Raw genomic sequence first — 144,179 nt, 5'->3', positions numbered from 1 at the left:
TATTGCCAAATCGGAGCAGTCAGTGCCAGGGAGATGGTGCTACTTGGATAACTGTGCAGCAGACACAGATATCCCTGAAAGTAGCAGGTTAGGCCGACCTGTCTGCACCCCACAGGCTTTCAGTACATCAGTGTCAAATCCATTTTAAAATCAGAAGTTGATAAATACTCTGACCTCTTGGAAGAGGCTGACCATGTGATCTGTTGTGCTCACTACTATTTACTGTGTGGTTTACAGGCAGAGGAACTATTCCTGTGGATTCCCAGGAAGATGCTGATGACAGTGGAATCGGCACAGAACTCTATACTGGGTAAGAAATGAAGTTATTTACAACTCGTAGCTCATTCCATACAGTTGTACACATTAAGAGGGCATCGCAGCACGCCAGATCTCTTCCTCTGAAAAGTAATCTGCAGTCAGCCTGTGGGGCTGCTGCAGGACTCGTGCTGGGTCAGTACAACAGGAGAAAACAAAGACGTTGTTGGACAGGCCCAGCAGTGGAGAGGAGACATGTCGCAGACACGATGCATGTTTGATTTGCTGCAGTAAATACTTTTCTACAATCTGTAATCAGACGACAGAACAACACAAAGGTTTTTATTAGTCAGGTTTCATTTTTGCCACGTTCATAGATCTTTTTGATGTTTTATTTTACTTATTCTAACATCAGTGCACATATGTAGAAATCATTGTAATAACACTGTGATATGAAGGGTGTATCCTTTTTTAACTAAAGGCCATCAAAGCTCGCGGTGCATTGAAAACACAGGTTATACGCTGTGCCCCTCCAGACACGTGGCACATGTCCGTGTGACAGGCTCGTCCCGTGCTGTGGAGTCACTGCAGCCATCGCTGCTGTCAGCAGAGTGAGACGTCACATTCCCCCTCTCTCTCTTTGTTTTGGTCCTTACTGGTAAACGGCTGTGGAACTGAAGCACTCTGAAACTGGCTCATTGTTTGAATACACCTTAAAGCACCATGAACAAGAAGTTTTTGCTCCTTGTATTCACTGGCATCAAACCCACCAAAGCACATTGCTGGGTGCTGCTCACTGGAGTTGTTGCCACCAGTTCAGCCACAGTTTCCGTCAAGATGCAGCAATGTTTAAATCGTTGTTACGGAAGAGAAAAAAATCACAGTGTAACGTGTTAATCTCACGGTAGTTTACTTATATTATTATAAGCCTTTAAAAATGTTGGAATTTAAAAAACTGAATAAATAAATGCATAAAAATATGATTGCTGGTCATATGACCCTGTGACCTCTTTATGGCAGGTCCTTTGTATAGCCAGGATCGGATCCTGCAGGCCATGGGGAATGTGACGCTGGCCCTCCACCTGCTATGCGAGCGAGCCAACCCTGCTTCCTTCTGGCTACCATACATCCGCAGTCTTCCTCAAGAATATGACATACCTCTGTACTACCAGCAAGAGGACGTGCAGCTCCTACTGGGCACACAGGCGGTGCAGGATGTCCTCAGCCAGTATAAAAACACTGCACGCCAGTATGCTTACTTCTACAAACTGGTACAGGTGGGCAGATACACCAAACAAGACACAGGTTGTCAGCAAGTATCAGTGGGCACTCTGAACATAATTGAATCTTAACCTGATATTGAAGCCTGACGTCTGGTAAATGGTACAGTTTGCTATTTTTTAAAGGAAGGTTGGAGGTTGATTACTGGGTCAACTGGTGGCTTTATTACTGCCAGTCTGAAGGCCCATCAGTAGACAAAGACTGAAGATGAATTAATAGTAGGACAACTTTGACCAATCATATAGGAGTGTGGTCCAATGGAGACGGAGAAGGAATTCTCAATCAGCTGGAGTGAGACTAGATGCCAGTAGTGTTACAAGTAGCTGTACGTAATGTGTCTATGATTATGACTATTTTCGTTTTGTCTAATGGTTAAAATGTTATTGTGAAAATGAAGTAATTACTGATTAAGGTGATGCTTGGCTCAGTAGCGCTTCGACTCTTTGCCGGCCTGGCTCCAGTGATGGGAGGAAGGTTGTTCAGCCAGTACGATGTTGCTGAGAGCTTACTTAACAAATGATTTCTCAGGTTAAATGAAGATAGTGAGATGGGCTGCATGTTTTCAGAGGAGCCACAGGATCCAGGGTCACAGGGAGGATGGAACATTATTATGAGTTACTCTGTGGGAGCAGAGTTTGGGTAGCTGCTCGTATTGTGATGACACATGGAGTCAAAGATTTGCATCCTTGAACTTGAGCACAGCACTTTCAAAGAGACATCTACTGTAATAACACAAACTTTACAGAAGCTTGAGCTGCAAATCGTAGGACTGCAGCTCTGCTTCCTCTCAACTCAAAATGTTCTCAGAGGGTTGAATGAATTTGGCTGGGAATGAGAGCCGCTCCACCCAAAGTGGGATGGGCGGCGTCTCCTCTAGCAAGAGCCAAAAAGAAATGTTCACCTGCTCAGTTTGGGGAGGGGGCCCAGTTGGACCAAGGTGTCCCAGCAAAGTGCCAGTTGAGTGTAGCAGGCTTGTCATGTTGCTGTCCCCACCGCGACCAGGAGAGGGAGGCATTGTGTCAGGATTGACATGGAGAACAAACCCAAACATCTAAAATTAGCAAAGGAGTTCCAGATGGGGCCGAACCACAGATGGGCTCCTGTCGTCACAGACGAACTACGGATTATGATCTGATATTTTCCCTTCTTTGGAATTCAATTGGCTTATGAGCTTCTAATCAGACTGTGATGGGTGGAGGAGGATTTTTTTATTTTATAAATCAAAACCAGCACAATCTTTTTTTACAGTAAGGAGAAAGATTCGGTTTGTGAACGTGTGAAGATCACACACTGGCTTTTTCTGTCCAGTTTAATGTGCCAACAAATTGAGTGAGATGTAGAGAGTGATTATATGATGAAATGTTGCTTAACAGCCTCAGACAACAGATAGTGGGATGCTAATCTGAAAATATGCTAATGTTCCATTATTAATCTCAATCATGGTGAAATGCCAGCTCAGCTTTGATCAGGACTTTCCACGGTTCTCTCTGAAGTCGGCCTCTTCTTCTTAAGGCAACAAAAGACCGCTTTTTCAAACGTTTCTTTGAGGTGTGTGTTAAATTGGATGACATACAGGAAATACAGTTCATTTTGCATAACGACAGCAGGTATGAATGAGAGCTATATGTGGCTGAATCATTTGTTTCAGATGCACATATAATGGCGTGTCCCTGTTAGAATGACTGTATATCTTTATTGTTGAGCACAGTGATGGAGAGATGAAAACTCCTCCACACTGACGAGAGGGACTGATTCAAGTCATTAAGAAACTTCAGAGGAACTAAAGGTTATCGTTTAAGTTGTTGAGTTTAGGGTGAACTTGGTTTGTCACACACTGCTTCTGTGTTTTACTTTGGTTTCTGTTAAATAATGGCACGAAACTATGAGGTCCAATGTCATGTGTGGTTGATCTGAGGTTGTATCTACCTAACTGTAGACTCTGGTAAGGACCTGCTGATCTTTTTACTTGCCAGGAAAAGATCAGCAGGTCCTTTACACGGGACCAGGTAGGCTTGGACAGCCTTTTTCCATTTAATAAATGAAATCATCATTTGAAAACAGCATTCCATATTTACTTAATTGTTTCTTTATTTGACTAAAACGTGTGACAAACATGCAACAAACTGAGAAATCATGAAAGGGGCAGGATGTCCCCCCTCGTTCTCCTCTCCTCATACCCAACAGTCACAGGCAGATGGCTGCCCCTCTCTGATCCTGGTTTCTTCCTGTGCAAAGGGAGGCTTTCCTGTCACCAGGTGCTCGGTCACAGGGGCTGGTCTAATTGTTGGGGTTCTTCCTCTTATGTTTTAGGGTTTTTAGTTGTGTTGATTTGGTGCTAAATGAAAGAAAATGTATGGTATGGTTTTCTGTGCACTGTAAGGTCAGAGCAACAGTGTACAACTGCAGGGTCTGTATTAAAAAAGAAAAGGGGGGAAATGCTGGAGCTACTCTGAACTTGACTTTATCAGGAGGAGAGGTTGTGCACGCACGCCTGCCTCAGGGTAAAATGGTGTGTGTGGTCACACCGTTTTACCCTGCATGCAGTGACACTGATTCATCCCTACAGATGAATTCACAGAGCCGTACTTGTCAAGTTAAAGAAAGTTCTTCCCAGCCGCTCCTCATAAATCAGCCAGCTTGATGAATTGACCAGTGTTATCCATTTGCATATACATCAGTCTGAGCGTAGAGCTCATAAATGCTGTTAGTATCACAGTTTGTCTGTAGAGTTCACCTGAAACAGCCAGTGTCCCTCTACAAACAAGTCTTTAGCCGCCATTGTGAAGTGCTGCCCAGCTGTTGGTGGTTGTGTTGAAGCATCACCACCTTTATTTTTAGTGGTCACAGCAAGGAAGTACTACATATGTAGAATCACAGTTGTAAGTAAGTGTTGAGTTAAATTAAGATTGCAAACAAAATCATCTTTTTAAATGGGAAATTTATGTCTATCACCATCTTTGCTGTTGGTCCTCACACACATGCACACTCTACATTAGTGTGCCTGCGTGTATACATGCTTGGATATGTGTCTGTATGTATAATAGTAAACACACACTTTCCAAGTTTTAGGATCATTCCAGCGCATCTCTAATGAAAACTGCTTTTCATATCAGCCGTGGAGTGTTGTCATTACCCTGCAGTGCTCACCTGGGTTCGTGATAACTCGACAACAAAGTGGCATAGAAGCTTTAAATTGATACTACAGGTGTATCTACTGAAAATGTCAGACAAGTTTGAATCTCAGTGACCTCGAGGTCAAGGTCAGAGGTCAAGTTTTCTGAAAATCTCATGAATGCAATAACTGCAGAACAACATAGGATTTTGAAATTGATACCAGATGTAAATGGCAGCTACATTGTAGCCACAGCCACCCTGGGGCGCACTGACAGAGGCGAGGCTGCCGGACACTGGCGCCACCGGGCCCTCTGACCACCACCAGTAGGCAACGGGTGAAGTGTCTTGCCCAAGGACACAACGACCGAGGCTGTCCAAGCCGGGGCTCGAACCGGCAACCTTCCAACTCTTGAGCCACGATCGCCTGTGTAGGTGTATCTACTAAGAGGGTGACACCAGTATCTGATATTTCCCATGTTTCCCATGTCCTAGGCCTGCTCAGGGATACCCTCGACAAGGCCCAATGCTGTATTTGGTGATATGTTAGCAGAGCGTCTCTGACATTAGTACATATGCGCATGCATATATCCAACACGCGGGGCAGAGGGACGGTGGGGGTGAATGTGGGCGGTGTATGTGTTGTGGGGGATGGGGGTTTGGGATTGAGGAAGGTACATTTAGGTCAGTTCAAATCCGATGTGACAAGCTAATTTTCCAGCCCGGTCATCTGAGGAGGAGGAGGGAGTGTGTGTGTGGTGCATGGTGTGCTAGGATGGATCAGATGAGAGGACGCACCTCCATGAGCCGTCCTGGCTCAATCGTCAAGCCAAAAGGAACCAGAGCTGTTGCTCTTTTAGTTATGCTGCAGAGACGCTAATCTGTTTGCACCGCTACATCGCAGGGACTTTGTTTCCAAAGAAATTTAAGGCCCTAATTATTAAAACTGGCCTTGGATTAAACTATAGTTAGGCTGAGGTTTAAAGAACTGGGCCTAGTATTGAGGGTAGCTGTCAGAAAAAGAGTGAAACGATGTAATGTTGTCTGCAGTGATGGACTCATGACGGTTGATGTTGAGTTCACGTGAATGTTGATCATCGTGGAAAATGGGAATGTGGTTCAAAACGGAAATGGAACAAATATTTATGTGACCAGGAATGAAAACGAACAAAGATACACAGCAGCTTCATTATTGTCCAGGATTTAAACTGTTTTAATAAGTAAAAATATTTTCAAGAAACAACGTTAAGGCTAACCGGTGGATTCTTCTGTATCAGTGCAGGTAGCCAACGACAGCAAAACTACTGACTGCTTAATAGAGTGGACAGTATACTGTGTTTTGGGGTTTGTTCTTCTTGTAAGTCATTGCTGCAGGCCGGGACGTTCCAAAGTGATCCCTGTTAGACGGATCTTCAGGTCCTAATTTTCCACCAAGTCATCGGTTCTGTTACTGGTCAGAGAACTGTGGTGTGGTACCGTCTGTACTGCAGTACACATCCTGTAAAAACTTCCTTTATTTGACTTCAGACAGCATGAAGTCTATGACAGTTTTAAAGCCATGCTCCATGCTTTACAATGGCCTTAATGCCTGTAGTGTTTCATGTCCACTTTAACAAGATCCAAATGCACCAACTCGTTATGAAAAGGTCATCATCAAAGAGGACGTGAACATGCTTTTTAATGCTACTTTGGACCTTTTTAACATGTGAGTCTGTAGCAACTGGCTCTGTTTTTGGAGCCAGCCTCACTTTTAGTTTGATGTTATCTGTTGTTTAATATTACAAAAAAGTATACTGTATGTTGGTGTCACTTAGCTTCCTGGTGGAGCAGGTGACTGTATGTCACAAGGCCTCAGTGCCGTGGCCTGGGTTCAGTTTGACCCAGAGACCTTTGCTGTCTCCCCTCACTGTCTCACTGTCTCACCGTCCCACCACACTTTCCTGTTTTAAAATAATAAATAAAAAATGGCGTTAAAAATGCCCCGAAAGTGTCGACGTAGTGTTTTCAGTATTCAAATGGATATTTTATTGATCACGTTGGACAACAGACCGCAGGGTGCTGAGTCGTGTGCTTGGTCCGTTCTTCAGCAGCACTGTAAACTGGTAATGATGAGAATGTGTTACTTTGTAACCTCAAGCTGTTTCTTTGGACTGTAAGCCACACTGTTGGTAAAACATCAGAGCTGTTACACCGGCAGAGCCACCCCTCACTGAGCAGCTGTTTGGTCTTCGAGTTGTTCTTACTCTTTGGCCTTTCGTTCGTATTCCTTCATTTTCGTCACGAACTCCACTGAATTGAACGGTTTGCAGCTGTGCAGGTGGTGCAGGTGGTGCCTGTGGCTTTGGTGGAGGAATCTGTGGCATCCATGGACACAGACACTTAGACAGGCACTGATTCAAATTACCCAAATTGATGAGACAGACTTACGACGGCTGCTGGCCACACCAAATTAGGCCGACAGAGATATATGTGTGGGGTCAAGTGTCCACTAAGAGACCACACACTGACACACACCCCTGTTGTAGCCATGTATTGTTTGACAGGCCTCTCAGGCGAAACCACACACACACACACACACACACGGTTTTGTGATTATTTTGTTCTTATTCCCATCGTGTCCACCTTCCCCAGACTCATCCCACTGCCAGCAAGCTGCCCTTGAAGGACTGCTTCACATTTGATGACTACAGGTCAGTGCGTAGCAGCGGTTTACATGTTTGTTTACCTTCTCCAGACTGTGAATAGCAAGCTTTATTACAGCTCTGTTGTGACTTTTATGTACTAACCTTCATTTTGGTGGTAGAGAATCACTATGAGATCCACAGGCAGGGTTGTAACATAACTACACTCACAGTCAAGGTGGACATGTTTATAGTAATGGGCTGTATATAGTGCTTTTATAATCTTACTGACCATTTGAATTGCTTGACCTAGCTCACATTAAATTTATTATTACAATCATTAACCTCGTATGCATTTCTTTGGGCCATGGGAGGGAGGCAGAGCACCCAGAGAGCACCTATGTATGCAAAGGGATGGAAACGTCACACAGAGAGGACCCAGCCAACTGTATTTTGAACCAGTGATCTCCTTGCTGTGAAGCCACAGTCCTAACCACTTGTAACCCTAAACACTACTTCTGGACAATTGTAATGAATTATTATGAGGTTGATTCAAAATGCTGCAGTGAGAGTACTGACAGGGAGAAAGAGAGAGCTTGTTGTTGGCTTCTGTGTTCATTGGCTCCCTGTTAAATCCAAATTTAAAGTCCTGCTCCTCACATACAGGTTCTTGAATAGTCAGGCCCCCGTCGTAAAGAGCTCATAGTACCATATCAGCCCAGTAGAGCACTGAATGCTGACTTACGTCTGGAGCCTAGGATATTTAAAAGGCAGAGCCTTCAGTTTTCAGGCCCCTCTTCTGTGGAACCAGCTTCCAGTTTGGATTCGGGAGACAGACACTATCTCTACTTTCAAGATTAGGCTTCAAACTTTCCTTTTTGCTAAAGCATATAGTTAGGGCTGGACCAGGTGACCCTGAATCCTCCCTTAGTTATGCTGCAATAGACGTAGGCTGCCGGGGATTCCCATGATGCATTGGGTGTTTCTTCTTCTTCTTCTGTCAAAGGTTTCTTCCTGTTAAAAGGGAGTTTTTCCTTCCCACTCTAACCATAGTCTTTGGTTTTCTGTATTGTTGTAGGGTCTTTACCTTACAATACAAAGCGCCTTGAGGTGACTGTTGTTGAGACTTGGCTTCATATAAATAAACTAAAAATCAAAATCAAATCCATCCTGGGCTTAATTTAATGTCATATAACTTGTTTTAAGATTCTCTTCTGCCAATGATCAAAGTACTTTGTGGCAAATAGGACGTCTGTCACTAAGGATGTAGATCAGGCCAGTTACTAATTGGAAGGTTGGTGGTTAGATCCCAGGTTACTCCTGCATGCTCAAGTTTCCTTGGGAAAGACCCTGAATTGGAGTGTGGATGTATGTGAATGTTAGATTAGGTGTAGAAAACCGTGTTTGTATAAATGGGGGATGAGGCGTGTTGTATGTAAATCTCTTGAATTGTTCTAGTGGAGTAGTAAAGCACTGTGTAACTGACAGTCTGACTGATCTCCGTATTAGAACGAGAAACATGTTTGTTTGATTAACAGGTGGGCCGTATCCTCTGTGATGACCCGTCAGAATCAAATCCCTACTGAGGATGGCAGCCGGGTCACCCTGGCCCTCATTCCTCTCTGGGACATGTGCAACCACACAAATGGACTGGTGAGCGCGCGCGCACACACACACACACACACACACACACACGTATACTTTCCAGGAAATTGATTCTGTCCATTGGATGTTACCATTCATGTGAAAAGGGAGATGCCATCTCTGAATTGCAGAGTGTCTGTCACCATCGTACGATGCTTTAGGTGCAGCTATTCCCCAATTCTGTGTGAATGGTGCTCATAGCCATTGATCAGTGGCTACGAGTACCACTCTGCATTTAAGTTTTATCTGGTCGTTAAGTGATGACGTGACGAATCCTACTTCCGGGCCTAAAGTAGTCTGCGTTTAATATGGCTTTTGTGTTGTTAACATGTTTAATGTTTTGTATTTTCTTCTATTTAATCTCAAAAAGCTCCTAAAACAGTCAGTGATCACTGTTGACCTCCCTCGGCTTTTATTACCGCTAATCATTTATTTAAGCTCAGTTTTTAAAACCTTAGGATGTAACTACAGCCCAGCCCATGCAGCAGTATATGAATGACTAACCTCGTATTGTGGATGGATTATCTCAGTTGTTCTCCTGGCTGAAGTTTGGTCCTTTTACAGCATCCTGCCATGCGATTACATTTGTTCCTGACCACCGAGAACACTCACGGTAACTTTTATCAAGTGGAAAAAAAAGTTAGCTTGTTTATATTATGCTAACATAGCTGTGTCGCTAGCGGTCACGTAGCACATCATTATATACCAGCTAGCCAAACTTCAGTAACCCTACAAACGTCACTGCTGTTTAGTTTTCTGTCTGCATTTATGTTGGAAGTGATAGCAGAGCTGTACGTTTGAATTTGTTTCCAAAACCCCGCAGTCAGGACATGCTATATTGTATTTAGATAGAAGCTAGCGAGCTAACTCCCTGCTAACTTCTAACTCCGTTAAATGTCATAAATTCCGTTTTCATGGATGCCTGGATGTTAAACTCAATTGTTACACCTGGTAGAGCAGAACGCTGATCATTTTATTAAAGATGAAAGACTTTAGACAGTTTTTCAACTCTCAGTAATGCCATAGTGATCGTTTGATATATGGATCTGCAGCGGAGTTTAGGTCCAGACACGACTAGTGACGTCAGACTGAATGACCGGATTGAAGGGTCTTTACCTTAAAATATGTAGCATCTCTCGGCAATTTGATTTTATATAAATGGAATCAAATTGAATAATCTGCATATTAATGATTATGAAGTTGACCTCAGTCAGTGGTGCTATTTTTGTCATCATGCAAATGTACCGTGGATAAGGTTGGGGACAGCTGCAGTCAGCTGAGACTGAAGAGTTACTGAAAACACATCCAGATAAACAGAATCAACTTTCTGGGATTTCTTACCTGGATGATTGAGGATACATCAACACACTTGTGTTGTAACCTGATTGTTTAGCACAGGGTAAATATTCTGACACGAAACACTCTGTGCTCTTCCCTCATGTGATAAAAATTATAAGCAGTATGTGGTTTCATTTTCAGCAAGTTGGAAAACATTCTGCTGAAATGAAAAACTAGAGATGCAGTGTTTTAAGCATTTCTTTTTTTTTCTTTTTTTTCTTTTTTTTTACATTTAAGGTCATCAAACAAATATTTCCAATATTTGTTTGATGAGTAATATTGCAAAAGATAACCCAAATAAATAGTTTACAGTAAAAACTGGAGATTTAAATAATTTTATTGAAGGAAATGTTATCTAGACCTACCTGGCTTTATATGAAAAAGTAATTGCACCTTAAACATAGTAATTGCTGGTGCCGCCCTTGGCTGCAAAAACTGTAAACAAGTATTTGCGAAAACGAGCAACGGGTCTCTCGCATCGCTGGGAAGTAATTTTGACCCACTTTTCTTTGCAGAATCGTTCAAATTCAGACAAACTGTGGAAGGGTTTTGAGGATGAATAACCTTTTTCGGATCATGCCAAAGCATCTCAATGTGATTTGAAACAAGCCTTTTACTCCACCACTCCAAAACCTTAAATTTGTTCAGTCTTTGTCTGACTGGACATCAGCAGGGCACAAACCGATGGCCAGCCGTTCTCCTTCAGCATCATCTGGTATTGAGCAGAATTCATGGTTCCATCAATTACAGCAAGTCGTCCAGGTCCGCAAGTAGACCGCCAAAGTAAAGACGATGCACCACCTGGCCCTGCCTATATATTCTGTCCATTAAAAACTATGAACAGAACGTCCACCACCCTCCGCAAATGAGTCTGACTTACTGCCGACAATATGAAGCTTTGTTCGTACAGGACCTGAATAAGTACGCACTCTGGCATAGACTTGCCCTGGTTGGCTGAGAAGTGTGAAAGCGTTTTTCTTTTCTTTTTCCCCCCTACAGTTGGAGCACACACCCTTCTTAAGTAGGGTAACCACCACCCCCGTCTGCCAGTCCTAAAGGACAAACACATGTAGTGTTGCAGAGCAGTGCCAGCCAGGGTAGGCCTGCAACATCCAAAGGCTTCAGGGGTGAATCTCAAACAGTTGCACAGTGGCAGGGCCCCCGGGGTGGCTCAGTACGTTAGTGATTTCAGCTCTGTGACAGGCAAGTCCACTCCTCAGACTTCGAGGAGATCCTCAAAGTGTTCCTTCCACGGCCCGACTATATCATCAGTGGAGCGTCCCACTGCTACTGTAAACAGTGTGTAAAATACCGCCTCCCCCTCTCGACTTGTCTGAAGAATCACTTTGAGGCCAGCTGAAGTCTTGTTCCGTAGTTCCACTGAACTCCTCCCACACCCGAGTGTTGTGGAAAATACTTTCTCATTTCACTGCATATTCAGTCTTGGATGGCAGTTTATTGGGGTATTGTCTCTTAATTTTTATTTCTAAGTGAGCTTTTCCTTGAAGGACCTCTGGTTACATCCATCTAGCTCATGGGAAGCAACCCAATAGCATGATGTTATCATATTTTACTGAAGTTTTTTTACATCAAACTGAAGGTTTTTCTTTATATTTACCTTTAAATGCAAATTGGCAAACTTCAGTTTTAGTCCCCTTTCCTGCATTTGTCTATGACCTACAGATTAGCATTACAGTGTGTGGTGGCAGTGTAACATTACTGCTTGGGAAGAGTGTGGACTGTGGGCCCTCACATGTCAGACTTTCTCTCTAAACTGAGATTATTAAGTCAAATATGTTGCAGCTTGCTGACATTTGGAGCCACAGCAAAAGCTCTGACTGGAAACGTCCTGCTGCAAATCCATTTGGTGAGGGCTGCGTTGATGACATTACTTTTAAACTTGCAGATCACCACCGGATACAACCTAGAGGACGATCGCTGTGAATGTGTGGCACTGCAGGACTATAAGGAGAACGAACAGGTGACGAGATCATCACTTTGGTCTTTGTGTCTCATGTCTATGTACACAAGAAAGCCTCAGATATAGAAGTTCAGTTAGACTCAGTACAAACTCTATGTGCCTTTTTTATATCGCTGTGCTGCCATTTTATCTTCCATCAGCAGAAATTTGTATAATATTTTAGTTGTTGTTGTGTAGTGACAGCACCTGAAGTCTGGAAATGAACGCTAACAACATGTGACTGAGAGTTGTCGCCAAGAAGGCGTCTGATGATGATTGTCAGTGATGCAGCCACAATCCTGTGTGCACATTGTTTCAGTATTCTGAAAATAGTATGTTAACAGTATGTTTTATGTTATTAAATTCAGTTCAGCACCAAATGACAACAACACTTGCTTCGTTCTAATGTAAGTTAATGACCAGAGAACACTCCAACAAATGGATGAGCCCATAGGAGCACGCGCTCTGCTCTGCACATGAGCAGTTAGCAGTTTTACAGCTACTCTTTCATGAATCCTTAAAAGGAAAGTTGGAAATGAACCTGTAATTAGCTAAGACAGGTCAAGTGATGGCTTAATTACCACCAGCCCGAATAACTGAGCTGTCACTCAATAACAGAGATTGATCATATTTAAGATCGGATCAAGTGCCATGCTTCAGTCTTAGTCTTCAGCCAATGCCTGTCTGTGTGTTAGCCCTGCGACACACCCGTGTGCTCAGCCTTTCACCCTGTGGTAGCTGGAATGGGCTCCAGCCCCGGCGACCCTGGTGAGGATAAGAAGATGGATGGTTTTTGCCATTTTTATGGCTGAGGGGCGAGCAAAGAGGCGGGCAGGCAGCGTGGACACCCAATAGTGTGAATGCAAAAACGAGGTGACATAGTCATCTGACATTCATGCCGTCTACCAAAAGTCTCGGGCGAGTTTGAATCTCGGTGGCCTTGAACTCAAAATGGCAGTTTTCTGAATACACGGAGGATTTTGACATAACACAGGTGCATCAGTGTTTGTTTTTTCATTGTAGCATTCATATGAAGCATCTTGACGCGGCTGCTGTTGTGATTTGGGGCAATACAAGTGAAACTGACTTAAATTTTAAGAATTACAAGCAAACAAGTAGCTTAGAAATAAGCTGACTAAAGCAAACATATTTCTAACTGTTGAACTCCTTAAGATATATGCCAAGTTGGATATACTGCGTTCATACTGCTAGCATGTATAGATCCTGCTCACTACGGGCAGGACTTTGTAGAATCTGACCACATGCTCTTTCCACAGATCTACATCTTTTATGGCACGAGATCCAATGCCGAGTTTGTGATCCACAATGGCTTCTTCTTCCAAGACAACGCCCACGACCGGGTGAAGATCAAGCTTGGTGTTAGTAAAAGTGAACGCCTTTACGCCATGAAGGCTGAAGTTCTGGCGAGAGCCGGCATCCCAGCGTAGGTTCAACCGCTCGATCAGCAGATCTCTGCACGCTTTAATATGGGTCAAGAAGAGCTCCGGGCTCACTATAAACTCATGTAGATGCACTTCTGTCTTCCAGCAGTAGATATTTCCACCAATTAGGCTCCTCTTTGCTATAATTAAAGCACATAATGTAAATGTTGCAGCCCCCCCCCACCAAGTTTCAATTTACTATCCACCCCAACACTTTCATCACCAAGAAGCTTAATCAGTTTATCATTAGCTTCTTAATTTTATGCAGCATTCTCAGTGCAGCATTTTTAATCAGACGCCTTTAATCTCTTATTGATGGCAGCCTAAATCTCAAAAGTGGAAATTAAGTGAAACAATCCACGTTGTTGCTGGGGTGATATGCTCGTAGATGGTTTTCAAAGGGACGAGTCACAGACTTTGTGTCGGACCTCGGTGACATGTGGAGTCGCTGCTGTCATCACTCTTTTCCTACAACATGAAGATCAGTCTGAGCAGGTATTTTAAGTGGCAATAACAACCTTTAAACACGCTGCAGGGCGCAGACTGAGGCTTCCTTAGCTGGCTGCACTCCTGCTTCTGCAACGTTGGACAAAGGGATAATTTAATAGGAAGAGTAGGGAGGCAGCTGTAATGCATTTGTTGGTTGTAATAATGCTGACCCTGTGCTGCTCTGATCGCCACATCGATCACTTTGCTGAGGCAGGGAAATATTGTCACTTAAGGTCTAATATAGCCGTGTTTTCTGGCCTCCTGCTGACTTTCACAATCCACAGGAATACTGGAAATTGCAGTTATTAACATTATTGTTCAGAGGCCAATGGAAAAATCAGATCTGCGAGTACGAGGTGAACTGCAGGCAGATGTCAGGCTTGCAGGGATTTTGTGAAGGCTCACATGTGGACATCCATTAGTTTTTAAAGGAGCCTGTTCTACTTTTCCCTTTCTGTCAAACTAACGGTGGTCTGTGTTAAACATGGCTGCAGATTCAAAGAGTGAGGTCAGTGTGAAGCCACCAAGAGTTCAGGTTCAGAGTGCTGTAAATACTCAGTTTATCCCTGATGTGGTCCCCTCAGGTGCTCAACAACAGGTAGCCCAGCCCACCTGTTGGTGGAAACCTTTGGTTTACATTTCTCTCAAAGGGAGGGGAGCTAACAGACAGTGGATGAATTACAGGCTGCATCAGTGCTGGGGATGAGATTCTAGTCTTTAGCTGTGCACTCCGGAGCCTGAACGAGCCACTGCTGGTCATTTTTACGTAAGCTGCCTCACCAGCTGTGTCTGCAGAGCACTCACTTTCAACAAGGCGTTCGTGGACAGGCATGCAGAACATATTTCTCACATTATACAGGCTGGCTCTGTGGTTTGCACTATTATTAGGACAGCTTCAGATGTTCAGATGGATATTTGTCTGAAGTGTCAAATACAAAGCATCAGGAAATGGTTAGCCAAGGTTAATTCTGATCATATGTGAACATGAAACGCACGACTTATGGTTTTCAAATTGATACCATAAGTGTGTCTAAGTTTCCTGAATGTCTTGTGAGTGAGAGGGATGTTAAAAGCAGCGGTGAACCTGCTGGAAGGCTCAGGGGTAGCTCTGTCGTCCCACGGTGTTGTTGGGTGAACAGCTTTTGGCACTTCTGTGTTGGTTTTATGTTTTTCAGCCCAACACGATGCTGCTTCATTCACTGTCTTGTTAATGACATTGATTTGGATGAGATCGATATAGTTATCTTTACTAGTTACTCATTGCAGTGAAGTTACAGGATGTATAGCTCAGTACCTCTCTCACTACACCATCCAGGTCATGTGCTCTCTTCTTGTAGTTGAGGTTTTTAACATATAATTAAAAACACTCTTAATTAATTTTCCGGTTAAATTGTGGAAAATAAGAATCAGGATTCTTGTTTTTTCATCACCTGCCACTGCATGAAAAGGTATTTTGTACTGTGGAAGCTGTCCCGTATTCTGGGAAGCAAATGGTACAACTGTTGCTTTAAGAACTTGTGTGCAGAGCTGTGGTGTTGCTATGGTTTAATAACTCTTTATTCTGCTGTCTTTCAGCTCCTATGTTTTTGCCCTTCACTGCAATGAACCCCCAATTTCAGCCCAGCTCCTCGCCTTCCTAAGAGTCTTCTGCATGACGGAGGGTAAGGCGCCGACACATTCCCAAAGTGAGATGAACCCAGACATCCTTTGACCTTTGGAGCCTGCCTCTTACTACTTGTCTTCTGTGGCCCTGCATATACTAACATGTGCGTAATTTCAGATGAACTGAAGTACTACCTGCTCGGAGAGCGTGCCATCAATAAGATCTTCACCCTGGGCAACAGCGAGTTCCCTGTGAGCTGGGAGAACGAGATCAAGTTGTGGACATTCCTCGAGACTCGGGCTGCTCTTCTACTCAAGACATACAAGACCACGTCAGAGGTCAGTGTGGCGGAGGTTTAGGCTAAAGCTTCTCCGTATTTCAAAGGCAAAAATATTTCCTGTGTAGCCTTCTGAATAGCAGACGTGTTTTTATTCTCTCCTGTTTTTCAGGAGGACCGCTCCATGCTGGAGAAGCCTGATCTGTCTCTTCATTCCCGCATGGCTATCCAACTCCGCCTGGCTGAGAAGCAGATCCTAGAGAAGGCGCTGGCTTGTGGCCGAGCCAAACGTCTGTATTTCCAGAAAAATCTGGAGGAGGGGGCGTCGCTACCTTGTTATGAGGAAAGCGATATCGCTTTGCTGGAGAATACTGAAGCGGATGCAAAACTTCCAGTTATCCTGCGTAAGGTGGAGGAAGGCCAGGAGATCCAGGTGGATGAGGACAGCCCTCTCCTGAATGGGATGAAGGTGGTGTACGGGACTAATGCAGAGGCTAATGGAGAACGAGATCAGGACGATAACGTCAGCACAGATGTTAACTCTGCTTTGGCCTCGATGGGAGGTTCGAGCCAAAGGGAGGAAGCTAACCCAAGTGCCAGTCGAACTGAAGACGAACCCAAAGAGAACACTGTTTAAATAATTCCAGTAACTGCCACACTCCATGCTGTTTATTTATTTTTGTGTCTCTCCAAGGACTCAGAAAAATAGCTGAAAAAAGAAATTGAATTAAAAGTCATGGAACTTCTGTGTGTGTTCATCTAGTGTGGCTTTTGTTAGTGCTTGGTTGCCTTCCAGGCTTCTATGCAGAAGATATTTTTATTACACTGGAGTTTTAGTTCCCTTTGAAACACAGGTGTAAACTGAAAGTGCATGTGGGAAGAAACCAAAGGGACAACAGCACCTCGAGGCGACTGTTGATTTGGCACCGTTTAAAATTGAACAAGTTCTAGAAAAAGGAGGAAAAGGTTTTAGCTGAACATCTCTACAAAGCCAAACTCTGCCTGTGATGTGAATGTGTTGGTGTGTGTGTGCACCACTCTGTCTGGTTAATGGCAGAACGCAGAATGCTCTGTAGCTGAGTCAGGTGTTCAAAATGACACGCTGATCTGGAAGTTTTGCATTGGAATATTATTTAGCATTTTAAGGAGTAACTAAGTAACCTGTAGTGTAAGCTGCACTGATTAGGAGTAGTTGTGGCTGCAGTGAGAACTACATGATGAAGGCGTACAGCAGCAGCGACTCGGTGAGACGCAGGGAACGCCTTTGGAAGCTTTTTCTTCACCCGCCTTAAAAATGTGCTCGTCCAATCACTGACATGTGACAGGTGGAAATGAAGAAGAGTGTGTCGTTCTCTAGGTCGCCATTGATTGAAGGAGTGGCCTCAGTAACTGTGTCTGCGCTGGTCACGACTGAAAGTCTGACAGGCCTGCAGTGTAACACTGTGGACGTCAGGGCTTACCCCACTGGTGATTTCAAGCTGACTGAATGTGGCAGCTCTGTAGATCTTACAGGGATGCAGACCGAGGCCTCAGAACCTGTTTGGATGAATCCGTTCTGGATAAACGCTGCACAAAGATGTTGGACGTTACCTAGCAACTTCTTTGCATCAAGCTCTGGCAGTTGTATCTTATTTTCAACATGTCTTCCTCGGTACATTTCTTGGTTCCTATTAAAAATGAAAGCACATACAGTTTTTCTCAGTCATTTCTTTGGAAGTGGAAACAGATAAAATGCTGTTAGAGTTAACAGCGCTATTATAGTTGCAGACTAAACATAGCTTGTCAGTGTTTACCACAGAATTGGATTGAAGTTATACCTGTGATGGAGACACCAACAGGACACGCCCACTTTGTTAAAGAAATACATGCTACTGCAAAGAGTTTTGGAACAATATTGGCTCCTCCCTGATCCAGATCAGCCTCAGGTTCTGCTGTTACAGTCAGCAGAGCTAAAGAGAGGATCAGCCTGACACTGGAGAAACAGACCGATGAGCTGGTTAGTGGCAAATTTCAAAAAGCAAAAGCACCATTCTTTCTGAAAGCTAAAGTAACCCTGCAAAATATACATTCATATGCTCGGGGATCCCACCCAAGTTTATATTTAGCAAGCAAACACAGTTAAGGGAGCAGATGATGTGTGCCGCCGTCATCCTGGGAGGCTTTGTGCCATTAAAGCCTAAATAAATTCAAACCTCAAAATCATTAAAGATGTTCTTTATATGGTCATTCCAGCCCTGAACAAAACCAGCTCAAAGATAACCGTGACACTCACGCCCATGATGGATATATGTAACCTGCTGACCACAGCCTCTCCATACATACCACTGTGTACATGCACTACAGTTGGTATGTTGTGAGCCTGCGAAAAAATGAGCACCAGACCCCTTTGAAATGTGTTGATTGGGCATTTCCAGCTTTTTTTTTTTGAGTCACTAATCATGTCAGCTCAACAGAAGTCTGGATTTAAAGGACGGGTGTAGCCGTCATGATGTTGCCCACTGGTTGGGGAACTCTGCCTTTGGAGTTCTTTAGCTTTACATTTGTAGGGTGGGGTGCTGAGTTATCGTTTTTAGTTTGTTTAGTCTCCTGCACTCACTAATTGTACAGGTGCAAGACACAAATGTCTGCTAATCAGTGCCAAACAGATCAAAATCTAGAATTTAACAGAAACTGAAATAAACCTTTTGGATTAAAAAAAACTGCTCCATCAGCAGAGACACTGTGGAGAGGGTTCAGTGACTGATATCAGTCGAGGTGAAGCAATTGGTAAATGGACACAACTTGCCTCACGCTCCAATGGATGCATCATAGAGCAGCTTAGGGTTGGGATTTCGCCCAAGGATATTTGGCATGCAGACTGGAGCAGCCAGGGATCGAACCACCAACCTTCCAATTAGTAGGTGACCTGCCAGCCTGATTCTATCAGTCAAACTGACCATGCTCCTAACTTGTTGAATACTAACCTTTGGAGCAGCTGCAAGTGTCCAGAAGTTGATCTAATGAACTGTAACAGTTATGAAGAGTGAAATTAGCTATAAAACAGCTGTTTCAGGCTATAAACACATCATTTTCTTCGCTGTAGCTAAATATTTGATGCAAGCACCAACCTTCAACATTGAGCTTCCACAACAGTTCCTAATCCTGTCTAAATGGCCAACTTTGCAATAAAATAAAAATCATATTCATGGTACAAAAACTGATTTTGGCCTCCGTGGAGAGTTTGCCTCTTCAAAGCAACTGTGTGGTTGGTGAATACATTGATTTTTATGAATAACAGGATAAATACACTGGAATGAAAAATGAAGCCAACGTGTTCATGCCAAAAACTCCGCTCACGTTACTGGACCTGTGTGTCAGCTGTTGTGTTGAGCTACATTTAATGGAACTGACCAATAATATCAACTGCTGTGAGGTGCAGAGTGTCCAAGACACTTTTGCAATTGGTGCAGTTTGTATTTTATTGGTGTGCTTTTTAGCACTGATTGCATTTATGTGTGTATATGCATTGCACTTGTACAGCGTATGAATTTGGTTTGCTACAGAAAGCACAGCTTATAAAATGCTAACAATGAGTCCAGAGACCAGTGGTTGTCACATGTCTTCAGTAACGGTGGGTGGTTTTAACACTGGAGTCTATAAGGATACAAGCTTGTGGAGTCAGCAGAGGACCAGAGGTTTTTGAGCTTGACTGAATTTGTTAGCTAATATATAAAATGAACAGAACGGGAGGGATTTTATTTTTAAGCAGATTTATTTATCATATTTACAGCTATTAATATGTACTGTCTGCCATTGTAATGATCTGTTGTGGCTGATTGAAGGTGGGAGAGCACAGTCCCGGCTTTAACCATAGGCTCAACTATTCGTCTCCTGCCTGGGTATGTTGTTTTCAATCCACAGACACACGGTCAGCAACTCCTCAGTTTGCTTGTGTTGTCTCTCTTTCCTTGCCCCTGGATATATCAGGAATTCATAAAAGTAGCATTATCTTCAATCATTAAATTTAAGGCAACTACATTCTGATGTGCTTCCTTCATAATTCATGTCTGTCTAAGATAAAAACTCTTTAATGCAGCGGTCCCCAACCCCCGGGCCTCGGACCGGTACCGGGCCGTGAGAGTTGAGGCTCAGGTGTGAAATGTATGGCTTTCAGGGTTTTATCGGTTTTCAGCGTTATTTTGTTATCGTTTTTATCGTTTACTCGGTTTTCCTGGGTCTTTTCACGTGTGTTATGAATAAATCTTCTTTTTTTGGTACCGGTACTAGTTCTATTTTGTTGTATTTATCCGCGACACCTTAAAGGCCGGTCCGTGAAAATATTGTCGGGCATAAACCGGTCCGTGGCGCAAAAAAGGTTGGAGACCGCTGCTTTAATCACTGGATTTAGTATTATTATGGGCACTGGTTTGGTTGGTACTGTGTAAATGCTGGGAGCTGACCTGGGAACAGCACTCCCAACTAATCTGGACCTGTAAACTATGTAATACCGTGCCTATTAATTCTCAGTGCAAGTGTTTACGAGTTCTTTGACTGCTTCACTTCCTTTATCCTTCAGACAGAGCCTGTCCACGTCCTGTGATCACAAAGTACAGAAACTGTAAAGTTATTAGAAGTGGTTTGCTGTGGATTTGTGGTGGTTGGATTAACTGCTGTCAGGGAGCTGCTGCTTAAACTGCTTTCTGATTATTTCACTACTAATGAGGGAAAAAAGCAAACATATTGGAAATAAACCCCTCAAAATGACCAGAAATCCATAGGCTGTGGGTTTTTGATTGTAAGTTCACTTTAATACAAGTCAGAAGTGCAATTTGAACATGCAAAGGCACCCCTCTGATATAAACAGCATTTTAATTTTCTCAGCCTCGTGGGCTATTTAACTCGCTGAGCCACTGACCAAGGCTCTGTCTTTTCAACCCTCAGGAAGACAGTTGTGGTAACAAGTGAGTCAAATATATTCGTACATCGAGCTTATCTCAACCTCCTGGAAAGACCAGGGCATCGAGTGTGCTCCTAAATGTAGCCACGCTACTGTACACACTACAATGTGCTCACATTTTGTGGTTGTACGCTGAGCCTCTTTGAAACAGCTGTCCACAAATAGAAAATGTGAGCATGAACTTCATATTTACTCTGTGGTTGAGACCTTAGTTGATGGCCAGTGCTGAATATAACTATTCTAAATGAGTTTTTCCTCACCGTGTCTGAGAGTTTTGGTCATATTAAGCCTTTCGGTTGGCAGGGCCTTTTCTTAGAGGTCCAAATTTACTCGTCTAATGTTTTCACGAACTTTGTGAAATCTCAATCACAAGAGTTTCAATGGTTGTCTGTATATAGGCTGTCTGTTTGTCTCCATATGATGAGGCGAGTGGATGAGAGGGGAAGTTTGTGTCCTGCTTGAAAAGTAAAAGCACATGAGGTGAGCTTTCTGAACAAACTCCTCATGTGGGTGCTGGTTACATTCGAATGGCACTCGCTGAAGAGGAAAAAGGAACTTAGCCTGAAATGATTAACTGCAAGGACAGGTAGTTTAAAATGACTGCGAGCAAGGCTTTGTTTAAACTAGCACAGGATTTGGATGAGGTGGTCTGGAGAGAATATATAGACAAGAAAAAGAGGCTGTTTTCTTTCTTTTTCTTGTCTTTTTAAACCAAACGACTGAACCCTACACCTTTAGAGGGACATTTCCATATACATCATGTCTTTGTCAGTGTGTCTCTTTGGACCATTCATAGAAACATAACATAGTTTTTTATGGCAGCCTGGGAAAGGGAAGAATAGCAACTGGTACAATGATCATGATTACAATCAGTTACAGTGTAACACTGGCTGTGAACTGTCTGCTGTTGAAGGAAGTGGATTCACTGTGTTTGTGGCCCTTCTTCAGTCTGACCACACTACACTATAAAAAAGACAACATGTACACAACATGCAGTAACATATAGACTTACATCATATTTAATTTTGATAAAAACATACTCACACTTGCAGCCCTCTGTTGACCTAATGAAATTTGAATGCACCAGCTTATGAAAGAACCGCCTGCACAGTGTAAGCACTGCAGTGCAGTCTTACTAGACCTGAGCTACCAGATGACGACTGGACGTGTCTCTCCTGCAGCTCGGGTAGTTTGGATCGTGTTCAGTATAGGCCAGTACACAGGCCAAATCGAAGGCACTCTAAAGCAGAGGTCCCCAACCATTTTTGCACTACGGTCCGACAATATTTTAACGGAACGGCCTTTAAGGTGTCGTGGATAAATACAACAAAATAAAACCAGTACTGGTACCCAAAAAAAGAAGATTTACTCATAACACACAGGAAAAGACCCAGGGAAACCGAGTAAACGATCCAAACGATAAAAAAAATACCAATAAAAACTGATAAAAACCCTGAAAACCAGGAGGAGTACTGGTTTTAGAAGTACTCCTAAATAAATGCTGCCATTCAGGAACCGTGATCACATCTTAAAGCAGGATAGTAAGAGAGACTAAATGATGCAGAGACAAAGCAGGGATGTGTGAACAGACGTGAGGCTGGAAACAAAAGAAGACTGAAGGAGGGTAAAAGGGTAGAGATGGAATTCTTTTAATAATAATAATAATAATAATGGATTGCATTTATATAGCGCTTTTCAAGGCACCCAAAGCGCTTTCCAATTCCACTATTCATTCACTTTCACATTCACACACTGGTGGAGGCAGCTACAGTTGTAGCTACAGCTGCACTGGGGCAGACTGACAGAAGCGAGGCTGCCATTTCGCGCCATCGGCCCCTCTGGCCAACACCAGTAGTAAAGGCTCATGATTCGTGTTTGTGGTCGTTTTAAGTAAGCAGGCCTTTAAAATACATTTACTGCAGTGGATAGGCATTTACAGCCTGGACTGCTTATCTTTCCTATTCTTCTCTCCTTGCCTCCTTTTCCTTTCTGCTTTTGTCCTCCTCTCATGTGACCTAGAAACAGAAAATATTACTGCACAAACCAAGATTAGCTTTCGTTTTTCTTGCTTTATCCATTTCTCCTCTCATGAAGAGGGGAACATCATTCTCTATTCTTCAGGTCAGAGAGGGAACAATTAAGTGTGGAGGGCACTGGGAGTCAGTGACAGGTGATGAATGGCTGAGCTGGCTGCAACTGACAATATGCAGACAAGCTAGATAATTTGCAAATGGATGCGGGCAGATGGAGGATGGATGGGGTAGGAGTGTTTGGTGGTGGATGGAAGTGAATAAAGTCAGGGGCAAGAGAAGGAGAGGTGATGGTGCTGAGGGGGGTTAACCCTTCCAGGATCATTTCTCACCAGTGGAAGGAGGGAGGCGAGCCACCTGCCCAGCAGAGAGGCTCATTTGTTAGGGGCGATGGAGGCTTCCAGACAGCGTGCTGCCATGGGGAACACAGTGCAGGCTAGTTAGCGTGGTAGCATCATCACATCACTGTGCTGACCAACAGCCTCGTGCAGCAGTGAGGTCAGCACCAGGGCTCAACTCAGTCAATCATAAATGATGACAGATGTGTTTTAACATCAACACTGCTGTTCATTTTGAAATGTAGAATTTTAAGCAATAAACAAGAAGACTTTGGATTATTCCCCCTTTTAGATTGCTTCTGCTTTCATAGCAAATGATGTTGACTATGAATTATGTTGATTATGTTGAAAGGGTTAAAGTTAGGATGAACCCATTGCAGGCCTCATATACACCAAAAATAATAGGAAGAAGAACTTCCCTGTTACTTAAATATGTTCAATATCACGAAGATTACAAAAATGAAAGACTTGATTTTTGTTTTTTTAATAGCCTGGAGAAATAGTTTGCTGCTTTATAAGAAAGCCCTCCGCAAAGCCAGAACATCTTACTATTCGTCACTGATTGAAGAAAATAAGAACAACCCCAGGTTTCTCTTCAGCTCTGTAGCCAGGCTGACAAACAGTCAGAGCTCATCACAGCACAGAAACAGCTTTAGTGAAGGTTACAAATGATCTTCTTATGGCCTCTGACAGTGGACTCATCTCTGTGCTTGTCCTGCTAGACCTCAGTGCAGCGTTCGATACTGTCAACCATAATATCCTATTAGAGCGATTAGAACATGCTGTAGGTATTACAGGTACTGTGCTGCAGTGGTTTGTATCATATCTATCTAATAGACTAAAATTTGTGCATGTAAATGGAGAGTCCTCTTCACACACTGAGGTTAATTATGGAGTTCCACAGGGTTCAGTGCTAGGACCAATTCTGTTTACATTATACATGCTTCCCTTAGGCAGCATCATTAGAAGACATAGCATACATTTACACTGCTATGCTGATGACACCCAGCTCTATCTGTCCATGAAGCCAGATAACACACACCAATGAGTTAAACTGCAGGAATGTCTTAAAAGTGTACAGGGTGGGCCATTTATATGGATACACCGTAATAACATGGGAATGGTTGGTGATATTAAAGTCCTGTTTGTGGCATGTGAGGGGGCAAACTCCTCAAGATGGGTGGTGACCAGTGTTGGTCAAGTTACTTGAAAAAACTAATCAGTAACTAATTACTGATTATTTCCCCAAAAAAGTAATCCCGTTACTTTGCTGATTACTTATTTTCAAAAGTAATTAATTACTTAGTTACTTAGTTACTTTTTAAAAACACGATTTACAACCTGAACAGGTGATAAAGCGATATATCTTTCAGCCCAATTCTACTTTTTCTACATAATCCATCATACAAAATGTAATCAAATGGAAAAGTCTCTTTTTAAAACTTGTTTTATTAGTTTTAATCTTTTAACTTTATGCATCAAGTAAAAATTTAATTATATGCAACATTCTCTGAGTTGAATAAATGAGTTTAACATTTAAACCTATTTTCTGCAGATTCCAGCACATAAAATAAAATATTTTTTTTGTTTACACTCAATCTTTCAAATAGATGCAAGTAAAACACAGCAGAACATAAATAAAGTCAAAGACTCAGCGGTCCTGTTGCCCTATTTTCACCTGTAAAGCAGGACTGCGGTAGGCGGAGGTTTACCCTGGTGCAGGTGTGCAGCGGTCAGTGGAAGGATATGGCAGTGTCTCTGTGAGTTTCCCATTACGTCGTTGCGCACTCGGTGTTTGCTTGGGAGTTTAGGGGTTTTTCGCTGTAAAAAGAAGTTTTCTTCCCACGCACGATGGACGCTAATGTTTTTGTCACTTTTTATAGAATCAAACTCAAAGTAAGGTCAGTACTTCCACGCTGCACGCTCATACTCTCTCCCACAATCGATATGTGATCCATTGTTGATCTGCACACAGCTGTTGTCACTAACGTCGCACTCGCTTACGTCACTGTCGTGAGACATTCTCGCAAAAAATCACGGTTTTAGTAACGCAGTAACGCAGCGTTCCTACGGGAAAGTAACGGTAATCTAATTACCGTTTTTGCAATAGTAATCCTTTACTTTACTCGTTACTCGAAAAAAGTAATCAGATTACAGTAACGCGTTACAAGTAACGCGTTACTGCCCATCTCTGGTGGTGACCATGGTGGCCATTTAGAAGTCGGCCATCTTGGATTCAACTTTTGTTTTTTCAATAGGAAGAGGACCATGTGACACATCAAATTTAGTGGTAATGTCACAAGAAAAACAATGGTGTGCTTGGTTTCAACGTAACTTTATTCTTTCGTGAGTTATTTACAAGTTTCTCCTTGTTCACAGCCATTGACATGTCGAAGAGGTTAACATCCCTTCGGCGGATATTAGCTACTCACAAACGGCACCCTTACAAACTCCAGCTACTGCAGCATCTCAGCGAGGATGACCCAGATCGGCGCACAGAATTTGCAGAATGGGCAAAACAAAACTTGGAACAGGACCCTCAGTTCACGCAGCAGATTTTGTTCAGTGATGAGGCAAACTTTTATGTGAACGGTGAAGTTAACAAACAAAACCACCGCTATTGGTCTGACACTAACCCACATTGGATGGATCCCTCCAAGACTGTTGGCACAGCAAAAGTGATGGTTTGGTGTGGTATATGGGGCACAACGATAGTGGGTCCATTCTTCATCAATGGAAACCTCAAGGCCACTGGATATTTGAAATTGCTACATGATGATGTGTTTCCCTCTTTATGCACTGAAGCTGGCACGTTCCCTGAGTTTTTCCAGCAAGATGGTGCACCACCACATTATGGGTGCAGGTCCGAGCATTCCTAGATGAACAGTTTCCTGGAAAGTGGATTGGTCGTCGTGGGCCAGTTGAATGGCCCCCAAGGTCTCCCGATCTGACCCCCTTAGACTTTTATCTTTGGGGTCATCTGAAGGCAATTGTCTATGGTGTGAAGATACGAGATGTGCAGCACCTGAAACTACGGATACTGGATGCCTGTGCTGGCATTTCTCCTGCGGTGTTGCTATCAGTGTGTGAAGAGTGGGAGAAGAGGGTTGCATTGACAGTCCAACACAATGGGCAGCACAAACACATTTTATAAGTGGTCAGAAACTTGTAAATAACTCATGAAAGAATAAAGTTACGTTGAAACCAAGCACACCATTGTTTTTCTTGTGACGTTACCAATAAGTTTGATGTGTCACATGGCCCTCTTCCTATTGAAAAAACCAAAGTTGTATCCAAGATGGCCGACTTCTAAATGGCCACCTTGATCCCCACCCATCTTGAGGAGTTTGCCCCCTCACATATACTAATGTGCCACAAACAGGATTTTACTGCTGTGTATCCATATGAATGGCCCACCCTGTATATTCAGGAGTGGAGTCACCGTCACTGTGTGTGTGTGTGTGTGTGTGTGTGTGTGTGTGTGTGTGTGTGTGTGTGTGTGTGTGTATAAAATTTACATTTCTGTCAGTTACCATCAGCTCTTCCACTTGTCTGTCTGTGGGCTACGGCCTGCCTGCTGTTGTCGTTCTTCTCTTGTTATATCTTATTCAGCTCTGCCATTGTCCGCTTCCCCAACACACACATGGATAAAGATGTCTTAACTGACCTAAGGTGTGGATAGATGCTCTACTTAGTCACCTGATGTGTAGATTGGTCACTTACTTGACCCCCCAATAGCTTTAACAAGGTAAGTTTGTAGTGGAGGACATCCAGACATTGTTTTGTCTGTGTAGTTAATCAGAGGTGTGGACTCGAGTCACATGACTTGGACTCGAGTCAGACTCGAGTCATTAATTTTATGACTTTAGACTTGACTTGAAAAAATGTTCTAAGACTTGTGACTTGACTTGGACTTTTACACCAATGACTTGGGACTTGAATTGGACTTGAACCGGTTTACTTGAAAAGACTTGATATTTTACCCCAAATATAAAACTTAACATGCATATTATATGGAGATTGAAAATGTGACGTCATTCACGGGTAGAACCGCAAAGGATTCTGGGAACTCGTGGCAAGCGGTACTAGCGCACGCAGGCTTTCAATTAAAATCAGTCACACAGCGATAAAAAGAAACACAAAAATGTCAAGAAGCTGTTGTATTATTAACTGCAATAGCCAGTCACATGACAGCCACGGGAAGCCGACGGGTAAAGAGATCGGTTGTTATCGGATTACGTCGTTGAAGAGAAATTGTTCGAGCCATGTTTCCGAAGTAACAAAGAGGCGACGGGTGGCCTGGATCGCAGCCATTCAAAGATAAAATATAATGTCCCAGAACACTCCAGCTCACAGGTTAGTCTGCTCCAAGCATTTACACGAAGGTCAGTGTTTTTTAGTAGTTAATACGTCATTTTCATAACATAATTGGTGATATAGGTTACAAGCAAGTCTGGCGCTGAACAGAAATTGTGGCGCTATGCTCCTTTATTTATTGTGCATAAATAGTGAATTGTCCTGACACAATATTGCGTTTCGCTTCTGTTATTATGGTACATTGACAAAAACACATACTTTTATTCACAGGATAAAACAGGTTTTTTTGTATCACTAATTGTCCAGTACGATTACAGCATACAGTATTGTTGTCACTGCTACATTTCTGTGATGAACCAGAAATTATTTCCACTACTAATTAATTACCGTTGAGCTCAAAGGTCCTATTAATAAACGGTTAACGAATGTGTATTTATGAAGACGATTTGTGAGACTGGTAAACTTATGATACGTACGATGGTCTTTCGTTCTACACGGTGCGTTTCAAGGTCCTGCACCCATCCGTCGGTAAACTGTACCTGGGCTTGTTGCAGTGACCGGAAGTTACTAAACTTCATGAGTGTATGCACTCACTCCAAGAACCGTATGATTATTAATATGCATATAAATAAAGAAGCTATTTTGTGCAAAGATGTCAACTGTAAGAATGCTGTGCATAAACATTTACTCTGCTCCATGTATGATGATATAGTGACTGCTCTGTATAAAAGTGGCACACTGCTTGATAAACAATATAAGCATAAGAAACCTAACATCAGACCTGGCTGGAAAGAACATGTATCCATGTACCATGATGAAGCTCGCATAGCTTATAAATGTTGGGCCATGGCTGGAAGACCTAAACAAGGCCCAGAATTTGAACAGAAAAAATGTGCGAATGCCAGATATAAGTACGCTGTTCGCTTTATAACTAAAAATGAGCAAATGCTAAGAGCAGATTCTTTGGCCAGGAAAATGCTGTGTAATAATACGGCAGATTTTTGGAAAGAGGTGAAAGCTCTTAATAACTGTAAACCATCTCTACCATCAACTGTTGAAGGTGTTTCTGGGGCAGATAACATTGCAGCATTATGGAGACAGCATTACAGTGCGTTGTTTAACTGTATAAAAAGTGAACCATATGAGGACAATCTTGACATGAGTAATGACACAATAAGTGTAAGGACACATGAAGTATATGAAGCCATTCATAGGTTGTCTGATAATAAATCCTCTGGTTTGGATCACATCACTGCAGAACATTTAAAACATGCTAGTTTAAGGCTAGCTCCTCTTTTAGCACTCTGTTGCACTGGGTTTATGATTCATGGCATATTACCAGACTCAATGCTGTGTATTTTACTGGTACCAGTTATGAAGGACAAAGCTGCAAAAGTGAGCTGTTTGGATAATTACAGGCCAATTGCACTAGCCAGTATTTTATCTAAGGTGTTAGAAAGAATCTTGTTTGATAGAGTTAGTGTGTTCATCTCTTCTCTGGATAATCAGTTTGGCTTCAAAGCACGGCACTGACATGTGCATATATGCACTCAAGGAAATAGTCAGTTTGTACAGGGCTAAAAATTCATCTGTCCTCATGTCTTTCATTGATGCCTCTCAGGCTTTTGATCGAGTGAACCACAGAAAACTTTTTGATAAACTGAAGAGACGGGGAGTTCCTCAATACATCGTGAGGATTCTCTCTTACTGGTACGCTCATCAGAACATGCAGGTTAAATGGGGAAGCAGTATTTCTGCCCCCTTTGGTGTCAGCAATGGTGTTAGACGGGGTGGGATTTTGTCTCCAATTTTATTTAATTTGTATGTTGATGATTTGTCCATACAGCTGAGAGCTTGTAACACTGGGTGTATATTAGGTAAAGCACTGATAAATCATCTTATGTATGCAGATGACCTGGTTGTTTTTAGTCCAAGCAGTGCTGGGTTACAGGATCTTCTTAATGTCTGTACTGAATATGGTGTGCAATATGACATTGAGTACAATGCTGCTAAAAGTGCTGTTTTGATATGTAGAACCAAGCAGGATAAACAGCTAAATTTCCCTTTGTTTAAACTGGCACAAAAAACTCTTGAAGTTCATAAAAAGGTGAAATACCTCGGTCACTTTATTACTGAGCAAATGAATGATGATGATGACATATACAGACAACGATGTAAGCTCTATGTGCAGGCAAATACTATTGCACGCAAATTCAGCTTTTGCTCACTTCCAGTTAAAGTGGCTTTGTTTAAAGCGTATTGCACACGCTATATACTGCCCCCTTGTGGTCATACTACAAACAATGTAGCATGCAGAAGCTGCATGTTGCATATAATGATGCGATGAGAATCCTTTGCAGGATACCTAGAAGTGGTAGTGCCAGCCAGATGTTTGTAGCTGTGGGTGTTTGGACTTTTAAAGCACTTTTAAGGAAGCTAATGTTCAATTTTAGAGAACGACTGGATGGTTCGAGTAACAGTATAATTTTAGCACTTACAGATCCGACAGTGAGTGGTTCCCGTTACTCATCCAGTCTCAGAAAGCACTGGTTAAAGTGTTTGTGTATTTATTGATTTATTTTAAGTAATTGTGTTTTATATATATTATGGTTTTATATTTTTACAAATGTTTTAGATACTTATTTATATACATATATATATTTAATGGTGTATACCTTGTGTTGGGGGGGGGGGGGGGGGGGGAGTGTTGTGTGTGTGTGTGTGTGTTTTTTGTTTTTTTTTTTGTCTTGTTTTTATGGACATGAAGTCTGCCAATTAAGATTGAATTGAATTGAATTGAATTGAAATAAATATGCTAAGATGAGATAGCTGACTTCATCTAACTAGCAAATGTTGTCCAGGCTACGTTGGTGATGCAGTTTTTTTTAATATGTATGATATTTTTGTCATGCGATTTTAAAGCCGGTCCTACAACCGCATCCAAGAATAACATGCAGCTTATCTCAGAACTGTCGGTGAAAATTATTCTTGGAGCTAGGTTTAATTGAGCTGCATTTTAAAGAGGTGCAATTTCACAATTTGTGTATATTTTCTAAGTTCACTATTTTGTCATGTGTTGAGAAAAACACAGATTTTAAAATTACATGGTCTAATATTTACATTTAGCATAACTGCAACATTATTTTTTCGTTTTTTTTTTTAAAGACTCGAAAGGACTTGAAATTCAAAGTTTCAGACTTGTGACTTTACTCGGACTTTAACACCAGTGACTTGAGACTCGACTCTGACTTGCCTGACATTACTTGAGACTTGACTTGAGACTTGAGGATAAAGACTTGAGACTTACTTGAGACTTGCAAGACAATGACTTGGTCCCACCTCTGTAGTTAATGCTTACATTGAGAGATCGAAAGATCTGCTGTCCTGCTGATGATCACAGCCAGGAGCACTCCACTCTGCTTCATGTACTCTGTTTGCATGTATGTGTACATAAACATACATGCTGACTGTATGTATGCAATAGGAAGCATACATGCATGTGACATCCATAGACTACAATCAATTGTTTTTATTCTCTATTTGATTCAGTAATACACAAAAAATATTTAAATAATGGAAACTGCCAGCATTTACTCGAGCATTCAGTAGAATACCATTAATGAAAAATTGTAAATATTTTTGTCACTGTGTCTGGAAATGGTTCCCAAGGTTCTCATTTTTGTAATGTTTGTATTTTAGGTTATTTATTGGCTTTTTAATCTTTCGTTCTGATTACTTTTGTAATCTGGGTTCTGTTTCTACCCCAAGTCTATTGTGTCAGTTTAATATAGCGTCTGCAGTGCCTTTTTGTTTCTTTGCTTTTTATACACTGTTGTCTGTTGCGCCTTGTATTTGTTTTCCATCCGTTGTCTCACTATTCTTGATTGGTTTCAGCTGTTCTTGTTTCCTAGGTGCTTTCACTTCTCATAACTGCCCTCTTGTATGCATACAGTCTTCCACTCAGTGTTTGTCTCAGCATCGACCTTAAACTCTGGATTCTGTTTTTCCTCTTGCTTTGTGGAGTTTTGCATTTCATGGTGTTTCAGTAAACCTAGCAAAAGGTGCATCTTGTGTTAACACCAGCGTGTTTCAGAGTCCTCCATTGGGTAATAATTCCATGCTTCATGAGGCTACACTAAGGACCAGTAACCAAGCCTTGTCATGGCTGCCTGGTCCACAAACTTACAACCAAGCAGTCAAATCTCATCGTGATTATCTGGTTTGCAAACCAGCAACTCAGCATCCAAGTACCCAAGCTATGTCAACCTCCAGCACCTAACTTAACAGCTGATGCTGAGCCTGGAGGATTTCTCATCTCAGCTTCTCCTCCTCTTCTGGGTCAACCCCTGAACTGTCCCTGTGCTCTGCCCACACTAACTGGCTCCTGTAAGTGTCTGTCTGCCATCTATAATCCAGTTTTGAGATCCTTCCCAGACGCCTTAATGCCCACTCACATCCTGGGCCATCTGACCTCGGGAAATCACATGATAGGGTGGGGCCAGGATTTCACAATGAGCTCACCCGAAACCCTGGCTGATTGTGACCTACACCCGTTTCCACACCTTGGCTCATGTGATTAGGTGGAGGATCATCAGGGGGTCCAGCCATCCATCCATTCGCTTCCGCTTATCCTTTTCAGGGTCGCGGGGGCCGCTGGAGCCCATCCCAGCTGTCATAGGGCAAGAGGCAGGGTACACCCTAGACAGGTCGCCAGTCTGTCGCAGGGCCAACACACAGGGACAGACAACCATTCACACTCACATTCATTCGCACATTCACACCTAGTGACAATTTGGATTATCCAATTAACCTATCCCCACAAGCTGCATGTCTTTGGACGGTGGGAAGAAGCCAGAGTACCCGGAGGGAACCCACGCAAGGGGGTCTTTGGGGGGAAACTCCCACTGGGTTTGAATCTGGGACTTTCCACCATTTGACCCTAGAACTGAAGAAGCTTCTCGGATGAGAGGTGAAACGTCTCCAAGCAACCTAAAGAAATCCAGACGCTTTTCTTTCCAAGCTCCTTAGACTCTCTCCGCTTTGCTCTACCTCTGGGTCGAGTAGAAATCGTTTTCTTCTACTATTATTAGTTTCCCCAAAATAGCAAAACATTTCACAGCACCACACACCCACCTCCATGCTATATCACCCCTTAGAGGTAGGGTGAGCATTAGGTTACATTTTGACCACAAGCATCTTCAGTCTTCCCATCAGAGCCAAGTGCTTCCTCAGAGGGATCATCTGATTGGTTCCTCTTTCTACTATTGTCAGATCTTAATCATAGACAGTATAAAGAAACCATCTGTGATAAGAGAAACTGCACATTCATTGGCTAATAATCCCAATTTATTCCACGTAGAATTACTATAATTTTTAAAATAAATTCTATATCACCTGAATGTAACAACAGAACCTATAAGCTTATCAATAAAGTGTTTGCAGAAGTGACAGCGAAAAGAAGCTAAGGGAAGTTTTTCATACACTTTGATACAACCGAAAGTCATTTTGCGGCTGCCAGGTTTGCCTGGTCATGGCTGTTACAAAGAATCCAAGTTTAAGGCACCCATAAGACCCATAAGTTACAGCCATCTTTTATGCTCTCTGTGTTGTTTACCTTATAATACATAAAGCACATTGAGACAACTGTTACTGTGAATTGTTGATTTAAAAAACCCTGAACAGATCATTTTCAAATCAAAACTCTTAAAATTGTGGTCTCACAGTACCTCTGTCACAGTTTTGTTCCCTTCAGGACAAGCAAGGCAAGCAGCGCTTGCCCAGTAAAATCTAAAAATAGACAATTAAAACAACAAAGTCAAAGTGATCTCTCTCCGTTTAAGGCACCGTGTCATTAAGCTTCTTGCTTGTTTTCAACCATCATAAATCCAATTCTGCCATCTTGTAGCACAATTGGCCATTGTCACTGAAAGCATGCTTGCCTTGGTGTACAAAAGGCCCCGTAGTTATGGTTTTATTCTGTTCAGTTGTTAGTTCACCTGTAGTTTTTAGAGTGGCCAGTAGAGGTCACCCCACCGCTTTGTATGAGAGACTATGTCCAGGGAGAAACGTGGGCAAAGCACCTGAGCTTTTCTGCTCCAGATTACCGGCAGAGAATTGGTTATTCCGTGAGAAGTGTGCGTTGATGAGCAACAGACCACACACACACACACACACACACACACACACACACACACACACACACACACACACACACACACACACACACACACACATGCCCACGCACCAAAACCTGTATGCAATACCTGCTCCTCTGACAATCCCTGTTACCTTCAACTGTGTGAAGTCAATACAAGAGTCTGCACTATCCTCGGTGTCTTCATTGTCTCCCTTCTGAACATTCATCCGGGCCTTGAGCAGTGTTCTGGCCGACACTCCAGGGAGTGGTAGCTGCAAACCTGAACAAGCACCTTACAGTCCTTCCAGTACAAGCTATCTCCCCAACATTAATGGTCCTTCGAGCCAGATGTAAGCTGCTTCTACCCTAACAAGATGGATGATATTCAGAACTTCTCAGCTCTTGGTGCGCACCCACGGCTTAATGTACGTCGTCCCCTCCGCAATGAAGCTTATGAGACTGACTTCCCCGGGCTTGGTGCAGGTTACCAGGAGGAAAGTGAGACAGGAGGCGACAACCGTTCTTTCCACCATCCTCCATCTGATCCCTCTGATGACGGCTCACATGGCCATGTCACACCATTGAGAGCAGAGTTAGAAGATATACAGCGTGAAAGGTTCCTGTTCCAGCAGTCGCATGACGAGATGAGAGCCGGACTGGCTAATTTCCAGGCCCTTCATGCTAGTTTGCTGCAGCTGTGGACTGAGCTGCAGAGAGTCTGCAGCTCAGTCCACCGCCCAGAGCCCCTGCTGTTCATCTCCAGCCACCCCCTGCTGAAGAGGAAGAGGACTGGCCTCCACCACCTCCTCCTGTTCAAGGAGGAGTCTGTCTCCAGCCAGGGTCCAGTGGCGGACCGCATCGATACGATGATGAAAGAGCTCCAGGATCTGAAGAGGGAGTCTATTGTTGCACAGGAGAGTCAGATCATCCCCCCACATGAATCTAGGCCAGGGTTCACTTCTCCTCAGCCAAGGATCACCTACCCTCCAGCGCCGCCTCCGAGAGCACACCCCCCTCCATTGCAACCACTGCCAGCTCCACCCCCGTCCTCATCTACTCCTTTCTTGACCTACAGGGGGCCTCGTCCAAGCATTCCCAAGCTCTCACGCTGTGATCCTGGGGAATTTGCTCGTCTAAAGATGGCGCTAGAGAACTTATTGCCCCCGGAGAGTTCAGAGCTCTTCAGGTACCAAGTCTTGTTAGATCACCTACACCTGGAGGAAGCAAAGTTGATAGCGGACGCTTACCTCCATTCTGCCACGCCCTTCAGTGACACTATGAACGCTCTTAACGACAGGCTTGGGCAGCCCCACCAGCTTGCCCTGAGAAGAATTGCTGCTGTCATGGACTCACCTGACATCCGCCGAGGAGATGCAGCCGCATTTGAGCGATTCTCTCTCCACATCCAGTCGCTCGTGGGCATGCTGAAGACTTTAGGCCCTGATGGGGAGGTCGAACTCCAGTGTGGCTCCCATGTGGCTCGACTCCTTCCTTCAGAGCAAAGAGCTGATTTCCGTCGGTGCATGTACAACCATTCTGGTCAGGCTTACACCCTGGATGACCTGGCTACCTGGTTAAAGTACGAATCCTGGTGTCAGGACTATGACGGCTTGCCCACTCCAGCGATCACCAGAGAGAAGCCTGATGTCAGACCAAGCAGACGCTCTGTTGCGGTTCTTCACAGTGCAGAGAGCTCACCCAGGTCACTAGGTACCACTCCAAACAAAGCTAGGCAGCAACCCTACTGCGCCTTTTGCGATAACCGTGCCCATCACCTGAATCAGTGTCAGGAGGTCATCAAGCTGAGTCGCGAACAGCTCACAGACTGGATAAAGACTAACAAGAGGTGCTGGCGTTGCGCACGCTCCCATCAGGCAGCACAGTGTACCCTCAAGAAACCCTGCAGCCTGTGTCAGGGTCGTCATCTACAGGTCCTTCACGACGTGAATTCGAAGTCCTTGAAGCCACATGGCCCAGTGTCTGCTCCCCCACGAGAAGGTGAGAATCCTACGGGCGTCCTGTACCTCGATCGTCCTACAGAGAGCGGCCAAGTCCTGTTAAAGGTTGTCCCAGTCATCCTTCACCATAATGGCAAGACTTTGAGCACTCACGCAGTTTTGGATGATGGGTCAGAGAGGACTATGCTGCTACCCACCGCTGCCCAGAAGCTTGACCTTCAAGGCATCCCAGAGACACTTCCATTGCGCACTATCAGGCAAGATGTGCAAACTCTGCATGGATCATGTGTCTCATTTGAGATCTCCCCTGGTGGCAAACCTAAGCTGAAGTACAAAGTCCGCAACGCCTTCACCGCCACCCGTATTGACCTAGCCGAGCACAGCTACCCAGTGGAGTCCTTGCAGCGGAAGTACAGACACCTCCGAGGCCTGCCTCTCCAGTCCTTCAAGAAGGTCAAACCTCTCCTTCTTATTGGCAGTGACCACCCACAGCTCATCACTCCAACTGAAGCTGTCCGTCTTGGTCCACCGGGTGGTCCTGCTGCTATGTGCACCAGGTTAGGGTGGACACTACAGGGTCCCTCCAGCCTTATAGGTTCCTCTTCGTTGCCACACAAGTGCCTCTTCACGACCGCCCTTCCTCCCCAGGTGAGTGAGCTACTCAAACATGTAGAGAAGTTATGGCAGGTAGATGTTGTCCCGGTGCCAGAAGGCAAGGTGGTTACCCGTTCAAGAGAAGATAACTATGCAGTTAGCCTGCTAGAGCAGAAGACAGTTCGTGTAGATGTCGAGGGCATCCAACGCTATGCCACCCCCCTCCTTCGCCGCGAGAACATGCCACACCTTAAAGCTAGCCCTAACGCTGTCGTTCCCAGTTTGAGAAGTGTGGAGAGAAGGCTCCAGAAAGATCCAGAACGAGCTAAGATCTACCGGGCGGAGATAGAGAAGTTGGTCCAGGCCGGTTCGGTGGTTAAGGTGTCCCCCTCTGAGGTTGCTCAAGCAGATGAGTCATGGTACATCCCTCACCACCTTGTTAGCCACAATGGCAAAGATCGCCTTGTGTTTAAGTGTTCGTTCCAGTTCCAAGGCCAAGCCCTCAACGAACATCTTCTACCTGGGCCTACCCTGAGCGCATCGCTCCTTGGTGTCCTCCTTCGCTTTCGAGAGCATGCCGTAGCCATTAGTGGTGACATTAAAGGTATGTTCCACCAGATTTGCCTTCTTCCCGAGGATCGTTCCCTCCTGCGGTTTGTGTGGCGGGATCTGCACCCCGAGGAACCGGTGGCCATTTATGAATGGCAGGTCCTCCCCTTCGGTACAACCTGCAGCCCATGCTGTGCAACCTTTGCTCTGCAGCGCCACGCCAGGGACCACACAGAAGGAGATGATCCGCTACGTCACTCTGTGGGACAGTGCTTCTATGTTGATAACCTTCTCCAGAGCGTGCCGACCCCTGAAGAAGCCCGGGACCTAGTGGACAGGCTAAGAGCCCTCCTGTCTTCTGCTGGATTTGTCCTTCGCCAGTGGGCCAGTAATGAACCCAGCACCATTGGCCACCTACCTGAAGACCTCAGATCCACAAGTGCAGAACTTTGGCTCACTCAAGACAAATCAGACACCTCTGAGCCAACTCTGGGCCTTAGCTGGCACTTCCCCACGGACACCTTGGGTTACAGACACCGCAAAATCAGTTATGGCGCCCCCACTATGCGGAATATTTATAAGGTTCTCGCAAGCCAATACGACCCACTTGGCTTTATCCTACCGTACACCACCCGAGCCAAGATGCTGGTGAGGCGCCTTTGGGATCAACAGAGGGGATGGGATGACCCGCAGCTTCCGCCAGAACTACTCCAGCAGTGGAAAACCTGGGAAGAGGAATTGCCGTTCCTTGCACAAGTCCTGCTTCCTCGCCCGTATCTCCCAAAGCACATCACGGAGTCAGTTAGTGAGAGAGAGATTCACATATTCTGTGATGCGTCAGAGCAGGCTTATGGCGCAGTGGCCTACATGAGAACAGTGACAGGTGATGGCAGCTCACATCTAGCCTTCCTGATGGCTCGCTCCCGTGTTGCCCCTAAACGCATTCTCTCCATGCCTAGACTTGAGCTGTGTGGTGCCCTCTCCGGAGCTCATCTTTCCCGTCTCCTTAGAAATGAGCTCACTCTGGACATAAAGAGGATAGTGCTGTGGTCTGACTCCACAACTGTACTCACCTGGTTGAGGTCCCAGTCATGCCACTTCAAGGTCTTCGTCGGCACCCGCGTGGCTGAGATCCAGGAATTAACTCACTCGCACACCTGGCGCTATGTGGATTCAGCCCAGAACCCCGCAGATGATATAACCCGTGGGAAGTCCCTTCCTGAGCTGACCAGACCCAATAGATGGAGTCAAGGGCCTCCTTTCCTGCTCCTAGGTCCAGAACAGTGGCCTCCAGAGCCAAGTGGCACCCTGGCTGAGCCTCCAGGCCCATCTGAGCTCCGTAAAGAGACCTTTTGTGGATTTTCTACCACCTTCGACCCCGCCACCTCGAACTTCAGCAAATATGACACCTGGACACAGCTGCTGGAAGCTGCTATTACGCAGTTGCATGGGGCGGCCAAAGGCGGTGGAACTTCATCGGCTTATGACTATGTTCGAGCAGAGATGAACGTCCTGAGAGAAGCTCAACAGGAGAGCTTCCCTGAGGAGTATCGACTTCTTAAGCAGGGGAAATCCATCAGTCGCAGCAGTCGTCTCCTCGCACTATCCCCTGAGTTCGACCACGAGAATGAGGTCATCCGTGTAGGTGGACGTCTTCGCCGCTCTGAAGATCTCGCATTTACCAGCTCCCATCCTTTAGTTTTGGATCCGACACATCCAGTCACCCGCCTGTTCATCCAGGACGTCGACAGTCGCCTGCGCCATCCAGGGCCAGAGAGGGTCTTCGCGGAGATTCGGCGCACTCATTGGATCCTGAGAGGCCGGGAAGCAGTTAGGCGTTTTCAAAGGACCTGTTTTGAGTTCCGCAGATGGAGAGCCCGACCAACTGTTCCCAAGATGGCGGACCTGCCAGTTGCGCGCCTCCGCCTTTACAAACCTGCCTTTTATTCGACAGGCGTGGACTGTTTTGGACCCTTTGTGGTCAAAATCGGGCGCCGTGTGGAGAAGAGGTGGGGCATCATCTTTAAGTGCCTAACTATCAGAGCGGTCCACCTTGATGTCCTAACCTCCATCGATACAGATGCCTTCCTAATGGCACTTCGACGTTTCATTGCCAGGAGAGGAACTCCAGCTGAGCTGTACTCAGACCAAGGGACCAACTTCCGTGGGGGAGAAAGGGAACTCCAAGCAGCTTTTGCAGCCATGACCTCTGACCTGCAGAAGCTCCTGGCTCCCCATAAGATCGTCTTCCACTTCAATCCACCAGCGGCTCCTCATTTCGGGGGAGTGTGGGAGCGGGAGATTAGGTCTGTCAAGACGGCACTCTACACTACAGTAGGATCCCAACCCCTTCAAGAAGAGGTCCTCCACACGGTCCTTGTGGAGGTGGAGGGCATCTTGAACTCCAAACCACTAGGTTATGTCCTGTCTGACATCAGTGATCCTGATCCAGTGACCCCCAACTGCTTTCTGATGGGGCGGCCTGACGGAGCACTTCCTCAAGTGGCTTATCCCAGAGAAGAGCTCCTGAGTCGCCGGAGGTGGAAGCACTCCCAGGTGCTGGCTGACCACTTCTGGTCTCGATTCGTCCGGCTGTACCTTCCAAGCCTGCAGCTTCAGCAGAAATGGCGGTCATCCCCCGCAGATGTCACAGAAGGTTTGGTGGTGATGACCGTAGATCCTCAGCTGCCTCGTGCTTCCTGGCTCGTGGGCTGCATCTCCAAAGTCCACCCCAGTCCCGACGGGCACATCAGGTCTGCTGACATCAAGGTGAAGGACCGGACCTTCACCCGACCTGTGGCGAGGCTGGTGGTGCTGCCTGCCCTCCCGGACGAAGACAAAGGACAATCACCGTGCCTTTTGTTGTGAGCAAATGTACTTCATACATTTGGGGGCGGCTGTACAAAAGGCCCCGTAGTTATGGTTTTATTCTGTTCAGTTGTTAGTTCACCTGTAGTTTTTAGAGTGGCCAGTAGAGGTCACCCCACCGCTTTGTATGAGAGACTATGTCCAGGGAGAAACGTGGGCAAAGCACCTGAGCTTTTCTGCTCCAGATTACCGGCAGAGAATTGGTTATTCCTTGAGAAGTGTGCGTTAATGAGCAACGTAAGTTGGTGATGTGTGAGGATGTGATAATAAGATGTGTTTGGGACTGTAACCAAGGTTAGGGGGGAAATGACTATGTTTCTGTCTGTGCCGCTAGCGGGTGCTAAGCTAAGCTAAGCTAAGCTAAGCTAAGCTAAGCTAACTTTCCTGCCGTGTGGTTGGGTATGGCTGTGTACCTGGTTAGCTCTCTCAGTGGGTCTATGCGTGAGTCGTGGGTAATATATGGCCTATGGTATTAAAGGGGATGTTAGTTTATTTCCCGCCTGTGTTTATGTTGATGTACTCTGGAGATATTGTTGTGAACACTTTAGTAATGTAGTATTTTCTTTCTGTTCCTTTCAGAGACCATACACACACACACACACACACACACACACACACACACACCCATGCCCACGCACCAAAACCTGTATGCAATACCTGCTCCTCTGACAATCCCTGTTACCTTCAACTGTGTGAAGTCAATACAAGAGTCTGCACTATCCTCGGTGTCTTCATTGTCTCCCTTCTGAACATTCATCTGGGCCTTGAGCAGTGTTCTGGCCGACACTCCAGGGAGTGGTAGCTGCAAACCTGAACTAGCACCTTACAGTCCTTCCAGTACAAGCTATCTCCCCAACACTGATATTGCACTTCTTTTTCAGAACCAATTAAATCTGCATAAAATTGCATTTTAAATTACTTTTGAATATTACTTTAAATACTTGGATTTAAAGTTCTGCTAAAAGTTTCAATAAAAACATCAGTATTGCTGAACTGTGACATATTTTGGGTGCTGTATATTTTTTGCATACAAGTGTAACAGAATAGTTTTGGTGTTTTGTCTTTTTTAATTTGAGTACGAACTTTTACAAAAAGCAGCAAGATGTTAAAAAAACAGCTTTATTGATTATAAAAATAGATTCTATCAGATTTATATCGGTATTGGCAGATATCCAAATTTATGCTGTTGGACATAAAAAGGTGGTATCGTGCCATCTCCAGTTTTATCCCAAAGCTTTGACATTAAGGGTTTAGAACTCCAATATGTCTATACTGTCTAGAAAATACTAATGGGAAAAATAGAGTTTTCTTCAGGATATAAATGGCATCCTTAAAGGCAGAATTTAGAATATGAATGAAAATGTTACATTGACTATAACTGGCTACATTTTAAATGATGCTATGCATAAGAAAATGTAGTATTTCTGCTATGAGTTTATTAGCAGGCCACACAGGTGCTCGCAGTGATTTCTCTCTTCTTTTGTTCTGCTCTTTCCCCCTCTCTGGTCTTTGTCCTGGTTATGGTGTGACGGCCTGTCAGGAGATGCTGCTGAGGGGACAGAGAGTCGACAAAATCAGCACAGATCAGACCTGATCCCCTCACATGCACACACGGCCAGGCACAGCAGTGTGCTGACCAGTGAGCGGTGAAGAGGCCCAGTATTGGTGTCCCACCTTATCTTCATCAGACCTCCCAGGTCTGACCCAGAATCCTCCAGACCTGCCACTCCAGCTCCCTTTGCCTGTGTGTGTGTGTGTGTGTGTGTGTGTGTGTGTGTGTGTGTGTGTGTGTGTGTGTGTGTGTGCATGCGTGCTTCCTCTGACCACGTCAATGATCACTGCAGCTGTGGCCTCGGTTGCTCAGGTGGACGGAGGGGGTGTGACATGATGGTTTTTGGCACTGTGGGCTCTTCTGCCCAAGTATCTGAAGAGGAGAAGAGAAGGATGGGACAGGGAGGAAAACAGAAGTAAGGACAAGAAAGTAAAAGGAGGTAAATGAACTCAGTATTCATACATTTAATCCAGAGTTTATCAAACAACTGGTGAAAAAACAAAACAAACAAAATTGACCATTTTATCCTGAAGGTTAAGAAACAGAAGCTGAAAAGCAGACGAGCTGAAGAGCCTGGAGACGGCACGCGTCCAATGAGAGGACAGAACAGGAGAGGGCAGTGGAGGACAGCAAACCAAGCCGAGCTCCAACAGAGAGACCGGCAAGGACATAAAGAAACATCATATTCACCAGGCATCTTTTTTCAGCAAAGCTTTAACAGATGCACCGTTACAATAGAGCTCTTTGGGCAATATTGTCTATTTAGTCAGAGTTTAATCCTAATAAAACATCTGCAACAATTACAGAAAAAACAAACCGATTTAGCCGAGTGGCACACAAGCTGGGCCACAGAAAGACTCGAAGTAAGTGTATCTATCATTATATAATTATTTCAATGCTTAATACTATATATCTATATGTGTGTATGTATAGACCCTTTACACAGGAGTCTATTTCTATGTAACAAAGCATTTTTATATCAAAATACACATAAATTAAATAAAAATGTACTTATGTAGAATCACAGCTGATGTGATTGTACGATAATTATTGATTCATCATTGTATAAATTGCTTTAATGCTGCAGATTGTGTTGATGATAATTAATTTTAAAAAAGGTACAATATTTATGAACTAAAAGTAAAAGTATTTGCTCATCTGTCTTCACGTGCATTTGAACTCGACTGACTTCTCTTTGTTAATCCAAAGGGTTTAATATACTGTCACCCTCCCTTTGGAGGTGGACTCAACTGTTCCGGGAAAATTTCTACAAAGATTTGTAGTGTTTATGGGAATTTCTGACCATTCCAGGAGAGCGTTTGTGTGCTCAGACACTGATGTAGGATGAGAAGGTTGGGCTTGTAATCTCTGTAAGGTGCTCTGTGGGCTAGAGGTCAGCACTGTGCAGGCCAGTCAGATTCTTCCACATCAAATTCGCTCATCCATGTCATTATGGACCTTGATGTGGCCGAGTCCAACTCCTGAAAACCAACCCCACACCATAATTCCCCCTTCGTCAAATGTTACACTTGACTGCACAGCGCAGTCAGACAAGCACCGCTGTCCGGGCAACTTCCAAGCCCAGACTCGTACGACAGATTTCCAGACAGAGAAGCGTGAGAGAGCCGGTCTCCACGGCTCTAGAGTCCGTGTGGCGTACTTTACACCACTGCATCCAACGCTTGGCTGCTGACCATGGAAACCCATTCTATTATCTCTGCACACTGTTGTTGAGCTCATCTGAAGGCCACATGAAGTTTGGAGGTCTGTAGTAACTGTCGACCTCTGCACACTGTGCACCTCGGCCTCTTTTTACCACACTCTGATTTTACGAGGTTCATGCAAAACCAAAGAAAAAAATGCAAACAGGTAATAAAGAGAAAAATACACTGAAAAACCAGCCGAATGACCTGAGAGAGGCTCAGCAGCAGGATACAGTACACAGAGACGCTAAGAGATTAGTAGGGTTGGTCCATATGAAGGCAAAGAATGATCACTTTGATATTAGGAAGCACATTTTCTCAATTTTGGTCACATTTTCTGTTTGTAGCATTTTCATATCAGACAAGTTAAGAATCTCTTCAAGCTCACATTAATTCGTGCGAGCCTCACGGCAGACGTTTTTACGTCTTATCCGACAAAGATACTTCGTTTGTAGTTTTTTACTTAATTTTCAATACTGCACCGTAACATTGTCTTTTTCAGTCTTATATTTGTACATGCTTTAACACTACACAAACACTTTGAGTCTTACTTCTTATTCGAGGTAGAACATGTAAGGATGTTATTACAGTGCACTATTGAAGTGAATCTTAAAAATCAGACATCTAATCATTTTATGTCATTTCCAACAGCTGCAGGAACGTGTAGTCGGACTACAGGTTCAAACCCAGGACGGCGACGTCTGTGTGTTAATGTGTTACAATAGCAGCCAGGCACAATCACATTGTTGCATTTCATAAGCTGGCTTGCCGAACACAGAAGCAAAAAGATATTGTTGTTGCTACGTTGCAACAGCCGTGCAGCCTGTAACCATGTAACAGTTAGATGTGTGACACTGATGCTTCCCAAAAGCTGTTAAAAACAAAAGTACAAAGACTCTGTTTGATTCTGCCATGTAGCTACAGCCAAGATGAGCCTTGCATCTGAGGTGTGCACCAGAAGTGTAACTTATGACAATTTTCCAAAATGATGTTAAAGGTGATATTTTTCCTTCTTCCAGCTCAAGCCATGCAGTGTTGGCTCCACGAACTCTGGTCCTTGTTGCCGCTTCTAATCTGGAAAGCACAAAAATCGGACTTCATTCCATAAATGTTTCCGTTTTGATCATTTTACACAGAGCAGTTCAGCATTCTGACAGGTTTGAATGTCCCCAGTTCAGCTTTCAAACTCAGCAGCCGCATGTGTCTCTGTATTATCAACGTACACCTGAGAAATGAACAGCCCAATAATGCATCGTGTTGATGCTCTTTTGCAAAATCACTCATGACCATTTTCCCATCTACATACTGTAACTCACATTTTTACTCATGCACCACTCAGTGCTCGGCACCCTGCCTTTGAGTGCTTCAGAAAATAGCAACCAGGCTTCCGACCTGAACTACGGCCAACCACAGGTTTGTAGTGAGTTTGTGGGTCATTCAAATAAATCTTCTGAAACTCTTCTTTATGGTGGTAAACTTTTATTTAACACAGTTGTTTTTTTCTGGGTATGCGCTCACCATTTGACTGTTGATCACACGAGTGTTTGTGTACAGGCATGCATGTGAGGAGCTTGTATATGTATGTACATGTGCTGCATGCTGGAATATGCTTTAATTTGTGGATTGTATTCAAATTATAATTCACTTTGTAAGGCCACGTTTTAAAAAAGCTAACACATCCTGTTATTATTAAACTTTTCAGCCACATTTAGAAATAATGATCCACATTTCTAGATGGCTTTTCAACGTTTTTCAAAGTGGAAATCTTTAATCTGGCAAACTCTTCCTCACAGTGTCTTTTGTTGGAGATGGTCAGCATGACCTTCATCTTGTCCTGAGCTTATTGTTTGTGTGCAAGCTTGTGGTTTTGTTTTAAAGCCAGTACTTCAGGACTCGGTTACTTCTAAACGAAGATGTCTTTGTCTTTCTCTAACGCATCGTCGTGATGCACCGGCTCTGCTCGGGCTGACACAGGAGTCAGCCACAGTTCAACCTGATAAGAGCTGAACTTTGGCTTCATGTACGTGGACTCACACAGTTACACAGTTACCATTGTGTATTTGTGTGTGTGAGTTGTCTAACATTTGGACAACTGCTTCTCTTCAGTATTGATCCTTCACTCGTCAGTATCTCACACCCTGACTTGATGCTGAAGAAGACTGACTGCTGTGTATATCTGCACGTTTTCACCCTGACAAACTTGAGTCATTACATCTTATTATGTTTTCTAACTGAACTCCAAAGTCCTGCAGTGTTTGGGCTGCAAGCGCTAAACCTGTGCTGCTTTCCTTGTTTCAGTCTGTCACAGATTCTGCATCTTTATATGCTGAGCTAGCCTCACACTATGACGGCCTGTTTTCACTGTCTTTTTAAAAATGGAAGAAGACCTGCGTGGTTTGGCTTTCAATGTTCAACGCATTGTTCTTTTTTGTCCACATCAGGGCAGAGTGTGGGTCACACAGGCAAAAGTCATGTCAGCACTGGAGAAGGAAAAGGACACGAGAGGTTCTCCAACACAAAAGCAGGGACTTGGCTCAGCAGTGCTGGGTATAGGAGAAACGTCTGAGAATGGAGCTAATTGTGGTGAATACAAAGCTTTGGCAATGCAGGGAGCCTCTATCCGATGCCAAGGTTTGTGTGTGTGTGTGTCTGTGTGTGCATTCCCTCACTCATTTGTTTGCTTTGTCTCCCATCTTTCTCTAGAGACTCTTGTGGAAGTAGGCCTGTCAACTGGCTGCCAAACAAACCTGATTTAGCCATTTTTCTGCAGACAAACAATCACGTTTGGTCCAACAGCTGGTGAATGGTGGCTGGTGAAAAGCGGCTGAATGGCTTTGGTTTCAGAGGTCCTGAAGTGGTCTAGGTGGACAGCCTGCTTTAGATCTCAATTAGCCTCAATATACAACACAGTGTTCTCCGCCGGAGGGCTCGGCCACGATTTACATGCACATTTGAGCTTCACAAATGACAGACTTGTGTTACTGTTAGCTGTTGCTTCACTGCTGCTAACATCAAAAGCCAAGAGCAAGATGGTGCTTTGACTTTATAGTGTGTGTATGACTTCCTTCCACTTTATACCCTTTACATCCACCTATAAGAGACCAGAGAACATGTCATTTTAAGGCTTCGGGCCCATAAAGACTGGGCTGCGGTGCACATAGTTATCGTAAGGTTAAGTAATTATTCATGTAGAGATAGAAACAGACTTTTATTGAACCCCTACTTCTGAGAATTTACCGTTTGACATTCTGTTGCCCCAAAAAGTTATTAAAACCACCAAAGTCCCTGAAAATGCACACTTTCCTTCTGCTTGAAGAGATTTGGCTGAACTGCTGTTTTAGAAGCTGTTTGAGGCTGATGCAGAGAGCAAAGTATTTGGATGACTGGAGAAACAAAGACACAGATTAAACACATTTCTGTCAGTTATATGTGCACATTATGAAACTCGGAGCTCATATTTAAAATAACAGTTATGACAGTCGTTTCTTTTTCTGAGATGTTTCTGTGATGAAATTCGCCAGTTCAGCCTCATCCATCAGCACACCACCCGGCCATCTATGGTTAGGCGTAGGACTTGGATTTGGTTAATTCATTGTTTCACCCCCAAAATAATCTGTTTAGTGTAACATTGTGTGTGTATAGCTCCAGGTTTGACTCAGTGTATACAGCCTAAGTGGGCTGGTCCACTCAAATAGATTCTAATTGAAGGCAAACCTATTAGGACAGAACATGTCGGGCTGAGAGCACATCCTTTTTCTTGTTTCCTCTCTTGCCGCCTCATTATATGAGAATGAATAATGACAAACATATACATTAACCACTGCCATAATTGTGCTGGAATTAATGATTCTGAAAATAAACCTCTCTGAAAAGAGAGGAGGGAAGAATAAAAGAGAGAAAATAGGTCTTGAAGTGTGAGTGCGCACGTTTGTGTGAAAACGTGCGCACTCGTAATGAGAGTTCAGCGGCGCTAACTTGCTCTAAATAAATCCATCATTAGCATTTTCTCTTTAAACGGAATAATTTCAACTTTGATATTGGTAATTGTGCTTAAGGCCTTTAGCGCTCCTCCGCGAGCCCTCAAACACTCGCTCCTCAGCCCATGCAGAGACGATCAGAGTCGAGCTTTATTCACTTAGCACTCCATTCTGAAGCAATAATAACGAGGCTCGCTCAGCACCGTTAGAATAAACCAAGGCAACACCCAAAGAGGGCGTGAATCCAAGTAGGTATAGTGCAATATATATGAAGGCAGAGCCACAGAACACATGTTCAATAACACTTTCAAACAGGCTCAGACAGCAAGAACAAAAGAGTCTGCTGTCTGCACACGCACACAGGAACACATTCCCAGTGCCACAGAGGGGCTTGTGGTTTGCATGTGGCAGTGGATAACCAATAGAGGGTGGTGTTGCATTGCTGGTCTGAGCTCAAAGGGTCATCGTGCTGAGCTGTGAGGGAGCGAGAGCGGAGCTCATCACCAGCACTTCTAATCTGCTTTTCATCACCAACGAATGGATTTTAAAAAATGGAAAAAGCTGCTGTTAACACTGGATAGGTCAGCTGCTCTTTGATACACTGGATGTTATAAATATGAAGTGCAGTTAATGTGTGTCTTTAGCATTGATCTGTCTCAAATCAACAATAAATAAATGTAGAATTTAACCTCTTGTAACATGTAGAAGTAGTTCAGGCTCAGGGTTAGGCTGCACAAGCACAACGTCAAAAGCTAGAAGATGTTAGAGACATGAACATTTCACTTTACAGTTCTCCACGTGGAGATTCAAAAGGTTTCTAAATTTAAAAAAGGAATATAAAGAGACCAAACTAACGATCACCTAAACAGGTCACCGAGAAGTGAAATCTTTGTGTGATTGTTCTTTTTAAAGGCTTCATTGGAGCTTTTTACCAAATCTCATAGAAGTGTGTGCTTATTGTGCTTATAACTCCATGATAAAAAAAACAGCATTTACTGGGCGTATCTAGCTTTAGTATAGAAGCTTCTGATTGGCTTCTCTCAGTGAGCTCTCCATGTTCGATCTCACATTGTTTCTCTCTGCTTTATCTGCCAGCCAGCATCTGAACAGATCAACATCAATATTAGCAGCGAACAGTTGTTGGCAAAGTGATCTTAAAACTCTAAAGGACATCTCCATGTCCCTCTAATTAAAATTTAACCACCCAACCGAGGTGATGGGCGATAGGAGGAGCGGTTGAGAGGATGGGGGTGGGGTGGGGGCTTATTTAGCATTAACATAAAAACAAACAGCCTCATATATATATGCAAATGAAGGAAGGGCAAAAGCAGGATGCCAGGAGCCATTCGCCATAACTCACACTGATGGCCTTTAAGTGAGAAATCGCTTTCCAAAAATGTCCAATAAGAAAGTGGAACGATGCACCTGTCGCCCATCTGACTAATGAGCCAATCAGGTTGCAAGGACAAGGAGGCACATCTAGATCGTGATGTTGGCCTGGAGTGTCACTTCATGCTGAAGGTGCTCATGATTCCAAAACAGTGAGTATTTCACTGCTTTTGATGATGACAAAAAATGGCCTAAAAAGTCAACACGGCTTCTTAAACCTGCAATTAGAGCAGATTTATTACTCGCAGGCTTTTCCGAGCAGAAACCTGAGAACCAAAGGCATCTCTGAAGTTTGTGTGCACGTGTGGACTGAATTTGAGCGACAATGCAGACGGCGTCTTCTTCTTTTCTGCTCCTACATGTACGAGGTGCTTAAAGCAGCTTTAAGCACACATCTTCATTTAAAAAAAAAAAAAGGCGCTGGCACCGAGTGGTGCCTTAAAACTGACAATGATTTACATTTCAACATAATGCTCTCTGTCGCCTGTTATTGTGACAAAGTGCTGCACGTATCCCTCCCAAATGAAAGTGGGTGTTCTGTTGTGTGTGCGACAAAGACATTTGGACAAACCTGCCATCTTCTTCTTTTTCTCGTAAATGAGCATGGGAAATCTGTTTATGTCCTCCTACAGTATACTGGTGAAATAAGCAGAGGCTGGTTGGGAGACAGCCCGAGCCGCAGTCGAGATGAGCCCCGTGAAGATATATTTGAGAAAGAGAAGAAGAGGGACAGACGAGGGAAAAAGTCCAAATAGATGGGGAGAGGCATTCTCGCTGAAATATGTGGTACTGACAACACCTGGCTCGGGAACAAGCTACAGGCTACAGGCGAGGAGGGAGGAATAAAAGGAACCCCGAGGCCTTCGCCACGACCATTCCTACTGTGAGGCTTAGGAGAGACTGAGACCCAAGTTGGGGGAATGTGTTTGCAGGATGAAGGATTCTCAGCTGAATGGCCTCAGCTTTAAAACTACAACAATAATAATAACACTGATAGTTTTTGTCAGGTGGTGTTTCCTCAGGAAGACTGACACCGTTTACACACATTCACCTCCAGGTTTCTCCAAATTTTACTTGTTCCTCTTTTCGTATCCTCGTATCCTCTCCCACCGACGACGTGTGGAAATCACAGCCTACCTCTCTGTTTAACAGTGGGTGCTGCAGCAAACCGTTTATCTGTCATCAGCCTGGAAACTAAAACACACACACACACACTTTTCATCTAACTGTATTTTTTTAAATAACAACAACAAGATAATAATCAGTTTCTATAAATTCTTCTCTAAATTATCAAATGACATCAAACTATTGTTCACTTGAAATCCTCTTAAATCCTCACCATCATTGTTTCTTTCCTCCAGTTTGGCACTGAAGTCACCGTGAGGTCACAAACCTGCCCAATTTTTGAAAGTCTCGTTCTGAGCGCCTGAATTAAATCCCCACGTTCATATCGCTTACATAACTGATTAATGCTGTAATGCCATCAAACAGTTCCGACAGAATGAGGCGTGTATTTACAAACTAGAAGCTACCCACGCGGGTTATTATTAACTAATTTGGATGTGAATGAAAAACGCGTCAAACATGTGCGTGTGATCGATACGTTTGTGGGTAAATTTAGGCCACAGCGACGCACTGATCTGACTCCAAGTCGGAGTGAAATAAATGTGAAATGACATTTCAGGCGGTCTGCTGAGGAAGGGTGCGCATCAGAAAATATTTAAGGAGTACTTTTGTTTTTGCACACGTGCACGTTGAAAGGAGAGAAGAGCTGTACAGTTAGCAGGAAGGCCTCTGATGCGGTAAAAGTCACCTTATGCACTTGTCACCAAATTTGGTCAAATAAAAATGTGAATTTAGGACAAGTGGATCCGACAAAGTGAAGTAGCGTAACGTTGAGACATTATGGAAGTGCGTGGATTTTAAATGTGAGCGCAAAGAGTCCAGCATCATGTGGACAGCCGGCACGGAAGCCCCTCGGGTCACTCTTTAACAGAAATAAATGCGGCAGTGAGGCTTAATTGGCGGAGATTACCTGAGCGACTCTGACCACTGCTGCCGTGCGCACCACAGACCCACGTGTGTGTGTGTGTGTGTGTGTGTGTGTGTGTGTGTGTGTGTGTGTGTGTGTGTGTGTGTGTGTGTGTGTGTGTGTGTGAAAGCTACCACTAGTCGCCCCCAGTGCTCTTCAGTCTCCACTTTCCCTTCTCACCGCAGACTGAACGTCACGTCCGCACTTGAACTTGAGTTTTCTCCCATCGTAGAAGCCAGAGAGCCACACAGAGCCGCTCAGAGCCGCACGCACAGTCCAGGGGATGCGGGACTCACAGAGAGCAAACACAGTGGCTTCGCTTTGACTCGAACAGTTAAAGTCTCACCCGCCCGGCCGCTGCTGTCAGTGCAGTAGAAGTGCCAGCCACTTGGCCACATTTCGAGAAGTGCCGGGAAGAAAACTGGATTCCTTTTTTACGCACTCCACCGCGCAGGAGCGGGCAGTGTCCGGCGTGGCCGGATAGTGGACACAGGTAGACACTGACCATCAGGAGGTGACCTCTCGCCCCCTTCCGTCTCTCCATCCTTCACTCTCCGCTCCTCTCTCGGCTCGCCGCTGACAGATGGTGTAAAAGCGACGGAGAGAACAGCGACCCCCTCCCTCACCTCAGATCGAAGAAAGGAGGCGCACAGACACATTGGCACCAAACTCCGCACGAGCGCCCGGCGCTGCGCCACGGCCGGCCACCGCGGAACGCAGGAGCCACTGCCCGCTGAAGAGATCACCTCCAGGGCGAGATTCGGCCCAGCGTCTAGTGGTCAGCTCGGGGGGCCGACAAGCAGGCTGTTTGTGGGCGGATTGGTCGGTTATAGGAGCCGGAGCGGGAAGAGGAGGAGGAGAAGGAGAGCCGACCCTTCCAGCGCCGCTCTCCGGGCGATGCCAGTGTAAATGCCAGGGCGATGTCCCGACGCAAGCAGGGGAATCCGCAGCACCTGTCCCAGAGAGAAATAACGCGTAAGTGTTGACACGTTCACTTTTTCACGCGTGACTGTGCAGAGGAGCTGATTTATTGAAGTACTTTTTCCAGGTGATAAAATGAATATTTTCAGAGCTGGAACAGAAAGTTTGCTTCCCCGAGGCCATCCTCTCCTCTCTCCCAGTTTACGGACAAAATCAGATAAACGCTTTATTTTGCGTTTATTTGATTTTTACTCTCTATAAATAATTACAGTGAATTTAGAGTAAAAAAACGTCCACAGCCGCGTCGGACTTTTACTGTAAAAATCGCTCGTGGAGAAATTGTACTTTTTTCAAACTTTATTCTTCCACCTCTTGTTTGAAACGAGGGGCGAGCAGCGTGATCACTGCGCGGATAATTACACTTTATTTGTAATGTTTTTCAGCTTCACGCGCTCCCCGGAACACATTAAACAAAGGTTAAAAAAACAAACAACGCACCTCATGTTAGAAAAAATGCGTTCGAGCTAATTCTGCTAATTTCTTTTTCATGAAGACAGCGTGGATCCTTCACGCTGAAGCGTCGGAGAACTTTACACGTTTTCAACAAACAGGGTTGTCAAAAAAAAAAAATCGTAATTTTATTTCCTCGCGCACATTTTAAAGCGGCTCCGTTTCACGTCTCTTTTCTTTTATCGCCGTCTTCTGAATTTTGCACGTTATAGTTTCCAGTCCGTCCTGTTCGTCTGTTTAATTGGCCCATCGCTCTCATGCTGTTTTCTGCCGCACGCATGCAAAGCTCATTCCTCCCGTGGCTGTAATATTAATGCCAGGTTTGGATTATTTAATCGGTCTGCAAAAAAGAAAGAAAGAAAAAGGGTTTCAGGGTTTCCCTCACGGCGCCTTAAAGCGGAACACAGTGAGTGACGGCGTCTCGGAGATAATTCCACAGAAGGTTAATTTCCAACACCTCTTAGCTTATTATTGATTTATTTTTAAACAAACTTATGCGACACATTTAACGTCTTAATTACTCAAATTAATTTCCAATGACAGGATCACTTTGCCACTAAACTTCTCAGCGTCAAATAATATTTTCTGGCCTCAGATCAGTTTTGTTGATGGACTTAAACGAAGACCAACAGTAAATCTTCACAGTGGTTTTATTTCTTTTTATTTTTTACGATCTGTATGTTTGGTACTTTACTCACCTCTGTGCTCCGGCTGCAGGTTATTTGGGGAGACTTCTCTTGTGTGAAGGCTGCCAGATCAGATCAACTTACACTACAGTGTATCAGTGTTCACCTCAGTGTGTGTAACATTTAGCTCTCAGCCTGAGTGCATGCAGGGGTTTGAGGCCACACAGGCATCTGTTTGCTGCGAGGCCATCGTGGTGTCGGCCCAAACAGAGACCAACACCTGAAGTCACTGAGTTAGATTAAAAATGTGCCCTCACATTAGCAGCAGACAGAGGTAGCACTGGTGCAGGCCCAGTTTCTAATGGGGCTGATATCAGCCTTTGCTGCTCAGAGCAGACGGATAGACAAGAAATATGAAGGTGGAGGTTAATAAATGAGCAACGAAACATGCTTCTGCACATCCTGTAATTTATGATTTACACACACACATGCATTTATTTATGTGAGCGTAGACGTCAACAGACACACACACATATGCATATGAACACACGTGAGTGAATCCTCCACTCGTGCCAAAATTTTCAAAGAATTCTTCCGGAGCTGTCAGGTGATAAAATCCCTCTGACCTGGCTCTCCGTGCCGTGGATTTATAATTTGGATTTTGCAACACGACACACACCACAACACAATAGCTGTGCACTTTAGAAGAAGAGTTGCTTCTTAGTATATATGCAGGAAGAGCCAGGAACACCGAGGTAGATTTTGTGCACTTTGGCGTCACAAAGTGCATTCCGACGCTCCCAGTTTCCTGCAAATCTTCCTGATTCTGATCGCAGATCATTCACACAGTTTTAAAAATTCTTTCCTTTTCCCAGTTGATTAAATCAACAAGCGATCACAGTTTGGAGCTGATCAGCTGATCATTGCCCTCACTGAACACGGAAGAACCACTTGCATGTTTATCGTCTACATCTACACTAAATATGCACCAAACCCAGCGCTTCCCTATAACAGTAAAATCAAACAAGAAGCCACCCAGAGCGGAATTTGGTGCAACTATTCCCTCAGGGGCAGGAGCTTCATCAGTAGGACTTTATATTGTTGTGTTTGTCTCACAGATTTGGGGGCATTTTTTTTTCTTGTAGCAGCAGCAGACAGTTTACACCTGAAGGTGCCTCCTGCTTCTCATTCACTCCAAATAAGCCTGGCTTTGCTCTGAGAGGCTGATTTAAGCATGAAAAGACACAAACAGGACGAGAGCTGCCATTGTAGTCTCTCTCACACACACACACACACACACACACACACACACACAGAGGGCTGTGTGTAAATTGCACTTGCCCACTTGAGATGCATGTTTCCTTTCGGCTTGTCAAATAGCCACGCACCCTGCTGGGGCTATGTCTTTGTTAGAGAGAGGGGAAGAAAGAAGTCAACATCTCCTTCTTTTAAGCGTTCTCTGGGTGAGGTGTGGTTCAAATAGCACAAATGAAAATGCACTGCTTCACTGTGGCTCATTCAGGGTCACGTTTGTGAACGATACGTAATGAAAATCCAAATAGTTTAATGCTCATTATTTTCAGAAACGTCTCCCGACTTAAAGGGTAAACAACAACAACAAACAAAAAAAACATTTCATCATGTTATTTCCACGGCGACTGTAAACTGACATAAATAATGTCCGTGGTGATGTGGTGTGTTTTTTCTAAAGAGACGTAATTTACGCAGCTGCCGGGTTTTAAACCATCAACCACATTTTTTAGTGGTTAAAAATAAAATGTGTGTTTCCTTAAATTTCCCACAATTTTCCTTCCCTGTAAATTATGATTTAAGAGCTTTTTATTGTTGCTGGAAATTAGAAAACATTTAAACATTTATGTGAACAAATATAAATGTAACCTTAAAGGTGGAGTGTGTGAGCGGATGAATGCAGCAAGTTTGCCCCAAAGCATGCCTGAACTCATTTAACGTGCACGCAGTTTCACACCACTACATAACACACACACACACACACACACACACACACACACACACACACACACACACACACACACACACACACACACACACACACACACTCCAACATATCCTGCATACCTTTGTAAGCTGTCTGTCTTCTCTCTGTTTCTGCGCCTCTTCCTGCTAGGGGGAGCTCTCAGGCTGTCAGAGCCACAGTGCTCTGCCAATGAGAGAAGTGGAAATGTGCTCTGAGTGTGTGTGTGTGTGTGTGTGTGTGTGTGTGCGTGTTAATCAGATGACATCAGCGCTGAAAGACCACATTCACCTCTCTTAACTGTCAACAGCTGCACACTCGACTGTCTGCCTCTCTGTGGCACTTCTTATTTAGAGCATACATGTCGATTCACAGCAATGAGTGACTGACACATTTCATGTGTGTGTGTGTGTGTGTGTGTGTGTGTGTCATTGCGTATGACTGGAGCCACATTTTAAAGTTGTAGTAAATTCCTGTGTGTAAATATTTCTGCATGTATTTTTGTCCTGTGTGTTCTTGCTCTGCAGACAAACGTGCACTTTGTTTTAAAACACATTTCATAATATTTCGTTTTTCATTAGAAATCTGCAAATATAAGTTTATTTGATTGTTTTTATTTCTGTGTATTTTGGTCTATTTGGAACATTTAAATTTAAATGAGTAAAAGAATAATTGTAGTATTAAAATGACTGCATGTGCTGATTCTGAAAATGAGCCTTTTTTGCATGTTGCAAAAAAAAAGAATTAAACAAACAAACAAAAAGCATTAGTCACTGTCTTCACCTGACAGAGGTGAAAGCTGGATGTTGAAGTCCACCTCACACTCAGTTATGCTCTTCGGCAGATGAGCCAGTGACACAGCTGCTCTGCGTGTTTGTGAGTAGCACTTGTTTTCCGCTGCAGCACCTCCTGGGCAGGTGGCTCTGCTCGCATCTCTCTGTAACTCGCTGTCGCTGCTGTGGCGGTGGACTCAAATACACCATTACAATCCTTTGTGCGTTTGGCAGCAGCGCGCTCCTGATTGGCTCGACGTGGTCACCCAAACCTCACCCAGCACACAGGAGTTACTTTGAATTACCTTAAATTGATGTTTATTTCAAACTCGACTGACTTTGAAAACAGGTTGTGAGTAAAACTGCGTCCTCGCATATTTTAATCGCCTAAACACTGAAAATGATTCTTTGAAGTTTCAGCTAAAAGGAAACTAAAGCCAAACATTTCTGAGGCATTTTCAGTCTCATAGGTAGAAGAAGAGAGGTGACAGGAAGTGAGTGAAGATTGAAACCGGGGGGGACGTGATACCGGTTGCTTCCTTTAACACCTGCAAACAAAGCGACATGTTTACAGCAGAAGTATCGAGTTTAAAATGTTGCAATAAATGTTGAAAATGTATTTTTTATAAAAAGAACAAGAAGCTGGATTATCTACAAATAAATGAAACAACTTTTAGTCGCCACGTACAATAAATATACGTCCCAAACGCGACTGTGAAGTTTTAAAAACTGTATCTCAACACTGACTTTGTACGGAAAGCCACTTCCTGTTTAGACGAAAGTGTTCTGAGGGCACATCTTAATGTTGACAGTCTCTGCGGTGGCAGATTATTTTCATCACTTTGAGTCTTCACTCGTCTGCTATCACCGACATCTACGGTCCGTCACGTACGAGTCACGTCCAGGACCAGCCTCGGCTCTTCGCAAAGAAAAGTCGTTCTTGCAAAACAATAAAAAGCTCATAATTTTAGATAAATAAAGTGTGCGTGCAGCAGCGTGTACACGTGTGTAACAGTACACAGTGACGGTGCGGGTAAATAAACAGTTTATCAGTCGACGTGTAAGCGAGCCGCCGTCAGCTTTGAGTGCGTGCCGTGAGGGAGTGTGTTACTCTGTGTGAGTGTGATGTGCAGTCTCAGCCACAAACATTATATCTTGATTTAAGAGAGAGAGTGTGTGTGTGTGTACGCGGTAATGGTAAAAAACACAGAAGCCAAGTCGAGTTTTCATCATTTAAGTCGAGACCCGCGCGCACACACCATTATCACTGGTCTCAACTGGCAGAATCTTTCTGGTTCTGGGAGCAATTTTGGTGCTTTTCCCATCAGCCTAAGTGTGGCGGCACATAAAAGTAAAATCATGAAAACAGCTCTGGAGGAGAGGCGGAAACAAATATTTGATGGGCATGTGGCCAGCAATGTGCTCCCGTTTGTGTGAAGGATACGTGTGAGAGATTTCCATGGATTTACAGCACACGTGTGGTGAAAGGTGGTGAGACGGAGGGAACCAACCCCAGAGATGATCACCTGCTGAGGGAAAACATTTGCTCTGAATTCAAAACTAAGAGAACCTACAAACACCGAATTCCCAAATCCTTCTTCAGATCCGTCGGGTCGCTGGTGATTTGTGTAGGTTAGGGTCTTGTTAACGCACAGCTGACATTTAGCAGAAGAACAATGAAATAAATTCATCTATTCAGCGCACAGCTAACACAAAACTCTCTGGTCAAACCTTCTGCTATGTTATAGTATTGATATGCTGCCTGTCATATCTACGTATCGCTCTTACCCGACTCACCCAAGCCTCGTTAAACTGATGCAGACTTTAGACCAGCTCTTTAAAAAACCCTATCAGTCATAATTCTAATGTGAGGTGAGATTTGCATTGGTGGTGGGGGGGGGGGGGGGGGGGGGGGGGGTCACCGTACATGTAGATTGGATTTGTTCCAGGTCAGCTCACTGGTTTTATTCTCTCTAATGTTTAGTACTGGGAAACATGCTACCACTGTACAGGACAGATGGCTGCAGCCTGCAGGCCACACGCACACACACACACGCACACACACACACACACACACACACACACACACACACACACACACGCACACACACACACACACACACACACACACACACGCACACACACACGCACACACACACACACACACACGCACACACACACACACACGCACACGCACACGCACACGCACACACACACACACACACGCACACACACACACACACACACACACACACACACGCACACACACACAGACTGATATCCTCTAACATATAATGAGTGCAGCACATACACTGCAGTGCAGATGAATGTTTGTACTGTGTTGTATGCGATACAAGTACAATATGGTCTTTGAATGTTTAACAGCAGACCTAAAACAGGTATACGGTGGCGTAGAGGGGTGGGGTGTTCCATCTGGAGCCTTCATCCACGTTTGACATCCCAAATCTGTTTGCATTTCTAATGTGGAGGCTGAGACAAACAGCCAGCCTGCTGCTAATCCATCATCTTGTATTAGAGACAGAGAGAGGTGATGGTGATGCGTTTGCTCTTCGTCATCGTCAGCATTCCCGTTTTACCTCAGAGGGTCAGTTGTTCCTCCAGCCTCGTTCAGACCTTCTCGCTCCTTTTGGAGACAGCCCTCACTTACAAAGCTCGCTCGCTGGTGAAGCTGTTGGCCTCTGCAAACACCACACATGTGCTGTCCTACTGCTGTTTCACAGCAACGTTCAGAACCCTGCCCAAAGCCCATCTGCTCACTCACAAACACTGAAAAAACCCTGCTTACGACTAATACGTGTGTCTTAATTGAGACCATGTAATAACTCCTAACGTGTACGGCGACCCACTTTGGGTCATAACCACATACTAAACAAGCACATTCTCAGAAATGACGAGTTTCAACTGAACTCTCATACATGCAAAGACGTGGACACAACCCGGGGTTCGATCTAGTTAGTGTAGAGCTTCTCACTTACAATTTTGCTGAATTCCCATTTTCCTTCCTTCCTCACAGGTGCGAGGCTAAATAAAAGTGTGTGTGCACTGCAGCAGTATGCGGTGTATATTGTGTACTTTGTGTTTGAGATTGAACAATTCTAAAATATATAGTTTGTGGTGTGTTTGAGATGGTGGCTGAAAATTCACCTTCTTGGACTTTTAGATGTCTTGAAAAAGCTTCGAAGCGTGATGGAGGCGTGACTGCACACGTATGAAGCTGCACTGTTGTGTCGGAGCCACCACACATTAAGCCTTATGTTAAGTGAGTGCCGCCTGGTCTAACAGGTCGTTGGTCACGACTCTGATCGTTCTGTGTTGTCGTCACCGCAGCGCTGTACGAGCAGCTCTTTAAGTGTGTCGCTCAGACACGTGGTAACCTAATTACACGTTTGCGTCATGTATAGATTTCAGCAGGCGATGAGCGAACATACACCCAGGTTAACTCTGACGTGTCTCCTCTGTTTTGTTTCTCGTGCAGCGGAGGCGGAGCATCCAGATGGCGCTTTGCTCTCCGAATCCCTACCCTCCAACCCACTCACCCTGCCCTCCAATCCACTTGGCCTACGTCCCCATCCTTTGGACCCCAGCTTGGCTCACACGCTGCCGCCTGGCCTCCACTCTGACCACGACCTGCTCACTTGCGGCCAGTGCCAGATGACTTTCCCGTTGGGCGACATACTCCTCTTCATTGAGCACAAGAAGAAGCAGTGCCAAACACCGCTGCTGGCCAACGGCTGTTATGACAAGATGAACGACCGAGGAGGAGGAGGACAAGGAGACAGTCCAACTCTGCAGAGCCTTCATCACTACGCGCAGAGGGTGGAGCTAAGAAAGGTGTTGGAGCCAGTAGAGGTCGGCATCCAGGTGACACCAGAGGAGGAAGAGGTGGGAGGAAGAGGGGAACGAGGTGAGAGAGGAGAGAAGACACCAACCAAAGGAATTTGCCCGAAGCAGGAAAACATGCTCTCAGGTAGACGTGACGTACGCAGGGAAACACACTAAAGCCTCTTCTTTCTGAGCACAAATACACAAATGTCACTTTTATGTGTAATTAAATTCATGAAGTCAGTTCAGCTTCAGCTGCGTTTGTTGCTTTTTCACATAAGGGCAGGCCAGGTAGGTGTAAATAGATCATTTTCATGAATAATTGAAAGCACAGTTTAAAAACTCAGGTTTTCTTTGGCTAACATGAACATTTTTGGATGATTTAAACAGAATTTAAGTGAAACTAATGTGCAAAAAGAGAAACCATCAGGAATGGAGCATTTTTGAGAGCACCGTATGTTCACTTTCTGCTGAACAACGTTGCTGTGCAGACTCGTCAGCATGTTGCCAGATTCAGGTTGAGGTTTGGTTTCTTTAAGAAAGGGGAAAAGCTCAAATCCTCCCACAAAAACCAACCACAACTTTTGCTTCTTCTTTGTCGCATATGTAGCATCTGTGACCTTTGGAGGTGTGAGCAGGTTCGTCCCAGGCTGGTCCCTCCGACTCAGAAAGTTCAAGCTCATTTCATCTGAATCAGCTCGTGTTCACAATGCACACACATGGACACGAGGCCCCTCTGACAACAGCTTTTCATTTATCAGCTGATGTGGTCTGGCACTGAAATCAGCTGCTGGGATAAGCTTGAGTTTGTGGCCTGCCAGAACCTGGAATAAACTGTCATTGTTATCCAGATGTGTTATAGGTAATGATTAGTTTTCCCGAAATGCTGAACTATTTAATTCCAAAGAAAAACCTTTAGGTAGTAACAAACCAGCAGTTTTTTCATCAGTCTAAATATATCCCTGTTTTAGTTTGTGTGATGGCGTCCTCTCGTTCAGCAGAGGAAGAGAGGCGTTCATTTTATTAGAGGACATGGACAGCAGAGGGACAGACGAGGAAGAGGGGTGAGACAGGCAAATTAGGGAGGCAAATCTCTAAACCCTCTCAAGGACTCGGTTGAAACAAATTGAGCAAAACATGACAGAGAGACTCACCCCGACTTTCATGGAGAAATCCAGTCTAAGCCATCTGCTTAAAAAGGTGAAAAGCTCATTAAAATTCAAATAAGCACAGGCAGAAAAAAACAGCACGAGAGGAGAAGAAAAAGTGGGAAAAGACAGGAAGAGGGATTAAAACGAGGCTAGTTTCATCCCCATTCAGCGAAGTAAAGAGGCAGTTTAGCATCTGTGTGTGTGTGTGTGTGTGTGTGTGTGGGACCAGCAGTTATCGCTCAAACCAGTCAAGACACTCGTAAAGAAGCCTGTGACAATAACCCTGTCGTGCTCTTCTAGAGGTCAGTTTGAGGATCGCAGGCTCGGCCTGCAGACCAACAGTCTGTTAGCACAGGCAGCATGGTTAGCATCGCTACTGTCTTCATGCATTATTCAGAATGAATAAATAATGAAAGACTGATTTCCTGTGAACCTACACATTCCTCAATAATCTCACCACCTATATGTAGACCTACATATGAAGCGAGCTGATTAGTGGAATCAGCTTAAACGCTTCATGAACGGAGCTAAAACAGAAGACAAATACAAATGCAACGTTTAGGGAGGTTTTAGTGCCGGCTCACCTGACTGAAACAGCTCTGAAAGCTTGGAAATGATTTTATTTTATTTTTATTTTGAAATGAACTTGATTAAGAAATGTCGTCACAAGTGGTAGATTAGACATCAGCACATGAACGATGTCAGAGGACGTGTCACTATCACACAGGGTTGGGCTGTTTGCTATAACGCCACTGACATCACGTCATGTATGTGTAACACGGTTATGACATTTGGATGGAAACATGAATGAATGTGTTGGCCTAAAGTCAGGTGAGGAGGCTCACAGGTGAGCCTCTCAGTGAGCGGGACGGCGGTTTCGCCTGCATTGTAAACACTGTGTCTGGGCCTGAACTTCATCAATATTTTACCAGGCTGTTACAGCTCTGCCGGGCAGCTGTGCATTGCTGCTGTGGACAGCACAGCTGCCTGCACTCGTGAAGCTCGTGGAGCGACGCTCCAGCTTTGCATTTAATGCAACTGTCTGAATTGTGGGGTGCAAAAAGCTGGAGCGCAGTCCCCGAGCGTGTGCAGAGCTGTGCTCAGGCATGTCTGCTAATTGAGTGGCACTGGCCATGGCTCGGCATTATTACATTTATGTGCATAAATATATATCCACCCTGTGTTTAAATGTGTGCAATGTATCGAACTGCCATCCTCCCATGAAATCAACCCCACGTGCGCTGCGTTGGAAGACTGGAAAATATAATTGCACAATATTTTTTATAGCAGAAACTGCAATAATTTTCACATTAAAAGCAAAAACGTATTAGCGACTCAATTGGACGTGCACTGCAGCAACTGTAAACTATATTGCTCCAATAACATTTTATGTTTGAAAATTACCCACGGTGTTTCCACATGAAATATGTCCAACGAGCACCTTATTAACACGAGCAGGAGACAGAACAATTTATTAATCAAGCTGGAGTTTAATTTGGAGAGCGCGCTCTCAGCCCCTCTCGTCATTACTGGGGGATTGAAATGCGGCAGGTGGAATTTTCTCTTTGTAACTCAGGGCGGCTTTTTCTTCAGCGTATGTTTTTAGCACCTTTCATTACCTGGTGAAAGAGGGAGGGACAGAAGCACAGGGAGGGAGGCGAGAGAGATGGGGAAAGCGATCGGGGACATGACGGACGACACTTCTTTGTAATTGGCTCCCAGCAGGTCAAACTACTCGTTTATTGTTAAGCTTTTACACTTTCATTTGTCCTCCATGTGAAATGGAACACGCACACGTGTGCACACGTGTATGAGCATCATGCCAAGTTTCTTTTAACCCCTAAATTAGAAGAAGTGTTTGTGCTGTGCGAGAGCTGCTGGGTTTTTCCTTTTCCTCTCTCCGTCTGTCAGGTAGCAGAGAAATAACAGAGCACCTAGCTTTTCCATTCAGGCTGTGAAACACGTCGCTGCTATTGTGCTGAAGGATTACGAACAGCGGCTTTAGTTTGTATACACAGTGTTGTTCTGTTTCAGCTATTGTTTTTTCCCCACAAGAAGCCCTGTTTAAAAACCTCCTGATTCAGTTTGGAAAGGCTGATCAAAAGGAAAACGTGCAGTTGGTTTTTACCACGATGTGAATGAATAAGAGTTTTCCGGTCACACCCATCTCTCCTCTGTCTGTAGCTGAAACTCACTCAGACTTAGAAAAAAGCCGTTCCTCCGATTTAAAGAATTAAAAAAATCGTTTTTGTTTTTGCTTAAATGACACAAATCTTCTCTCATTTTTGAGTTCATGTAGATTTCTACATTACTTCAGCCTGAAGCTTCATCCTGTCTGATTTTATAACCATGAGGAGAATCACCATCATGCCTTGCAGTTAAAGACTGGATGTGCTGTGATGGTGACGTAAAACCATCATGCAGAGAAATTTGAAAGCGTACTTTTTGCTCTCTCTGCTCTCGTCACACACGGCTTCCTTCCAGACAGACAAACAGACACAGCTCGGAGGAAGCATCATCTAAACCTTCCTCACAAGGAGTGAATATTCAAAAACATCAAGCACAAACACCCCAAACCACAATAAGCCCAGCGTTCTAACAAAGGCATTAGATAACTAACCGGGCCGAGTTTTCGTACGTCAGCAGAGATGCATTCGAACAGCTGAACCAACCTTTTGTCAGCGCTGTGTAAGCAGGTGCACGCTGACAGGATACCTCGGCTTGCAGGAGGCTTTAGGATTTTAACTTGCAACCCTGACGTCCAAAGCCCTCCAGGCTTTCCCAGGTGACCAGGCGTGAGGTCTCTTGGCGGCTTCACAGAGGTGCTGCACTGACAGAAGTCATTTTTACTATGAGGCGCTCAGCCGCCATGCTGCGTACACTTATCACTGATGAGTGTTTAGCACCCGACAGCGCCGGGCCGGAAGCCTCGTTAGCTCGAGCTTAATTCAGACATTTAACCAAGTCCAGTTGGAGTGGACACACACACACACACACACACACACACACACACACACACACACACACACACACACACACACACACACACACACAGATTAAGAAAACAGAATAATTAATGCACTTTGTTTCCAATGGGGATGTGCAATTTTTCACATATTGAAAAAACACATTTTAGGAGTGTTTGTCTGTGTTTGAATCTCATATAAATATTCTTCACATGGACACACACACACACACACACACACACACACACACACACACACACACACACACACACACACACACACACACACATCTTCAATAAATAATGACTGAGCACAGTGGCATGTCCCTAAAATATTTACCATATGCTTATTTATCTTCCAAATGAAACTGTACAAAGACTTAACAAAGAGCCACGGTGCAGTGTGTGTGTGTGTGTGTGTGTGTGTGTGTGTGTGTGTGTGTGTGTGTGTGTTTGATATAGCAGCCTGTACTTTAGAGGCATTGCGGTCCCTGCTGCTCTTGTTTTTTCACATTGTTTCAATAAAGCTGGGAGGCCTCTCGGATGGAGCGACGGCCTTTTTGAAGTGGTAATCACTCTGGTTTGTGCTGCTCGCTCTCTCCCTCACTCTCGTTCTGCCTCTCCTGCCCACTGTGTGTGTGTGTGTGTGTGCTTTGGCTAGTTCGGGTTTGTGTACGTAAATGCGGCTGTTTTCACATCGCACAGGCCTGACGCATCTCTAATAGGCTCAGAGAGGTGTGGAATCACACAACTGAAGAAGTAAAGAAAGTGCGTTTAATGAGTCACACAGTGCCGGCCATCACTGATTATGACTCATTTCCATGATAGAAGATTGTAGCCGGGCTGTGAGTGTGAGTGGGTGAGGAGGTCCGCTGTGGACGGGTCACACAACAGTCAGTTTCACTTAAAGCTTCCACCCTGAAACATCCACACAAGACGGGTGGAAGTTTCATGATAAACTTCTTCATATTTTTTTTGTCCTTGCATAAATTTGGAAATAGCATCAACACTGGCACACACACGTCAAACAACACACTCTGTTTAACATTAATAGACAAACCAATGCGACTGTCAAGCAGCTAGCCGTACTCATAGCTCACTGACCTTTGGATGCTGCATGCTAACAGGGAACTCATACGGTGCTAAAACCCTCCAAACACCCACAATTCATGCTATCCAACAAGCTCTGAGTGACATCATTATGGGTCTCAGTGGGATTCAAAGCTGTGCAGTGAACATGGTGTAGTGTGGGGATGCTCGTCATATTCAAACGTTAGTATCATCGTGAATGATGTTAAAATCCTTTTTAAACATTACATTTTCCTTATTTTGACTGACAGCTGGTTGGGTGTAAACAGTGCTGCTACCTCAAAGTGGCCGTAATGGACACGAAAGCAGCGTGAAAACACTAAAAGAGCCAACGATGACCGAGTCGTGCCGGCGCTCTGAGTCTCACTGAATTTGTCCCGTTTTGGACAACAGACCAATAAGAATCCAGATGAAGCAGCGTGCAGCCGGACTCACCGCGTTTAAGGAACTGAAGCCTGCATGGGCCCTGCTGAACCTTAAGCTTGCTCGTGTTTCTCTTTGAAGCATCAAATCCACTTCTTGTAAAGAAACTCTGGTGGACACTGTGTGAGACGGACAGACCTGCAGACGGAGGAAGAAAGAGCATATTTATCGTTAACGGAGCACCTCGTACGTCTCTGCCTGCTCAAAATCCCTTTTTGCGAGTTTTGCCATGTCGCCTCGCTCTGCTGTTAATCACTTTGCATGCACTCATTTAAATATTAAAATTTTCTTTAATCATCAAAGCCAGTATGCATCATGCATATTCATACCCCCACCCACCCCCCATTCCCTGGATCTCAGGTTCATTACTCTGCTGCTAGCCATTAGCCACTTCCCTAATCACACAGTTTATACACACACACACACACACACACACACACACACACACACACACACACACACACACACACACACACACAGGTAGCCACCAGCACTAACCAGTGGTAATCCGCTAACTAGACTTAAACACACAGGCATCCCTGCAGTCTAAACCGAGCGAGCAGACTTGTCATCCATCCCGGCTGAGATGGCTGGAGTATTTGTCAAGAGGCTCGGCAAAACCTTCATTTGCATAATGACTTTGTAGTTCTGCATTAATAAAATTTGCATATGAAGCCATGTTAATTACTCCTGATCAGCCTTTTTTGCATTCATGCATGGTAATTTTGGGCGACTTGCAAAAATTGATGTCCTGGCGCCTGTGATGAGATTGGTGGAGGAGGCGCTCTGTATCTGTGTGTAAGTGAGGCTGAAGGGATGTGGAGATGATGAAGGTGGAGCGTTCGGCTGTGTTTGGGGCTTTATCAAAGCAGAATAGACGGCAGATTGGTGCGGTTTGCTTTTCGGGCACCATTTCTCTTTCCGCTTATAACTTTTTTCTTTTTTTTAATCTTAGTGAAAAGAGCTTTCCAGTAAAATCCTCTCCTACTACTGTACAACACACACACACACACACACACACACACACACACACACACACACACACGCACACAGAGCCTGGCAGGCAGCCATTTGTGAGTCTATTGTTTACTCTGGGTTCTACATTTCAAACAGCAGACTCCTCAGACTGTGCTGGGTTTGATCAGGACTTGATGCTTTTTTATATGTGATGTAATTTGATTTGCAGTTTCTCATTTTATCTGTAAATATAATTGTGATAAAACTCTACCTGTAATAAAGCCACGGCACGGCCTCAGCTTTCCTGGGTGACCGGGTCTGTCGAGGCTGTAACGACGACACAGATGTGATGTCAGCTCTTTTCTTTGGCTTGTTTCATAGCTGCAGAAATGCAGCTGTGTAAAGCAGCATCTTCATAAGTGAACGAAGGCTGATTTTAGAAGCTTTCTTGGCTTATTTGAATTCCCCACAGACCTGCTCAGGTTCAACAAACCTCACAGTTACAGTTTCTTCGTAGTCCTGCTCCATTTCAGGCATTCATTTATTTTTTTTGCATCTTTGCTTTTCATATTGAGCTTTTAATGTAAGCATCATGTTCTGCTTCAAAAATCAAGCAAAACTGCAAGAAGAGAAACGTTATGTTTTCCATTATTCCTTCGAACACAACAACAAATTAAAGCCGGACCCTGTTAGTGTCGACCCGCAGGCTGGATGCTTTACTAAAAAAGATTTGACTTTTTAGGAGTCTCCATGTCAAACACTGTTTAGGTTTTTTATTGAGCGCACAAGTCCTGAAATCTGAAATCATGTGTGGTCTTTCTGAAAAACACAAATATGTGAAATGTCCTCTTGGTGCGTCACAGCTCTGACAGTGTGCGAGTGACACAAGATCAATTCACACAAGGCTGAAGGCCACAGTCATGCTCCTATAGTGGACAGTGAGGGCTCTCATTCCATGTTCACAATGACATACAACCATACAGTTACTCATAATATTATCACATAATAACAGTACTTCACTTTTAAATATAGGAGGTTACTGTGAAAACTGTGGCAGGTAACAGGTGAGGACATGCTGACCAGTCACTGCACGTGTCGTCAGAGCTGTGAGGATCACTTTACACAGAACCGATCGTCTGTGCAAAGTCTTGGTTTCTCAGTGAATAAGCCCTCAGTTAATGGGAGAGTCTCTCTTATGGCGTGTTGGCCTCTTTGACAATGGCAGATCAGATCGGGTGGCGATAAAGCACTTGGTATCATTTTGTTTCCTGTTGTGTGCCTGAGCTGTTGTCAGACAGGTAGTCTGTGAAGAGACGTGAATAGAAGGAGGTGGACTGGAAGGCTTTGTGGAGGTGACAATGACGGGACGCAAAGCTATACGTGCGTGTGCGTTCACTGACTGATGACATTTGAGCACCGAGCCCCTCAAGGAAGGGATACAGTGGCATTCTCTGTCGTTGCAATATGTGTGTGTGTGTGTGTGTGTGTGTGTGTGTGTATGTCTGTGTGTGTGTGTGTGTGTGTGTCTGTGTGTGTCTGTGTGTGTGTGTGTGTGTGTGTGTGTGTGTCTGTGTGTGTGTGTGTGTGTGTGTCTGTGTGTGTGTGTGTGTGTGTCTGTGTGTGTCTGTGTGTGTGTGTGTGTGTGTCTGTGTGTGTCTGTGTGTGTGTCTGTGTGTGTGTGTCTGTGTGTGTGTGTCTGTGTGTGTGTCTGTGTGTGTGTGTGTGTGTGTGTGTCTGTGTGTCTGTGTGTGTCTGTGTGTCTGTGTGTCTGTGTCTGTGTGTGTGTGTGTGTGTGTGTGTGTGTGTGTGTGTGTCTGTGTGTGTGTGTGTGTGTGTGTGTGTGTGTGTGCAATTTTATAAACACATAACCTCTGTAGTCGTGTCAAACGCAGCCGATTATTATCGTATTATTACAGCAGCAGTAATTTTGCTGTCAGTATCAACTTTGTGTTAAGTTGAAGTGTAGGAAGGTTCAGTGACACCGGTCACAATTATTTATCTGTAATTTTCCAACATTGTGACTGATCTGTGTTAAGAAACTGTCACAGTGCTGGTAAAGGACCAGTCTTTAGTCATGAGTGCACGAGGGCGCACTGCAGAGGGCTCGCAGATAAAACTGCCAGGTTCATAAAGAGTTCACAGCAGCGTGAAACATATTAATGTCACGTGGATGCTTGTGTTTTCTTTGCATGTTCAATGCTATGTGTTCAGTACCATAAAATATATTTAGCCTTTGCAACATCGAAATATGCAGACAATGCTTTCAAATTTTGCAAGCCTGAAATATACGAGAATCACTTCAATGCTGGAGCCGTAATTAAAATTTAAATACAGCAAAGTGGGATAAGTGTGCTGGGATTCATGCACTTGTAGAGAGGAAGTGCATCCCTGTAAAAATAGAAAGAATAGCACTAGAATTCCACACTCACCTATTTGTCAAGCTCTATTTCTGGTATCTGGAAAGTGTTCCACACAAGCGCACTTTGTACAGGAAACTCCACTTGGGCTGAAATAAATAAAAGAACTTGTCGTTAGCATGAGACACTGGATTTTTGCATCTAATTTGCAGCAACAAAGGTGAAGCAAAGACGCATTTTTGCATTTGTAAAGCATATGCCTGCCTGAAACGTGCAGAGTCATCTGGGCTGACGCTGGTCATAGGAAACTAGCAAGCTAGTCAGCGTCAGTTTAGTCTAACAGAACTTTATTATTATTCATATTTGGTGTTTGGATATGCCTCCCAGCTTTGTCATAACACCCGTAATCCCAGACTTCTCTGAATTAACTGCTCAACTTTGCTCGGACTGAGACCAAGGGATGTCTCTGCTGTGTCTCACAGACAGCACCGTGCTTTGTCTTGTCTGCACCACCACAACAACCTACTTTATCTCACCAGCTTTGAGGATCTGAATCTCCACCTGTGTCACGTTGACACTGCTGGTTTTTGCTGCAACTCTGCATCCAAGATTTGATTTTGTGAAGTCGGATGGTAGCACAAGAGGGCTTTGGAGGATCGGGGAAGCATGTGCACGCTGCAAAGCAGACACAACACCTCAAAGACAGGTAACATATACAGCAGCCCAGTGATGCTTCAAACCTTTTTACACCAAACAGGGAGAGGCGTAGCTCTCGACTAAAAATAATTTGCCAGCACTGTCACTGCTCACTAGCAGGCAGCAGCATTCCCAGTCCAGCCGCACGGACACGATGGGATTATCCAAGTGTTTTGCTGAGTTTGAGGGAGACTCATGACCGCCCCTCTTCTCTACAATAGCCTGTCGGCATTTAACACTGGCCAAATCACCACTTAACAAAAGCTAATTTCTCACTTGGTTAAACTGGGAAGGATTAGGGGCCCTGTGTTGGTGCAGTCCATGTTTGGTGAAGAGTGAGGGATGGAAGGATGTTAGCAAAAGATTTAAACCTCAATTACAAGCGAGCGAGGACTTTTGTGCATCCGTGGCGAAGGTGGGACGCTGAGGTTTAGCCACTTTGCTGGAAATGTTTGCTGCCTCATTGTGTGTGCATGTAGGTGTGTGTGTGTGCAGAGCTGAGGGTGACATAGCCTGACAAATACATGATGATCCCCTTGTTTAGAAGGCTTTAAATCTCTCCGGTTTCACATACTTACTGCCTTGGCTTTACATGAGGAGGTAGGACACATAATCCAAGCAATTTAAACCTTTCCTGTGTTTTATGACAGAAACTAAAGAGCTGCTGTTCTGTTGTGTGGCTGCTGCATTTTCCTGTAACTCTCTGAGGTTAGGGGGTAACCCTGACCTACACTTTGGAAATATGGAAAAATGCATTTGTGGATAGGTGAAGTATTTCTTAAAAGCTACAACTACAGCTTGAGGTTCAGGCTGAGATCTTCTGGTGACCTAAACCTGGATCTACTCCTTTAAATGAATTTGCACTTGTGTTTCCAAACAGAGACAGAAGAGCTGTGAGGCTAAAATGCTAAACGGGCTGTTTGGCCCTTTGTACAACATGCTTCATTCACTCACTCACACTGACGGATGAACCACAGAGGACGTTTGTCATGTGGGCAGGCATCAAACCAACAACCTTCCAACTGCTCTTCCTCCTCAGCTGCAGCCAGTTTGACCAGTATGCCTAAAATTCCCCAAATATAAACCAGCTCAAGCTTCTAGCATCACTTTTGCATCACTCCTTTAAAACTGCCAAAGAAAGTTCACAACAGAAGCTTTAGAGCGTTTTCTTTTCTCCCTTTGTGTTTTTTAAAATCCTGTAAAACCCTTAAAACCAGTTAGTGCAGCTCCTCTGCCACAGTAACACGTTCTCCTTTGTTGTGTTGTTCTTACACCGTCCAGTGTTTCAGCCTTCAGTGCTCACACTCACTTATTTTGTGTGAGGGACGTTCTAGTGCTGCAGAATCAGAGCGGTGGTCTCTCGCAGTCTTTGGACCCTTTAGCTGCTCTCAGTGTCTCATCTCCTCCAGACTTTTGGGGGGACAAAGAGAGAGTTAGAGTTCCCCCTCCCAGAAACAGCAAACCCTTTCGTTTGTATCAAAGCTTTGCCTCACCCCTGCTGACACCCCTGAATTATTCACTTAGAGGAAAGGATAAACAAAGCTTGCTAGCTACAGTTGTTCTATTGATTTCTCTGAGCAACATCACAGATAACAAAAAGAGGGCTGGAGGAGAGAATCTCGGCTGCTGCCATCTCTCATGCTCCTTAAAAAATAAATAAATCTGTAAATAAATCAATAACGTGGAGTTTTTCTTCGGAGAAAACAGCCCGCGTCCCGTTTCACAGGAACGCGAGTAATGCATTCATAAATATTTGTTGTTATTTAGGCAGCAAGAGCACATGTGAGCATCTCCCCCGTAGGAGCGGCCTTTCTTACCTGTGGGTTCGACTAAAATTACCAATTGTTGGGATAATTTGGTGTTTAGAGCGAGGCTGAGGGGGCCGGCCAAGTAAACAATGCTGGCTGTAGGCCAATAACTGGCAGCAGCCCTCTGATGAGAAACAGGCAGATCTTTTCTTCAGTGTTTCTCTCTGGCCCTTCTGCACTGGCACTTCAAAATAAAAGCCCACCTTGTTACTTAAATCTCTCTCGTGCACGGAGTTACTGGGATCGTTAATTTTAGGATCACCTTCATATGCACTCCTGTGTTTGTGATCCTGCAGGATCCTTAAATTCCCCCTTTTTCTCCACTTAATGTTTGGCAAATTAAAGGCATGTGAGATCATTGTAATTTGGCAGGTGTTCCCTCACACCCCGTCTAATCGTCAAAGGGCTTGTCCATGCATTTGCTACCCCTGCCCCACAGCACACTACTATGGCATCTAAATGCTATTTGACCCCCACTGACGAAAACTGCAGTGTCTGAGGGATTTTTTCAGCTGTGGGTGGTCAGTGGATAACGTGTGACAGGTGGCCTTAACCTGTGTGGACTTCCTAAACCGGCTGCAACGAGGAGCTTCAATGGCGTGGGAAATGTGCCGAGTGAGTCCTGATGCGATCGTGCTAGCAAAACCAAGATAAAGCCCTCACATGCACAAAAACACTCGCAGCAGAGCAGAACCAGCAGCCTTGAACGAAATGGTCCGTACTTCAGTCTAATGAGGATGGCTTACACCAACCAACTCTAACCACGCAGTTTTCTGATTCTCTGTCCTGTATAGTGTCTGTAAGAGAGAAAACAGCTGCTCGGGCTTTGATACAAACCTCACATATAGATGCAGACATACACCTACAGGATTCACATCGTCTTCCAACTGAAGGATGAATAACAGGGTCTGAGTTAGTATGAATGAAAGGTTTGTTAACGTGGGGCTAAAGTCAGTGGGCGTTGGGAATGGCAGGAGGAATCATTCAGTTTCTAAGGTAATGATGATCTTTGTCACTGAGTGATAGTTTTCCTCAGTTTCCTTTTCCTTCTGTAAGTTAGCTGATGTTCAAACTTCTCTTCATGCTAACCTGCAACGAAAAACAAAGTAAATGCGGCCTGGCTTTGGTACAAGACTAACTACTAAAATACATGTTTGGCTGTCGTGCATTCCTCCTACAAAACACTTGAGCTAACAAGCTGCTGTACTTTAGCACTTAACCAGTGTTGATGGTAACAACCAGTCACACCATGTCAGCTGTTCACAGATGGCCGACCAGTTTACTGTCTGTCGTAACTGGTTCTGTGTAAGTCACGTGGTGATTGTTAGATTTTCTAAGCTGCAGTTAAACTAGTTTTCATGTGCTTTGAATACAGACATGTGAAACTGTTACGATCCACCCAGTCACCACTCGGGGGCATCTCAGCCACAAACTAAAGTTGTTATGTTTCAGCTCACTTACGCGCATTTTGGCCTTTTAGCCTTTTTTCCGTTATAAGATTTCACTCAGAGCATGCCACCAGCAGGTGTAAGTGTATCCTGGAAGGCTCTGTGCTCACTTGGTGGATGAAATTGAAATCACTGCATGCTATGAATCAGTATGACTCTGCTACATTATATAATGGCCCCCCCCTGCCTGCAGGTATATACTTGAGCGTTAACAACGCAGCCTTTCAGGAGCTCTCCAGTCATGTAGCCCTTATAAGGGCCTCCAGCACAGACCTGTCTCATCATCCCTCCATCCATGTCCTCCCCTAACCCCCTTCTGGTCTGGATCTGCTCTCGACCTGCCCCACTTTCCTTCCTGCTCCTACTTCTCACTGCTGTTTCTGTATAAACAAGTGGAGTCTGACCAAAACATTCAAAGCCCAGTCTACACTCCTCCACCATTAACCCCCTATTGTACTTCTGCTTCTGCGTCCACAGATTAAGTTGGTCAAGTCAAATATGTCTGTTTTAGGGGAGAAGACGTTTAAATAGCTGCTAAAGATTACCACGCTGTGGTGGGTGAAAAGGTGAAGCTGATCACGAGGAACAGTGTTAAAGTCATGAACCTGGTTTGTGATGAAATGAGGGAGAAAGGCACCAGAACAACAGAGAGAGAAATTCTTCTCTTGCTGGTGTCAGGCAAAGCTGTAATATGTCTTATTCAAACAGGAGGTGCGCCGCTACATCATAGTCTTGGACGGAGCTGCAAGCATATGTGTGTGTTGTGTGTTCCAGGAGACTCCCACTTGGCAGTGTGCAAGAGGAGGTGGAGGATGGGTGGGGAGGGATTTGGACGGGACAGGTGACAGGGAGACATAGAGGAGATGGCGAGGGGTTCCAAAAATGTGTTGGACTGCCGTCTTAGTGGAATCAAGCTCGTGGCAGCGTTTCTTTATTGTGGCTACAGAAACCAAACCAAGTCTTCACCTGACAAGATGTCGATGACTTCACCTCCACAGACAAAACCCAGACTCTCCACGATCCTGAGCGCTGGGCATTTTTTAAAGTAATGCAAACATGTTTGTTCTTGTTTCTCCGTTTAGCAGAAGCAGCACAGACACGGACGGATCAGCTGTTGTCCTGGAGAGTTGGGGTGGATTTACCTTTTATGTGCCACATCTGTACTCTATCAGTTAACCACGTATCTAAGTGCACCTCCCACTTGCCAGATCATCCTTGCTCCTGTAAGGTCCCGGCTTACTTTCAACTGTAAACACAAAGTCCACACGCTGAAAGAGTGACAGGTATCAGGTGCTTCTCCATGCCATGTGCATATGAGTGTGTCCAGGATTAGGCGCACCCCCCACAGGCTTCAGAGGCTGTGTTTGGGCAGGATGAAGCCTTGTGTAGAGTCTATTGGTGACAGCTTCTTCCTCACACACACACACACAGCTTCATGCGCGCTCCCCAGGTGCAGTGGTGCGGGCCAGTGTGTGGGATTAGCTGGTATGCTCTGGCACTCTCCTCTGGTAATCCCTCTAATTTGTTAACAGGGCACAGAGACAGGGACACACACACACAGCTTGCTGCAGCAGTTTGTTTTGGATTGCATCTCACCCCCTCATTTTGACTACAGGACCACTTGTCATGTGGCGAGAGGGACGGAGCATCTCGTCTTTGTCCTCTTCTTTCTCTCACTGCTGCTCCACTTCCCTAATGAGCTAAATGCATTCTAATTTGGCTGTGATGAGCTAAGCCTTCCTTTAACATCCCAAGAATGTCAAAGCCCCCTCCTTGATTTGTCATGAGTGCACGGCTTGTATACACATTTGTGTGCGCACACCTTGCACAACCATAATCCTTTGTTGGCTGGATAACGTGCAGAGAAGATGGGGTAATGCTAAAGTTCAGCACATGCTGAGACAGAGTGAGGGAACAGAGAGCAGCAGTGTCTAAATAATGTTGATTCTGGATGTCGATGCACTTTGTTCCAACTGTCAGGTTGGACTTTTGAGGTGTTGCTTTTTAAGCAAAACACGGCTCCTCCAGCTACTGACAGCAGTGACTGCAGTAATCTCATGTAGTATTTGGGAAAAACAACCCAGCTATTGAGAGCTGAGTACAGTCTTTGAAACAGTGATACAGTAAAAGTCATGGTTTGCCTCTTCAAATATACATACGTGTCACTTTTACGTTTGGGCCTTTCGTCCACACGTACATGGCGTTGTCGATCACTGAAAACTGCGATTTTAAAAACTCTGTTTTTACGTTTACGTGTGGACGAGGAAAACAGAGATTTACTCACGTAACGTCAAAGGTGTGTTATTGTTTACATGAGATTCATTTCTACAATAGAAGAAGAGAAAATATTGTTGCTGTTAATCTATCGGCAGTTTTTACACACATATACACACAGTTACTGGAGTCAGAGTGAACTTCACAGACGTTCTCACAACGTCGGTTTTAAATAAATTAAATTTTTAAAAAATTTAATGTATGTACCCTGTATGCATTTGATTTATTCCTAAGTTCCTGAGACAGCCAAATACTGTCTTTTGTTATTAACATTTGAAAAGTAACACGAAATTAGCTGCTTTTCCAGAAAAACACAAACTTTTCAGAAGTACTTCAGGTTTTGTGAGGGTACAAAACCCTGTTTAGCCGTTCCCTCCCAGGCTTCTGATTGGCCAACATTTTGTTTTTAGCGTTTACATGTGGACGGAGATATTTTTCCAAAACTGCACGTGTGGACGGGATTAAAAAAAAAAACGGAAACGGAAAATCTCAGTTTTCAAAAACACCCGTGTACGTGAGGACGTAGCCAAAGTGTTGTTACTGAAAACAGTTGGTTATAAGCAGCTCGTACAAATAAGCTGAGAAAATAGTTTCTGAGAGTCTCCAAAGAAAATGACGTTTTTATCACCAGTTCATGAACTAAGGCTATCACTTATTATGAAATTAGCACAAAATCCAAACCAAGCACTAAACTTTCCATTTAGCTAAAGTGATTTGATTACAGCTGCTGCTGTGGTGTTGTTGTGATTGTAGTTATGGACACATGGTGGACGGCGTAAAAAAGCTGCACTCTGCACACGTCATTGAAAACTAGCAGAACACTTTAACTCTGCACCAGATGAACTTGAAACGATCCCATTGGCTGGAGACACACACACCAAATAAACACCTGTTTAGAGAAAAAAGTGTCCTCTACCGTGACAGTGAGGTATGTAGAGTGTCCACACGTGTAAGAGTGGACAAACACGGTGCCTGATTTGCTTTGCTGCCATGCTATGATAGTGAATCGGCCGTGCAGGAGGAGAGCTCTGTGTGTGAGGTCAGGGGGCACCATGGAAGAATAATAACGCAGCTTAAGTATGCAAAAAAATGTCAGGAAACTTTTTACAAGTGGGACAAAAGGCCAAGAGGAGAACATGCACACACAGATGTACACACAGAGTCCCTGCGCTCCCGACTCGTCACAGCTTTCGTGCTTTTTGGTGTGGAAAAGCCTCACAAAGGTAAAACAAACGTGTTAAACGGCTGCTTAACCTCGTGAAGTTAAAATCAACCAGGTTGTTCTAAACTGTCGGGTCAGAGTTCGTGGTTGGATTTGGTCGATGTGTTATTTTGTTCCTGTTAACACGTAAACGGAAAGCTTTTAAGAGAAATCAAAATGTCTGGACCTTTATTGAAATGGCACATTTTCTGCTGCTGAGCAGCGTGTGGCTCGAATAAACCCATGTTTAGGTGTTGAACGTTCAAACATGATGGCAAAGAAGACATCGGGAGGACGATATCTTTATAATGGAACAAACGGTGTTTTTTCCTGATGATGGTTTAAGTAAACTAGCTAAAGATGATGAATCACACTTTATGAAGGGAGCTTTTCCCCTCAGATCAGCCTTCTTTGTTCTTCTTTTTAGAGTATTGCAGAAATTGCTATTGCAACGAATAACATTAGGTGTTTGAGTTAGCATGAAGTGAAGTGGAGTGGAAACTTTTAGGCCTAAAATTACTTTATCTTTATTTTTGTAAAGCTGCCTAATTTGCATTAGTTTTATCTATGAGCAAAATGAAGACTGGCCTGACGCTGCATACCAGTCTACTCTACCTTTGTGAAACCTGCCGCGGGTTATTTCAGTCACTCAGTGTGTGTAAATACTTATAAAGCCATATATGCAGGGTGCAGTTTGCAAGAACATCAAAGGCTAGATTTGGTCTTTCACAATAAAACAATAAAGAAACAGCGTGCATTGATTGTTTCTGCTTTGCTGCAGAACATCATCTCTTTCACCCTCATCTGCAAATCTGTGGACAGAATCTTTTGGACTTTGAGCTCTGAAATGTGTTTTACAGCATCGTGGCCCACAGGCTCCAACTTTGAGTGGTGCAGTGAATTAAGTCGAGGATGGGGAAACTCTTTTCACACTGAGCGTGGCTGCTCAATCACTTGCAAAGTCAACAAACTGTGTGTATAAAATTTCTTCAGGAACCTTCAGCGACGTTTCTACCTGTGAGCTGTGAGACAGAAGCCTCGGTGCATAACTGCAGCTCAATAAGCTGAAGTTAGAAGCTACAGATCTCATTTTGTGAGTGATGTAGATTATCCAACGCGCAGTTTAGACTCATAAGGAATGTTTCCAGGACTTTTCTGTCAGGCTCTGAATCCTTTGCGTTTCTACATACATTGAAACAGCGATGCTTGACGGCACAGTGCAAAGTCAGAACGTGATCTCCGAGTCTGCCCTCGTGAGCTCGGAAATTCAATTTGAAATTCAATTTAAAGTCAATTTCTGATTTGAGTATTGTTTGTGCTGCAGTGTAAAAATCAGAGGGTGGGGATAGAAATGTAATCCCACTGAGGATAAAAATAATTTAGCAGAAGCAGGGGTGGGTGGAGCGGGAATTTGCTCCGATCCAGGAATTTTACTTTGATCTTATAAAGTTGCGGGGCGACTGGAGCTGGTATTGCTGACATTTAACTGCAGTTGTAGTAAAATTCATTTGATATTTTTCTCTATATAAGAAAAGCAAAGGAATAGCTGCAGCTTGAGAGGATAGAAAACACTGGAAAGACGAGTCTGACTCTGTGTCGCCATAAAGGAAAAGGATCTTTGTAGGACACAATAATCCTCACAGCCTCGGCTGACACTCACTGCATTTATCGCACACATTTGTGTTGATCCGTGCGTCTGCTTTAATTGTACATCTCTTCCTCCCTCCTTCAACTGTAATAGCTGTGATTTAATTTGGCTATTTAACCTGTAATTCCAGCGATATTTATTGAGGACCGAGGAGGAGAAAATTGGGCCATTAGCCGCCCCAGATGAATACACTGAGATGAAAATGAATGCTGCTAACTGCCAGTTGACCTTTGCACCTTTGCTTTTCTAGACATTCCCACTCTTCCCTTTTTTTTATTAGCGGCAGCAACAGTAATTACGGCAAATTGAATCATAGTGAAAATTGGAATCTGACAGTAATGAGAGTTTTATACTGTGTGAAAGTGAACCCGGGAAGAGAAATGAAGAAGAGAGATTACTTAAAACGTGGCTGCTGCATATGTGCCGCTGGACACACACAAACCAGACACCATTATCACTGGTTTCAACTGGGAGAATCCTTCCAGTTCAGACGACCCGATCGCTGCGTATTTGTTTGAGAGGAAATAAATCATATTAAAATTCATCTTCCTTACTGCTCATCACACTGGGTCGATGATATTTGGTGTCCGTAGGGTTGTGTCTAATAATGTGACATTATACATACTGAAGGTGTGTGTGTGTGTGAGCCAAACTAAACACAGGCAGAGAGCCAGACTACACAGCGTCTTTCGTCTTAGAGTTTATGGACGGATGGGTTTGAATGGAGAGTTTAAGTTGCTTAGTTTTGTCAGCACCTCTGAGGTTTACACATTTAAAGATAATTATTTCTGTTTCCTGTGATCGAAACATGAACTGATCCCAGAGCATATATATGAGCTATTGTTATCTGTCGATTTTAAAACTTACATTAAGGTTTATTGTTCATTTATTTCAACAAACAAGTCACATATTTGATGCAGCTGCCACTACTGCACAGTAAGGCCAATGGCCAACAGTGGCTCTGATGTAATAGTACACTTTCCTGCTTTTGACCTCATTTGGTCATTTTTGAAAGAAAATGGCACATTGGCCTACATCGCGTGATTAAACATCTGATCACAAATAAAGCAAAGCTGCAAGTTAGCTCAGCAGGCGACTCAAACTGCACCATCACTCGTCCAATCTGATGAACGATGAGTCGCATCATTTCCAGGGGGGATATTTGGGATCACTCCCCAATTTTATTTGTAGCATATCTGCAGAGACAGGCTGGGAGCCTGGATACCAAACTGCAGCTGTAATTATTTCATCATGAATCATTTCAAATCACTAAAATAAAGCCAGTTCAGACAGGAAACACTAACATCCCTCGTTCTCGTCACATCACAGAGCAAACACACCCTCTCGATCTGGAAGTCTATTTAAGCCACAAAAGATGCTATTTTGTCCTGTGATGTGTCAGTGCTGCTGTTGCCCCGCATCTCTGCGGTGAGAGCAGTCAGAGGATTTTCACACAGTTTTTGCTTTTGTCTGGCAGCTGAAGAGGGCATTTGAACAGCAGGAGCACATTAAGGTAGTGTTGTCTTGGCAGATGGACACTGAACAGTGAGACGTAAAACCAGCAAAGTCGAGTTAAATAACAGCAAAGTAAGCAAACGTTATTTTTTTACATGGCAACATAATTCAGCTAAGTTAAAGTTTATCTGTCATGGAAAATAATCTATTCTATAAAGGACAAAACTAGGTGCTCAAAATGAACTACTATAACCTTTACTGAAGCACGCGGCCCACACTTACTGTAAACAGACGTACAGTGGGTCGTAACTCAAGCCGCGTGTGCGCGTTCGACACAAACACACAGGCACAGTGTATCTGTGCAGATGCTGAGGAGGGGAGTGTGTTTTCTCATCCCCTCCATAAAGCACGGCCCTCTGCATTCTACCAAATAAAGTGATGAGCAGCTCCCTCGCTCTCCCTCGCTCGTTCTGTTTTTTCATATGGAAATAGGAAATAATGGGGTGATTAAATAGAGTCGTATATTAAAGTACAGCTGACATTAGAATTAGCATAATGTGCTCTCGCCTCAGGCTGCATACTTTATTTGCCATCTGCGTTAGACTCCTTTCCCCTGGGAGGGCGCGCGCACACACACACACACACACACACACACTTCCCCCAAGCAAAAACCATGACCCGCTCCCTCCACTGCGGCCAGAGTGAAATGGCGCGTTCTCTATTACTCGCTCCCTGTTTCGTTTGCTCACGCACACACACACACGCACAGACACACACACATTCCAATGACTTCTGTCAGCAGAAGAGAAGGGGGTCAAGCTAACAGAGACGGTGGGGTTGGAGGTGGTTTTTTTTTGAGTGTTAAGGGTCTTAAGATTCACTTAAGATTCAGCACTAAAACAGCTTGTGTGTGTGTCTGTGTGTGTGTCTGTGAGAGAAACTTGCCAACAAAAGCTGAGACACGGGGAGCTGTTATTTTTATTGTGTGTGTGTCTGTGTGTGTGTGTGCGTGCGGTCTGCTATAATTAAGTCAAAAGGCTATACAGGACTGTGGAGCTAAACAGCTGTTCCACCTCTAGCCACTTAACGCACACACACACAATCTTTTGCAAGCAAGAGATGGTGAGCAGTATTTTTCTTTAATATAAATGAATAAATTAATGATTAAATTGATGAATTCTAACAAAGCATTATTTTCTTTCTGTAGATTTTTATAAAAAAAAAAGATTAAATATTGTGTGTGTTTCACAGAAATTTTAAAAATGTAGACTAATAATACATTTCATACATTCCTAAAATATATATTTTTAAACAGGCAAATAGAGAAAACTGTATTTATACTGGAGAAATGTGAAATGAAAAAATATTAGCTTCTCTGTGACGTCTGATAAAAACACATCTACATTAGAACCAGTATTTATATACATGTGTGTGTGCGTCTGTGTGATTTAGTGCGTGTGTCTTTGGCTGCCAAAAAGAGTCATGGCCATGTATACACACACACACACACACACACACACACACACACACACACACACACACACACACACAAATAAGGCTAACAGGGCAACAATTAGAGCAGCATATGTTTTGCCCAGTATCTGAAATGAGTGTACTAGGTCAACACTTCACTGAATACAAGAACAAGCGTATAATTACCATTATCTCTGTGTGTGTTTATACTGGTGTGTAAGGTTTGCTGTTTGGATTTAGTTATATGGCACATCAGTGGTTCTTTAATATTTGAAACTCAAATCTGTTAAAAAATTAAAAAACAAGGTTTCTTCTGAAAATCTGCTGATTTTAACGTGTGTGTTTCTTTTTTGTGGTTTTCTGTCATTATTTTTTTCACTTAATTTCTGCTGCATGACTGACAGATTTGTCATTCTGCTAACACTTATAATAAATATAAGTAATGAATTATACAACTTCACCTACTTTATCAATTTACCATTTATTAACTATGATTATTATAAAATTATTTTAAGAAAAAGTGTTATCATCAGCTATCGCTGCCTCTTGGTTGTTGCCCAGCTACACAGTCAATACATAAGGTTCAGCCCTAAATAGGGTTTAACAAATCTTGGACTGCTCAGTGTTACAGGAAATCACAACGTAGTGTTTTCTGCTCCACGTTATAAAACACTGAGGATTTAGATTAGTTTATTCAGATAAACACATGATTTTATTTTTCTGTCTATGAGTATTCTTGTCCTAACTAATATGACTTTAGCCAATTTATTTCTGTCATCCTTGGAGAAAATCATCTAGCCTGCTTACACACATAACGGTTTATCTATCAAACACACAGCAGCCACATATAGTACACTGTAATAGCAGTTGTTAGTGAGAGAGTCCCTGGACTAAGGGAGCACCTCTTGGTACATGGATTGAGTGTGTGCTGATCTAATGTGACTGTGGAAATGCACTTGTCAAAACATGATTAGTATTAGAATTTATGTGACAAGCTGAGTACCCATAGTCTTTGCAGCTAGTAGCAGTCCGAAGCAGAATATAAAACACTCCAGCACCTCACTGCCTTCCAGCCAAGAAAATTTTACACAACGCGGACACGTTTTTAAAAAGTTATTGTTAAAATCAATTAAAATCATGAATGAGGTCACATTAATGTAGCCTATCTCACAGAAAAGAATCTGTGCTCACATATTTAATTTATTGTTTCTGTGTCTGTTGCAGGTGGAAGAGATGAGCCCTCAAGCTATACATGTACCACCTGTAAGCAACCCTTTCCCAGCGCCTGGTTCCTGCTGCAGCATGCCCAGAACACCCACGGCATTCGCATTTACCTGGAGTCCAGCCCCTCCAGCGCAACCCTCACCCCACGCCTCACTATGCCTCCACCCATTGGCAACGACTCCATCCCACAGTCCCCCCTCACCAACTTTCTAGGGGATAACAACCCTTTCCACCTACTGAGGATGACAGCACCCCTGCTCCGTGAACCTCCTCCAGGCTTTGTAGAGAATCGTCTCCCCAGTACGCCTCCATTTGTCACTCCACCTCCCCGCCATCACCTGGACCCCCATCGCCTGGAACGCCTTAGTGCAGAGGAAATGGGCCTCATCTCCCAGCACCCCAGTGCCTTTGAAAGGGTGATGCGGCTAACACCTATGGCCATGGAGTCCCAGTCTATGGACTTCTCCAGGCGGTTACGAGAGTTAGCAGGGAACACTAACAGCACCACACCACCATTATCACCCAACAGGCCTAACCCTATGCATCGACTACTAAACCCTAATCCCTTCCAGCCTGGGCCAAAATCGCCATTTCTGAGCACTCCTCCATTGCCACCAATGCCCCCAAACAGCACCACCCCTCCCCAGACGCAGAACAAGATCAAGTCCTGTGAGTTCTGTGGTAAAACCTTCAAGTTTCAGAGCAACTTGGTGGTACATCGGCGCAGCCATACTGGAGAAAAACCATACAAGTGCCAGTTGTGTGACCACGCTTGCTCTCAGGCAAGCAAGCTGAAGCGCCACATGAAGACCCACATGCACAAGGCTGGATCCCTGACGGGGCGTTCAGATGATGGCTTATCCACCACGAGCTCCCCAGAACCAGGCACCAGTGACGTGCCAGGTGAGGGCATGAAAAACCGTGATGCTGATTTCCAGGGGGAAGGCAACGAGGAGGAAGAAGAGGAGGAAGAGGAAGAGGAGCTTGAGAATGAGAGTCGACCAGAATCAAATTTCAGCATGGAGTCTGAGTTCTACCGGAACAGGGAGAATGGTTCTAAACCTCTGTCAGAGGAGAAGTCGTCCCTTGGCCTTGAGAAGATAGTGGAAGGTGGGGGGCTCAATTCTATACAGCAGTACAATAATTTGATAGTTGACAATCGTAAACGGATGCCCTTCTCTAAGAGAGCCCTGGATGGCCAACGGGATACTGGAGATGAGGATTCAGTGGCTGGGGAAATAGATGACCACCAACAGGAGAGGACAACCATTAATGGCCGGAACTGTGGCTCCGGTGATTCTTTCTCAGGTCTGTTCCCCCGTAAGCCCACCCCCATTACCAGCCCAACCCTGTCCAACTCATCAAATAAGAGGATCAAGATAGAAAAGGACTTGGACATTCCCCCTGTACCCCACATTCCTTCTGAGAATGTGTACTCCCAGTGGTTGGTTGGCTATGCTGCCTCACGCCACTTCATCAAAGACCCTTTTCTAGGCTTCAGTGACTCCAGACAATCGCCCTTTGCCACCTCCTCTGAGCACTCTTCAGAGAATGGCAGCCTGCGCTTCTCAACCCCTCCAGGTGACTTGCTAGATGGGGGTTTGTCTGGCCGCAGCGGCACCGCCAGTGGGGGCAGCACACCTCATCTAGGTGGTGGCCCTGGTCCAGGTCGACCTAGTTCCAAGGACAGCAGGAGGTGCGACACCTGCGAGTACTGTGGTAAGGTGTTCAAGAACTGTAGCAACCTGACGGTGCATCGGCGTAGTCACACTGGTGAAAGGCCCTACAAGTGTGAGCTGTGCAACTATGCCTGTGCCCAGAGCTCCAAGCTCACGCGCCACATGAAGACACATGGCCAGCTTGGTAAGGAGGTCTATCGCTGTGACATTTGCCAAATGCCCTTCAGCGTGTACAGCACCCTGGAGAAACATATGAAAAAGTGGCATGGAGAACATTTGATGACCAGTGAGGTCAAACTTGAACAAACAGAGAGGGCCTAAAGCTAATTCCCTGTTTCCGTACTCTTTGACTTCAAAATAACAAAAAGGGGTAGCTGGATACTTTTTTTATAAGATATTAATTTTGGGTTAATTTTAATTGTGTCTTTGATTAAATAAACTGCCAACTGAGAAAAAAAAGCGTGAAAACAGAGATCAACTGAAGCTGTCTAAACTGCCTTATGTGGCATTCGTTTTTAAACAATCCGTCAGTTGAGTTATAAAATATATGGAGCCTTTAACTGTGCAATAATTTCTGTATTTATTGGATTTTGTATTTTGGCATGTGCAGGTACATTTTTATTAGAATTTTTTTTATTGTTTTCTTTTCATTACTGTTTTTTTTAAACCCACGTGATATCCTGAGAGTTCCTTAGAGGACACAAATCCATTTTCTCTCTTTTTTTTTGGCCACTTCTTGTAGGAAATTGTATATTAAACTAAATGTGTAATTTCTTGAAAAGCTGAATCAATCTTCAATTTGAAAGTGGTGTTAACTGAGAATGCTAGAATTAGTCTATTTTATGTGATACGCGAACAACAATCCTTTGGCATTGTAGCATGAACTGACTGTAAAACATGTCAATATAATTGGATATATAGCACCGAGTGTCATATTTGACGATAAATGTAAAATGAAAGAGGATCCCAAGGTTCGTAAACCCGTCTCCTCATGAAAACACCCTAACCAGCCGCAAGAAGCTGATGATAGGTAAGGCAGCTGCTGACTGGTACGTAGTGCCGAGCTCCGACAACGCTACAACATCTTTCCCTTTGTTTTGTGTTAATACCATCTCATCTACATTCATACACCCATGCACTCTTTTGCATGAAGCCATATGATCTGTGTTATTTATTAGGAGAGAGCACGAAGCCATGACGAGTATGCGTAGCAAGAAATAGAACAATGAGACCGAGAGAACACAGGGACATCTCAGGGTAAACTGTACTACTTTCCTTTATTTACCTGTTCACTCCTGTGTTGCCCCGTGGCAAACAACTTGCAAAGCATTTATTTCATCATAGGTTGTAATCGTTAGAGACAGTTTTACCCCTCACGTGGCTAAAGTTTTAGCCTTAACATCCACCAGCTCACAAGTGTCCTCTTTAATCTTATGATTAGGTTCAATTCTTCCACGTTGTATGGAATCTGTATGTATTTGGCACACATGGATGGCAATCTTGTGATGGAAGGGTCATTAAGAAATTTACATTTAGATTTGCATAAGCAAAAATTACATAGAGACAGTGCACGTGAAGCCTAAACAGGTCACTGGCAACCTAGTGGATGTTAAGACCTCAAAGTTTTATTTCTAAAATAATAAAAATAATAATAATAGCCAGGTCCCTATGCATTTTGTGCTAAAATACATGACAATTTGTTGAACTTGCTTTAGTAGTAAATTTGGACTTATTGCATTCTAGTGCTTGTACAGTTTGATTGATGAAGCCACCTCTCTAGAAATTTAAATTATTGATTGTTAGTTGAGTGCTGAAATAATAAAATTAATTTATCAGTTTGCCTCATGTCCTGTTGTTATTTTAAAAACCATGAATCAGTTTTCTTTAAGCCCTTTTCACCTTCATAATGGCACTTTTGTCAGTGTACGAACTCGCAGCTCTGAACAACAGACGCACACGTACAGAAATGTACTAAAGGGCCTGGAGCTTGGGATCACCTGGTACTAAAGTGCCCAAGGTTGCTAGGCTTGTCTTTCCCAATGTTGGCACTGTAAATTAAGAATAATAATAATTTATTTGGGACAGTTTTTGTACTGCCGTTCAAATTGACATGAGTGTGCCTTGACCAATGACCTTCCTATTTATTATCTTTGACAAATGCAACATTTGTTATGAAGTAACAAATTAAACGAAAGCTAAAACGTATCAACTTTACTGTGTAATGTGACCGTTAAACAGAAAAATCTAAATTAATACAAACGTAACAATGCTGAGTTTACAATGACGAGTACCCAGCACAACATCAATGTGTCTGTGTGTGTATATATGTATTCATATGTACATATAAAGGCACAAACCTATATAGAGAGTTATATGAAACGAGTCTGTCCCTCAACAGAAAAGTCAAGAAGAGGACAAAAAGCCACACAAAGAGTTAGGGAAGAGACTGGACAAAAATCAGGAAAAGCAGTAACTAAGAAGATCAGAATTTAGTGCACTCTGTCTTAAAATAAGTTTACAGTATTGATACAAGGGTAAAAATAATATGTGTGTGTATGTGAGTTTGAAACATTTCTTTCAGGTTTGCTTTGAAACTTTCTCTGAATGCCAAAGTGGCAACGTGTACATTGTTTTTCCTTTCTTGTGTTCTTTTTTCTTTTGGTGATGGGGTTTTAGTATATAAATATATATGAATATATATTACATTTTTGTTGTTTACTGTAAAAGTATACCAGTATTTGTAATATTGGAGAATGCCTGGGCATTTTACAAGACTATAAAAAGGTTGTTTTTTTAATTCTTTTTACGTTACAGTCCAGTTTAAATTGTGGGTCTCTTAAACTGTTTTTGTCACTGTAATTGTAAAAGTCTTCAATTTTAGTAACTTTTATTCTGCCTTGGGTGTAATTAAATTAAAAAATTATAAAATAAATGAATTAAAAAAATACTGAGCTGTAACACACTTGGATTTGACAGTAGGGTGGTGAGGGTGGAGGGTGGGTCCCATTTTTTTCAGGAAAAAACACACTGAGAATCCTGACTTGTATCTATTTTTCTTCTTCTGGAACGGAGTATTCTTCATGGATGGTTTGAAATACATGTGTAGGCACTTGCTGTCATTCCTACGGAGCTTGTCTTTTAAAAAAACAAACTGAAAAAAAAAAACCTTGTAGACTATGTGCATCCTTTGTGAATAGGGTACTGTGAGTACCTCAAGATGTGTTGATCTTATATGGGGATGCAGAGGGGCCGGTTCGTTTAATGACACATCCCAATCCAACGACGGGCTGTCACAGCCTGTTTCTCCTCTCGCTGTGTGGGACAAACAGAACCTGATGAATTTGTACTGTTGTAATGAATCATGTTGTACAGAATGGGATCAAATAAAGGTTGTTAAGCAGCCTTTTTGCGACAAAAACACACACTGATGTTTTGTTTACTGCTCCATTGGTTGTACATAGTTTTTTATGATGACGCTGTTTTTCATTTTCTTTGACTTTTTGTGATTTCTAACTGGCACTGGCAGTGAATTCCCTGTGTTTTGGGGAAGAGGGTGGACGTGGCTGTTCTGTTTGACCTTTGTGACCTCCATGTCAGTTTTCAGGCACACGCCTCCCACGTTGATATTTCTCGGCATGAGAACAGAGCACAAATACAAGCTGTTACGTTTCTTTATCCTTTGGTTGTTTGTCTCAGTTTGTTCTTTGAGCTGGTTAAACACAAAGTGACCACAGGAAAAAGTCAAACAAATAACAAAAACACCAACAGAACAACACAATGAAGTCATCAGCCTCTCATGCATTCTTAACTAATTTACTAAAGCTCTGAAAACATTGAGTGTAAATTACAACTACGCACAATTAGCACTGCAGCAGTGGACCACAGAAACCACAATCCCAGGAACACAGCCAGCGAGCACAGCGCTAAAGCAAACGCTTGGATGTGATAGCACACATTTCCTGTATTCACAATCAATCAAAAATGCCATACTGGCAGCTTTCCACATGTTTGTGCTGAAACACACTGATAAATATAGTTCTGAAAATACAACGCAGAATGAAGTGAGACGCTGTCACTGTTGGTATGTAATAATGTTTGAAAGCAGAGGGGAGGGGCTTATTTGGAGTAGGGTTGTAATGCTGTTTTCAAAGTTCCTTTATTTAAATACACAAACTCAAAGGCTGCTGTTACATCGCTGAGGTCCGGCCTGTGGATGCCATTGGCTGATTACAGTAAACGTGACTTTCAGACTTCCTCTGTCTGCTTCTGCTTTTTTAATCAAGACCACTGAAACCAGTCAACTCATCAAAGTTTGTTTGTTTGCTATTTTCCACACGGAGTCATTATTGAATATTTAAAATGTAATTATACAACATGATAAAAAATAATGTCAGTGCAACTCATAAATAACTTTAATATTTTACCTAATTTAATCAAGTGTTAAACAATGTACTTTATTACTCTGTCGACATGATTACACTGGACGAACACAGCATATAAAATAGTATTTTAAATGAATAATAACGTATTTAAAAATGAACTGAAAATTATGTAAATAATGAAAAATGATGATATCATAAATAACTGTACAGTTATAGACTCTCATCTCATTTCAGTCTCTTTTCAGTTTAATTTGACAAAACACACACACACACACACACACACACACACACACACACACACCAACTGAAAGCAGAGGCGCTCTGATTTATTTTTTTGGACCAAGATAATCAATAAGTAAAAATCGTATATTGTGATTTTGTCTAGTTTTGTTGTCAAGTGTAATTTTTTGCATCTGTAGTTAAAACTACAGTGGAAACAGTACACACAGGCCTTCACAGATAAACTATACATACATACAACATTTTAAGCACTACATTTATTTATCAAGAAAGTGGACAAAACATATACCTTATTGATAATATGATAATATAAACAGAATCACTGAACGTGGGAGCATACTTCAATCCCCATTTTAATTACTACAAGTACACCTTCAGTGAAAATATAACATCCAGTTTATTCATCGAATTTGACAATAACCATATTTTCTCTTGCTGCCACACAAGAGGTGGCACTGCTACCTCTTAAAATGTTGAACCCTGTAATCAATCACAGAGGCTCAATATGTTTCAGATATGACAGTGAACAAATGACAAGTCAGAGTAATTAAATTGCATTCAAAGACACAGAGGAAGTGTTGTTTTTCTAATAAAAGAAGCGCAAACCAGACAAGAGGAGATCGTTTTGTTGTTTCCGTCTCTCAAAGCCCTGCACTCCTGCGACTGTGAGTGGCAGCGTTTACAATGAAAATACAAAAATCTACACGATAGCTGCTAAGATAATACATGTGTGCATCAGCCTCTCCGTCTTCTTAGAAAGGCAACACACGGGGAAAATCAGTCCCTAAAATGAGGTCATTAATTCTCTCATCACCTGCTTCAAAATTTTTACATTTTCCCTCTTATTTTGATTTAATTTCTTCTTTCCAATTCCACAGCAGAGAAGAGGGTGAAAAAGAAATCCAGACCCACAATTAGACCGAGGGAGGTAGGAATGCGGCGTTGGACAGACCCAAGCGAGTTGTGATTTGGCTTGAGTTTCAAGGCAAATGGGTAATTAAGGCTTTTCCCTGGCCGGCCTGCACTTTGAAGTCCCCTACAGGGGGGATTATCCCAGCCAAGAGAAAGACAGTGAAAGCAAAGTAATGAGACCCAATAAGAGGGGAAGAAACGGAGAAAAGGAAGGAGTGAAGGCTTGCTGAGGAAAGAGATTAAAAATCTAATCATTCATTTTAACACAGGCATGCATTGCAGGCAAAATAATGCCTAAATTCCAAGGCCTCCCAAGCAAACATTGAACAATCGTGATTTAATTAATGGTTTAATTGACATAAAATTAATCGAAGATGATCGAGTGGAGATTACGGAGATATCTGTGTTTGATGTGAATAGTTTGTCTCTGGAACATCTGGTCGGAAAGAAAAGCAGAAACTTTTTTGACAAAATGTGACTAACACACACACACACACACACACACGCGCACGCACACACACACACACGCGCGCGCGCACACACGCGCGCGCGCGCGCGCGCACACACACACACACACATATTTACTGTTTTTCAATTGTTCCTTGCATCGTAGTATATCGGCTCTCTTAACATCTAGCAGGTCATTGGCATGGTTACATTTGGCTTTGATGTAGCCACATAGGAACACAAAGTAGAAAATGTTACATTTATTCTAATTTGACAGTTTTTTCCATTTACAATGAAAATACAATAAATAAATGTGGAGGATCTTAACCAAGCCTTACCTCTAGCCCTAGATGGGTCTGGTGAATGTTAAGAGGATATTATGTTATCACAAATCCTAACAACTGGGATACACTATTGTTTTAATTTGAGTTAACGAGTGTTCTGCTGGACTACAAAACTACAGACCAGGCTGCTCCCCTCTCTGCTATTATCAACCCCTTAACCTGCTTTTAGAACTACCTAAAAGTGTGTGAGCAGTGGGGGGGGATTAAGGCAGACAGACACCTCTGGTTATTCCGAGGGATGGAATTATTTCAAGACCCTGACTGGCTGTCAGCACACGCAGCGCCTCCTCCCTTCTCGTTATAAAAAAGCAACTTCAAATGACTTAAGCTGCTGGTCGTCAGCACCAAAGCCACACTGTTGACAGGTACAGTAGGGTCTTAAGCCTTTAAGATCAACGGTGCTATTCTCCCTGACAAAATCCCCCCGAGGGCTCCTCCCTGATTGGATGGCAGAGGAATGAAGCATGGAAGTAGAGAGGTGTGGCGGAGACTGAAAAAGAAGGGTCAGATGAGAAGGTGCGAGGAAAGGGGCAGAGAACCTGGGGCCATCTGCTTAATTATGGCAGAGGTTTAATAGCCAATCGAGGAGGATTCTCTCAATGTGTCTGCTAATTATTAACATTATCATTCAGCGGCCTCATCCCTTGTCCAATCGGTTGTCGTGCCTATTTCACGGCTCTTTCCAAAAACACGGCTATCTGTGCCACACTTTCACTGTCAGTTTCTGCCCTCGAGACTTTTCCCAGATTCACAAATAAGAGGAAGAAGCACCGCTGCCTCATCTTCACGTTGCAAACCTAGGAAGAGAAGTTAGCTAATTGTTAGCTACGTGCTTTATACGTGCAGTGACTTGACTCAGCGTGTTGCTGCAGTCATTTGTTTCTTATTGTATCTGTGCATTGTTCCGACACAAAGCCTTACATCGCTGTCTCTGAAATAAATAAATCTTAGTGACAAAGGAGAAGCTATCGATTTATTTCAGCTCACAATCACAGCCACTTAGGTGATTACCCAGATAGTGTGTCATTATCTGACTGAATCAAATCTCCATATGTGGGAAAACCAGCTAAATGTGATGAGGATTTATGCTCTGTAACATCTTATATATTTGAGTCCTTGTTCTGTTCTGAATGCTAGGAAAGTGATCGGCAGGGTGACTTCTTGAAGAAAAAATGGCAGAGAAGGAAAAAGAGGGAGTTAGCGCTGCAAGTCCTGAAGGCGCAGTATAAGAGGTGCACTGTGTCTTTTTGATATTCAGATTTGCCTGCCTACACACAGCATTATGACACATTTGGATGATCGCATTGTAGGATTAACGGGCCTGCCTTGTCATTTTCAACAACAATGCCACGATTTAGGGATGCTATTTCACACACGGCGCTCCGCATTAACGCTGGCCCAAAGATTTACATAAATCTTTGTCTTAAGATGAAAGCAGAGAGGGGCTTGAGACAATGAAGTTAAGCTTTAGAAATGAGAGATGAGAGGAAGGAGAGCCGTCACCGGGCGTCGGTGGCGGAGGGAAGGAGGGAGGAAAGTTTGAGGATAAATCAACCAGTAGTTATGTTGATTTGGCGAAGACTGTGCCTCTTCCCATTCTAGTTGGTGTCCATGTGGTAGAAATAGAAATAGGAAATTAGCATTTCCATATCTAAAAAGGGGTCAAAAGGAGGTTAGATAAATGGAGGTGAAGGTGATGAATGTGTGTGATTTAGTGTTGTGTCCCTGAATGAAAGCCTTCTTCTTCCACATAGGAACTCTGTCTTTTAACCCCCCTCCCCTCGCTCCTTCTGTCCTCTAATCTCCTGGCCTGCAGCAGTCACTGGAAAAAAGTAGCCTAGATTGTTGTGCCTCCCCCCTTCTCCTTGATTGGATTCATCCTGGCTGATTGAGAATCTGCTTACATTAAAGCCAGTGAGAAAAGCGATAGGATCAGATAGATCTGACCACTGAAGGCAATTTTTTTCCCTTTGAAATTCAGAGGAGGTTCTGGTGGTGGGGAAGGATGGGGACCAGATTATGGGGCAAGTGAGACAGTGACAGAGAGGTGAAGCATGAGTGACGCTATCAGCTGCATTATCGCTGTGCTCCAACCTTGTTTCATTGCCTTTATTTCACAGACTGGCCCTGTTGAAGCTTTTCAGGAAAAATACGAGCAGGGGGTGAGCCAGTGTTCTCTGAACCGTATACACACTGACAACAAATGATCATTATCATATCAAATACAAGAATATATGTGGAGGAGGTACATTATAATTTAGACAAGCAATGTAACAACGCAGCTGCAAAACATATGAAATCCACACGTTTGGTTATCTTAGTGGAAGTGGAAGCTGTAAAAGCCTTTAGTGTTTTAGATACATAAATATATACCTGGTGGTTCAGCAGCTGATTTAACCAAAAAAATCTGTGAGATCGATTTTATTGGTAAGTGAAGACTGATGTAAAAATATTTGATCACGTCTGGAGGAAGCCATGCTTTCCCATTATTCACTGTCACAGTGACAACGCAGTCAAGGCCAGCACGCACACACATACAGATGGACACACCTTCCCATGTCAGCCGCGTCCCTCCTTTTCTGTTTTCAAGCCCATCTGTCTCCTTTAGATTGCTTCTCTCTGTCATTCGGCATTATTTCTCTCTCACTCTTCCTCTATCTTTCCTAATCGCTCTTGGTCATCTCCATTTTTCCTGCCTCATTCTCAGTGTGGTAGACATCCTCTCTCCTTACCCATACCCCAACACCCCCAGTTCTACTCTATGTCCTCCTTACAGACCCCCACTTCTATCCCCCTTTCATGTGATAATAAAATACACTAATGGAGCTGGAGTGACGTACCACCTTGAACCAGCAGGGAGGTTATTTACATCATGGAAGCGGGCTGGTGGCAATTGTGATGGGCTGCCTCGATCAGTCAGCCATGACAGGGTAGGCGAGACTCATCTGATAACGGAGAGAGTGAGGAAGCTGAGGAATGGAGGCGAGCTGATGTTCTGGAATCTTTTCTCTTGTTCGGTTGAGTCTTTTCATGCCCCTCTTTATTTTCTCCTTTGTCACCTTCCCTTCATGTTACTCTTACCTCGACTTTTTTTTCCATCATGTCTTTTTGTCTCACATTCTCTCCTGCGCATCTTCCTCCTCACATTTCTTCTTTATATTTCCTGTACATACTATAAAGTTTATGGAGCTGAAATTTCTCCAGGTAGACACCTAACCCTAAACAGGTCACTCATGCATGTTAAGAGAATAATAAAATAGTCTCTTTGGACGCCTGGAGCACTATTTTCCCTTTTTGCACCTTGTTATTTTAGATATATATCCAAATGGACTCAACTTTGATCTCCAGAGTCCTGTGCTTGAGTTCATCCTGCCTATTGGCCTTGACAGAATCAGTGTCCGATGTTGGGTCATGTCAAATGACTTGACTACAACTACAGAACAATGCAAAAGGTTTTATACTTTGTTAGGAAACGTGGAAACAAGTGCAGCAATTTCTTGAAATGTGCAAACATACATGGGAATACAGTAGGCTACAGGCTATGTAAGGCAAGAACACAGTTTATGTAAATGGCCTGTATTTGTACAGCGCTTTACACATCCAGTCATTCACACTGGTGATGGTAAGCTACGTTGTAGCCACAGCTGCCCTGGGGCGCACTGACAGAGGCCTCTGACCACCACCAAGTAGTGTCTCGCCCAAGGACACAACGACCGAGACTGTCGGAGCCGGGGCTCGAACCGGCAACCTCCCGATTACAAGGCAAACTCCCAACTCTTGAGCCACGATCGCCCCATGCGTATGTAATTCTAATCAGCTTGAAAGTCAGTATTTGGTATGACCACCTTTGTTCTTCAACATAACCTGAACTCTCTGAGACAAGACAGTGTTCTTGTAATTTTTTGAAGTTGTCAGGTATACTTCTCCAGGCTTCTTGAAGAACATTTTAAAACTCTCCTTTGATGTTGGCTGTTTTTTGTTCCATTCTTTGTCAAGATAATCCCACACACATTCAATAATATTGAGGTCCAGGCTTTGAGTGTGTTTTCTATTTAGTGATGCCAGAAAGCACATTTTCTTTGCATTAGGAGAAATGTTTCGTTACTCATCCGAGTGACTTCAGCGCAGGCTGACTGCAGGTTTCCTCAATGTTAGAATATCTCATTTGGATAATGACCAAAACTAACAATGTGGCATGAGTTCATCTCATTACTGCTGTTGGGCTAAATTGTCACGACCATTGATGAATAACCTAGAGTACCAATCACAGAGAGTTGGGGAATGGCTGCAATCACAAAATTGTGAGATGATGAAAGATGTGCCTTTAGTTCAGAGATGTTTACTCCCTTTCCACATAAATGGCCTTTTTGACTCCGCGCTCAAACCAGCGTTCCTCCTTGTCCAGGAATTGCACATCTTCACCACTGAAAGAGTGTCCACTGGCCTGTTGGTGTACATAAACTGCAGAGTTCTGGCCTGATGAGGAAGCTCTTCTGTGTCGTGCCATCCCCTTAGCCAGAGGTTGTTTAGTTTCCCCAACATATAATACATGGAAATTAATATTCCCCAGTAACGATGGCAAGATTAAAGAAAGAAACTAAGAAGGCTAAGGCTGAGAAACTAGCCTGTCATCTTTTGTATCCTCTGTGGTTTATTTGATGCTTGTCCACTGAGTATGTGTGATTCTGTAAATTGTAGTACTCACTCAGATTGGATTTTTACTCAGGTCTCCCTTTTCTCTTTGTAGGGTAAAGACTAGAGATTTTTTATGTCCGATACCGATATCATAAATTTTGATATCTGCCAATACCGACATGAATCCGATATAGTGTTTTTTTAATCAATAAAACTGTTTTTTTTTAATATCTTGCTGCTTTTTGTATAAGTTCATACTCAAGTTTAAATAAACAACAACACTAAAGCTATTCTGTTATACCTGTATGTAATAAATACAACAAAATATTTCATAGTTCAGCAAAACTGATCAATCTAATAAACTTAAACCTGCTCCATCCTCCCTATTCTGGTATTTTAAAGAGTACTTAGCAGAAATATTAAGCAACCTAACTAACAGGGTTGCAAACTCCCAGCAAAAAAAAAAAAAGGGAATCACCGCCCACGCTCCACCTCATGATGCTTAATCGATGTAATCAACCTTAATTTGATGCAGTGGAGAAAAAAAAATGCAGAGAAATAAATTATTTTTCAAGAATAATTAAATAGATTCAACATCTTTCTTCAACAGAACTGCAGACTGCACAGATAGTATCTTCCCAAAGGAAAAAGTAGTATAGCTTACTAGGGTATATTAGACTTAACAGTTACTATATACAGTAACGGACTTCTATACATTTTACATCAGATTAAAACTTTGGGTGTGAGATTCGGATAATTATTTATTAAAAGCTCGACATTTTAAATGAGAATAAGAAAGAAAAGTATGTCTTTGTGCCCCCTTTTCCCTGTTAATGCCCTATCGGCCCCCCTGGCTAAACTTTGCTAGATCCGCCCCTGCACAGTTACGTCAGCTGTGTAGAAAAAGCTCCTGGTGTAGAAAGTAATATTAAATACATTCTAACAACAGCTGATCAAGCTTAAACGTGCTGCTGTTGTTCAGCCACTGGTTTCCTCTTTCTGATGCAAAGTGGGCCAAAAACAAAGAAGAGAGACGATCAGCTGATCATTGATCAGTTTCATGATTGAAGTAGCAGCAGGAGAGGGAGAGAGAGGCAGTCGCTCCATATATCGGTTGTTAAGCTTAACGTGGGAATGCTTTACAAACATTCAGAGATGAACTTACACACTTGCTTTACTTCTCTCTGGGATAACTTCCTCGGAGATGAAATGCTGGTTTGGTAGCGAGGCTCCAAATACACACAGCCGCTCTATCACGTGAGCACACTGCTGCGATGTGCTACGGTTATGAGCCGAGTTACGCCGTGTTGCCAGTTTTGTGAGGTGCTTTTTTGATATTTAATGGATCGGATTACATTTTTTATTTCTTTCTGATATCCGATCCAGTCATTTAGGTCAGTATCGGACCGATACCGATATGTAATATTGGATCGGTCCATCTCTAGTAAAGACCATACAATATAAAGCACATAGAGGCAACTGTTGTTATGGTATAGTGCTAAGTAAGTAAAGTGAACTGTGTTCAGTTGCAGAACCAAGAACACCAATACACAAATACTGTATGTATTTTAACAAAGTTGGTACACAGGTGTTTATGAATCTTAGGTAAATCATATTGACCTTGCATAGCGCCTCCTGGGTTTAATCTGGTATGAGTTCTGGTCAGTAGCATTGTCCTGTACCTGCTCCAGACAATGTATCACCCTTTTCTTGTAGCCACCACCTGGTCTTGCTTCAGGGGTTCAACTATTGTTGTCACTACGCAGTGGCAAAAGTTTCTCATGATACTCAGTATGGTTTAACAAAACTGTGCACCTACCCTTATCTGCTGCAACGATGATGGCACTGTCTTTATTACACAAGTGCCTTTTCGATGTTATGTTGGATGCTAGTTTTACTGGATCTCAGTGCAGCATTTGATACAGTTGACCACAACATATTACTCAAACGACTGGAGAACTGGACAGGTCTTTCAGGAACTGTACTAAACTGGTTCAAAACATACGTAGAAAACAGGAAATACTTTGTATCAATAGGTAACTTCACATCTGAGCAGACAAGTATCACATGTGGAGTTCCCCAAGGTTCCATCTTGGGACCCCTTCTGTTTAACATCTACATGCTCCCACTGGCACAGATTATAAACAACAACAAAATAAACTATCACAGCTATGCAGATGACACACAAATATATATCACAATGTCACCAGGAGACCGAGGCCCTGTACAGGCTCTTGGTAAATGCATTGAGGAAATCAATGACTGGTTGTGCCACAATTTTCTCCAGCTAAACAAAAACAAAACTGAGGTAATAGTCTTTGGCGCCAAAGAAAAACGATTACAGGTCACCAGAGAACTTCAATCTATACACCTAAAAACCACAAACCAGGCGAGAAATTTGGGTGTAGTGATGGATGCAGACCTAAACTTAGAAAAACACATTAAGACAATAACAAAGTCAGCTTACTATCACCTCAAGAATATATCAAGGATAAAAGATCTGATGTCTCAACAGGACCTGGAAAAACTAGTCCATGCATTCATCTTTAGTAGGCTTGATTACTGTAACAGCATCTTTACAGGTCTACCTAAAAAATCAGTCAGACAACTACAGCTCATTCAGAACTCTGCTGCTCGAGTCCTCACTAAGACCAAAAAAGTGGACCACATCAGTCCAGCTCTGAGGTCCTTACACTGGCTGCCTGTCCGTCAGAGGATAGACTTTAAAGTTCTGATGCTGGCCTATAAAGCTCTGAATGGTTTAGGACCAAAATACATCAATGACCTCCTGACCCAGTATGAACCATCCAGATCCCTCAGGTCATCTGGATCCGGTCTTTTATCAGTTCCCAGAGTCAGAACCAGACACGGAGAAGCTGCATTCAGCTTTTATGCTTATCACTTCTACCTCTTCTTAAAGTCAATAAAGAGTTCTTTTACTGATGGCATGAAGTTGGCTTTAATGTTAGTTGTAAGATCTTGGGGTTGTTACAGCTTCACCTTGATCACAAACTACGCCACCGTCGAACTAAAACATAACATAAAATCCAATGAGATAGTAAGACGAGTGAATTAAAGACATAAAATGATCTATATAACATACAAACATACCTCGCTGGCTGACCCATGCTTTGAGGCAGAAATGAGCACTTTACAGATACTTTTAAGAAACAACTTTCTCTGAATTAAATTGGCTTCTCTTGCTTCAACTTGCCATGCTCACACATCAACATGGGCGTGCATCTCCCTCAGGTGCACCAGTGGAACCAAAATGCAGTACAATAGTTCCTACATGAGAATTTTCACAATAAATGACCTAATGGCATATAAAATATGCATAGTGCAAAACAAAATACATTAACTGAAAGTAAGGCAGTAAAACTCCCACCAAATCACAAAACTATTGTGATTTCTACTTAAACATTATAATAGGAACATGTTTACAATTTAGCATTTATTCTGCTTCTAGCAATAACACAGTTTTGTGTACTGGCCTATCAAGGTACACTGGTTTGACAGTCCTTTTGCCATCCTTATCCAAGGTTGAATCACTGAGCAAAAGCTTAACCTTTCTAATTCTTCCATCTGCACTTGGATATATCTCTGTTACTCTTGCCAATTTCCACTTGTTCCTTGGAGAATTGTCCTCTTGGAGAATAACAATGTCATTCACCTTTGCATTCCTTTTATCTCTTTGCCAGATTTGTCTCTGTTGAAGATTGAGAAGGTATTCCTTTTTCCACCTAGTCCAGAATTCATTGGCCAAAAACTGAACTTGGCGCCATCTCCTTCTTAGGTACAGGTCCTGGCTCACAAATTCACCAGGAGGAGGTAGAATAACACTGGACTTCATCATGAGAATATGATTCGGTGTAAGAGGCTCTAAATTTGGATCATTTAGGTTCTCTACTGTTAATGGCCTGCTATTCACAATAGCCATGACTTCATAAAGAAATGTTCTGAGTGAGGAATTGTCAAGTCTCTTAGAAGTGTGATCCAAAATAGAAGTTAAAACACTTCTAATAGTTCTAATTTGCCTCTCCCAAACACCTCCCATGTGACTTGAAGAGGGGGTGTTCAGAACAAACTCACATCCATATTGTTTCAACTGTTCTTTGTCAAAATCCTTTAGTGCATTCAAAAACTCTCCCTTAGCACCAACAAAATTAGTACCTTGGTCACACCTAATTTGTCTTACATGTCCACGAATAGAAATAAAACAACGTAATGCATTCATAAAGGCATCAGTGGTAAGGTCATCCAGCATTTCAATATGTATTGCCCTAGAACACATACATGTAAAAAGAAGACCATACCTTTTAAGTTCTTTTCTACCCTCTTTTACATAAAAAGGTCCAAAACAGTCAATGCCACAGTAGGAGAATGGGGGTGTTGCTTCCATTCTATCCTCTGGCAGATCGGACATCCGTTGATCTTGAGTATGTCTCCTGTACTTTCTGCAGGTTGTGCACTTGTAGATGTGAGAAGCAACTGCATTGCTGCATCCTGTGATCCATAGTCCATTGGAGCGCAGCTCGTTGACAGTTATTCCTCTTCCTTGATGTTGCACCTTTTCGTGGTAGTGTTTAATAAGTAAAGACGACACATGACTTGATTTGGGAATAATGGCAGGATGTTTGATATATGGGTGCAGAGTTGCTCTTGTTAAACGTCCTCCCACCCTGAGCACTCCCTGCTCATCAACAAATGGACTTAGGCTGTACAGCTTGTGTGTCTTATCCTTCAGTTGAATGTCCTTTCCTCTAGTTAAGTCCTTGATTTCTTTGCTGAATGTGTTTTCTTGTGCAAGTTTTATTATGAACAGTTCTGCCCTTTGTCTGTCCTCAACACTTGTGTTTTCACCCTTTGTTTGGGTGAGTCCTTTAAAATCCTTCACAAATTTCTGTAGACGAGCAATAGCTTTAACCGCTCTTCTCCAGTCTGAGAATTTGGTGAGACGGTCTAGTATTGTTCTCCTTTCTTCTACTTTGGTGTTGAACACATGTACTGTTTTTAGCTCTGGATCATTGGGCTTGACTTCCGTAAACTTGCCATTTTCAACAGGTAGCTCGCTTTGCCACAAAAACTCTGGACCTTTAAACCAGTTAGAGTTGAGTAGCTGTTGGACACTGAGTCAACAGGTAGCTCGCTTTGCCACAAAAACTCTGGACCTTTAAACCAGTTAGAGTTGAGTAGCTGTTGGACACTGAGTCATCTTGATGCATGGTCTGCAGGATTACTTTCAGATGGTACATGATGCCACTGTCGTGGGTCTGTGAGTGACCGTATCCTTTGAATCCTATTTGCCACAAACACGTGAAATCTCTTTGCATCATTATTCACGTATCCCAACACTACCTTGGAATCTGTCCAGAAGTGTTCTTCAAGATCACTTATCTCCAGTTCATTTCTTAACATTGCACTTGGTCTTGCGGCAACTACTGCAGCCGTTAATTCAAGTCTAGGGACAGTAGTGACCTTGGTTGGGGCTACACGTGCCTTTCCCAGGACTAGGGCACAATGAACATCACCCTTTGATGTTACTGTTCTTAAATAACTACACTCTCCGTAGCCTGTCACACTAGCGTCTGAAAAATGGTGTAATTCACACTGTGCAATGTCTGTGTTTGCAGGTAAGACATGTCTTTGAACTTTCACCTTTGACAGGGTTTGAAGATCTAGGAGCCAGGATTCCCACTGTGTGCTGAGATCATTTGAGAGTGGCTCGTCCCATCCAACTTTCTCTTGACATAACTGTTGCAGGATTTGCTTTCCTCTTAGGATGAACGGTGCCACAAATCCCAGTGGGTCATACACTGATGCTATTGTGCGCAGAATTCCTCTTCTTGTCATTGGGTGCTCTTTTACAGTTATTCTGAACTGAAATTCATCAGCAGAAATGCACCACTGAACACCAAGAGCCCTTTCCATTAATGGCTCTCCAAGTGCCAAATCTAAATCCTTAATACTTTCTGCACACTCTTCTCTCGGCAATGACTTTATCACATTTTCACTGTTTGATATGAACTTGTGTAATCTTAGTTTACCTGTGCTACACAGTTCTCTTGCCTCTTGGACTAGTTTTATGGCTTCTGACTCTGACATAACACTAACAAGTCCATCATCTACATAAAAGTTCCTTTGAATGAACCTTACAGTGTTTGGAGTGAACTTTCCCTCACCTTGCGTGGCTAGATGTTTTAACCCAAAGTTGGCACAGCCAGGAGAAGAAGCAGCGCCAAAGAGATGAACCTTCATTCGAAAGACTGAGGGTGGAACGCTTAGGTCACCATGCTCCCACCACAGGAAGCGTAAGTAGTCCTGGTCTTGAGGTGTTACATGAAACTGGTGAAACATGCGTTCCACGTCACACATTACAGCAACGGAGCCCTTCCTGAACCTACAGAGCACTCCCACCAAAGTGTTTGTGAGGTCAGGCCCTGTAAGCAGGTGCATGTTCAGCGAAGTGTCTTGATATTGTGCAGAGCAGTCAAAGACTACACGTATCTTGCCGGGCTTCTGAGGGTGGTATACCCCATGGTGGGGGATATACCAAACAGGTGTATTACAGTTCTTTCTCCGGCACTTTCTCTGCGTCACCACATGCTATCATGTTCGCCATAAAATTTGCATAGTCTGTGTAGTACCTTTGGTCCCTTTTGAATCTGCGTTCGAGACTACTTAAACGTTGCATTGCACTTGGCATGTTATTGGGAAGATCTGGCCTGTCGCCCTTGAAAGGCAGTGGCATTTCATAGTGTCCATCTAGCTTTTGCTGTATTCCTTCTTGTAGCTTTGTAATAAAGCGGACATCTTCTTGCGAAATGCTTGTCTCTTCCACTGCTCTCTCTGTAAAGTCTGATTCAAGTGCTTTGATTACATCTGGAAATGTTACTTCCTTTACTTGTGTCTTGCAGATGTAATGAACCTTATTCTTTAGTTTTGTGGGTGACTCAGTCTCTGGTATAACTTGTTTTACAATGATGCGGTGACTTACTCCAATTACATCATTACCTGTATCACATGAATCACAGTAGCTGATGATGCTCCAACCCAAATCTGTTCTCTGAGCGTATGGCTGGTTTTCTTCACCACATACGACCTCTCTGGGCATTAAGGCTTGTGTGCAGTTGTACCCTAAAAGGAGTCCTATATCACAGTCCAAAGGGGGTGCAATATGTTCAGTGAGATGCTCCAAATGTGACCATGCCCTTGCAGTGTCTGGAGTAGGAATATGACTACGATTAGCGGGTATAAAGTCCCGTGTGTAAACAACTGGTACAGTGAGTTTCTTCTTGGAAAACAGTCCTCTTATTTGCAGAGCTTCAAGTTTTGTGCATGGTACAGTAGTTTTCTTGGATGACATTGTAGATAGATTGAGCTTAACTTGAGTTTTGGTTGTGTCCAAGTTATTTGCTACTTCATTAAGAATAAATGAAGAATCACTCTGTGTGTCCAGCAGAGCGTAGATCAGTACTTCTTTACTTGGCTCATTTTGTGTGGATACGTAGACTGGGACTATTGCAGATGTCTGTGTGTTTTTACTTTCATGAGTCACTCTATTAGATGTGGTCTCATTGACTATGTCTTGTGACTGTGTTACCTGATGCTGGGTTTCCTTCAGTTCACTTACTTGTTGCTCTTTAGGTTGTTCTTTCTTTGCCTCTTGTCTTTGTCTTTCTTCATGCAGGCATGTAGGATGCCGTTTTGAGCATGTGTTGCATGTCATCTTGTTGCTGCAGTTCTTGGAGAGATGGCCACTATTTAAACAGCCAAAACATAATTTTTCGCCTTGAATAAATTTGACTCTCTCAGCGACAGGTTTCTCAGTGAACTTACGACACTTGTGTAAGCCGTGTCCTGCTCTTTTACAAAACACACAAGAGACCATGCTTCTTTCAGTAGAGTTAGTTGTGAAGATTTTCACTGTATCTTGTCTCTTAGGAATGGGTGTAGGTTGAGGTTTTGTCTTTGGTTGGTCAAAGTCACTTTGTCTTATGGCTTGGTATGATGTAATGGGATTACATGCGATACTTGCCTCCATTGACAGGAATGTTACAAAGTAACATTAAATATGCGTTTGTCTTCTTCTTCAAGCATTTGCATTCTTTCTCTGTACTTCTCTTGTTCTGTCATTATCTGAAGCACAGCCTTTGTGGCTTCATACTCTGCTGCAGCTTCTTGTCTTTTGGAGGAGGAACCATTAGAAAGAACTGTATTGGCTTTAAATGGACTATGAACTGAGACACTAACAGAGCTAGAGGATGTAAATATAGAGCCTGCATCAGGCCATACAATCTCCTCTTGAGTTTCTCCTTTAATGTGACATTTGATCTTTTGCAAAACTACTGTAGTCACTGATGTGCATTTGTCTATCTTGGAACGCATATCATGAGGTGGTCCATCCATTGCTCTGTATTCATCATAAATATCATTAAGCTCGGCTGCTTCTCTTTGTACAACGTTCATGTGACCTTCAAGAATGTCAGGTGGATCTCCTTTTATAACAGATTTTTTTGCCACTTTGATTAATGCTTTCCATCTGTCATAAATACTGTCAAAGCGACGTTGCAACCCTTGTAACCTTTGATTATGGAATTCTTTTCCTTTTTCTGTGAGCATGCGAGACCTTTCACTTCTACGTTGCTCTATTTGCACTGTTTGCTCTAAAGAGGTTTCATCCACTTGCCTTGCAGCTTGTTCTGCACTGGGAGCTTCAATTTCTGTCTCATTTGTGTCTGACATTTTGTTTTTCTTGTAATGCACTTATTTGTTGATGCAAAATCTCCCTTTAACTTGACTTGAGTAATGAATTGTGAACTTGGGTGCATTAATTCCCTTCTTGCTAACTTGTGATGCTGTTGTTGTCAGGCTTAACACAGTTCCTTATTGTTTCTCCTTCCTTGTGTCATCTTTCCAAACATAAACTTTAATGTCTGGCTTCTGGACATCTTTATGAAGAAGCAACTGTGAACTTGTGTGTCCATTAACATTTGCAGCAGCTTGGTCCTTGGTGCACTGGCACGATGTTGCCACCAGGGGGCCGGGAATCATGCAGGTCCGAGTTCGACTATCACTTCTACCTCTTCTTAAAGTCAATAAAGAGTTCTTTTACTGATGGCATGAAGTTGGCTTTAATGTTAGTTGTAAGATCTTGGGGTTGTTACAGCTTCACCTTGATCACAAACTACGCCACCGTCGAACTAAAACATAACATAAAATCCAATGAGATAGTAAGACGAGTGAATTAAAGACATAAAATGATCTATATAACATACAAACATACCTCGCTGGCTGACCCATGCTTTGAGGCAGAAATGAGCACTTTACAGATACTTTTAAGAAACAACTTTCTCTGAATTAAATTGGCTTCTCTTGCTTCAACTTGCCATGCTCACACATCAACATGGGCGTGCATCTCCCTCAGGTGCACCAGTGGAACCAAAATGCAGTACAATAGTTCCTACATGAGAATTTTCACAATAAATGACCTAATGGCATATAAAATATGCATAGTGCAAAACAAAATACATTAACTGAAAGTAAGGCAGTAAAAATGCTCCTTATATCTGGAACAAACTCCCAGAAAGCCTCAGATCAGCTGAAACACTCAGTTTATTTAAATCCAGGTTGAAGACTCACCTGTTCTCAGCTGCATTTGAATAAAGCACCAAATCCACACTTTTAAGCTTAAATTTCAAAACTTACATTTAACTACTGATTTTATCTACTGTTCTGATTTTATCTGTTTTGATTTTATATACTGTTGTTTGTTTGTTTGTTTGTTTGTTAATTAGTTAGTTAGTTTATTTGCTTGTTTTATTCAATTTTAAATCATGCTTTTTATTTGTTCTAGTTTCTAATGTCTCTGTAAAGCACTTTGAATCACCTTGTTGTTGAATTGTGCTATACAAATAAACTTGCCTTGCCTTTGCATTGCTGATACAGACCAAAACCTTTTTCTTTTAGCTGATTCTGTGACTGTGATCAGTTCCACTAGTAGAATTTATCTCAGCATGACAGTAAAGTTCAATTCTTTTGTAAAGATGTCTTTCTCTGCTTGATCAAGTTGTGTGTATGTACTATTTATGCAAATGTTTATAAAACTGGGGAAACCTGCAGTCAGCGGATACTGAAGAAGTAACTTGCATGAGTGACGAAATGTTTCTCCAACTGAAAACGCTACGTCCAGATGAACAGAATCAACTTTCTAGGGTTTTCTTACCTGGATGATTGAGGATGCATCTACATGCTATCCAACAGAGGTGGGACCAAGTCATTGTTTTGCAAGTCTCAAGTAAGTCTCAAGTCTTTATCCTCAAGTCTCAAGTCAAGTCTCAAGTAATGTCAGGCAAGTCAGAGTCGAGTCTCAAGTCACTGGTGTAAAAGTCCGAGTCAAGTCACAAGTCTGAAACTTTGAATTTCAAGTCCTTTCCAGTCTTTAAAAAAAACAACGAAAAAATAATGTTGCAGTTATGCTAAATGTAAATATTAGACCATGTAATTTTAAAATCTGTGTTTTTCTCAACACATACAAAATAGTGAACTTAGAAAATATACACAAATTGTGAAATTGCACCTCTTTAAAATGCAGCTCAATTAAACCTAGCTCCAAGAATAATTTTCACCGACGGTTCTGAGATAAGCTGCATGTTATTCTTGGATGCGGTTGTAGGACCAGCTTTAAAATTGCATGACAAAAATATCATACACATTAAAAAAAACTGTATCACCAACGTAGCCTGGACAACATTTGCTAGTTAGATGAAGTCAGCTATCTCATCGTAGCATATTTATATGCATATTTATAATCATACGGTTCTTGGAGTGAGTGCACACACTCATGAAGTTTAGTAACTTCCGGTCACTGCAACAAGCCCAGGTACAGTTTACCGACGGATGGGTGCAGGACCTTGAAATGCACCGTGTAGAACGAAAGACCATCGTACGTATCATAAGTTTACCAGTCTCACAAATCGTCTTCATAAATACACATTCCTTAACCGTTTATTAATAGGACCTTTGAGCTCAATGGTAATTAATTAGTAGTGGAAATAATTTCTGGTAGCATCACAGAAATGTAGCAGTGACAATAATACTGTATGCTGTAATCGTACTGGGCAATTAGTGATACAAAAAACCTGTTTTATCCTGTGAATAAAAGTATATGTTTTTGTCAATGTACCATAATAACAGAAGCGAAACGCAATATTGTGTCAGGACAATTCACTATTTATGCACAATAAATAAAGGAGCATAGCGCGACAATTTCTGTTCAGCGCCAGACTTGCTTGTAACCTATATCACCAATTATGTTAAGAAAAATGACGCATTAACTACAACAGCAGACTGACCTTCGTGTAAATGCTTGGAGCAGACTAACCTGTGAGCTGGAGGGTTCTGGGACGTTATATTTGGTCTTTGAATGGCTGCAATCCAGTCGCCTCTTTGTTACTTCGGAAACATGGCTCGAACAATTTCTCTTCAACGACGTAATCCGATAACAACCGATCTCTTTACCCGTCGGCTTCCCGTGGCTGTCATGCGACCGGCTATTGCAGTTAATAATACAACAGCTTCTTGCCATTTTTGTGTTTCTTTTTATTGCTGTGTAACGGATTTCAATTGAAAGCCTGCATGCGCTAGTACCTCTTGCCACGAGTTCCCAGAATCCTTTGCGGTTCTACCCGTGAATGACGTCACATTTTCAATCTCTATATAATATGCATGTTAAATTTTATATTTGGGGTAAAATATCAAGTCTTTTCAAGTAAACCGGTTCAAGTCCAATTCAAGTCCCAAGTCATTGGTGTAAAAGTCCAAGTCAAGTCACAAGTCTTAGAACATTTTTTCAAGTCAAGTCTAAAGTCATAAAATTAATGACTCGAGTCTGACTCGAGTCCAAGTCATGTGACTCGAGTCCACACCTCTGCTATCCAAGCTTTGATACACTGACAGTGTGAGTCAGATCACTGCCACACTGAAAAATGAAGCCATTTCCAATCCTTTCCAGATGGTATTGCACAGTACATTCAAATCAGATGGCACTTTTTCATAATTCCATCAGTTTTGACAAGATCCCCAACACCAGTGGGTGAAATGGAGCCCCAAACTGTGACAGGGCTTGCAGTGTGTTTTACAGATGGCTGTGGACATTTGCTCTTGCATTTTTCTCCTTATCTCCTCCGTATATACTGATGACAATTTTAACCAGAGTTTTCAAATTTAGATTCATCCCTAGATCTCTGATTTCGGTCCAGTCCCCATGTAATTTGGCAGGCCTCAGTCTTTTCTCATTTCCTTAACAATGGCTTCTTGACAGCCATGCTTAGACTTACACCATTTGTGGATAAACTTCAGCATATGGTAGATGGATCATATGGTAGATGGATCACCATCTATTGAAAATATCAACAAAAAGCCCTGTTAGATGAAATATTTTTAACTGCTCTAAAAAAAGAAAGTCGACAAAGTCAGCTAAACATGGGACAGGAGACTGTTTCACAGTCTTGGTCCTTTCCAGCAAAGCCTTCCCACCAGAGATGAAGCTCTTATAACTACACAGGTTGGGCAGACATCACATTACCCCTTTGGATTAACAATGGTATGTCACTCATGTTAATAAGCCTATGAAGGTAGACAAGCAAATACTTGCTCCTCCACACGCTCCTGTGGTGCCGTTTCTGTTGGCCAACCTTGGAAAAAAGATATGAGAGAATACGTAACTGCCTGTTCCAGATGTATGAGTAACAAGAGCACTGCACAGCGTTCTTCTGGTCTGTTACAACCTCACAGCTCCCCATAGACACAAGTTACATGATCAGCTCATGTACCTCCAAGCTTCCAAGTAATGTCATACTTCGGAGCAGTTTCTATTTTGCAATATTATGAAACCACTAACTGGAATTAATGTACCGTCGGGCAGAGCTGGTGTGTCTTCATGATTTTGTTCCAGATGATTTTGAAAAATGATGAGTCTAATCTTAGAAACTCTTAGAAGACAAAATGTGCTACTTAACAAAACAAAAACCAAAAAAACCAAAACTGCACTGAGGGACCTAATGAGGGCGCTCTGATTAAATGTCAGCATTTTAACCTAAATGATATCAGGCTGCTGCTTCTATTATGACAAAACTAGGACTGATAGTATATTTGCTCTATTTCCCACATTTCACTGATTGACCTGGCAGGAGGTGCCTTTTAATTAAAGGTCAAAATTTCAAATTATAAGAGGCCAGAAATGCTATGGCAAAAGAATTGGAGAAACTTAAAGAGGTAATGTATCCCGCTCTGATTGGCCTGCAGGGTGTCTACCGCATTTGGGAAAATGTAATTCTTTAAAATGACCTAGAAATAATTCAACTTTTCTTATGTGTATTCCACATTTTTTAACACTGATTAACCAGCTCTGAAAAATCTATACTTTATATTAAAGGACCGAAATGTTTATTGAAGTTGGGAAAGAAACACGAAGCGCTGACCTACAAGATGTATGACGTCTTCAGAGAGAAACACTTTGGTTTCTTATCTCTTTAAGCACTGACTTTGTTTGCTTTGTTAAACGAACGGGAGCTTTTAGTGCTTTTCTACTCTGAGCGCTCACAAACACACTCTTATGATGCATAGGTGCCATTTGAGATTCAGTATCTTGCCCAGCAACACTTCAAATAACTCGAGAAGCTGGAGAATAAACAGTAACTTTCAGATTAATAGATGACCCTCTCTAACTACTAATTCATCGTCTGCTTACAGTTTAATGCAGAAACTACAAACAGAGAAAACAACAAGCCAGCATACACCTGGTTCATACTGTGCAGATATCAAAACTCTTTAGCCACAAAACACACTGGGACAAATTTGTTCAAGATATCATTTTAAATATAATAATAGTGTGGTGAAAATCTGATATTGTGACTGAGCTTTTTTGCCCACTTGCACTTTATGTGGTCCTGTGTTGATGGTCCGTTATATGTAGCACCATGGTCTTGGAGGAACGTTGTCTCGCTTCACTGTACTGTACCAATGCACATGGTTGAAATGACAATAAACCCACTTGACTTGACCTAGAAGTAAAAAAGGAATTCAGCTGGAGACCATGAACCATGTAAGTTGCCTTTAATGTTGTGGTCAGTTGGTGCATTGTCCTTTTTAATAATGTTAAATATTTTCAGTGGTCTGTGGAAAAAGGAATGTGTTAATTATCCAAGGTGATGACTTAACTTTTGCTGAGCTCTTGGTGAAAAGTGTTAAACTGAATACAGAGATATTACTAATGCCAACAATACAAACCAATGTGGGTATTTGTTCTCACTGTAATTTGTTGATGTGTTTTTCATGTTAGTGTTTCTGGAAGATGACAGGCACCTTCTAATTAGTTACTAATTTACAACCAAATGGATCTGCATCCAGGAGGTTAATGCTGCCTGATTCCACAGGAAACAACTGGCCCGACTCCAAATGGGAGCACGGGCTGAGGCATCACATCTTCCCTCCCTAAGGAAGAGTGGTAACATTAATAATTACCTTGTGGACTACAGGCCCAGCTATCTGTCCACCTTTTTATGAAGTCCACAAATTGAGGTCAGGTGGGAAGGGAGAAGCATAAAAGGTGTATGCCACTGTTTAGAGGGAGTTTTATTGTTGAAAATGCAGATGCGCCTGGTAAATGTCCTCGATTAAAATACTGCATTTTATTCTCTCTGTCTCTCCATTTGTAATGTCTTATGGGAAAGACAGAATAGCAACATTAAAAATCCAGCTCCATGACTGCTATTGCTGCAGGTGTGACAAAGACCACTGCAGTCAAAACAACACAGCAGCACCAAACATGTTCCATCTCTGCTCTATCATCCTGTCTACCCAGCAAGTCTGCACGCACACACACACACACACACACACACACACACACACACACACACACACACACACACACACACACACACACACACACACACACACACACACACACGCTTTAAAGCTGCAGCTCAACTTCTGACCTTCTGACTGCTGCATGCATTTTTGGAATGCCCCAGAAGTTGCAGTCGGTTGCTTCCAGTTGGATAAATGGTAGTAAATGAATAGCTAGATAGATATAAAGCTGTGACAGTCAGAAGAAATTAAATTAAAAAATGAATACTGAATTTCTAAGAATAGAATCAACATGATATGTGCAGACTGTATAAAAAGATTCTTGTATTATGTCAATTTGTTTTAAGCCTTACGTTTGTGGTTCAGTTTAAGGATACAAAATTGTGGTACTGTGGACATCTTGGTTCCTGACACTTCAGGAGTTGTGTGGTCCGTGTCTAGATGAGTTTTTCAAAAAATTCTATCACAAATTATGCTGGAAACACTGGACTGCCCTCCTGCCTGGATAAATTTATATTAGTATACTGGACTCCCCTGTAACAACATAGGCACAGCATTGTATATATAAAATATAGATATGCTTTACTCTGCTGAGTGGTACAAGTAAAGAACAATGCTTCAACAATATCTGTTTTATGTTCACCTTAAGAAACTAAAAAAAGGAGGGCAGTGGCTCAAATCACTATATAAAGCAGATACCATGTTTCAGAGCTCTAAATAAAGAAAATAAAGAAAAGAAGAACATTAAAGAAACACTGTAATCAGAGTATAAGATCAGGCCAGTTAAACTTCTAAGATACTCATCTGGTCAGTTAAGTAGCAGAGGGGGTTGTTAATCAGTTTCAGCAGCTTTGGTCTTAATGTCTTACACGGCTCTCTGCAGCTTCTCTCCTCCTGTTATCCCCTCAAAACCCCATCCCTTTAAAGACTGTCTCGGGTCCAAAACAGACAAAGTCAAAAATCAGCAAAAACAAGTTGAACATTAAAAAAAAAAAAAATCACAAGAAAGAACAATATAGTATCCACATCTGAACCAAAGAGTAAAACAGTGAAATGTGTGTTCATCTCTTCCAAGTCCCTGTTAGCACAAGAATTAATAATTGATCAACAAATCAATTTACAGAAACCTGGTTGCAGCAGGATGATTATGTTAGTTTAAATGAATCAACACCCCCGAGTCATTCTAACTACCAGAAACCTCGAAGCACAGGCCGAGGGGGCGGTGTGGCAGCAATCTTTCACACCAGCCTTCGGGACGACTGTGGCTCAGGGGGTTGGGAATCGCATCTGTAACCGGAAGGTCGCCGGTTCGATCCCTGGGCTCTCTGTCCTGGTTGTTGTGTCCTTGGGCAAGATACTTTACCCTACCGCCTACTGGTGTTGGCCAGAGGGGCCGATGGCGCGATATGGCAGCCTCGCTTCTGTCAGTCTGCCCCAGGGCAGCTGTGGCTACAACCGTAGCTGCCTCCACCAGTGTGTGAATGTGAGAGTGAATGAATAGTGGTATTGTAAAGCGCTTTGGGTGCCTCGAAAAGCGCTATATAAATCCAATCCATTATTATTATTATTAATCAACCAAAGACCCAGACAGACTTTTAATTCATTTGAAAGCCTGATGCTTAGCCTCGTCAAACCTAGGTGGAAAGCTCCAACAATTAAGACTCTAAACCAGTCTTATTTGTTATCATCAGAGTTTCTGATTTCTCAGACTTTTTTTCTGATTTAGTGCTCAGCACAGATAAAATAATTATTTTCGGTGATTTTAAAAGTCCCTGTAGATGCTAAAGATGAAAGCCTCAACACTGAATTTAAACTGTTATTAGACTCAATTGGCTGTTGTATTATAAGATAAGATAGAACTTTATTAATCCCTCGGGTGGGTTCCTCTGGGAAATTCGACTTCCAAAAAGCACAGCAACGACCGAAGTTACAGTTACAGAATTGTAATATATATATATATATATATATATATATATATATATATATATATATATATATATATATATATATATATATATATATATATATATATATATATTACACACACACACACACACACACATATACACACACACATATATATAAATACAGAGACAATATAAATAAAATATACAAAGGGGATAAATAGAATAAATAGGAATAAAAAATAAAAATACAAGTGAATTGCACATTTCAAGTATTGAGTCTATTGCACTGTTGACTATTTACAAAAAGTATTGCACAAGGTATTGTACAGTGAGGTGAAGAGGCACTACAGCTTAGTTGTTCCCCCCTCCTTTGTCCTCCTGTTTCCCCTCCCTCTCCCCTCCAGAGAGGAGTTAAACAGTTTGATGTATTATTGTAGGGACCTTATAAAAGAAAGCACCTTGAGGTGACTGTTGTTGCTTTGGTGCTATTTAAATAAAACTGAAATTGATTTGAACTGAAATTTTGTACTAGATTGGCATCAATGAGACGATGCCCAAAACAAATTATTTTATAGGTGATTTAATAGGCCACATATATTTTGTCATTCTCATCTTTCCTGACTGATCTACCACTTTTTTTTGCATTTGGCTAGGGTCAGTGTCCCTACTGGTTGCATTATGTGATATCTGGACCCTACAGCGGTTGCAAGGGTTTCTGGGTTTCCCAGCATAGTCTCAACGGCATAGAAGATACTCCAAGAAATGGGCAATTCATCCAGGAGAGCTGGATCATGCCACAGAAGGTCTTTAACCCATCAGCATGACTGGTATCTGCTCCTTTGTTAAAGGAGGAATGGGATTAGCACTGCTAAGCCCTACAGCTCTCCAGCAGTCCACTGGTGTGAATATCTCAAATCAAACCAAACAATTAGACTTCATGAGTTTGGCCTGAGGACCTGATATTCACTAGTTGGCCTTGTTTTTGATGGAGATAAAGAAAACATTACTTTCCTTACCATACTTCAGAGATTGTATTAGTTTTTTCCCTTAAAAAGCTATGATTTGATTTTACATAATGCCACAAAGACCAGAGAGCTTGCAATCACTGATTTGCCTATGAATTTGGATCACATCAAAGACTGCACAAAGCTGGCAGTACATTTGTCTTCTGCCTTCTTTACTGACAGAAGAGGTTACCTTTATGTAAACTCTGGGCTGGGGTTTAGATTTAGTGCCTATTGTGATATGCATGTGTTGCAAGATCAAAAGAAAACTGTCATGGCTGCACAGCAGTCGTGTGGTGAATTGAGAAAAGGATCCAAGATGCAGGCACTGACAGGGGTGCGAGTGAATGTTTATTTGCAGAGGTGATAAGGTGACAAAAATAGGAGGAGCAGAGCGGGGAGTAAACCAACCTAAACTGGGGAAAACTAAAGAACTCAACTTAAACCAAACACGCACGGGAGGAGGAACAAAATGCACAATGAAAGATGGCGGAGAGACGCAGACTGAACACCGGGTTACACAGAATGATGCAGACGGACATGGAGTTAAACGGACGACACGACAGAGAGCACAGGAAAACACAGGGCATAGTCCAAAAAGGCCCAGACGGACAAGTTCAGTGGGCCGACCCGGAGGCCGACAGCGCCGGAGGCCAAAACAGTTCAGTTCCGGGGGCCGACCGTGTGAAAGGCAGCGGCAGTGGGGCAGGTCCGGAGGCCGGCCACACAGTAGGCAGTGGCGTGGAAACAATTCTGGGGGCCGACCGTGCGGACGGCAACAGCGGCATGAAAGCAGTTCTGGGGGCCGACCGTGCTCACGACAGCGGTGGCGACAATGCAAGTCCGAAGGCCGGCCACGGTGGCGAAGATGCCCAACATGCGGCCTGGCAGATGACCGACGATGTTGAGGCGGCAGCTGGGGACCAGACGGCTGCGTGACCCCCGCAGTACCAGGTGAGAAGGAGGCTGGACCAGGCGAGGCTGAAGCGGAGGCTGGGCCAGCCGGAGGCGAAGCCGAAGCAGAGGCCGAAGCAGAGGCCGAACCAGGCGAAGCGGATGAAGCTGAAGCAGATGTTGGACCGGGCGACGCTGAGGATGCTGAAGCTGGAGCTGGCGACGGCGTGGGTGAAGCTGAAGCTGGACCAGGCGACGGCATGGGTGAAGCTGAAGCTGGAGCTGGCGACGGCGTGGGTGAAGCTGAAGTAGAGGCTGGACCAGGCGAAGCTGATGAGGAGGCTGCAGCGGGCGAGGATGATGAGACTGCAGCTGGCGAGGATGATGAGACTGCAGCTGGCGAGGATGATGAGACTGCAGCTGGCGAGGATGATGAGTCTTGGGGCTGGACGGGCTCCTCGGGCCCTCCAGCTGACGAGGCAGGAAGCTGGCTAGGTTCTCCTGAACCTCCAGCTGACGAGTTTTGAGGCTGAACGGGCCCCTCGGGCCCTCCAGCTGACGAGTCTTGGGGCTGGACGGGCTCCTCGGGCCCTCCAGCTGACGAGGCAGGAAGCTGGCTAGGTTCTCCTGAACCTCCAGCTGACGAGTCTTGAGGCTGGACGGGCTCCTCGGGCCCTCCAGCTGACGAGGCAGGAAGCTGGACGGGCTCCTCGGGCCTCCCAGCGAAGACAGTCTCAGAACCAGTGGGCACCGGAGCCCCTGGCACACACAGAACAGAACCAGCAGGTGCGGGGACCTCTGGCAGGGACAGAACAGGACCAGCAGGCACACGGGCCTCTGGCAGAGACACCGGTAACTGAAACTGCGCAGGGCACTGGCTTTACCCAGGCAGCGCTGGCACGGTGCAGTTCTTAGCTGGCGCCTTGGCTTCCAGGGGTCCAGAGTCGGCTGAAGGCAGAAACTCAGCCTCTGGGGAGGCCCTGGGGCAAGTAACAGTCTCTAAATTAGCCAGTTTCTGAGAAACTAGAGTGGTTTTAATGGGTTTGTCTGTCCGCTTAAAATGGGTGCTAGGAACAGGATTCAAAATGGGTGGCACAGACACAGCCTCCAGTATGGAGGGAACGGGTGACCGGGCTAATGGAATAGATGCAGGCTGGGCTAATGAACTGGCTAAAGGCTGATATACTGGTTGAAGTGAGACTGGAGTTGGTGGTGGAGTGGATGAAACACAGTCAGTTACTGTTATGGATGTTTTGAAAATGCCAACTTGTGAGAGGTCAGTTACCACGAAGGTAGGTAAACGCCGTGTACTGTCTCTACTTTCACTATGAACAGCCCCAGAAAACACAGTCCCAGAAGCACCAGCGTCCTTAAAACTCACCACAGATGGTCGCACAGGAGTCCCTGAATCCGGCTGTGGGGTGAAGCACCGGTGGTGCGAACGTTGCTTCCCCACCGCTGACGGCTCCGACGGGCAGGGCAAAACCTCCGGCGGGTCGGGCCGTGAAACCTCCGGTGGGTGAAGCTGAGACGGCTGCTTCGGGACGGTCGTAGTCCACTGTTGCTGGGCAGAACCCGCCACTTCCCGAGCTTTCACTGCCTCCCGGGCTTTATGCAGCTCAGAGATTAAATCCGTAAATCCCTTGACCTGGTGGAGATAGGGATTTCCATCCAGAATAGCCTCAATGGCATTTATCCCCACAACCTTCGCTCGTGCGTTGGAGGTGTGGGTTACCCAGTCCACCAGGCGTAGGGCGCGTGTGAGGTCGCTCTCCCCGGTCGAGGCCGCTTGATCCATCTTGTGGTCGCGTCGTACTGTCACGGCTGCACAGCAGTCGTGTGGTGAATTGAGAAAAGGATCCAAGATGCAGGCACTGACTGGGGTGCGAGTGAATATTTATTTGCAGAGGTGATAAGGTGACAAAAACAGGAGGAGCAGAGCGGGGAGTAAACCAACCTAAACTGGGGAAAACTAAAGAACTCAACTTAAACCAAACACGCACAGGGGGAGGAACAAAATACACAATGAAAGATGGCGGAGAGACGCAGACTAAACACCAGGTTACACAGAATGATGCAGACAGACACGGAGTTAAACAGACGACGCGACAGAGAGCACAGGAAAACACAGGGCTTAAATACACAGGGAGTAATCAGGGAATGGGCCACAGGAGGGAGACACAGCTGGGAGCAATTAGGCTAACGAGACAGGGGAGAGGTAAAACTGAACACACTGACATGAGACATGAACTTTCAGAATAAAACAGGAAACTAACAGACAGAGAACCAGACAGGACACTGAACTTGACCGGCAGACTCATAAGTAGACACAATAACACCATGGACAGACAGAGGGAACACAGAGAAGGGGGAGCAGGCAGGCAAAGAACAGAACCCTAACAAATGGCAAAATCACAACAGAATACACACTCGGAATGAACAAAAGCATAAGGAAACACAAAACACTGAGTCCTCAGACTCAGGACCATGACAAAAACTGGCAGTCTGGAACATGCAAAGTGGTATTTCTACATACCGATCATGCTATCAAATGAAAATTTCCCTCTAGTTTAGTTACCTTTCAATTTTTCTACCAAAGAGAGGGAAAGATGGGAAGTATTAGGAGCTGGTGGGCATATGTGTGGTGTTTTTTAGTGCTGTGTCGGTCGCGAACGAAACGGCGTGAACGGCACAAATCCAATATTTTCAAATCCGACCTTGGTCACTTTCGTATGTGGTACTGAATCCGATACATATCTGATGTTTTAGAAAGTGACTGCTGTTTGAATGGTCACGTCACATAAATCACTGACACAAGACAGATGCCAATTATCAGTGCCGGAGAAGACACGGTGAACGCTTCCTGGCCATCCAGTGTAGACGTTAGTGAAACTGTTGGGAAGACAACGTTGGAGAAATGTGAACATTTTATTTGTACTGTATAATCTGCAGATTCTGACAGAAATCTGCAACTATCCTTTGAAGCACCGCTCCTCTAAAACAGCAATAAGGATCATTATTGGGTTATTTATAAATAACAAAATACCTTAAAGCAAAATTGGGAAACGTAAAGTCCGAAGTCTTTATATTAAGGCCATCAGTCAAACAATACCAAGGCTCGCAAAATCGCTAGCCTGACGTCCTGGAGCTAGCGATATCTAGAGCACGTTTGCTGTCACATTTAATTTGTAGTGTGAACAAGCAGACAAAAAAATCAGATGTGATTAAAAAATCTGAATTGAGCATTAAGACCTGCAGAGTGAACGTAGCCTTAGAGTCGGCTCTTTGAAGTGAAAGACGCGAGCCGCCTTTTTTTTCCTTCTTTCTCTCACCCTCTCTCTCTCTCACTTTTTGTCGCTTCACGTGGCACATGAGCCTTGTGCTTGCACTGAGCAAAGGGGGGGGGGTAGTTACACTTGCAGTAGCACAGGAACAGAGCAGGAGGGAGAGAGCGAGAAAGAGAGCCAGGGACAACAACAACAGACATCATCGTCACTAGTGATGTGCGGTACCACTGATTTCCTTTCTGATCCGATACCAAGTAAAATTCAGGGTGGTATCGACGATACTGATCTGATACTGATACTTTGTACAAAAACTTGTTTTATTTATAGTATCTTTTATTGTATCTCAAATTATAGCGTCAGGGCATCAGATTACTTGTTCTTTTCACTTAATAATGCAGAGTTCATCATATAGAAATAAAAACACTGAAGTTGTGCGCTATTCAAATCAAATCAAATCAAATCACTTTTATTGTCACATCACATGTGCAGGTACATTGGTACAGCACATGTGAGTGAAATTCTTGTGTGCGAGCTTCACAAGCAACAGAGTTGTGCAAAATACAATAACGTAAACAAGCAAAATACAAGAATGCCTACATCTGAAACTAATAAATATATGTACAATATATAATAGTATATGCATTTCTGGATGTGTATACCAAATATTTTTCTACGTGTGTGTGTGTGTGTGTGTGTGTGTGTATACAATTCTCACGTCCCTCTCCTTTTAGATTGAGTGCACTTCCTGTGTGTGTTTTCGTCACCTGCACGTCCTGGCTCCGCGTCCCCATTCATATGCTGTTGTACATTCTCTGTCCTTGTAAAACCTCCCCTTCACTGTAATTAAACTGTCTTCACCGCAACTCTGCCTCCGTTCTGCTCCCTGGGTCCATCTGCATTTGTCATAACAGTCATATTCTGTGATATGATTTGCTCTAGTGATGTGTCGGTCGTGAACGAAACGGCTCTTAAAGCCGACTCTTTGAAGTGAACAATGTGAGGAGCCAAGCAGAATGCGGCTCGGGCAGTGGCTGAAGCAAAAACTCGGGTGTGGGAGGAGTTCGGAGAGGCCATGGAAAAAGACTTTCGGACTGCCTCGAAGAGATTCTGGCAAACCGTCAGGCGTCTCAGGAGGGGAAAGCGGTGCTCTACCTGCACTGTGTATAGTGCTGGCGGAGCGCTGCTGACGTCGACTGAGAAAATTGTCAGGCGGTGGAAGGAATACTTCGAGGACCTCCTTAATCCCACTGACACGTCTTCCGAGGAGGAAGCAGAGTCTGGGGATGAGGGGGATGACCCGCCAATTTCCGGGGGCGAGGTCACTGAGGCAGTTAAACAACTCCTTGGTGGCAGAGCCCCTGGTGTTGATGAGGTCCGCCCCGAGTTCCTGAAGGCTCTGGACGTTGTAGGGCTGTCCTGGTTGACACGCCTCTACAATGTTGCGTGGAGATCAGGGGCAGTACCCCTGGACTGGCAGACCGGGGTGGTGGTCCCCATCTTTAAGAAGGGAGACCGGAGGGTGTGTTCCAACTACAGGGGGATCACACTCCTCAGCCTCCCTGGGAAAGTCTATGCCAGGGTGCTGGAAAGGAGAGTTCGTCCACTAGTCGAACCTCGGATACAGGAGGAACAATGCGGTTTTCGTCCTGGTCGCGGAACACTGGACGAGCTCTTTATCTTCTCGAGGATACTTGAGGGTGCATGGGAGTTTGCCCAACCAGTCTACATGTGTTTTGTGGACTTGGAGAAGGCATTCGACCGTGTCCCTCGGGGTGTCCTGTGGGAGGTGTTGCGGGAGTACGGGGTGTCTGGCCCATTGCTACGGGCCATTCGATCCCTATACAACCGTTGCAAGAGCTTGGTTCGCATTGCCGGCAATAAGTCGGACTCGTTCCCGGTGGGTGATGGGCTCCGCCAGGGCTGCCCTTTGTCTCCGGTTCTGTTCATAATTTTTATGGACAGGATTTCTAGGCGCAGCCAAGACAATTTTTTTTTGAGAACTGAGACCTGACATTTTTTTGTCTGATACCTGACAATTTTTTTTTTTGAGAACTGAGACCTGACAAATTTTTGTCTGATACCTGACAATTTTTTTTTTTGAGAACTGAGACCTGACATTTTTTTGTCTGATACCTGACAATTTTTTTTTTTGAGAACTGAGACCTGACAAATTTTTGTCTGATACCTGACAAATTTTTTTTTTGACACTTTTTATTTGTTTAGGAACATTTTTATGCAACAAGATAAAAGAAAAAAGAAAAATAGAAACAGTATGAGGTCATGGGAAGATAACATACACCTGTACATACATCTGCACATCCACACATACATACGTCAACAAGTCTGCATTACTAATTCTATGCATTAAAGGGTGCTGCCACAAGCTGTAAAGTCCAGCCATTTTCTCCACCGTCTCCTTCCCAAATCTCCCTGCAGTCGCAGAGTGAAAGTCATACAGTCCATCAATTTGACGTCTTCCACTATAGAGGTAAAAAGTGTTACAGTGGGAGGATCTCTACAGAGCCAGCGTTTTGTTATGGCCTTCTTCGCAGAAGCCAAGAGAACTTTCAGAAGGTAAACATCATCTGCAACTAAATCATCTGTAAAATATCCCAGATACAATGAGGTAAATGTACAAGACACGTGGAATCCCAACACCTCTGTAATTATCTTTATAACTTCCGTCCAGAAGGGTCGTATGAGTGGGCAGGACCAGAATATATGACTGTAATCAGCCATGACTTCCCCACAATTCCTCCAGCAAAACGCAGGTGTAGCACTGAATTTAGACTTCTGTTTAGGCGTTATGAAATAGCGTATAATGTTCTTCCAGCAGAAGTCCCGCCACATGTTGGAGTTAGTCGTGGTAAACTGTGTCTCCCAGATCCGTGCCCACCCATCTTCTGTAATCACAATGTCCATTTCTTTTTCCCATTTCTGCTTTATGTAAATTGTTGAGTGCCCTTTGAGCTTAGTCAGACATTTATACAGTTTACTTATCAAGGCTCTGTTACTCCCAGAGTCATAAGCATCAATGAAAATATTAACAATCGAGAAGTCTCCACGGACACAGCTCTTCAGTCTTTTGCCAATATAGTCACGGAGTTGCAAGTATCGAAAAAAGTCTTGTTTCCCGAGATCGTAAGTCTTGCATAGGGTATCAAAAGCCATAATTTTAGATTTTACAATAACCAAACACCCAGCAGTGATTCCATGCCACACCCATTGTTTAAATCTACTATCGTGGGAAGCAGGTAGAAAATCAGGGTCATATGCTGGCCACCTCAGAAGTTTTATCTCTTCCTGGAGTTGCGCCTGCTTGACCACTCCCCTCCATATTTTTAATGTAAAAGTGACCCAGTGGCTGGGCGTCAAGGTATCGTCCAAATCAGAAGCCGCGTGACCAAGTCTAGACTGGATTGGCGTGTCTGAGAGAGACATCTCAATAGTCTTCCACCTCGCACAAAAAGATGGATTACACCAACACACCAAGGACCTCAGCTGAGCAGATAAGTAGTAATTCCTTAATGAAGGTAGAGCCAAGCCCCCTTTGTCTTTCGGCAACTGCAAAGTAGAGAACTTCACCCTTGGTCTTTTGCTAAGCCAAATGAATCTCGAAATCTGCTTATTCCATTCCCTGAATTGCTTCTCTGGAATTTGAATAGGTAAAGCAAGAAAAAGATAGAGTAGTTTGGGGAGAATATTCATTTTAATTATCTGTATCCTGTTGCCAAGGTCGAGAGGGAGCAAGGCCCAAATGTTGAGATCGCTATATATTTCTCTATTAATACGACTGTAATTAATATCGTACAGTTGTGTCAGATCTCTAGGCAGAAACACTCCCAAATATTTGATAGCAGTTGCCTCCCAATTAAACTTGAATTTTGCCAGTAGTGTCTGGTCCGGAGAAAAATTAAATGACAGAACTTGAGTTTTTTTGACATTAAGGACATACCCTGAATACAGGCCATATGTTTCCAACATCCCCATTAACACTGGTATACCTGAGCTGGGATCCATGATTGTCACCAAGACATCATCTGCGTATAAACACACCTTGTACTCGTCCCCTCCTATTACAATCCCTTTCAACGATGTTTCCTGACGTATAGCCTGGGCTAGAGGTTCGATAAACAAGTTGAAGAGGTAGGGGCTTGCTGGACACCCCTGTCTACATCCTCGTTCTAAAAAAATTGTATCGGAGAGGCTACCGTTAATTTTTATTCTGGCAGTAGGGAGAGAATAAAGAGCTTGGAAACATCTTATAAACTCGCTACAGAAACCAAATCTTTTCATCACTAGGAAGAGGAAGTCCCAATTCACTGAATCATATGCTTTTTCAGCATCTAAGCTAAGAATAATTGAGCTTTTTTTCTTATTATTAATGTGTTCGATGATGTGTAAAGCTCGTCTAATATTATCGTGGGTTTGTCTATTTTTCAAGAAACCCGTTTGGTCTTCATCAATCAAAGAAGGCATTACAGCATCCATTCTTCGCACCAAAATAGTTGTGTATAGTTTATAGTCTGAGTTCAGGACACTTATCGGCCTATAAGATTTGCAGTTTAGTCTATCCTGTCCCCCCTTTGGCAAAACAGATATGAAGGCCTCCTTCCAAGAGGGAGGTACCAGACCTCCTTTCAAAATGTAGTTAAAACTAGTTTCCAACAGGGGAAGAAGGCTTTCCCTCATGGTTTTGTACCATTCGGCAGGGAGCCCGTCGGTACCTGGTGATTTATTGGATTTAAGGCTGGAGATAGCTTTAATTATTTCTTCCTGAGATATTAAGGACGTTAACTTACTATTTGCTTCTCGACCAATCGTAGGCAGGTCTAAGGAATTCAAAAAGTCAGTCATCTTATTTACATCACCCTGAGTAGATTGACTATATAAGGATTTGTAATAGTTTTCAAACGCTTTTTGAATTTCATCCAGGTCAGTTACAACATTGTTACCAACCGGGTCTCTAATCTTATAAATATTATTTTCAGCTTGCTGTTTTCTAATCCGCCACGCCAACTGCTTCGCCGCCTTAGGCCCCGCCTCATAATACCTCTGTTTCATGAACCTTATGTTTTTCTCTACTTCTTCGCTCAATATCTTATCTATCTCCTGCTTAATCTGTCTGATCTGGTGGGTTACTGTAGTATTTTTATCCTTTAGACCTGACTGTTCCAAGGCCATTAATCTATCCTGCAGTTGTAACAATTCTTGTGACTTTTTCCTTTTAATCACGGTCGACCACACAATTATTTTTCCTCTGAGGACAGCTTTGGCTGCATCCCATACAATACTGTGATTTGTCTCTCCATTATCATTGTCCTGCAGGTACAAGTTAAGATCGGCTGTCATTTGTTTCACAAAAGCGGGGTCATTTAACATACCGGTATTTAGTCTCCACAAAGTTGTCTTCCGTGTCCCGTCCAAATGTAACGTTATATAAATTCCACTGTGGTCAGAGACATCTCTTGGACCTATTCTGCAATCTTTTATCCTGTGTAAATCCCTATTAAACATAAAACAGTAATCTATCCTCGAATACACTGAGTGTCGAGCAGAGTAAAAAGTGAATCCTGACGCTGACCCATGGATAGATCGCCACACGTCAATAAGCCCTAATTCCATTAACATTCCTTTAACCCGTTTCCCTCCAGACGTGCTTTTCCTGTCCCTATTATTTGAGTCTAATCTGGGATTTAACAGTAAATTAAAATCTCCTGCACAAATAAGAGTTCCCACCGTTTCCTTAGAGATCGACAATTTTTTTTTTGAGAACTGAGACCTGACAATTTTTTGTCTGATACCTGACAATTTTTTTTTGAGAACTGAGACCTGACAATTTTTTGTCTGATACCTGACAATTTTTTTTTGAGAACTGAGACCTGAAAATTTTTTGTCTGATACCTGACAACTTTTTTTTTGAGAACTGAGACCTGACAATTTTTTGTCTGATACCTGACAATTTTTTTTTTGAGAACTGAGACCTGACAATTTTTTGTCTGATACCTGACAATTTTTTTTTGAGAACTGAGACCTGACAAATTTTTGTCTGATACCTGACAATTTTTTTTTGAGAACTGAGACCTGACAATTTTTTGTCTGATACCTGACAATTTTTTTTTTTTGAGAACTGAGACCTGACAATTTTTTGTCTGATACCTGACAATTTTTTTTTTGAGAACTGAGACCTGACAATTTTTTGTCTGATACCTGACAATTTTTTTTTTTGAGAACTGAGACCTGACAATTTTTTGTCTGATACCTGACAATTTTTTTTTTGAGAACTGAGACCTGACAATTTTTTTTTGAGAACTGAGACCTGACAATTTTTTGTCTGATACCTGACAATTTTTTTTTTGAGAACTGAGACCTGACAATTTTTTGTCTGATACCTGACAATTTTTCTTTTTGAGAACTGAGACCTGACAAATTTTTGTCTGATACCTGACAATTTATTTTTTGAGAACTGAGACCTGACAATTTTTTTTTGAGAACTGAGACCTGACAATTTTTTGTCTGATACCTGACAATTTTTTTTTTTTGAGAACTGAGACCTGACAATTTTTTGTCTGATACCTGACAATTTTTTTTTTGAGAACTGAGACCTGACAATTTTTTTTTGAGAACTGAGACCTGACAATTTTTTGTCTGATACCTGACAATTTTTTTTTTGAGAACTGAGACCTGACAATTTTTTGTCTGATACCTGACAATTTTTCTTTTTGAGAACTGAGACCTGACAAATTTTTGTCTGATACCTGACAATTTTTTTTTTGAGAACTGAGACCTGACAAATTTTTCTCTGATACCTGACAATTTTTTTTGAGAACTGAGACCTGACAATTTTTTGTCTGATACCTGACAATTTTTTTTTTTGAGAACTGAGACCTGACAATTTTTTGTCTGATACCTGACAATTTTTTTTTTTGAGAACTGAGACCTGACAAATTTTTCTCTGATACCTGACAATTTTTTTTTGGAGAACTGAGACCTGACAATTTTTTGTCTGATACCTGACAATTTTTCTTTTTGAGAACTGAGACCTGACAATTTTTTGTCTGATACCTGACAATTTTTTTTTGAGAACTGAGACCTGACAAATTTTTCTCTGATACCTGACAATTTTTTGTCTGATACCTGACAATTTTTTTTTTGAGAACTGAGACCTGACAATTTTTTGTCTGATACCTGACAATTTTTCTTTTTGAGAACTGAGACCTGACAATTTTTTGTCTGATACCTGACAATTTTTTTTTTGAGAACTGAGACCTGACAAATTTTTCTCTGAAACCTGACAATTTTTTTTTGAGAACTGAGACCTGACAATTTTTTGTCTGATATCTGACAATTTTTTTTTTTTGAGAACTGAGACCTGACAATTTTTTGTCTGATATCTGACAATTTTTTTTTTGAGAACTGAGACCTGACAATTTTTTGTCTGATACCTGACAATTTTTTTTGAGAACTGAGACCTGACAATTTTTTGTCTGATACCTGACAATTTTTTTTTTGAGAACTGAGACCTGACAATTTTTTGTCTGATACCTGACAATTTTTTTTGAGAACTGAGACCTGACAATTTTTTGTCTGATACCTGACAATTTTTTTTTTGAGAACTGAGACCTGACAATTTTTTGTCTGATACCTGACAATTTTTTTTTTGAGAACTGAGACCTGACAAATTTTTGTCTGATACCTGACAATTTTTTTTTGAGAACTGAGACCTGACAATTTTTTGTCTGATACCTGACAATTTTTTTTGAGAACTGAGACCTGACAATTTTTTGTCTGATACCTGACAATTTTTTTTTTGAGAACTGATACCTGACAATTTTTTGTCTGATACCTGACAATTTTTTTTTTGAGAACTGAGACCTGACAAATTTTTGTCTGATACCTGACAATTTTTTTGTCACGTTTAAGCTTGATCAGCTGTTGTTAGAATTTATTTAATATTAATTTCTAGTATCAGCTGATGTTTGCTGGAGCCACAGCTGTAAAGCTGCTGGTCATGATGTCGGTTTGGATATGTGGTGAGAGGGAAACGTGAAGATGAAACCAGGAGATGTCCTTACTGAATCATCAGAGCTGAACAGGTGATGGAGAAACAGGTTTACCTTTTAGGTGACATGGATGAGTTGAAGTTATGAACTGTTTCTGAGAGACAAATAACACCAGGATCCTTTTCTAAGTAGCTGACAGCTGGTAACTGTGCAGGGGCGGGTCTAGCAAAGTGTTGCCAGGGGGGCAGGTAGGGCATTAACAGGGAGAGGGGGGCACAAAGAAATACTTTTCTTTCTTATTCTCATTTCAAATGTCTCGCTTTTAATAATTATCTGAATCTTACAGCCAAAGTTTTTATCTGATGTAAAATGTATAGAAATCCATTATTGTACACAGTAATTATTTTTCAGGTTCCCATCATATTTTCTTCAGAAGTAGCTAAGTACTGTATATGATGCCAGTATTTTCCCACATTTTCTAGATACTGTACCAGTACTGTGTGTAAAATGTCATCAAAAAGTCAGTTAAGTTTTATTCTTTCTCACCTGTCTTTCTGTCTCCTTTCACTTTTTAAAGGTTGCCATGTTAGAAAAAATATTTTGCTTGCCATGCTTTTATAAATAGTTTATGAAAATATCAGTAAATCTGTCATTTATTAAGTTTAATATTCAGTAATGTTCATGTCTCACCTCTAGTCTTAATTTCAGGTTTCCACCATGTGTTGTTGATAGTTCAGGAGGTTAACTCGACCAAGCAGTCTTTGGGTTTCGGCTAAGTACTGTTTAGAATACCAGAATAGGGAGGATGGTGTAGGTTTATGTTTATTAGATGGATACATATATACCAACAAGACAGTGAACATCACTGTCACAACAGTGTTTTGTTTTTTATTCAACGGCTTTATGATTTTTCCTATAATGGTGGGCCGGTCTGTTGTCAGAATGCCCGGGCCGCTTTTTTGTCCCAGTCCAGCCGTGTATGCAGCTCATCTGCAATCTAGTGTTACCTACATCTTCCTATTCAGAAGGGAGAATTGCCCAGTTCTGAGTACAATTGAAAGCAACACGACTGCATTTTCCATGTGGGATGTAAAAAGCGGACATGGCACTGTGACATAGGGATGGAATCATGGCGGCAGTTGACAATGGTCCAGGCGTGGGATTTCTCTCGTGGAAATATGCACATTATTTTTTCCTTTCTGTTGGTAGGTGGCACAGTGCACTGTGGCAGGATAGTGCTAACATGTAAGCAAGCTAGAAGACTGGCATCCTTGCTGGGTATCCAGTTAGGGAAGCAACACATTAATAAGAGAAGTCTGAGTAAAACCAAAGTTACTTTCCCTAGTAACTAGTTACTTTGAAAGTAACGAGTAACTTGAAGTAACTGAGTTACTTATATAAGATAAGATAAGATAAGATAAAACTTTATTAATCCCTCGGGTGGGTTCCTCTGGGAAATTCGGTTTCCAAAAAAAAGCACAGCACCGACAGAAGTTACTTTTGATATAAGTAACTAGTAATGTAACTAAGTTACTAATTTAAAGTAACTTACCCAACACTGGTGAAATTTAAGACTGTCTTCACAAGGAACCAACGTGTAGCTACAATCAACCATCAGTGGCTCAAGACAGCTGCTGTGCTTGACCCACGCTTTAAGGATTTAAAATGTCTTGTAAGGGGAGAGTGAGAAGAGGTTTGGAGCAGCCTTGAGGCCCTGCTGCAGGAACAGTGTAAAGATGCCACCACAGACAAAGAGTCTCCTCCTCTCTTCATTGTCTCCTGACTCTGATTCAGATGAGGAAGCCCTGTGTAACAGGGCCGTGAGCTTGTACAGAGCAGAATCCACCATCAGCGAGACAGACTGCCCGCTGCAGTGGTGGTCCAGTCAAGCAGCTGTCTGTCCTGAGCTGCAAGTATTTGATTGGTTCTCCCACTTCTGTCCCATGTGACAGACTGTTCTCACCTACAGGTCACAACTGCTCGTGACCTAAAGAAAAAAGAAAAGGCTATGAATAAGATAGGAAATAAATATGTAAATTAAAAAGGGTAAATTTAACTAGGAAGGAATAAAATAAATAAAATATAAAAATTAAAGTTAAAAATGAAATAACTGTGTAACACAAATTAGAATGAAGGGTATATTTAACTGGGAAAGAATAAGATAAAATATATAAATTAAAGTTGAAAATAAAATAACTGTACAACAAAATACACAATACACAGTATAGAAATATATAAGAATGTATGAGAAATATAAATATATATATACACAATAACAGCAGCTGTACAAGTATTAAATGGAAATGAAGAAATATAATGTCCAGTGTTGTGCAATCCACATTTGTAAGTGTCTTGTGCAGTGCAAATATGCTTAAAGTGATTAAAGTGATTAGGTGTTGTATTGTTTGTAATGTCGTTCGAGACAATACTGAAGAAGCCAATCTCTGTAGCCCAGTGGTTCTTAACCTTGTTGGAGGTACCGAACCCCACCAGTTTCATATGCGCATTCATCGAACCCCTCTTTAGTGAAATTTTTTTTTTCTTCAAATTCAAGACATAGATATGATTTTTACTGGTGCACAAAATGAGCCGTGCATGAACATCACCTTGTTCAAAGAACAAAACCAACACAATGCATGAACTTACAACAAATTACATACCTGCAAATCAGTGTGACTTCTGCTGTTGCCTTTGAGAGACCAGTTCAGATATGCGTGACTTCACCTTAGCAAGTGCCAGTCTCATGTCATTTTCACAGAACAGTCTGTTCCTTTTCTTCGTTTTTATGTCCAGCATTGTCGAAAAGGGTTGCTCGCAAAGATATGTTGTAACAAATGGTATAAAAAAATCCACGGCTTTCTTAGCAATAATTGGATACTTGTCCATTTGTCGACACCAAAACGTTGAGAGCGTTGTTGTTCTGAAGAGTTGCTGTTGAACCTGGCTCTGCTGAATTTCAATGATTTCGTCAAGGTATTCATCATTGACATAAATGAATAAATTCTTTACAAATCCTACCATGTGGATTCATGGATTTTTTTTCACATTCTGTCTCTCACAGTTGAAGTGTACCTCTGGTGCAAATTACTGACCTCTGTCATCATTTTAGAACTTGCACAATCGGTGGCTGACTAAATACTTTTTTGCCCCACTGTAGTTAGTATGGATTAAAATGTTTTAAAAAAAATCACACGAAGTACTACCACGACATTCACATGTTGACTACTGCACGCGCAACATTCCCCGCAGCCCTGAACAATTGTCAGTTGGAAAGTTACATATCGCCCAGCCTTACCACAGTATAAGTCTAAATAACATTTGACCACTCTATTAGGTAGTTGTTGGGATCATCTTTCCAGCTTGGCTTTATAACAGTTGTTTATCAACTTCTTAACATCCATCAGGAGATCAATGCAATTTAAATATTTTGGGGATGGGATCATAAACATTACAAACCTTATCTGACTGGAAGGTAAAATCAGTCTCCTCATGGTTTCCTCTGTGTTCCCAGAGATGCCTGATAATGCAGAACCACCTGAATGTTGACAGAAAAAGTAGGATCCATGTCCGAAGTCTCACCTGACACACTGCCATGATGCTTAGAAACTGTGGACAACTGGTCATAGCTGAAGGTCCAGCTATCATTACCAGCGAGGATGCGTCAAGCAGAATAAGGTTCACTCTCTGGAAGTTTGATGTCCACGGTGAAATCACAAAGCACATGTTGAAGTTGCCAGAATGAGACTTCCATCGAGGAATCTACACATAACAACAGGCATTTAAGAACTTTTAATTATGCTCTATGATGAACGATCGTGGCTCAAGAGTTGGGTGTTCGTCTTGTAACCGGAAGGTTGCCGGTTTGAGCCCCGCTCGGACAGTCTCAGTCGTTGTGTCCTTGGGCAAGACACTTCACCTACCGCCTACTGGTGATAGCCAGAGGGGCCGATGGCGCAATATGGCAGCCTCGCTTCTGTCAGTCTGCCCCAGGGCAACTGTGGCTACAACTGTAGCTGCCTCCACCAGTGTGTGAATGAATAGTGGAATTGTAAAGCGCTTTGAGGGGTCCCGAAAAGCACTATATAAATGCAATCCATTATTATTATTATTGATGTGAAACTCACCTTAAAATCGAACATGTTCTGCTTCTAGCCAATGTAATTATTTGGGTAAATCAGTCAAAATCAAGCAATAAAACAGAAAACAAGCTAGCAGTGTCCAAATTGCAACTGCAACTGATGACTTTATACTTATAACTTGGTAATTCAAGGCCAATTATTGACTGAGTGGCCTTTAGATACAGCTGCTTAAACTGTTTTTGCCTTGGGCTATTTGGGCTCCTTTGCTGCTTTTATAAGATTATCTTATATAGTTTGATAAAATCTAGTTTCTATCCAGCGAAAACTAGTTTGATCACTGCTCCAAATCTCTCGAGTAGAATTGTTAGAATTGTTGTGTACTAAAAAAAAAATGGAGTGGGGCTAACCATTGAGGAATATTACTGGTTTCTTCAATTGGTGTCACACACTGAGAGCACACCCTGGGCAGGAGAATAGCTCCCCTTCTTTATTCTTTTCGTTTAAATCCAGTTTGGGAAGCCTCACATCCTTTGCAGCAGATCTGATAACCGCCATACCGGATAACATCGAACTGCACTAGCCTCTAAGAAGTCCTTCCCTGGGGTGCAATTGCCATTGCCGATCTCAGCATTAAAATAGACCTTTGATGGTCATTATTAAGATAAGCATCATGTTAGTCTAGCAGAAGATTAAACTGATAGTGTCAGAACTTTGAACGACTGTCTTTTTGTTGGAGGCTTGAAAAAGCAGAGATATTAGATAAAAAGAGCCCCTCTTAGTTACTGGGACGAGGTAGCCCTCGAACAAGAATTTCAGATTTCTGTTGTTGTTTAATGCTACTTGTTAATTTTGTTTAGCATATTAACTATCAATCAGACAGCATGCTTTGAGGGTTTTTTTCCAAGTTCAAATTTCTGCATCCAGTCTCTTTTTCATCTCCTCCTGACAGAACAGCACAGGTAAGATCCTACACTTCGTATTATGCTTTTCCTTAATAAAACCACATCCGTATCTGTTATCAACTAATCTAAAACAATATATAAAATAAATTGTAGTGTAACCCAGCTGGAGAAATCTGTTAAAAGATGAAATGATTTGTAAATGATTTGTGTAGTTGTGGAATTGTTCTTTTGTTTTCATTTTATTGTTACACACAAGAAGTGATGGTCTGAAAGAATTTGTTTTGGTTTCTGCTCTTCTTGCTGGGTCGAGCAGGACCTTTAATTTTGAAGATCCATCAGGAAGTCATTCACTGATATGTTGTGTTGGTATGAATAATGCAAAAAACAAAATCCCAATGCGGTCTTGACTAGTGGGAGAAACTGACGTTTGTGCTGAAGCTCAGCTTCATAAAAGTTTTTAAAAAACTGCAAGTTTAGACTACTGCATAAGGTCACCACTTAATAACTCAATAACACTTAATAACTCAATAACACTCAATAACAGTGAGAGGAATAGATATATCTTCTGAAGTTGCCAGAAGTGTCAGCTAATGTAATGTTGCTGCATGTGTCTCAGTAAGCTAACCAACTGAGAGGTCATGCATTTGATGCAGAGTATTATTTTACTGTCATATTTGCCAAATGAATAAGGACATTCTCCCATACATTAGTCACTCCCTTGTTAGTTTAAGAGTCATTACATTATTTTTTGTCTGTGACAGTTTTCAGTCATCCTTGAAGGTTCTGGACTTCTTTAAGTTGCTTGAAGACGTTTCCCCTCTCATCCGAGAAGCTTCTTCAGTTCTAGGGTCAAATAGTGGAAAGTCCCAGATATAAGCCCTGTGGGAGAGGGACAATGCACCCCCTAATGGTCCTCTACCTAATCACACGAGCCAATAGTGTGTAGGTCACAATCAGCCAGGGTTTCGGGTGAGCTCATTGTGAAACCTGGCCCCACCCTATCATGTGATTTCCTGAGGTCAGATGGCCCAGGATGTGAGTGGGCGTTAAGGCGTCTGGGAAGGGAACTCAAAACTGGATTATAGATGGCAGAGAGTTGGTGCCGTAAACCCCCGCCTCTGTTCAAAGAATATGTTTTCTGACCCAGTCTCTATTAGTGACATTATTAAGAGATTAATGCAATCTCTACAGCTCTGAATCACATTCAGTTTCAGATGAGATGCTTGCCATGCTCTAGAATTACACTATATACATGATTATACATTGCTAAACACATTTTTTTCTGCTCATTGCCCCATATCTGAGGTGATTATGTCTCTCGATGCAGAGAAGGCCTTTGTTCGGGTCGAATGGGACTACCTCTTTGCTGTCTTGAATAGGTTTGGGTTTGGAGAAAGGTTTGTGTCTTGGATCAGACTTCTTTATACTCAGGCTTGTGTCATCACCAAGTGTGTTCAATCTGAACACCTGTAAACTCTTTAGCGTTAGCACTTGAGCAATCTGACATTCCTTTTAAACTCAGCCCCTTGGGGTTTAGGTACTTGGGAAATAATATCACACGTACTTTGCCTTCACTGTTTTCAGAGTTTTGCCCCCGTGGTCTAACAATTTACATCAGATTTCCAGAGGGGGAACTCTCTCCCCTGTCACTAATAGGCAGGATTAATATTATCAAAATGAATGTGCTACCCAGATTTCTCTTTTTATGTCAGTGTATTCCCCTATTTCTGCCCAAACAGTTTTTTAAGTTCTTAGACCAGATGATTTCTTCTTTTTTGTGGAGTGGGCGGGCCCCTAGACTGAGGCTCACTCTATTGCGGGGATCTTTCGCTTCCCCCCCTTCCTGACACCATGACACCCCCCTCCTCCAATCCCTCTCTCAGCAGCAAGACATCTCCCCCCCTCCCCTCCTCCCAAACATCTCCCAGTGTCACAGTGGATCAGGTCAGGAGGCAACTGAGGAAGCTTCGCCCCAGAAAGGCAGCAGGCCCAGACAAGGTGTGTCCTAGGATGCTTAAGGCGTGTGCTGCTGAACTTGGGGAGCCGCTACAACGAGTCTTCAACCTCAGTCTGCGACTGGGGAGAGTGCCCGCCCTATGGAAGACATCCTGCATCGTCCCGGTCCCCAAAAAGAACCGGCCCAATGAGCTGAATGACTTCCGACCGGTGGCACTGACGTCACATCTTATGAAGACTCTAGAGCGGCTCTTCCTCAACCTCCTCCGACCACAGGTACAACATGCCCAGGACCCACTACAGTTTGCATACAAGGCGGGTGTCGGAGTGGAGGATGCCATCCTGTACCTCCTACACAGAGCCCACTCACACCTGGATGGGGGAAAAGGCACGGTCAGGATCCTGTTTCTTGACTTTTCCAGTGCCTTTAATACCATCCGGCCCTGTATGCTTCAGGAAAAACTGAACAGGATGGAGGTGGACCCCTGCCTGGTGGCTTGGATCTCCGACTACCTCACCGACAGACCACAGTACGTCAGGCTGAAGGACATCACATCTGACACAGTGGTCAGCAGCACAGGAGCACCACAGGGAACTGTGCTGTCCCCTCTTCTCTTCACCCTGTACACCTCTGACTTCTGCTACAACTCTGAATTATGCCATATTCAGAAGTTTGCAGATGACACAGCCATCATGGGGTGTATCTGGGATGATCAGGAAGAGGAGTACAGAAGTCTGGTGAGGAACTTTGTCGCATGGAGTCACACAAACCACCTGCAACTCAACACCTCAAAGACTAAGGAACTGGTTGTGGACTTCGGGAGGTCCAGAGAAGGTCCACTGCCGGTTCAGATAGAGGGGGAGGAGGTGGAGGTGGTCAACAAGTACAAGTACCTCGGGCTGTGGGTGGACAATAAACTGGACTGGTCATGCAACACAGAGCACCTGTATGAAAAAGCCCAGAGCCGACTGTACTTCCTCAGGAGGCTGAGGTCTTTTAACATCTGCAGGAAGCTCCTGAGGATGTTTTACCAGTCGGTGGTTGCTGGAGTACTTTTCTATGCTGTGGTGTGCTGGGGGAGCAGCACAGCAAAGAGGGACTCATCCAGGCTGGAGAAACTGATCAGGAAGGCTAGCTCTGTGGTCGGCATGAAGCTGGACACTCTGGTGACAGTGGCAGAGAAAAGGACATTAAAGAAACTGATGGACATTATGGACAATGCTGGGCATCCTCTGCACACGGCCATTAACAACCAGAAGAGTCTGTTCAGTGACAGGTTGCTTCTCCCCAAGACAAGAACAAACAGACTTAAAAACTCCTTTGTCCCACACGCCATCAGACTGTTTAACTCCTCTCTGGAGGGGAGAGGGAGGGGAAACAGGAGGACAAAGGAGGGGGGAACAACTAAGCTGTAGTGCCTCTTCACCTCACTGTATAATACCTTGTGCAATACTTTTTGTAAATAGTCAACAGTGCAATAGACTCAATACTTGAAATGTGCAATTCACTTGTATTTTTATTTTTTATTCCTATTTATTCTATTTATCCCCTTTGTATATTTTATTCATATTTGTCTCTGTATTTATATGTGTGTGTGTGTGTGTGTGTGTGTGTGTGTGTGTGTGTGTGTGTGTGTGTGTGTGTGTGTGTATATATATATAACAGTTCTGTAACTGTAACTTCGGTCGTTGCTGTGCTTTTTTTGGAAGTCGAATTTCCCAGAGGAACCCACCCGAGGGATTAATAAAGTTCTATCTTATCTTATCTTATCTTATCTTATCTAAACAGTCAAACGCAATGTGTCGTGAAACACAGTGTATATGTTTTTATTGCAAGACAGCGTTCACTGAACAAAGACAGGGTTGATCAAAGAGTCTGTTATAAAGGGACAAATGTAACTGGGGTTGAGTTTCCTTGATATAAATCTGAGTCGAGATATGTCTGATGGAGAGTCAAACCTTTTGACCTGGAAGGTAGTTAGGAGAAGGGATGCTAGCTACTTATTTTGCTGCTTTGTCTGCAACAAGGCAGCCTGGGCATCTCTCCAGATCCTGTGACAGATGAAAGAAAAATCTCACCTTCGGTAGCAGAAAGCAGTACTGGTTGATGAGATGCTCAAAAGGTTAAAGACTAATTGCAGTTGATGTCTTAAAATTCTAATGGTATTCAAGCGAGGTAAGTTGTCGGTTCCACGTGGACTGGTTGAAAGAAGCTCCACACCAAAGGGCTGCCTCACACTCTTTGTTTGCTCTCTCAGCTTGACCACTGGTTTATGGGTGAAAACCAGAAATAAGGCTCACTTGTGTTCCAGGATAGAACAAAATTACTATACCCAACATGTCATCTGTGGCCCACTGTCAGTAATGGTGTCCAGTGGGAGTTCCTGGAGGTGGAAAATATTGTCCACAAGGAGCTGAGCAATCTCTAAAGCAGAACAACAAAATGTGCAGCCTTAGGAAAATGATAATGAGAATGATGGTGTTAATAGCTGACAAGTGACAAAATCCACCGCTTTGTGGGACCATGGTTGTCCAGAAGTCAGAAGAAGGTGAAGCAGACCGGAAGAAAACCAGAAGAAGATGCTCTATTGCTCTCAAAACTTTTTCCTCCAGACTCGCTTCCTCTGCCAGAATCTAGAAATCAATGAAATACCTGCAACGCTCTACTTACCTTGCCATATGGTGAGGAGTCTGTCCTGCTGTGTTGGGACTTTACCATTTATAAACAACTGATTTCAATTTGCTTAAAATACAAACAAACAACAAAAAACCTGTTAAACATGAAAAGACAGGTTAGGGTGAGTTTTCAAAACAGCTTGTGCCCATTTTAAAGCTCGATCCCACAGTAACTGTATAAGGAGCACTATCTTGGTGCCATTAGATCAGGGGTGCCCAATCCTGGTCCTCGAGAGCTACCGTCCTGCAGCTTTTAGATGCATCCCTACTCCAACACAGCTGAATCAAATGGTTTGATTACCTCTTCAGCATGCCATCGTGTTTGGCAAAGGCCTGATAACAAGCCATTCATTTGATTCAGCTGTGTTGGAGTAGGGATGCATCTAAAAGCTGCAGGACGGTAGCTCTCGAGGACCGGGATTGGGCACCCCTGCATTAGATGAATATGTGTGGCATTGCTGTCTAAACACTAGCATGCCCTGAGCACTCGGATAAAACTGGTGAAGAAAATGGGTTATAGACTGGCATAGATGAGGAAGTAGGAGAAGTCAACCCATTTCCTAGCTCAGCTATTTTTTTATATACCGAAACACCCCAATAACTTAGTGGAGGCAAGAGTGTGGCTGACCTGAGCTGAATCTGCTGAGTCTGCAGTCCAATTCAGGCCGGATTGCTTTCAGATGGACTCAAAATATAAACTTGATCTTTCTATTGTCAATGACAACAGAAAGATCCAGTTACCTAGAGCTCCAGAGCAGTCTGATCCACATCCCAGTTACAGTCACAGGAAGGCAACGATATACTCGAATCTTCAATCCTCCTTTCCACAAGATCACTTTCACTCAGGACTACTCACACACAGTGTGCAGAAGGTTAGTTGGGGTCCACTAACAGGTCTTATCTAACAGTTCAGTATTGAATGGACACCTTCCTCCAGCTTAAGTAGGAGACAGCTGATCACTGAATCAGACACAGGTGAGGTACTGTTCCCAGCCCAGGCGCACAGGTTTTGGCAGATGGGAGCTGGAGGAAGATCTGCCTCGAAAACACGGGGTGTGTTTATAGGACACACACACAGGGAGAGAGAGAGTGATAAACAAGAGTGAGAAAAAGAGAGGCAAGTGAGCCAGGAGGACTGGGAGACCATGACAATGTCATTTATTTTCAATATGTAATATAAAATAAATGCAAAATTTAAACAGCACAAAATGCAGGCAATGCAAAAAGAATGAAATAACATAAGTATTCCCATATAACAGATGCCCAATCAAAAATAGTCCATTTTAATAACAGACTTTTTCTGCTTTCCTGCAGCACGTTGCCCTCTTTTACCCACATCGGCAAATCTCCAGACAAGCAGCTCTGATCATTTACTGAGATCAACAACAGACTTTCGAGTTTGAGAGTTAATAAATATGTTTATATTGCAAAGCCAGCAAACCCTGTAAGTAATTTTTCAGAGATGGCCTTCACGGCAAGAGTTTCTGTAGGCAGACAGCATCCTCATAGCTGCACTTCAATAACTTACAAAAAGAAGCTGCACAGTTACCCTTTGCAGAGGATTCTAAAGTCAACAACCAGCCGAATGGTTGACGCAGTTTTTCTTGGATCGTTTTGAGTCTTCTAACACTCAGAAACTGGTTATTTTCTCTTGCATTTAGTTTACATAGTTTTCATTCTGAAACAGTGGTGCTTTTTGGGTCCATGAAAATGGAACACATTCAGATAATCTCTCTGTATACGGTGTCACCTTTGGTGAAAGTCAAGTTTCAGATTTGAGTGATGTTTGCACGGCATTGTCTACTGTATATACTGTGCAGCACTAAAGGAGTATGTCTTTGTGTGTCTCTGTGTGTGCTAGTCCTCATCAGGAATGAAAAATTCTGATGTGGCAGGGACATATAGACCAGAGGGTGGGAAACACCCTGCATCCCAGCAAATCACACCTTGGATACACCAATCGGATTATCTTTTTTATTGTTCCCTTCATTTAACAGTTTGATATATGGAAGGTGGGCAGTGACATGAAATAATACCTCACATGCAATAACCCCAAAGTAACAAGTCTGTTTTGAAACTATAGTGTAGAAAGAGAGATTTTGTATTGTGTTGCATATTTGACTTCTGCACATATTGTACACATTTTATTCTGCATAGATGTTATTTATTGTGACTTGCTTTCTTTTAGCCCTGATGTGGGGCAGTACTGCAGCTTCATTGTACTATTGTACAAAGTATGCCTGTGCAATGACAAGAAAGAGTTAAAGTGTAGAGAGTAAAAAGTAATAAAGTATTTGTACTTCATACTTCCCAACTTTACTCTTAAACTGTGAGATAGTGACAGATTGCAATTAGCATGCAGCACCAACAGCTGTGAAGAATCCAGCTTATTAATTTTTCTCTTTATGTTAGCATACCTGTACCTGTCTGTCTTGTGACTAATCCTAAGACACCAATTAGTATTTATGATGCTAAAGTGTTTCCAATCCAAACACATGTTAGCATGGTAGCTGGCCCGTCTTTTTCAACCCTTGTTATAAATGATTAGTATGGGTTTTAACTTAGATGTGCATTGTACTAACATCCAGGGATTTAAAAGACTTGTTCCTAAAGAACCGCATTAATGTTGTGTGAGTGCAAACTGCATGAAATTTCCTTGCACCATTTGCTCACTCAACCCTATAAACTCCAGTGGTAATTGACAGCACATTCCCTATGACTCCACATCTCATCAAATCATTCTTAATACATGTTAACACACCATAGGGGGAGAAATAGTCAAAGGCAGCATTATCCAAATTGGTCTCATGAATAATGTAGATACATGTAACGGTGCTTGGTTATCATGTTAAAAGGTCCTTTTTATGGCAAGCATTCGCTCTGATTAATCTGAGGTGTCTTTGAATTAATTCTCAATGCAAATTCACCATGACACAGTTTTAGAGAAGGAAAGAGAGCACAGGTCATTTGAATACTGGTGACACTTGATGATACATTGTTATGCTTTTTAAATAGCAATTAAATCAATTATTCCCTTAGGTTCTTCCTGCCAACACCCACATAACACTTAATGGACCCGAGCTTTAGTGAACCCAGAACAAGTAATGTGATCATGACAGTATGCGTTTAATGCAACCCAGTGCTGCAGCAAGGAACAAAGGGGGTTGCAATAAGGATTAATCCGCATGTGTAAACACTGTCCCTGTTCAGCTCTGAATCTAAATAGACTGTGATTCACAATACATTGCTGGTCTTTTTTCAAATAAAGGGAAATAACATTTGGAAAGGGGGTTTACCTGTGTGAGTCAGCAATTCTAGGGTACCCTTAAAATTGTACATGACTTACACCAGTGTGGGGTGTATGTATGTGTGTTTTGTTATGTACACCCCACACAGGCACACATATGTGCCCTAGGAAAACAGAATGAAATCATTTAATCCTCACAACCAACTCCTTCAATTTCACCAGACAAAGGGAACTAAGGCGAGCCTTGGCGCAGTCAAATGCATGTTGACACTCGGCAGTCCATAAGAAGGGTTCCTTTGGACTGCACAAACGAGTCAGAGGAGCCACTACTGTCGAAAAATTCCGGCAGAAACATCTGTAGTAGCCCACTAGACCCAAGAAGCACCTGAGTTCCTGTCTTGTGGTGGGCACAGGGTAGCTCAGGACAGCTTCCACCTTCACATTTACAGGACATACCTGGCCGTGTCCCACTTGCTTGCCGAGGTATGTCACTACCGCCTTGGCAAATTCACATTTTGCCAGGTTCAGGGTTAGGGAAGCCTGGGCTAAATGAGCAAAAACATCCCTCAGTGTGCTAATGTGCTCAGTCCAGAACAATGAATATATCACGATGTCATCCAAATACACGTTACAGTTTTTAATGCCTGCTAACACAGAGTTCATAAGCCGTTGGAAAGTGACTGGTGCATTTCACATACCAAATGCCATTACTGTCTACTGCAGGAAGTGGTCTGGAGTAACAAAAGCTGAAATATCAGAGACCCTACTAGTGAGAGGAACTTACCAGTACCCTTTTAACAAATCTAATTTTGTTATGTAGGTGGCTGCTCCGATGCTGTCTTTGCAGTTTTCCATGCGAGGCAATGGATATGAATCTGGGACTGACTGCATTTACTCTCCGAAATTCAGTGTAAAATCGGGGAGAAGCGTCAAACGTCAATGTCATGCTTTAACACTGAGGTTCTAAAGGATACATCCCCAAACAGACTAGGGTGCGCTTGGATCAGGTTTTTCACATCATCTTTCTCATCATGGGGAAGATAGGAAAGGTAAATGTCTAAGGCATCAAGAACCTCAGAGTTCACAAGTCTACCACTTTGCTGACATTCACTACACTTTTCCAAACCATCATCTTGGCCTATGGGCACAGACATGAGAGACATGGATGCAGATTTTGGAAAGTTTCAACATATTTATATGGCAGAGACGTGTTTTGCGCCTTCTATCAGGAGTGCGAAAAATGTAGTCCGTGTCATTGACTTTGCTCATATATGGACCCATATATGAGCTCTTGCCAGTCTCCAGACAATATTTCTGCATCATCGCCTTTATGGTCTGATGTCATCTTTCTAGTGCGCCTTGTGACTGGGGATGGTAAGGGCTGGAAGGGATATGTTTGATATCAAGTGACTGTAAAGTCTGCTTAAACAGTTTTGACTGAAAATTGCTGCCTTGGTCGGTTTAAATAATTCTGGGCAGACCAAATGTTGAAAAAGTCCCAAGCAGAGCCATAGTTATGGTGGGAGCAGGGATTTTCCTGAGAGGAATGGCTTCAGGAAAACGGGTTGCAGCACACATGATTGTCAAGAGGAAATGATTACCTGGTTTTGTTCTAGGTAGAGGACCCACACAGTCCACCAAGACACGCTCGAAAGGCTCACCAACTACTGGGATGGGTTTAAGGGGAACAGGTGGCACTGTCTGATTAGGTTTACCCACAATTTGGCAAACCTGACATGTTTTGCAGAACTTGGCAACGTCTTTCTTCAGACCTGGCCAGAAAAAGTGCTGAAGAACGCGGTCATAAGTTTTAGTGATTCCTAAATGACCTGACCATGGTTTGCATGCGAAAGCTCCAATATGCCACCATGGTATCCTAAGCAGTAACCCATCCTCAAGATAAAACCTGTGTGCCTTTTTATTGTTTGTTATCTCGCTTACCTCTTTAAAACACTTAGCGAGTGTCTCATCCTTTTCCTGATGGCTCAAACACTCATGTGAGACTGACAAAGGAAGAACCTCAGACAGAGTAGTCAGACCCTGCTCATCAACTGCTGATTTAGAAGGGCTAGCAGCTAGCCCTCTGCCCTCAGTTAGAACAGACCCAAGAACAGTCTCACTAAGTTCACTTCCTCCAGCTTACGAGCTTGCGACCTCGTAAGGACACTGACAGAAAACACATCAGGGTGGGATTTCAACAGCTCATCCTCTTCTGGGATGCAGCTGGGTTTATCTAACACTTCAGGGACAGGGAGCACCTTATCCCCAGCAATATCATTTCCCATTATAAACTCAACACCCCGAATAGGAAATGTGTTTCTCACTGCAACCTTGAAGAAACCAGAGGCTAACTTAGACTGTACATGAACATAATGCAACGGTGCTGGTATGTAGGCCATCCCAATACCTTGCACTATTGTGCTTGCGTTACAGGATGACTCATCACTGACTGGTAAAACGTTGGCCAGCAGAAATGATTGTGAGCCACCCTTGTCCCTCAGTATTCTTACGGGCTTCTGATCCCCAGGAAACCCTGTTAAGGAGATAAAACCATCAAAAATGAAGGAGGAAGCAAAACAGAATATATTCACACAGGACACAGAACTATCACAATAAAATGGGAAACCAGTGATTCAAGCACAGGCGTGGACAGACTGAATATAAGGAACAGAGCGAGCAAGAGATACGACTGGGAAACAGATTAATAAACATGGAGACAGAACTAAACCTACACATGAAACGCTAAACATGTAAGGTACAGGAACAAAACCTAAAAACTAGAAATCACAAACAACTAAAGAACACAGGAAGCTAGAAACACAAATGACTAAACCCTAGAAAACACTAGGGTGTAACACAAAGCATATTAATCAAAGGAGCTTGCAAAGAAAAGCGTCTGGACTTCTTTAAGTTACTTGAAGACGTTTCACCTCTCATCCGAGAAGCTTCTTCAGTTCTAAGGTCAAATGGTGGAGAGTCCCAGATATAAACCTAGTGGGAGTTTCCCCCCACAGAGGGACAAAAGGACCCCTGATGATCCTCTAATCGCCTGAGCCAAGGTGTGAAACTGGGTGTGGGTCCCAATCAGCCAGAGTTTCGGGTGAGTTCATTGTGAAACCTGGCCCCACCTTATCATGCGAATTCTTAAAGAAGTCCAGACGCTTTTCTTTGCAAGCTCCTTTGACTACAATGACCCGGATGACTGAGAACCTTCACAGACACAAAGCATATTAAATAATCAAAACATAACCACTGGGTCACCAGACCAAGGACCATGACAGAACCACCCCCTTAACCCTTAAGGGACGGCTTCCAGACGTCCCTAACAAAACACAAACTCCAACCCACCTCGGGTGGGGGGTCCACGGCAGACAGCTCAGGACAGGAGGAAAAGAAACAAAACTGTTCAGGGGGCCGACCAGGAGGTCAACAGTAGTGATGTGTTGGTAGCGAACGAAACAGCTCTTAGAGCCGAATCTTTAAAGTGAACGACACGAGCTGGCTCCTTATTGGGAGCCGTGTTTTTTGTTTTCTTTCTCTCACCCTCTCTCTTGCACTTTTTTTCCGCTTCACTCCGCACGCAAGCCTTTTGCTTTGCACTGGGAAGAGGGGGAGGGGCGGTAGTTACACTCGCAGTAGCACAGGAACAGAGCCGGAGGGAGAGAGAGAGCCAGGGACAACAACGTCGCATTAGAAAGGTATAGTAATCATCCACAACTATTTTCAGTTGCGGATGATAAAGGATTCAGAAAGTTTATTCATGCAGGTCCATATGACAGAGAATGTGCATCTTCTTTTTGTTTTCATATTTTAATTTATATTTAATTGTGTTGTGGTTTGCAGTGTTTTGTGTTGTTTCACTTTAAATTTGTTTAAAAGGAAAAAGCTGAAAATTTAAATAGTTAAAAGTTGAAATGTGAATAGTTGGTTTTTGTATTATACTCAAGTCAAGTTGGCTTTATTGTCACTTCAACCATATACAGTTTAACAGTACACAGTGAGGCGAAACAACGTTCCTCCAGGAACCAAGGTGCTACATGTGCAAACAAGAGCAGCAAGTGACAGTGTGACAAAAAAACCCCAAAAAAAAACCCCCAAAAAAACCCCACAACGTAACATAATAATAAGGTTTTGTGATGATGAGTTGAGGTAGTGGAGGAACAGTAAACATTCCTTAGTGTAGCAGCAAAAATTAGGAAGTGCAGAAGTTAGTGCAGAAAGTCCAGTAATAATATTGTGCAAAAGAGCATTTACAGGTTGGTGTGTACGATGGTTTGGTGGTGTAGGTCAGTGTGTTTGCGCTTGTGTTGATTAGTCAGTCCAGACTCAATGTTTTGAGGTAGTTGAGTTAAGCTGAGTGATAATGTTAGTGTGTGTGTGTGTGTGTGTGTGTGTGTTTGTCAGTCAGTCCCTTTTTGCTGAGGAGACGGATGGCTTGTGGAAAAAAAGCTGTTGCACAGTCTGGATGTGTGTGCCCGAATGCTTCGGTACCTTTTTCCAGATGGCAGGAGTGTGAAGAGTGTGTGAGAGGGGTGTGTCCGATCAGCCACAATGCTGGTGGCTTTGCGAATGCATCGTGTGGTGTAGATGTCCTCAATAGAGGGGAGAGAGACCCCGATGATCTTCTCTGCTGTTCCCACTATCCGCTGTAGGGTCTTGCGGTCTGATATGGCACAGTTCCCAAACCAGACAGTGATGCAGCTGCTCAGGATGCTCTCAATAGTTCCTCTATAGAAGGTGGTCAGGATCGGTGGTGGAAGTCGAGCCTTTCTCAGTCTTCTCAGAAAGAAGAGACGCTGTTGGGCTTTCTTGTGCAGGGAGCTGGTGTTGAGGGACCAGCCGAGGTCCTTTTCCAGGTGGACGCCCAGGAATTTGGTGCTGTCGACGATCTCCACAGAGGAGCCGTTGATGCTCAGCGGTGAGTGGTCGCCTCGTGTCCTCCTAAAGTCAACAACCATCTCTTTTGTCTTGTCAACATTCAGAGACAGGTTGTTGTCTTTACACCAGTCCATTAGTCTCTGCACTTCCTCTCTGTACGCTGACTCGTCGTTCTTGCTAATGAGACCCACCACGGTCGTGTCATCAGCGAACTTAATGATGTGATTTGAACTGTGTGTTGCTACACAGTCATGAGTCAGCAGTGTGAACAGCAGAGGACTGAGCACACAGCCTTGTGGGGCCCCAGTGCTCAGTGTGGTGGTGCTGGAGGTGCAGTTCCCGATCCGTACTGACTGAGGCCTTCTGGTCAGAAAGTCCAGGATCCAGTTGCAGAGGGAGGTGTTCAGGCCCAACAGGCTCAGCTTTCCGATCAGTTGTTGGGGGATGATCGTGTTGAATGCTGAGCTGAAATCTATGTACAGCATTCGGACGTGTGAGTCCTTCTTGTCCAAGTGTGTCAGGGCAAGATGGAGTGCAGTGGAGATGGCGTCGTCCGTTGAGCGGTTATGGCGGTATGCAAATTGCAGTGGGTCCAGTGAGGGGGGCAGCAGGGTCTTGATGTGTCTCATGACGAGCCGTTCGAAGCACTTCATGATGGTGGGTGTAAGTGCAACAGGACGGTAGTCGTTGAGACAGGACACAGAAGACTTCTTGGGCACGGGGACGACGGTGGTGGTCTTGAGGCACGTGGGAACGACGGCACTGCTCAGAGAGATGTTGAAGATGTCGGTGAGAACATCTGCCAGCTGATCAGCACATTCTCTGAGCACTCTGCCTGGGATGTTGTCTGGTCCAGCAGCTTTACGTGGATTGACTCTGCGTAGAGTTTTCCTCACCTCAGCTGTAGTGAGACACAGGACCTGGTCGTTCGGAGGAGGGGTGGTCTTCCTCGCCGCCACGTCGTCCTGCCTGTTAGTGATGGCTTGTAAGCCCTGCCACATGCGCCGTGTGTCGCCGCTGTCCTTGAAGTGGTTGTGGATTCTCTGGGGTTGTGCGCGCTTCGCCTCTCTGATGGCCTCTCTGATGGATTTATTTATTACATTTTATGTGGAGTGAATAAATAAAAGTATATTTTCGGTGGCCCCTAGAGACAAAACACGTAAAAACTCCAAAACACGTAAAAACTCCATAGCACGTATAAACTCCAAAACACGTACAAAACACAATGGAAGTGCTCCAGGATGCTAGGGGGCAGTGTTGAACTTTTGTTACCTAGTGGCTACACAAGCCAGGAAGTACCAACGACTGGATTTGGTGTGTGGTCCGGTCGTTAAGTCTGACGTCACTAGCCGTGTCTGGGCCTAAACTCCGCTGTAGGTCTATATATCAAACGATCACTATGGCATTACTGAGAGTTGAAAAACTGTCTAAAGTCTTTCATCTTTAATAAAATGATCAGCGTTCTGCTCTACCAGGTGTAACAATTGAGTTTAACATCGAGGCATCCATGAAAACGGAATTTATGACATTTAACGGAGTTAGAAGTTAGCAGGAAGTTAGCTCGCTAGCTTCTATCTAAATACAATATAGCATGTCCTGACTGCGGGGTTTTGGAAACAAATTCAAACGTACAGCTCTGTTATCACTTCCAGCATAAATGAAGACAGAAAACTAAACAGCAGTGACGTTTGTAGGGTTACTGAAGTTGGGCTAGCTGGTATATAATGATGTGCTACGTGACAGCTAGCGACACAGCTATGTTAGCATAATATAAACAAGCTAACTTTTTTTCCACTCGATAAAAGTTACCGTGAGTGTTCTCGGTGGTCAGGAACAAATGTAATCGCATGGCAGGATGCTGTAAAAGGACCAAACTTCAGCCAGGAGAACAACTGAGATAATCCATCCACAATACGAGGTTAGTCATTCATATACTGCTGCATGGGCTGGGCTGTAGTTACATCCTAAGGTTTTAAAAACTGAGCTTAAATAAATGATTAGCGGTAATAAAAGCCGAGGGAGGTCAACAGTGATCACTGACTGTTTTAGGAGCTTTTTGAGATTAAATAGAAGAAAATACAAAACATTAAACATGTTAACAACACAAAAGCCATATTAAACGCAGACTACTTTAGGCCCGGAAGTAGGATTCGTCACGTCATCACTTCACGACCGGATAGTAACAGGTAAATGAACATTTTTTAAAATTATTTGAATATATATGAGTGCCTGTGTATAAATACACAAACAATACACATATGCTTTCAATTGTGTAATTTAAGTGATCTAGTAGCTCTGTTTTGGAAGTTCAGTTAACGCTAGAAATGTGTTTTGGAGTTTGTACGTGCTTTGTCTCTAGGGGCCACCATATATATTTATATGTAAACATATATAAAAAAAAAAACACGTTTTTTTTTTTTTTACATTAGTAATTCCTTTTGTGCATAATTTTATATTATTGTTAATAATAAATTAATTAAAGCAACAAAACAACCTGAAGAGCTGGTTGGGAGCCGAAAGAGCCGGATCTTTTTAGCGAGCCGGTTCTCTAAAAAGAGCCGGAAATCCCATCACTAGTCGACAGCACAGGAGTCCAGTTCACAG

General features: G+C 43.1%; 2 protein-coding genes and 2 long non-coding RNA genes across 4 annotated transcripts in view; 3 read left to right on the top strand and 1 right to left on the bottom strand.

Moving 5' to 3' along the window:
- setd3 (SET domain containing 3, actin histidine methyltransferase) overlaps nt 1–16,767 on the top strand; it is a 22,402-nt gene extending 5,635 nt beyond the window's left edge. Inside the window, exons 5-13 of the mRNA XM_085441030.1 lie at nt 238–310; nt 1,276–1,532; nt 7,279–7,337; nt 8,807–8,921; nt 12,157–12,231; nt 13,488–13,654; nt 15,717–15,802; nt 15,922–16,082; nt 16,194–16,767. Coding sequence (XP_085297156.1) covers nt 238–310; nt 1,276–1,532; nt 7,279–7,337; nt 8,807–8,921; nt 12,157–12,231; nt 13,488–13,654; nt 15,717–15,802; nt 15,922–16,082; nt 16,194–16,658 — 1,458 coding nt within the window. The 3' untranslated portion in view covers nt 16,659–16,767. The remainder of the gene's footprint in view (nt 1–237; nt 311–1,275; nt 1,533–7,278; nt 7,338–8,806; nt 8,922–12,156; nt 12,232–13,487; nt 13,655–15,716; nt 15,803–15,921; nt 16,083–16,193) is intronic.
- Nucleotides 16,768–39,781: 23,014 nt separating this feature from the next.
- Nucleotides 39,782–42,472, top strand: LOC146685330 (uncharacterized). The gene is made up of 3 exons (XR_014916855.1): nt 39,782–39,984; nt 41,288–41,738; nt 41,833–42,472. It is a non-coding gene; the product is annotated as an uncharacterized LOC146685330 (long non-coding RNA).
- An 8,089-nt stretch (nt 42,473–50,561) lies between these two features.
- On the top strand, nt 50,562–86,589 carry bcl11ba (BCL11 transcription factor B a). Its single transcript, XM_085441409.1, has 3 exons — nt 50,562–51,375; nt 58,720–59,211; nt 81,236–86,589. Exons 1-3 carry the CDS (start codon nt 51,321–51,323, stop codon nt 83,233–83,235), a joined length of 2,547 nt encoding a protein of 848 aa, XP_085297535.1. The 5' UTR covers nt 50,562–51,320; the 3' UTR covers nt 83,236–86,589.
- Nucleotides 86,590–102,992: 16,403 nt separating this feature from the next.
- On the bottom strand, nt 102,993–103,417 carry LOC146685328 (uncharacterized). Its single transcript, XR_014916851.1, has 2 exons — nt 103,161–103,417; nt 102,993–103,077 (listed from the first exon to the last, which is right to left on the bottom strand). It is a non-coding gene; the product is annotated as an uncharacterized LOC146685328 (long non-coding RNA).
- Between the last annotated feature and the right edge of the window lie 40,762 nt (nt 103,418–144,179).

Source organism: Copadichromis virginalis, linkage group LG19 (assembly GCF_057382275.1).
Source record: "Copadichromis virginalis isolate Kocher_CV1m ecotype Utaka linkage group LG19, C_Virginalis_male_GT1.1, whole genome shotgun sequence".
Lineage (NCBI taxonomy): Eukaryota > Metazoa > Chordata > Actinopteri > Cichliformes > Cichlidae > Copadichromis > Copadichromis virginalis.
The sequence above is the reverse complement of the archived record's forward strand: the minus strand, read 5'-3'. Positions and strand labels throughout refer to the sequence as shown.

Bases quoted from the DNA above. Each gene is read 5' to 3' on its own strand.
- bcl11ba (XM_085441409.1), top strand. From the start codon at position 51,321: ATGTCCCGACGCAAGCAGGGGAATCCGCAGCACCTGTCCCAGAGAGAA. The intron at 51,376-58,719 runs GTAAGTGTTGAC...TTTCTCGTGCAG, and splicing joins GTCCCAGAGAGAAATAACGC to CGGAGGCGGAGCATCCAGAT. The intron at 59,212-81,235 runs GTAGACGTGACG...TGTCTGTTGCAG, and splicing joins GCAGGAAAACATGCTCTCAG to GTGGAAGAGATGAGCCCTCA.